Raw genomic sequence first — 144,179 nt, 5'->3', positions numbered from 1 at the left:
GGAGGCTGTTGTCCAAATCGGAGAGCAGTAGTTTAAGAGAGGTTGCACGATCGGGAGGAAGAAGTGACGAAGAGCAATGGGGTCAGAAATTTCTGTGAAGCGATAGAGAATGCCTAGTAATTTCATAGTCTTGGTTGTATATGTTTCGATGTGGGTCTTAAATTGTAATTTTGTATCGAATATTACACCCAGGTCACGCCGTTGCGTAACTACGGTGATGGGCTTGTCGAGTAGGTAATATGATGTCGGTAGAGGAGATTTACGTAGTGTTATGGTCATGTGGCTGCATTTTTGTGGATTGGGGATAAGTTTCCAAGTACGGCACCAGTTCGAGAGGGCATTAAGTGAGGACTGTAGCAGAGCTGCATCTGCTGGATTCCTGATCTCCCTAAATATCTTGCAGTCGTCAGCAAAGAGTAGGGTATTCGCTGTTTTGTTGAGTTCGGACGGTAGATCGTCCATAGACAAAGAAAACAGCAAGGGGCAAGAGTACTGCCTTGTAGGACACCGGAGGTGACTGGTAACCAAGAAGCGGGTGGTGACGTTACAATGGATGAATTCTAACAAGAAATGCAGCATTGCAGCGTACCATAACGCGCTTCTTATTAAATGCTCATAAAACCATGACTGTGTCAGGCATGTCAATGCGCGGCTCCTCCAAGAGAGGAAGATAATCATGTCGGTTTTCACTTTAATTGAACATCAACCACCACCACCATGTTTTATGCCATACGGAGTAGCCTGAGCAGTCGAAGATAGTTGGAATTATACTTTACACTCAGCCGTATTTCTTCATCCAACGGATACTTCCAAAATTTCAGACAAATGTGATATATCTTAAAGCCAAATTATCGTGGTCGTTTGGCGGTGGTGGTGATAATTATTGTTTAATAGGAGGTACAACTATACAATCTTCCTCTATTAATACTAATCAGAAGAAAAAAGGAAGAGAGTCGGCGGATGCCGAGTGGGTCTCAGTCCACAAGAGGCCACGGCAGGTCCGTCGTCCAACTGCTCTGCACTAGGACCGACCAAACGCCCAGAGGAGAGGTGGCCACGTATCTACCCTGCTTCTACGCCTCTACATTCGGGCGGCTGTCCTAAGAATGGTTTTCGGTATTCTCCTGCAGATAGGCGAATGCCGGGACAGTTCCTAATATAGGACACGGCCGCCAAGCCTCTCTCGTCCTTCCCCGATACAAATCTCATGGCCTGACAGTAGCGGCAATTGGGAATTAGAAGTGGCGGGGGTTCGGGGCAAAAATCTACAGACAACGAAATCTACCGGTTTGTAGAGAATATGGCGGGCGGCGAGGTGGGCGGTATATACATCAAAACCTTTAAAAAAAAGCTACAAAATGGTAAGTTTTGTAATGTTCTCTGAGTGAATTTCGATAGCGAGGTAAAGGTTGACAGTTTACCAACTTAAGTGCGGTAATAATAGTTTTCTGAGATTTTTATTGAATATTATACAACAAAACTTTCACCAAATGAACAATATTACACATGTATTAAATTAAATAGACATACGGCGTGATTACATTATAAAAATATTTTAGTATTTGACTACAAACAAACAGACACTAAAGAAACTGACAAACTGACGAATGCGGGTGAATCAAATCTGTGTCCATGAGGATGGCAAAAAAATATACTCCTGCTGCCCTTCCTCACAGATGCAAAGTATCCACTACTTGCTGTGGCGCTATACACATCGGTTAGCCTCAACTAACGATTTTTTTGCGTATTTCCATTAATAATTTTGTTAAAAATGAAAGAAAATAATTAGCCGATAAGATAACAGGAATTGTATAAATTGCTTGTTTTAATAATTCCTATAATTCCTAGTTACAGCCTGTAAAAGTGGGAGGAAATTGTCCCCCGTCGCCCCCGTAATCGTCGCTACTGTGGCCTGAGAGATGACGTCACCATCTAGGAGTCTCACCTCCCCCTTCAGGCGAGTAATGGAAACATTTAATAGTAGTAGAAGTAGTAAAAAGGAAGAGGTCCAACACTTTCAACAATGAAGGTATCGGCAAAAGAATGGGAAAGATACGAAGGGCGTGAAAATGAAAGACTCCCCAGGGCTCGTAAACCCAATACCGTCGGGTTCGGAAAGGAACAACGGTTGACCAAGGGAGGTGGGATTGAGCAGAGGAGAACGATAGAGTGGAAGCAATGCCAGACTCAGCTATAACCCAGTGGTCGCCAACCCATGCTCTCAAGTTGAGTGCTCCTGATAACCCCTTTAAATCTCCCTATACGACAGGTAGAGAATCCCGTGGATTTATTCTACAGCCCCCACCGATAGGAGGTGCAATCGCGGCCATATTTGAAGGTTGTAGACTGTGGATTGACGGTGAAAGATCACTTCCTTATGCTCCCAGAAACTCAAAAAAGACATGAACCGAGCATAAACAATTAACTAATTAACTAATCAATGAGTCAACACTAATCTGCATGTAGGGCAGTCGTCCAAGTGGCAGATTCCCTATCTGTTGCTTATCTAGTATTTTCTTCAATAATTGCAAAGAATTTGGAAATTTATCGTACATCTCCCCTGATAAATTTTACTGCACTTCCTAATAATAATGTTACTTGCTTAACGTCTTTAACTAGTATTACGGTTTACGGAGACGGCGAGGTGCCTGAATTTAGTGCCTAGGAGTTCTCTTACGTGTCAGTAAATCTACCGACACGTGGCTGACATATTTAAGCACCTACAAATGCCAGTGGACTGAGCCAGGATCGCAGCTATCAAGTTCGGCCAGAAGGGCAGCGCCTCAACCATCTGAGCACTCAATTAGGCTTGTCCTCTTCCTACAAACGCATATGTGTCCCTTGAATTCCAACTTGATCTTCCTATTATGATAGTTCCTACTTTTAAAAACACCACTCAAACGTATTCGTATACTAATGTCATTACAAGCCATTTCTCCGTTTACAGTTCGAAACGTATCACTTAGTCGAAAAGCTCGTTTCCTTTCACCCAAGTCTTCTCAGCACAAAGTTTGTAAAATTTTCTTAGCACTACTCTTTTGTCGGAAATCACCCAGAACAAATCGAGCTGCTTTTCTATGGATTTTTTTCAATCCTCGAGTCAAGTAATCCTGGTGAGAGTCCCATTCACTTGAGCCATAATCTAATCCGTACTACAACCCCTAAGTAAACCCCTAAGTACTCTCATGTCCATGTACAGATGTCTGAAACCTTTATTTACAATACCGTTTATTGTTTAAAACAATGAAGATCTTTCCTCTTATTAACAACTAGGTAGAGTGATTTCCATATGGAACTTTCACCCCATCAGCTCACTAATTTAAATTGAGAGGACTTTTCCTATTAGCGAAACTCACAACCTGACGTATATCCCCATTTATCATCTATTGTCGATGTCTTTTTGCAGTTGCTTTCAATCTTGTAATTTATGTATTACTCTATACAGCACATCATCTGCAAAAAGCCTTACCTCTGATTCCAGTTCTTTACTCATATCATTTATAGATTGCCTGGCAATATAAAGTTAAGCAACGACAAGGAGTGGTTGAAAGTGAATAAAAGTACATATGCTGAACGATTATTGAACTGATTACAATATGGGATGAAAGAGACAAGGTCGTTGGCATTTACAGGTAAAATGTTTGCGCCAGGTCAGTAGCGTGTCGCACCCCCCGCAACCCACCCCACCCCACCGGCCGCAATGCATGCCCTTGTGCGATTTGGAATGGTGTCAAACAGCCTTTGGGTCCTCTCCTGAAGTAAGTTCGTCCACATTTGTTGCAGCTCTCCTTAAGATCCCCTTGCAATGTCATCCCATATGCGCTCAATGATGGAGCGGTCCGGGAATCTTCCTGGCCACGGGAGAACCTCAACATGCTCTGGGCAGTCCATAGACACACGTGCTGTGTGTGGACGTGCATCACTGTCCCAGGGTCCTGTGCAATAAGGGATAGGATGTGCGGACGCAGAATGTCTGTGACGTATCGCTGTGCCATCAAAGTCTGCCGAAGTACTATTAGAGGTGACCTGAATGTATATCATATGGTCCCCCAGATCATGATGCTAGGGATTACGCCTGTATATTGGCAGGATCTGCCCTCTGCCCCACCAAACCCGCACATAATGATCATAGGAAGTTATGGAGAAGTGGGACTCATCAGCGAACATGATGCGACGCCAGTCGTCCTCTGTCCATGCCTCCCGAGCAAGGTAACACTCCAAACGCGGGTGTTGGTGTTCTGGTGTCAATTGCAACCGACGCATGGGAATGTGCGGGAATTCACAGGATGTTGTAGAGTCTCCAGTACATGTTCGTGGATTGCGGATGCCGTAGTTAAGGGATTCCGCAATGATCGGCGCACCATATGACGGTCCATCCTCGGGGTGGTGTTTCTTGGTCGACCCGAACCTGCACGACGTGATTGGTTGCCCTCATGTACCCACTAAGTTCAACATCGGGCGACTGTGACATCTGAATGGCCCACAAGCCTGGCAATTGCACGATACGACCAACCAGCCTTATATAGGCCCACAACGCGGCCTCTGTCAAATGCTGTCAGTTGATGGATAAGCTGCCTAATGCATCTGCGAGGCATCACAGGTGCTTCCTACTGCACGTAGTCCTCTCTGCACGTCTTGTCTAACTCACAGCAGTTGACTGCTAACAACTTATCAACAACAGGACGGTGCCATCACTTTCGTGGGCGTTCTACATATTACAGATCCTAGTAAATATAATCATTTACTCACACGTCAATGGTATGCATGTATACCGAAATGGGATAATACTGCACCACTCTTTCAGGGTGCTTAACTATTTTTGTCAGGCAATGTATGTATAAGCCGGCCCCGTGGTGTAGGGGTAGCGTGCCTGCCTCTTACCCGGAGGCACCGGGTTCGATTCCCGGCCAGGTCAGGGATTTTTACCTGGACCTGAGGGCTGGTTCGAGGTCCACTCAGCCTACGTGATTAGAATTGAGAAGCTATCTGACGGTGAGATGGCGGCCCCGGTCTAGAAAGCCAAGAATAACGGCCGAGAGGATTCGTCGTGCTGACTACATGACACCCCGTAATCTGCAGGCCTTCGGGCTGAGCAGCGGTCGCTTGGTAGGCCAAGGCCCTTCAAGGGCTGTATTGCGATGGGGTTTTAGTGTATGTATAAGAAAATATAAACGTCCAATAACACTGCCTTGAGAACCTCTTAATAATTGCAGGATCAGATAATACTTCACCTACCCTAATTCTCTGAGTTCTATTTTCTAGAAATATAGCCACCCATTCAGTCGCTCTTTTGTCTAGTCCAACTGCACTCACTTTTGCCAGCAGTCTACCGTGATCTACCCTACCAAATGTCTTAGATAAGTCAGTCGCGATACAATCCATTTATTTGTTTGTCCAACCCTTGTCTCGTTTCCCTACGGGGTCGCGTATGAGGTGAGATGAACTTTTCGTGGCGGAGTTATATGATCGGATGCCTTTCCTGACGTCAACCTCATCAGAGGAGTTAATGATCTGAAATGAATGACGTGATATAATATGATAGCAGGAAGGGAGAGAGTGAAATCTTGTGTCGGCACATAGCCTACTCCTGTCGAACAGCACTAAGGAGTTTCCTTAATTCTTAACGTCGCCATCCGACGGACGAATCGCCATCAACTGCGTCATATGCCCTCACTCTATATGAGCACTGCGGAGAGGTTTGAAATTTAATTCAGGCTTTTGGCACTCAGTCTAGTGATTAGAAATTGTATACCACCACTTCCCAATACTCTGTCAGCCAACATTCTGATGGTGAAACTTTTTTTCGACCAACGGGACTCGAACCGGCTAATCACGGTCAGACCATTATCGACTTCAACGCCTTAATGATCACGGCCGCCAGGCGGACGATGCAGTCCCTTACTGAATCTAAGAGTGGTGGTGATCATTTTTTCTTTTGCTTGTTGCTTTTACGTCGCACCGACACAGATAGGTCTTATAGCGACGATGGGACAGGGAAGGGCTAGGAGTGAGAAGGAAGCGGCCGTGGCCTTAATTAAGGTTCAGCCCCAGCATTCGCCTGGTGTGAAAATGGGAAACCACGAAAAAACATTTTCAGGGCTGCCGACAGTGGGGTTCGAACCTACTATCTCCCGAATACTGGATACTGGCCGCACTTAAGCGACTGCAGCTATCGAGCTCGGTGATCATTGTTTTAAGAGGAAGTACAACTAGGCAGCCATCCTCTATTAACTGTAATCAGAGAGAAAAGAAAAGGGATACGACACTTCGAAAAAATGAAGATATAGGCCAAAGAAAGACAAGGGCCACGAAGTGCATGAAAAAGAAAGACTCCCTAGCCCTCAATACCTAATAGCGGAAAAGAACAAGAGTTGACCAAAGGAGGTCAAACAGGTTAGATGAAAGTGAGGAGCCTGGCACAAGTAATTGGAAGCAATGTTAGGACTCAGCTAAGGGTCCCGTGGTCGCAGACCCACGCTCCAAAGTTCACAGCCCTTGGAGCCCCTTTTAGTCACCTCTTACGACAGGCAGGGGATATCGTGGATGTTATTTTACAGCCCCCACCCACCGGGTGAAAATCTAAGATATCTGGTACATCTTGCTGGAATCCTACACGTTGAGCTTCAGTGGAATAACCTTTCCTAAACCCGAACTGCCTTTTTTATCGAACCAATTATTAATTTCGCAAACATATAATCAGAAATAATGCTTTTCCAAAGCTTACATTACCTTCATTTCTGTTATTATACATAACATTTTGCTCGCCTTCCATACATCATTAAAAGCAACAGCAGAGGAATAAGTAATGAATGCAGAATATTTCACCGCAGGCAGATAATACGATTGCCTGCCTGCTTCTTCCGATTAATAGTTTAGTTTTTTGCTGCAGTTATAAAGAACGAGGAGAGAGATCCACCGCTCTTGTAATTACAAACGTGTTCTCTTCTCTTTCCTGGGCTCTGTGGATTAAAAAGGACTCCACAACAATTTACAATTCTCTGTCGCATCTATTGCTGGTTCACATTTTATGAGAGTTCACACACTTTTTATTTAAATGAATACTTTTTCAGCTTTATGTTACATTGCTCGGTAGCTTTCATCAACGATTCTGACCTCTAATCACAAGGCTGGTCTATCTAGCGAAGGCGGAAATTTCTGGACCACCCATTTTATCAAGAAGGACAGTGATTCGGCTGCGCGGTTAGAGGCACGTAGTTGTGACCTTGCATTGGAGAGATGAGGGTTCGAACCCCATCTTCAGAAGCTTTGAAGAGGGTTTTCAATAAAATAAGTCCACAGTTCTAGCCCTCCAGGCAAGCAACTCAATGTTGAAAACGTCCTAGGGATATGAGCTACGAATTTTAGGTAAATAAAATATAATAAAGTTTTTGTTTATTTCTTTCTTTCTTACCGAGCAATTTTTCAGTTCAGTTAAGGGTGCGCAGCTGCGAGCTTGCATCCGGGAGATAGTGCGTTTGAACCCCACTGTTGGCAGACCTGAAGATGGTTTGCCGTGGTTTCCCCATTTTCACACCAGGCAAATGCTGGGGCTGAACCTTAATTAAGGCCACGGCTACTTCCTTCCCACTCCTATCCCTTTCATATCCCATCGTCGCCATAAGACCTATCTGTGTCGGTGTGACGTAAAAACGAGTTTCAAAAAAAAATCTTCCTTCCTTAATCCGTTTACACTCCAGCGTTGGTTTTTCCCTCGGACTCGGTGATGGATCCCATCTCTACCCCTCAAGGGCAGTGTGCTGGACCGTGCGACTTTGGATCGGTGGATACAACTGGAGAGGAGGACCCTACCTCGCTCAGCTGCCTCAACTGCTGTGCTGAACAGGGGCCTTATGATGGGATGACAACATTGGGAATTTATAGACAAGGAAGAGGGAAGGAAAGGCCGTGGTCTTAAGTTAGGTACCATCTCGACATTCGCCTGGAGGAGAAGTGGGAAACCATTGAACTCTACATCGAGGATGGCTGAGGAGGGAATCGAACCCCCTCTACTCAGTTGACCTTCCGAGGCTCGGTGGACTCCATTACAGCCCTCGTAACACATTTAAAATTTCGTGTGCCGGGAATCGAACCCGGGCCACCGGGGGTGGCAGCTAATCACTCTAACCACTACACCACAAAGGTGGACATATATAAAAGTATGAGAATATATTATTTATTTATTCCTAAAAAATTACAATATTTTTCTTAATCATTGTTATCCGATGGATTAGATTAGCAGTTTGCCCTTTTCTACCACTTCTAGCGCTGAAGTGAGTCGATGCAATGTTTCACTACGAGTTATAATGTGAGGCAATACAGAGTTTCAGTAAGCCCTTATAACTACATTCGGTGTGGAACACATTACAGAAAGCATTATTGGCTAGGATTTGAATAAGGAAGAAAACGAGCGATTTTAGGCTGTTTATCCGGAACTGCACTTAGGTCGGAAATTATCTTCGAAATTTGCTTTTATATTTTGAGAGAGCTATCCAATTTGAAACTTTTCCCGGCCCTTTAGCCCTTCGGCACAATCGAGGAAATTGCTTAATTCTACGTTTTGTCTGCTAAGAATTGTTCATTCTCATATTATCTTCCATCACCTGAACTGCATTCCATTACATTTGTTTTGGATGTATTTATTTTCGTCTTTTACTCCCTTTCTTTCTTTCTTTCTTTCTTTCTTTCTTTCTTCATCTGTTTACCCTCTAGGGTTGGTTTTTTCCATGGACTCAGCCAAGGATCCCACCTCTACCGCCTAAAGGGTAGTGTTCTGGAGCGTGAGACTTTCAGTCAGGGGATACAACTGTGGAGGAGGACCATTACCTCACCCAGGTTGCCTCACCTGTTATGCTGAACAGGAGCATTGTTGGCGAGGGGAGGATTTGAATGGATAGACAGGGAAGCGGCCATGGACTTATGTTAGGTACCATCCAGGCATTTGCCTGGGAGAGAAGTGGGAAACCACGGTAAACCACTTCCAGGATGGGTGAGGTCTGAATCGAATCCTCGAACCCCTCTACTCAGTTGACGAGGCTGAGTGAACCCCGTTCCGGCCCTCGTACCACTTTTTCAAATTTCGTGGCGGAGCCTGGAATCGAACCCGGGCCTCTTGGGATAGCAGCTAATCACGCTAACCACTACACCACAGAGGTTTCGTCTTGTATTCCTTCTCCAAAACTGCGCCCATACCATTCAGTAACTTCTCCAGGTCTTCTGGAGTTTCAATTAAAGAACAGTATCATCAGTAATTCCCATTAATTTCAACGAGCAAATTGGCCGTGCGGTTAATGTCGCGCAGCTGTGAGCTTGCATTCGGGAGACAGTGGGTTCGAACCCCACAAGATGGTTTTCTGTGGTTTTCCATTTTCATACTAGGAACATGCTGGGCCTGTTCCTTAATTAACGCCACGGCCGCTTACTTCCCACTCCTAGCACTTTCCTATCCATCATCGCCATAAGACCTATCTGTGTCGGCTTGACGTCAAGCAAATTGTAAAAATAAATAAGTTCATATCTTTGGATTGTGATTCCTGTTCCGAAGTCTTCCTTGAATTATTTTTAACCACCTATTCTATATGAACTTAGAAAAGAAGAGTGGATTAACTGCTACACAGACCCAGCCCTTTTCAAACTGTACTCTTTTTCACAGCCCTCAATTCTTATCACAGCAGATAGGTTTTAACGTAGACTTTCGCTCCTCGATAACGGGTACGTGGAAATAAAAATTGTAAAACGCTTTTCGTGCTTGGGTAAAACGCGTATATCGGCGAGAGCATTTAACTTATGGTTATGATTAATGATTGACAGATAAAATAGTAGGCTAACTGTTGCAACAAAAAAATAGAAAGTCTGAAACGTATTTTTCATGAAACAGCGCTTCAGATTAAAGCAACATTTGTGCCAAATATCTGACGTCACACTGTGTTATAAGATGGCGCTGTGTTGACTCGCGCGCTCAGTCGGAGGTTAGCTGAAACAGCGAAAGCAAAGTCTACTACACCCTCAAAACGCTACGGCCGTTGCCTGCCACCATTTTTTGTTTAGTTTTAGTTTTTCGTGTTTTCGTTTTACAGTTTTTTGATAATACTTTGCTCGGCATTTGATGCCGATCACATTCAGAATTTCAAATAGCTTGGTCCAATCAATGTTATCGAAAGCCTCTTCTGGATTTACGGGTGCCTTGTACGTTGGGTTGTCCTCTTTAATTCGATCCTCGAAGATCAAATGTAAAGTCAAGATTCAATGAATATGTATCCTGGCCAGGGTGAAGGCGTAACCTTCAATGTGGCCCGCCCCTCCTCTTCAGGTGGGGATGAAAAGTTAGGGGGAAAATGGATATGTAATTTTGATGACCGCATTGTATTCTAAACACACTTTGAACGTATTAAGTCGTATTTACTACATATAGTACACATTGAGGAGGGGGTAAGTATAGAACAAAAATACCCAACTGGACACCAATGGGATCCGAACCCACAGCTTTGTCTTCTTTCGCTAGAAGTGGTTTACCACCTGAGCTCCAAATATGTATACGCCTAGTTTTCCTTGAAACACAGATTTCCGTTATTTTCATATATGCAGCATCTACCTTTCCTACAACCTTCAGCGTTGATTCTTGCACTTGTTTTTCAGCCATTATTTCCTTGTTGTCCTGTACTTTGTTAACTACTTCATTCTTTAGTCACTTGTATTCCTTTTGGTCCTCCTCATATTTTTTTGTTGATATTATTTTACTTCCGCGACGACTCCGCGACTCAGGCGGTAGCGCGCCGCTATTCACTGTTGGGTTATTTGGTTCAAATTTCGGTCACTCCATGTGAGATTTGTGCTGGACAAAGCGGAGGCGTGACATGTTTTCCTCCGAGTACTCCGGTTTTCCCTGTGATCTTTCATTAAAGCAACACTCTCCAATATCTTTTCATTTCATCGACTGATCCACTATCGAACCATGGCTTCGACAGTGGAGAATCAAAATCAACGTCAATAAGAGTTGTGCTACTCTCTTTTCAAAACGAACAAGAACTGACCCAGAACCACTGAATTTTTTCGGCGAAGTAATTCGGTGGTCCGATGTTACTAAGTACCTGGGTGTTTCCCTTGATAGAGCACTAACATTTAAACATCATGTTGCCAAAATTTCGGCCCAGGCACATCGCCGCCTCCATGAAATTGCTCCACTCATGAAAGCCGACAATGGGCTCAACTTGGAAAACAGACTCCTGTTATACAAATCCTCCATTCGGCCAATCCTCGAGTATGCCAGTCCCGTCTGGGGGATCGCAGCCAAAACGCACCTGCAACAAGTCCAGAGATTTCAAAATCGTGCCCTTCGCATGATTGCAGGTGCCCAATGGTTTGAACGGAATCGTGACATCCACACCGACCTCAATATTCAAGAAATTTATCCCAGGATCCAAAAATCCGCAAAGAAATTTTATTCTGGTCTCAGCTCAAACACTAACCCCCTTATCTCCACTCTTGGAAACTACGAAACCGAGGGTCTCCGTCATAAGAGACCCAAGGCCATCCTAATGTAAACCACCTTTCGGGGTGCAGGTCACATTCTGACCAGTCCGATTTCGTTCAAGGTACCACCACCATCCACATCAATGCAGTCTAGTTAATATCTGTCGAAAGCAGCACTCAAGACCGGAAGGTCGAAGGGCTAAAATGGCTCAAAGGATCCGGGCTCCAGCCCGCATATCCATTGAGACGCGTGGTCTGTCTGTCTTCATTCCACTGAGAGCTTCGCTGCTATTGAAGTCAGTCGGAACCCTTGACAATGCCGAACGCAGTCTTCGGTGAAACGTCGGGACATTCACTCGCTCCTGGACCACGGCCTACAAGCCCGGAAAACGCTGACATGAATTGTAACGCCGGCCGTGAAAGCCTCAATTGCTACATTTCATCTACCATTCATTAATCATTGCCCCTTGAGTGCGACAGGCTTCAGCAGCTGGAACAGTTCCCATCACTGCCGCTAGATGGGGTTTCACTCATTACATACCCGGTTGAAAATGCAAACAGGTTGTGGATTTTCGTTATTGTTGTTCCACCGTTCGTCAATCAGGACAAATATCCCCTTAGTTACCCATTGACTGTTTTGTTTCCCTTCTTCCTAAATTACCTTCATCAGACTTACTGATTTCATTCTTCAGAACGGTCCACTCTTCATCTCTTGTGTTTCCTCCAGTCTTCTTAATTGGGGAATATTCGTAAGTGGGTCATCCGTCTTGAAAAGTGATTCTTTCTACATATCTCATATGTAGGAAACTCGTCCAGTGAGATTGTGGGATAATGAAGGGTATGGGAACGGAGTTCCAGGAGAAATTAGGCAATCTCCGATATTACGTTGCAGAAGAGTGGGGGACTCCCCTAAGGTGTGGGATTTAGCTTCATCTAGCTGCAACCGTTGTCATTGGAGGAGCCAGTTTCTGGCGCGACGAAAACGACACGATTAATTCATTTCTAGAAAGCAAAACTCAAAGTAATAAAATAGGTGAAGCATTATCTGATCGTCAAGAGGAGGGTCCCACAAGGTAGAACTGTATTACCGGATCCTTGTTTTCCTATACATAAATTATATGGTAAAGAACCGGAACTACAGATAAGGCGTTTTGCAGATGATTTTAGACTCTGTAGATTACCTAATAAATATATTACAGTTTGTGACCGAATGCAAAAAGACTTCGACAAGGTTGCGAGATGGACAGCAGACAATGATATCATGATAAACGGGGTTAAAAGTCAGTTTGTAAAACTCCCTCTCTGTCATGGTACTGCGTTGATGGGGTGAAAGTTCTTTATGGGGATCACTTTAAGCACCTAGGTGTCAATATAAGGAATAACCTTCATTGGCTAAGGGTAATCATATTAATGATGTCGTAAATAAAGGTTTCAGATCTCTTTTTATAGTTATGAGGGTATTTGGGGGTTGTAGGAAGGACATGAAGGAGAGAGCGTATGAAACTCTGGTAAAAGGAACTATAAAAATGAATATACACTGACTGACACAGCAAATGCAACACCAAGAAGGAGTGGTCAGGACTTTATGCCAATTGCAGGGTAGACTGACGTCACTGAGGTATGCTCATGATGTGAAATGCGCCGCTGTGCTGCGCACGTAGCGAACGATAAATGGGACACTGCGTTGGCGAATGGCCCACTTCGTACCGTGATTTCTCAGCCGACAGTCATTGTAGAACGTGTTGTCGTGTGCCACAGGACACGTGTATAGCTAAGAATGCCAGGCCGCCGTCAACGGAGGCATTTCCAGCAGACAGACGACTTTACGTGGGGTATGGTGATCGGGCTGAGAAGGGCAGGTTGGTCGCTTCGTCAAATCGCAGCCGATACCCATAGGGATGTGTCCACGGTGCAGCGCCTGTGGCGAAGATGGTTGGCGCAGGGACATGTGGCACGTGCGAGGGGTCCAGGCGCAGCCCGAGTGACGTCAGCACGCGAGGATCGGCGCATCCGCCGCCAAGCGGTGGCAGCCCCGCACGCCACGTCAACCGCCATTCTTCAGCATGTGCAAGACACCCTGGCTGTTCCAATATCGACCAGAACAATTTCCCGTCGATTGGTTGAAGGAGGCCTGCACTCCCGGCGTCCGCTCAGAAGACTACCATTGACTCCACAGCATAGACGTGCACGCCTGGCATGGTGCCGGGCTAGAGCGACTTGGATGAGGGAATGGCGGAACGTCGTGTTCTCCGATGAGTCACGCTTCTGTTCTGTCAGTGATAGTCACCGCAGACGAGTGTGGCGTCGGCGTGGAGAAAGGTCAAATCCGGCAGTAATTGTGGAGCGCCCTACCGCTAGACAACGCGGCATCATGGTTTGGGGCGCTATTGCGTATGATTCCACGTCACCTCTAGTACGTATTCAAGGCGCGTTAAATGCCCACCGCTACGTGCAGCATGTGCTGCGGCCGGTGGCACTCCCGTACCTTCAGGGGCTGCCCAATGCTCTATTTCAGCAGGATAATGCCCGCCCACACACTGCTCGCATCTCCCAACAGGCTCTACGAGGTGTACAGATGCTTCCGTGGCCAGCGTACTCTCCGGATCTCTCACCAATCGAACACGTGTGGGATCTCATTGGACGCCGTTTGCAAACTCTGCCCCAGCCTCGTACGGACGACCAACTGTGGCAAATGGTTGACAGAGAATGGAGAACCATCCCTCAGGACACCATCCGCACTCTTATTGACTCTGTACCTCGACGTGTTTCTGCGTGCATCGCCGCTCGCGGTGGTCCTACATCCTACTGAGTCGATGCCGTGCGCATTGTGTAACCTGCATATCGGTTTGAAATAAACATCAATTATTCTTCCGTGCCGACTCTGTTCTTTCCCCAACTTTCATCCCTTTCGAACCACTCCTCCTTGGTGTTGCATTGTCACTGTCAGTCAGTGTATATAACATTTTTCGCACCACACTTTTCACAAATGTTCTGTATTTGATTCTTTAGCAGCACGTACTTGTTGAACTCACTGAGGCGAATAAAAAAACACATCTCGCCACCTGCTACCACTCCGGAGTACAGTGCTACACTGATAGTTAGCTGTGTAGCATGACGATTTTAGTACCTTAAGATGGCAGCACTTTTTCATCACATGTTGATGTCATATCAACGTCAGCCTCTTGTTCCTGGATACACTCTCGTCGCGCACATCTAGAAACTACTTAGATTTTTAAAACATTCATGTTTTGTTTTTATATACCGTATATATATTTGTATTTGGGCCGATGACCTAGCTCTTAGGTGTCTTGAAACAACAACAAACAACAACCTTGTTTCTGTGTCAAGTGAGGTTCTGAAACTGTACACGTATTCTACGTCAACAATTAATATTTAATGTGATTGTACTGATTATGGTTTTAAGAGGGACTACAACTGGGCGACCATCTTTATTAATTAAAGGGTAAGAAGGAAGAGATGGGCCCTTCGAAAAACGATGGTGTCGATAAAAGAACGGAAAGGACCGCAAGGGTTGTGAAAATGGAAGGCAAATGCAATTCTGAAACCGTGGGGGATAGAAAAGTTTAAGAGTTGTCCAAGGGGGTGGGGGGGCAGATACAAAAGAAGAAAGTGATGAGACTGGCACAAGTAAGTGGGAAGAAAATATTAGAATCAGCTAGGAGAACCGTGATTTCCAATTAATATTTGAGAGAAAAGTAGATTATTAAAAACAATCAAAGCCATTTATGTTGACAATTGGGCTGCAGTCAGAATAGATGGTAGAATGAGTTCTTAGTTCAAGGTACTGTGACGTGCCGGGTCACCTTAATTTTAATATAAATAAATACTCGCTCATTTCCCCCTCTCTAAACAGTATATTGTAACGAGTTGGCCGGGTAGTAGGATCAATTAACACTAGACTGGTAGCTTCAATACTAATATTTATTAGCTAGGCACTAAAACTACACAAGACTACACACAACTTTTGCTCATAACACACACGTACGCAGTTCGCGCGCTCTCTCTCCCTTCGTTTCTCACTTGTTCTCACACTACACAGTTTCACACTCACACACAAGGTCCCGCGTCGCTGATTTCACGTTCTCTCCTTCGCCGACAGTCCGCACTCTAGCACACTAGTCCGATAATCACGGCAGTTCACATATTTCACTACACTGGCAGTCGCTCACGACTGAACCACACCAACTTATAATTCAGTCTAACTCTCACTAATTCCAGGCAGGTCGTTCCTCTCTTATATACCTGCGCTGGCTCTTCTAGAATCGTCCGCATGCTAGATGGATTCAGGAACATCGCGAGATGGAACACTCCAGATTAATCGCGGAGTCATTTCCATACTCCTCTGCAACGGGACCGCGAGCGGAAGCGAGTGAGGCTGGCCTAGCACTAAAGCGCTGCTAGTGATTGGCGCAGTTGAAGCGTAAGGGGTGGGTCTATACTGTGCCGGGCCAGGCCCACTGCCAGTTGACATGGCGGACGCTATGACCATTACACTATCTTGGGCGCCAACCTTCAAACTTATGGCTTGAACACAATAGTTGATAGCTAATTGTAATAAGTAAAGAGACCCTAAATACTCCCAGAGGTGGGGTGACATAACACTAACCATTAAGTACACGCTAACTAGGAAACTAAGGATCATTAATAAGAATGTATGAAAGTACGAATTAAAATAACGATTTATTAGGATGATGAACGTGATGGAGTATTTACGAAAACTGAACTTAACGGAAACAAAAGAAAAATGGAATGAAATAGAATTTCATAAAATTAACTGTTACGTGGAAACTTGCAGTAATGTATGTCATTAGCTCACCATTCTGGTATTCTGGTATCTGGACACGTTCGATGTAGGAGCTGTTGATTGATGGTCCTCTCGTACTGCCATTGTCATCTCTCGTAGTAAGTACCACTCCTATTTCCGATTCGTGCATTGCCCACTAATTGGACAACGACTTTCCTGACCTTAACACTTCCTATAATACGCATTATATAATGTGGTAATGAGCCCTAATTTCAATATCAAAACCACCTTGGGTTACATTCATGGAGAAAATACATTTGTATTCTTCAGTATTACAGAAATGTAGCGTAACTAAAGATATAATAAAATTATCTCCTGTTCTAGAGGAGTTAAAACCGATCTCTCGTTAACTTTATCTCTCGTCTTTGAGATAGCCAGTTCTCAATGAGAGTAAAGTTGAGTAGTGCATTACTCAGATGTGAAGTGGACTTGTAAACTAAACGGACAACCTCCTCTTCTTATCTGCCCTGTCTTCTCTCATATAATAAGAACGATGGGAAAGACCCTCTTCCTCTATCATCATGACCATCAGACGCTAAGGCCCTCAGACACTAAGAAGACCTCAGACGATCCGATGTTAAGATTTTAACATGTTCTCATCTTAAGACTTTGAAAATTTCTGATATTAAGACCTCTACAAGCTCTTGTCGTTGAAGTATATCAGCTCAAAATCTCCCTCCATCTCCCGTATCACATGGTCCAGTCAGATCTGATGTTCTATCCCTTCTTCTTTCCATCGCTGTATATCCATCATCTTGTTTCGTAGCGTTCATTCACATAGGTTGAAATTTCTCGTGGTTTGTAAGCGTCAGGTAGCTAGCTTCAAAAAGTGTAATTGACAAATTCGAACTGTCTCTTCAGAATATGGAAGGGACTAAGTAATATATTCATGAGTTGTATTTTTGGGCTTATGCCGTGTAAATAATTATAAACACACTCAACGTTTCAAAAGGAACCTTGACTTTCTTCATCAGGAGACAAAAGAGCGAAAAATATCCTCCCCATAGAGGTTTCTAAAATTAGCATGGCGTGTCCGGTCGCCTGACCTCGGGCTACTGGAAATTTACTGTAAGCTATTAAGGGTGTTGTTGTAATACATTACTCAAGACCTAACTCGTTGAGATTTCGTTACTGCCATGCTATAAAAAGGTGAGTTGAGAATGTGAAATAGATGAATAAAACCCTATATATAAGCATAATAATTTAGAATGGCCTACAATAAATTAAATATATACATCTTTCCCATTCATCCCACAGTTTGATAATGTTATGTACATGCTGTGATGGTCAAAACATCACAGTACATACAGAGGTTAGATAAAGCTGTAGTCTTTCACCTTTGTTGTTCATAGTTTACATGGATTATCTAATGAAAGGTAAAAAAAGTTCCAGGGAGGGATTCAGTTAGGTGAAAATGAAGTAAGAAGTTTAGTCTATGCTGACGACTTGGCCTTAGTGGCAGATTGTGCTGAAAGACTGCAGTGTAATATCTTGGGATGTGAAAATAGTCACAATGAGTATGATTTGAAAAATTAGCCTTTCCAAGATTAAAGTGATATCCGTAGGTAAGAAATCCAAGGGAAATGAATGTCAGGTTGGCAATACAAAAGTAGAACAGATAGATCATTTCAAATATTTAGAGTTTGTATTCACAAAGGATGGTAATATAGTAAGCGAGACGGAATCAAAGCTAATGCAGTGAGCTCGCAGTTGCGATCAACAGTATCTTGTAAGAAAGAAGTCAGCTCCCGGAAGATACAACTGTATCTTTACACCGGTCCGTTTTCAGACCAACTTTGATTTACGGAAATGAAAGCTGGGTGGACTCAGGATAACTAATTCATAAATTTAAAAAATTAAAATTGCGTATGGATTTTAGTGCTGGGAGTGTCCGAAGACAAGTTCGGCTTACCAGCTGCAGGTATATTGAATTGACTCCCGTAGGCGACCTGCGTGTTGTAATGAGGATGAAGTGATGATTAAGACAACACACACACCCAGCCCCCTTGCCAGCGGAATTAACCAATTATGGTTAAAATTCTCGACCATGCCGGGAATTGAACCCGGTACCCCTGTAACCAAAGGCCAGCACACTAACCATTTAGTCATGGAACAGGACATTCATAAATTAGAAGCAACAGACATGAAAGTAGCGAGAATCTTCGCTGGTACAAACTGACGGGAATGTCCGAGGGCAAGTCTGGCTTGCAAGATGCAGGTCTTTTATTTGACTCACCTGAACGTCGTGATGAGGTTGAAATGTTGATGAAGACGACACATGCGCCCAGCCCCCATGTCAGCGGAATTAACTGACTGTGGTGAAAATTCCCGAACCACCTGGAATCGAACCCGTGACCAAAGACCATCACGCTAACCATTTAGCCATTGGACACGGGAACAATGGCAGGAGGGTACTCGCAATGAGGAGATAAAGGCTAAGGAAGGAAATTAACTTGATTGATGATGCTGAAAGCATTAATCGATTTTGGTGGTACGGTCGTGTGAGGTGAATGGAGGAGGGTAAGTTACCTAGGAGAATAACGGACTCATCCATGGAGGGTAAGAAAAGCAGAGAGAGACCAATACCACAATATTTAGACTCAGTTTCTAGTTATTTAATGTTAAGAGGTATAGAACCATACGATCACAGAGCTATTCACAAATAGAAGATTGGGACGCCATTTAGTAAATTCACAGAGGCTTGCAGACTGAACACTGACATACATAGCAATCAATAATAAAGTAAACTCGTCTCCTCATCCCGAGGTGTTGTAGCTCTTTTAAGGCACACTCCCAATGGAGGTGAGCTGCATGTACCATTTCAACCACATACCAGCCCTCCTGGCATTGTTAAATTTCTGGCTGTGCCGGGAGTCGAACCTGGGCCCCTTAGGACAGCTAATAACACTAGTCGTTACGCTACGGAGGCGGACGGAATCAATAATGAAGATATATGTAGCTTATGAATGTATGTAGTAATAAATTTTGCACTTAAGGGTTAAACATATTTCATCAGTCTTCGTATTCCTTTACAGTTACAGTAATCTTAGAAGGTCAGACTTTCGTAACTTTCCTTTTCGTCGTTGTATAAATTAGTGAATTTAACTAGTTACGGGGTCTCATTATTTCTAAAGAACGTACAAGAACTGTTTCGACATGGTCAGTGACCCAGCAAGTCAGTGATATTTGAGAACTGATGGCAGTCACCCAAGCAAACACAGAACGCACTAAGCCCTAATGTAAGCTGGCCTGTGCCATGCCATATTGTATTGCAGGGTAGTTCACATGGAAAGAGAGCAGTAGGAGATTCGCTGGCAGAAAACAAAGGTCCCTCTTCTCGTCAAGAGCACTACACGCCCTCGCAATTTGTTTCCGTCCGACAGAATCCTTGCGCCATCGCTGCAATTCAAATCACCGCCCACATATTTGCATAGCGAACGCAACCCAACCAAGTCCAAGTGAGTCTGGTCGGGCCTCTCCAACTTAACGAATAACAGTGCACAAAGGGTGCTCGTGTCCACCACAATAATTATACACAGCTCTCGACGAGTTAATCAAACGGCTTTGGATCATATCCAAGTTATACACGCGCGCCTTGACTACCAAAACGAAAACTTTCTCAAAATGAAAAAAAAAAATATTTCAATTAAAGCAACACCAAATATCCAGCTTTAAAACACTGAGATCTGATCATATCATCATAATGAAAAATAATATTATTTGCTTTACATCTCACTACTTTTGCTGTTTTTGCAGACGCCGAGGTGCCGGATTTTAGTCCCGCAGGAGTTCTCGTAGGTGCTGTATATCTACCGACACGAGACTGACGCATTGAGCACCTTCAAATACCACCGGACTGAGCCAGGATCGAACCAGAAATTTGGGGTCAGAAGGCCAGCGCCTCAACCGACTGAGCCACTCAGCCCGGTATCTCTATAATAAAACACATTGTTGGACAGATATAATGGAATATACATCGCTTAGGTAGGTTAAAGAGATTCAATTCTTTGAGAGAATTTATTGATCTGATCCACCCATTCAATACTTGTAATAATTATAAGTTCATGTTGCACTTCCAGGTCATGTTTCGGCTCTTATTTGAGCCATCTTCAGCTAAAAACAAAATGGACTGGTCACGTTAAAAGTGATACCTTATTTTTATTTACAAAAATAATGTTATGTATTTATTTAAACCGTTTGCCATCCAGGATTGGAATTTCCCCCGGAATTGGCGATGGATCTCACTTCTACCTCCTCAAGGGCAGTGTGCTGGGAGCGCGAGACATTTGCTCGGCGGGATACAACTGGGAAGGAAGACCAGTACATCGCTCAGGCGGCCTCACCTGCTATATTGAACAGGGGCTTTGTGCGGGACAGGAAGATTTGAAGGCATGAACAAGGAAGAAGGAAGGAAACGGCAGTAGCCTTAAGTTAGGCACCATCCCGGCATTTGCTTGGAGGAGAAGTGGGGAACCACGTAAAACCACTTTGAGGATGGCACAGGAAGGAATCGAACCTCCCTCTATTCAGTTGACCTCCAGAGGCTGAGTTGACCGCGTTTCAGCCTTCGTACTACTTTACAAAATTTCGCGGCAGCTAATCACATTAACCACTACACCACAGAGGCGGACATATACAAATATACACATTAAAACATGTACGTTAAAACACACGCAATAGCATATTAAAATAAAGGTCCTCTTTTAAGACGTTGCTTGATGGTTTACAGGTTTGAAAATATTCTGGACCGGACGAGTTGGGAGGCGCAGTTGTGAGCTTCCATACGGGAGATAGTGGATTCGAGCCCGACTGTCGGCAGTCCTGAAGATCGTTTTCCGTGGTTTCCCATTTTCACATCAGGCACATGTTGTGACTGTACCTTAGTTAAGGCCACGGCCGCTTTCCCATTCCTAGACCGTTCCTATCGTCGCCATCAGACATATTTGTGTCGGTGCGACGTAAAGCAAATCGTAAAAAAAGGAAGAAAATCTGATAGTCTTTGGTAAAATGCAAATGAAAGCGATATGAAGATGCCACTGTGTGCTGCCGACATGTATTGTGGTCAATACCGGTCTGAATTACTGGAATTATTACACATATTTAGATTGCTGACACATTTGTGTGGAATTGCGCATTGTTAATAATGTCAGTATGGTACCTAATTTCAATCTCCATCATATATTTCATCTTCATTAGCTTCTCAACTGAAGTTGGCGTCAGGAAGGGAACTCATGAAAATCTCCATTATTAAGTTGTCAAAATGTCCTGTCTTCCAGCCCCTGATGTTGCTGCTGTCAGGTGAGGTGGTTAGTTGTTAGTGTGAGGCTCTTCAATCGGGAGACGTGTGGGCTCAAACCCCACCGTCGGCTATCCTGAAAATGGTTTTCCGTTGTTTCCCATTTTCACTTTCAGACAAATACCGAGACAGTTCCTATTCGTAGGCCACTGCCGATTTCCTTCCACCTCCTTGCCCAATTTCTTTCCTTGTTTTTTTTTACAAGTGGCACGTATGCGTTTAGGTTATATGGCGACAATTGAGTAGGAAAGGGCTAAGAGTGGGAAATAAGCGGCCGTGACCTTAATTAAGGTACAGCGCAAGCATTTTCCTGGTGTGAAAATGGGAATCCAAGGTGTTGAGTTTGTAACATATTTGAAATTAAATTTAATATGATGGGGTTGGCAGTAGAGAGAGATGTCTGGGTGAGAAAGTGTGTGTGGGAGTTGAGAAAAAAATGCGAATGGCTGATATATAGAAGTGCTTGTTTTTTCTTCTGAATAAATAGGAAAAATATATGATTTCAGTGGGGTGTTTTCTGATTTTTAATTGGTGAACCTAACATTTACTGGCGACCGTTACAGGACATCATTAATAAAGGAAGACCCCCCGTGAAAATAAAAAAAGATGGAAAACCTCACGAAAGCAAGGACAGTAAAGCGGCGGTTATTTACACGAGTATACAACGAGGTTATGTCATCGTTACAAGACGGTGAACCAGACACAGAAGAAATTCAGGTACAACTAGAAATCCTTCAAGAAAGGTATGATACTATCGCTAATTTAGATGGATTGGTATTTCAACAGATGATAGATGATAATTGTGAGGTTGATCAAATAGCAGATGAGTAAGAATCAACTGATGAATACAGACGTAAATTCTCGAGCTGTAGGGCTAAAGCAACAAGATTTTTGAATACCACTGTGCCTGCTTCCTCTACCCAAAGTGTAGTAAACGAAAATATAGCTGAAAGAAAGAAATGCAGGCTTCCAAAAATAGAATTGAAGAAGTTTTCTGGGGAAATAATTGACTGGTTATATTTCTGGAGTCAGTTCAGTAAAATACACGAAGATGAGGACATGGGGGAGGAAGATAAATTCCAGTAACTCATTCAAGCTATGATAGAAGGTTCTACAGCGTACGAGTTAGTCACAAGTTTCCCCCCGACTGCCGACAATTATCATAAAGCGATAGACAGTCTTCAAGCTCGATTTGGTAGGGAGGACTTACAGGTAGAAGTTTACGTTCGAGAACTACTGAAGCTAGTTTTAACCAATGCAGTAAATTCTACAGAAAAACCAACACTTAGTAGCTTATATGATAAATTAGAATCACATCTCAGGTCTCTGGAGAGTTTAGGAGTTACTACAGAAAAGTGTACTGCAATGCTATACCCCTTAATTGAATCATCCTTTCCAGAAGACTTACTAAGGGCCTGGCAAAGGAATACTTCTTTCAGATGTGATTCTGTCTCCAAAGATCGTTTGAAACAGCTCATGACTTTTCTCCAAAGTGAAGTTGTTAGTGAGGAAAGAATTTCATTAGCAATTAAAGGGTTCAACATTAATACATCCGAAGGGCTCAAGATTAAGGGAGGCAAAAAACCAAGGGAAGCCGCTGAACCAAATGTTCCCACCGCTTCTGCCTTGTTATCTACTGATATTTCTAAAAAACAGGAGTGTATATTTTGTCTTAAACCTCATTCAAGTTCAGAATGCATTAAAGCTCAACAAATGACTGTGGAGAAAAGAAGGAAAATCTTGAGTAACAAGCACTGTTGTTTTAATTGTTTAAAGAGAGGTCATCAAAGTAAAGCTTGTAAATCCATTATTAGATGTATTGTTTGTGGTGGGAAGCATGTGGTACTAATGTGTTATAAACTTCGTAACAAAGACAAAGAAAGTGTTTCAAAAAATAATTTTATTATCTATTAGTGAGGATGCCACTCATGTAGGTAAGACTATGGCTAACGTATCTTGTTCTCCTGAGGTATATTTGCAAACTCTGGCAGTTGTTGTTATGGGTAAGGATAAACAAAAAACAGTGCGAGCCATCATTGATACCGGGTCTACTAAGTCTTACATTGTGCGTGGCCTAGCTGAACAAATGGGGTACCAGTCAGTCGGAAAGGAAACTCTAATACACTCTTTGTTTGGTGGAGTACGTTCCCAAGAGGTAAAGCATGATTGTTACAACATAAGTTTAAGAAGATTAGAGGGAAACTATTCCAAGGAACTGCAAGTTTTGAACCAAGAAATAATTTGTGAAGATGTCCCATATGTTAGGAATGGTGCTTGGAGTGATGAGATAAAGGATCTGAAGATTTGTTGAACAGACTTACAAGACCGAGGACCCATACAGATTCTACTGGGGGAAGATGTCGCAGGTGAATTGCTTACTGGGAGGACACATCAACTAAAGTGTGGTCTAGTTCTAGTTGAGACTGTTCTAGGGTGGACACTAATGGGAACAATTATAATAAACCTAGAAGGGATGCAGCGTCACTGTTGGTGACATCATTGTTTTCAAAACAAACAAAAATTTGTGATCTCTGGGACTTAGAAATTCTTGGAATTACTGATCCTGCAGAAAAGTAATCTACCATCGAGAAGAATGAACAAGTTAGGAAGAATTTCCTTGAGACTGTGAGGCTGAATGAAGACAACAGGTATGAAGTGTGTCTACCTTGGAGCGAGCAACATCCACCTCTTCCGGACAATAGCGAAATAGCTCAGCACAGATTGGAGACAGTCACAATGAAACTACAAGCTGAGCAACATTATGGAGGATACGATGGCGTCTTACGAGATTGGATGGGGCAAGGAATTATTGCAATGGTATCCGAAGAAGAGCTGGCGAATGGCGGACACTATTTACCACATCGATCTGTCTTGAAAGAGAACAGCACCACCAAGATAAGACCTGTATTTGACGCCTCTGCGAAACAGAGGAACGCCCCTTCTCTAAATGATTGTATTGAAAAAGGACCTAACCTTATAGAGTTGATTCCTAGTTCATTACTGAAATTCATAGAAAATGATGTTGGAGTCATCGCAGACATAGAAAAGGCATTTCTCCAAATTAAGCGTCCATCCTAGTGCACCCTACGCGTCAGGGTGACTACAGTATTTTTCCCAACTAGTCAGTTACATATCTCAGGGTATTCATGCCTCCAGAAAATGGTTAATTTTTCTATGTTTTCGTTTAACGTGTGTTCAAAGAGAAAATAATGATGCCATACGCGGTTCAGAATTACGTAATTCAACGCTCAGTAGTGGATTTCGCGTATGTATATATCAGTCAACCTTTCGAAAAACACATCCGCATAACGAGATCCTTACTCACTAAGTACAACTACAGACTACAATTACAAATGAAAACTCATTCGATTCTATAAAAATCAATCAAGAAACACATTCATTAAATTATCAAGACTTGCGAAAGAAATGGTTAATGTCAAATATTGCTCATGATCTTCCAATTGTCAACCAATAAATAAATATTTTAATTCCTAAATCAAGTGTTCTAAGTCAGCGCTGGCTTATTTCTAAACTAAGTTTTCATATCTTAACATACTGGGTCGCATATTCCTGAAATGAGTTCGTGCTTTGTTTCATCTTCCTGTTAAAATTTACATCTGGTCATTTAAGTTTACAATATGTCATAGTCTTAGGATCACGGTCAAAATTCGGTATATCAATAAATTATTCCATCACTCACGGTGTTAATTATACACCCTCATCAAAAATACAACCATTACATTGTTCAAGTTATTGTGGAAATGAACTGAATTTGAATAAAAGTGTCCTGAATACTAATATCAGTGACCTAAGTTATATTGAAAATTATCTGAGTTCGTTGGTGCAGACTACAGTGAAGAAAATATTGAATGACGCACTAAACTTCTCGGTCCTATTGCCACTTAAATACGGCTCCTAGCTAAATATTCACTCTAATAATATTTCAGATTAACAAAACATCGATGATGTCCTACGTAAATCTCAAATAATTTCCCTACTCTAGCTAGATAACTTCTTATGTAACGTATTCCAGTTCAATATGCACGCAGCCAATAAGCATTTTTCATATATGGATGTGCAAGTGTCCACATTATCATACTAGTTACATCCCAGTTTGATCTTCCACGCAATTAACATTCATTCAGAATACGACACAGTCATGCATTCATTTACCCATCACCGGTTGTTATTATAGTCAAACCACTTTCACACTTCATTAAAATATGCGTAATTTTATTATCCATACCTTGCTATAGTTCCTCCCTGGGGCATACTTATACTCCGTAGTCGCTTTATATGTGCTCCTACATCGCACATTATATATACCATATTCGTTTTACTTCCCGTTAATCTGCGCAATATTACATATAAAATACCATATATATTTCATTATTTCATTACTAACCTTCGTTTCAACCCATATTTAATTCATTTAACATCTATAATTATCGCGTTTAACCTCCAACATTAATTAAACACGACGATACGCAACACTCCAATAGCGCAGAATTCGTTCCTCAAAACGCATTTTTGTCATACATTTCAACATATAACCCCAAATTCAGTATCTATTCTTTCAATATATTCACACAGCAAAGAGTATGGTAATTTAACTTGAACAATTCAAACATGCGTCCCTCTGTGACGTAAACTGGGTTGGACTGGTATTACATCACTCATGGATCTTTCCAACTAACCGGGATTCTTTGAAGCATCTGTTACACTACGTCACACTTTTAAATCATATTCTTACTTCCTTGGATAAGATAATGTAGTAAACACGTTACCATTCTGTCGCGAGATATCGTCTTAAATATTTCACACTGCACTTTCTTATATTCACTGCACACTTAATTATCTCACGCTTAGGCTATTCAGATCTATTGCATATACTGGTAATACTCTACATAGGAAATTATACTACTTATTACTATTACTTAGCTCGCCATTCAATATCTCGGGCCTCAGTTGCACTTCATCAACTGCTCCTCGGTCTGGTCACAGGCCTTGGATCGTGAACTGGGCAGGTTCTCCATCACCGGTATCTCGGGTTGAGTGACCCCCTCCACACGGGTCGGGTAGTTTTAACTGCCAGGATGACATCCCCCTCCAGGTTGGTCTATGCCGATTTAGCAAGCCATCATCTGTTCAGGAACACAGTAGACAATATGCATCGATTCTGGAAAATGTGAATTCATCATGGTTCTGCGAAGTATATACACTGACTGACAGTGACAATGCAACATCAAGGAGGAGTGGTTCGAAAGGGATGAAAGTTGGGGAAAAAACAGAGTCGGCACGGAAGAATAATTGATGTTTATTTCAAACCGATATGCAGGTTATACAATGCGCACGGCATCGACTCAGTAGGATGTAGGACCACCGCGAGCGGCGATGCACGCAGAAACACGTCGAGGTACAGAGTCAATAAGAGTGCGGATGGTGTCCTGAGGGATGGTTCTCCATTCTCTGTCAACCATTTGCCACAGTTGGTCGTCCGTACGAGGCTGGGGCAGAGTTTGCAAACGGCGTCCAATGAGATCCCACACGTGTTCGATTGGTGAGAGATCCGGAGAGTACGCTGGCCACGGAAGGATCTGTACACCTCGTAGAGCCTGTTGGGATATGCGAGCAGTGTGTGGGCGGGCATTATCCTGCTGAAATAGAGCATTGGGCAGCCCCTGAAGGTACGGGAGTGCCACCGGCCGCAGCACATGCTACACGTAGCGGTGGGCATTTAACGTGCCTTGAATACGCACTAGAGGTGACGTGGAATCATACGCAATAGCGCCCCAAACCATGATGCCGCGTTGTCTAGTGGTAGGGCGCTCCACAGTTACTGCCGGATTTGACCTTTCTCCACGCCGACGCCACACTCGTCTGCGGTGACTATCACTGACAGAACAGAAGCGTGACTCATCGGAGAACACGACGTTCCGCCATTCCCTCATCCAAGTCGCTCTAGCCCGGCACCATGCCAGGCGTGCACGTCTATGCTGTGGAGTCAATGGTAGTCTTCTGAGCGGACGCCGGGAGTGCATGCCTCCTTCAACCAATCGACGGGAAATTGTTCTGGTCGATATTGGAACAGCCAGGGTGTCTTGCACATGCTGAAGAATGACGGTTGACGTGGCGTGCGGGGCTGCCACCGCTTGGTGGCGGATGCGCCGATCCTCGCGTGCTGACGTCACTCGGGCTGCGCCTGGACCCCTCGCACGTGCCACATGTCCCTGCGCCAACCATCTTCGCCACAGGCGCTGCACCGTGGACACATCCCTATGGGTATCGGCTGCGATTTGACGAAGCGACCAACCTGCCCTTCTCAGCCCGATCACCATACCCCTCGTAAAGTCGTCTGTCTGCTGGAAATGCCTCCGTTGACGGCGGCCTGGCATTCTTAGCTATACACGCGTCCTGTGGCACACGACAACACGTTCTACAATGACTGTCGGCTGAAAAATCACGGTACGAAGTGGGCAATTCGCCAACGCCGTGTCCCATTTATCGTTCGCTACGTGCGCAGCACAGCGGCGCATTTCACATCATGAGCATACCTCAGTGACATCAGTCTACCCTGCAATTGGGATAAAGTTCTGACCACTCCTTCTTGGTGTTGCATTTGCTCTGTCAGTCCGTGTATATATTTTTTACAATGATTGCTTTTTTATTTAGGCTATCGTTGCTATGATTTCCACTTAATATAGCTCAATTTCAAGCTCTCGCGTCTCAATCAACTTCTTGTTTCCGAACGATTTTGCGTCTAATTATTTGGACGACCTTTTCAAAATTTCTGGATTTTATTCGTTCTTTACTGTATTTCAACGTTTATCTCTTCGTTTTCTTTCAATATTTTCGTCCTATCATCTTAAAATTCACGTTAGCTTCTGCAAATCTTGCTTATTTTTGAGAGCGATGTTCAAGAAGTCTTGTCCTTACGAGGGTAATTTTTAAGTCATTTTTTATAATTATCTGTTTGACCCTTCTTATTTTTTTTAAACCATTCTATTGATTCTACAGCATTGTACACCGCCTTCATAGTGGTAGTTTTAAGTTAGTCATGCCCTTCTAGCATATATCAGTATCGATATCCTGTTACACATTTCTTTGCCTTGGCTGGCCTCTACCTTCCGTAGGCGCCATTTTGTAATACGTCCAGAAAATGCATCGGGTACATTTTATTCCCCCAGTACAGATTAAATATATTGCTTGCGATATATTTATTCTTTTGAACTACGATCGACAAATGTGACGATGCATTTCTGCTATTTCTCTATGGTTCTTTGATCGATTAATGGATTTTATTTCTCTATGGAATCGTATCGATTATTCTGTTATTATAACTGATGTTGTTTAGCTTCTCCAAACCTATCTCTTTGCATATCAGCTGATTCACCAATATATTTATTCTGAACTTGATTCGTACTTCCGTGGGACTTATATTATCGTTTCTCCAGCTTCGTTTTCTTGGAAATATAGCTTCATGTTACATGCATTGTGAACGTTTTTGTATTTTCCGTCCATGCTTACAACAAGATATGCGTTATTTCCATAAGCTTGCTCAATTCTGTACGGTCCTTCATATAAATGATTGAACTTAGCGCATATTTTGGCTGGTGCGTTCGTTACTGGTGCCTTTTTAATCAAAACGAGATCGTTTTTCTTAAATGGTGCGCGAAATCTTTTATTTCGTAACCTTCTTAGTCTCTTCACAGACTGTTGTTTTAGCCTTTCTTGGACCATTTTATTGACCTGCTGGATGTCTGGTTTCTCTTCAAGTGATATGTTTATTATATTGTCCCACGTTCTTCGTGATTCTCTATTGTTATGTACCAGGTTTGGGATCTGAGCAATTGATTCATTTACGGTGTTATTTAGGCATTCCTCTATTATCTCTATTACGTCGATCCATTTCCAGTGACAATGATTGCAGTATATCCTACAGAATTTTGCTATCTCCTTCATGTATCGCTTCACTGGATTTGCCGACGGATGCCGAACTGAACATAATGTGTGTTTTATGCCCATACTTTTCATCTTTTCTCGGAACAATATAGATGTGAATTGTGTTCCCCTGTCCGACAATATTCTTTCGGGCTTGCCCATTTTAGGAAATACCTTCTCCACTAGTCTGTGGAGAACTTGCTTTGTATTTGCCCGTTGTATTGGCTGTAGTGATATATACTTTGAAAAGATGTCAATTACTACCAATATGTATTTGTTTCCCTTTTTGGCTGTCGGTAACTTTCCAAAAATATCAATTGCATATATTTCTCTTACTTTAGATGGCAATATGGCGATAGGTTGGTTACTAGTGATAAAATTGTTATGTTTAACCCGCTGACAAATATCACAGGTTTTAATTGAGCTTCTGGCTGATTTCCTCAGCCCTGTCCATGTGAATTTTTCTGATAGCGTTCCAATGAATTTACCGATTCCTGCATGTCCTGTTACTTTATGTACGTGCCAAATTAATTCACACTGCAGTGCTCATGGTACTACTATTCTTTTTTACACGTGGTCTCATCCACGACCTTTGTTAATATTCCGCTCAACATCTCATATTTATTTTCTATCAATGGTTCCCTCTCATCAGCCATTAACTTGTCAATGATGATCTTTAAATTTTCATCCATTTTCTGATATTCAGCAAGGTCTTCCAGTTTTGTTAGTAATTCCTCGTCTTGACTATCTAACGTTAACTGTAAAATATTCTCTTCATGGTCTGCTGGATTTCTGCTTAATGCATCGGCTAATACATTTTCTTTCCCGCTGCAGTGTTCAATTCTGATGTTAAATTGCTGTGTGTGAAGCATCCACCTAACTACTCTTTCGCTGGTCATCATTGCTTTTAACCCAAAGGTTAGTGCCTTATGATCCGTTCTGATGATCACGGGGTATCCATAAATAATCCGTCTCCATTGCTGCAGTGCATGTATTATGGCAAGGAGTTTGAGCTCCGTCGTAGTATAATGTAGCTCGTGTTTTCGCAATTTTCTGCTCGTAAAGGCTAAGTACGTTCGTTTCTTATTCTCCTCTGCCTCTTGGTATAAACATGCTCCAACACCAATATCTGACGCGTCTGCCTGGGCAATAAAATATTTTTCGAAATCAGGGTACCCTAGTTTGATGCTTTGCCTAAGCAATTCTTTCATTCTTATGAATGCGTTTTCAGTTTCCTCGTTCCATTTCCAGCGGTTATTTGCCTTTAACAGTTCCTGGAGCGGTGCAGCTATCTTTGTAAAACCTCTACAGTGGTCTGAAAAGAATCCAGTCATACCTAGGAATTGTCTTGTGTGCTTCACTTTAGAAAGGACGTGGGAAATCACAAATTGCTTTGATCTTTACCGGGTTTGGCTTAACTCCTTTGCCGTCTATTATATGTCCAAGGAAAAGCACTTGATTTTGGCAGAATTTTGATTTCGCTAGGTTAATTTTAAATCCGGTTTTCTGCAGGTTACTCAACAATTTTTCTAATTTTTCACAGTGTTCTTCGAAAGTTATACTGCCAAATACTAAATCATCGACATAACAGTTGACAAATCCTTTTACTTCATCTGTTACGTTCTTATCTAAGGCCCTTATCAAAACACCAGAACTATTCTTCAAACCAAAGGGTAATCTGCAGTAGGCGTACGTTTGGTTATCAAACATAAACCCTGTTAGTATCGTTGACTTTTCTTCCAGTACGATATGATGGAAGGACGATGTACAATCTAAGCTTGAGAAGTAGTGCAGACTTCTAAACTTTTTATTATATCCTTAATCCTTGGGACCTTATTGTACTCTGGGATAAGTCTTTCATTGAGGACCCTGACGTCCACACACGGCCTGAGTTTTCCGTTGTTTTTCTTTACTATTACCAGCGGATTTAAGTAAGGTGTGGTTGTCTTTACTATTATTCCGTCAGCCATCATTTCCTGAATAATTTTTCTTACTTCTGCTAAATACATTTCTGGTATATCATATAACTTTCCCTTATATGGCGTCCAGTCGTTGACTAATATTTTGTACTTAAAGTTGGGTATTTGACCCGGTTTATTGTCGAAAACCTCGATATATCTTTTAAAAATTTCATAGATCTTCCGCTTTTCTGTGGACGATATTGTAGTTTCGGCCATAGTTTTCCAAATTTCAGTTTTCTCTTCCTCCTCCTCTTCGATAGCCATTATCTCTTCGAGTCTTTCAATCAGTTCTAAATCTATCTCTTGTTGATATACGTCTTTATTTTGACCTTGGCCTTCCATGATTTCAGGATCAATTTTCTCCACCATAATCTTCAAGTGTTCCCTTTCGTCCGTAATGTTATTAAGTTGTATGGTTTCTATAGATTGCGTTCCACCACTTTCTGTTACTGGGAACCTGACTTCTCGTCTTTCCATATCAATGGTCATTCGAGTCGTTAACATGAAATCTATACCAAAGATGATATTATATTTTATCCTCTTCATAATCATGAATGGATGTTCAAATCTGTGGCTTCCTATCATGACTGTAACATATGCTTGCAGCTTGCAGTCAACAGATTAATCTGGGATTATTCCTCTTATTTTAATTCCTGATACAGGGATTGTCGGTATGTAGATTCTTTTAGTAAGCTCTTGGAAAAACGTTGATGCCTGTTCCGTCCTCTTAGAAAATTTATACAGAGCGCGCTCTTGTCCGCGTCTCTATTGAGTGTCCAGAATGCATCTGGTTTCCGGCAAGAAAAAGAGACAGGCTCGAACTAGACAACATGTCGGCGAGACATGCATTCACGGCCACATGGCCTCCAACTTAATCAATAGCCATCCAGGCATTTCAGTTTATTGTTTAACGTGTAAATAGTTTCTATGTATTTTGTTAATCATGTACAATTGTAATAAAAGTTTCATTACGTGTAATATTGGTGAATGACTTGGCCCTATGGTCTTATCACGTGCTTAACCAAACTACAGTCCACTACCAGAATAATCATCGCTGTTTAGTAATACAACATGTGTGCTACAGCATTCAATTCGTCACCAAACATTTTGGTCCATTTCCGGGCCCGATATTACACGGCAAAAGTGAAACGCGTGTGAAATATCCGCAGGATTGGAAACATACAATGCAACGTGGGACTCTTCAGTTTACAAGGTCAGATTCCCTTTAATTACCTTTTCCTTGCATTATTTACATTTGTGTGAGCCAGTGCTTTACGATGGACGAGAACGAAATCGCAAAGCTGATCAAGCAACGGGGTTATCTGAAAGGTAGAATCACAAAAATCAAAACTTTCGTCGAAAAGTACGACACTACTCAAAACCTAGCAGACATTAGGGTTAGATATGATGCACTTATTGATTTAGAAAGCAAATACGATTTAGTTCAATCGCAGCTTGAGGTGGAGGATAGTAAACGAGATCATGGGGTAGATAGAGATGAAGTAGATGACATTGTGTACAGTTTGAAGGCAAAAATGCAGGTATTATTGTCGCCAGACCAACACGAAAATGCCGGTAGTATCAGAAGTAACACTTCCAATTCGTCGCATGAAAATATCAACATCAAATTACCCGCGATTAAACTACCCATGTTTAGTGGTAACTATGAAGATTGGATGTCGTTTGAAGATAATTTCAAACTATTGGTGCATGAAAATTCCAGTCTAGCAACCATTCAGAAATTTCACTATTTACTAGGAGCAGTTCAAGGTTCAGCTAAAGCATTAATTCAGAACCTTCCAACTACTGAAACAAACTATACGGTAGCTTGGAACCTATTATGTGATCGGTTTCAAAACAAGAGACTGATAGCAGCAAAGCATGTTAGAGAAATCTTAAACATTGCAACAGTGGAGAATGAAACCGCTGAAGACCTCAGGCAGTTCATCGGCACATTCTCAAGCAACTTACAAGCACTTAAAGCATTGAAATTAGATACTCCTCTCGAAGAAGTAATATTATCACAACATATTGTTGATCATCTTGATTATGAAACCAGGAGGGGCTGGGAACTAGAAGCAAACGCCAACAAACATTCCTCCCTCAAACAATTAACATCTTACATTGAACATCGCTGCCAAGTCCTTGAAAGCATGCAAACATCTGTCAGTCAAGTCAAGGTGCGCGGTAGTAAAGAAAGCTCACACAAGAAAAAACCGTCGTCCTATACACATGTTGCATGCATTAACAATCAGTGCTTTTATTGTAAACAAGGTCATACACCAGGACTTTTTGCATGTGAAGCATTTCTCAAGTTAACAGTGTCAAATCGCATTCAATATGCTCGTGACAACAAACTCTGTTTAAATTGTCTTAGAGCATCACATAAAACGTCAGAGTGTACATCCAGTCACTGTCGCAAATGCAACAAGGCCCACAACACATTACTCCATCTTGAAAATCCCAAGTCTAGTACAACTAACGAAACTACTTCGAACAACAAGGTGGTATTTGCCAGCGTTCACACAACCACCAAGAATGAACATCCATGTACTCGAAACAAACCATATGTGTTGTTATCCACAGTTATTGTCAAAATCAAGGATCACAGTGGTAAATTTCGCAAGGTTCGAGGACTCTTGGACAGCGGCAGTCAGACTCATCTCATTACTACAGACACTGTCAGCAGACTAAATTTAAAATGTAAAGAAGACACCACTTCTATTGTAGGCATTAACAATTCTTCATCAACTCTGAAACACAGTGTGGACATTCACCTCCAGTCCACAACATCAGATTTTAACACTAACATAAATTGTTTAGTGGTTCCTGCCATCACAGGAGAAATGCCTTCCATGGAGTTAGACTACAAATCGTGGAACCTACCTAATGACATCACACTAGCAGATCCTAAATTCTACAGTCCAGGCAAGGTAGATTTAATCATTGGTGCAGAGATGTTCTTTAACATTTTAAAGACAGATGGGAAAAAACGTGCAGGTGATTACCCGGTATTGCAGGACACTCATCTGGGTTGGATAATTTCTGGTAAATGCCCTCAGTCAAACAGCCATCCTGCATGCAACACAGTCACTTCTCTCTTTGTCAAAAAGGAAGATCAACTCGACACGCAACTTCGTAAATTTTGGGAAATAGAAGAATTGCACACTAAACCCAAAACTCAGGATGAACAACAGTGTTTACAGCACTTCAAGGAAAACACCACACGCACTCCTGAAGGAAGATTCGTTGTCAGGTTACCTCGTAAGGAAACTCGATCACCCTTGGGCAATTCTCGTGATATGGCAACAGAGCGATTTCAACAACTGGAAGCAAAATTCAAGAAAAATCCAGTATTACATGAACAGTATGCAAACTTCATGTCCGAGTATGAACAGTTATCTCACATGAGGGAGGTAGGCCTACATGCAACAAATGATTCTGAACATTATTACTTGCCACACCACGCAGTATTTAAACAAAGCACAACTACATCAGTCAGAGTAGTTTTTGACGCATCAGCCAAAACTACTACTGGAGTGTCGCTTAATGATACATTGTTAGTAGGGCCTACTATACAACAAGACCTTTATTCCATTGTGTTGAGATTCAGGACACACAACATTGCATTTACGGGAGACATCACGAAAATGTACAGACAAGTTCGGGTTCATGAAAATGACACGCAGTTGCAAAGAATTATTTGGAGGGAATCGCCACAAACAGCTATCAAGACTTACGAACTATTGACTGTCACGTATGGTACAGCTTCAGCTCCATATTTGGCAACACAGTGCCTCAAACAATTGGCAGAAGATGAAGCAACTTCATTTCCACTGGCATCAACGGTTTTACAAAGGGATTTTTATGTTGACGATGCCCTGTGTGGTGCGTCCAACATCGCTGAAGCATTAAAATTGCAAAGTGAACTCATAGCCTTACTCAATAAAGGTGGTTTTCCCATCAGGAAATGGTGCTCAAATCATCAAGCTATACTTGCCGCTGTTCCACCTGAAGACAGAGAAATTAATTTACCTTTCCAGTTTGATAATGATGACACCATACAAGCTTTAGGATTATCATGGCATCCTACGTCAGACAAATTCTTAGTGGCAAACAGAATCAAACACATTCCAGGGAACAGTAACATTACTAAACGCACCACTACGTCAGTTGTAGCATCTATATTTGACCCATTAGGATTGATCAGTCCATTAGTGATACTATACAAGATATTTTTGCAGGACTTATGGTTACATCAACTTCACTGGGACGACCCACTGCCAGATCCATTAGCATCAGACTGGGCAAAATTACAAATGCAGCTAGCACACATTGACAATATACAAGTAGAACGCCACGTATTAATTGAGGGTGACTTGGCAAATATTCAAGTTCATGGATTTTCAGACGCTTCCGAGCGAGCTTATGGCGCATGCATCTATCTTCGGTCAGTGAATCAGGAGGGTGAAGTATCAGTCAAACTGCTATGCTCTAAATCGTGCGTAGCTCCGGTTAAACGAGTCACTCTTCCTCGTCTAGAACTTCTCGGTGCAGCATTATTAGCTCAGTTGGTACACAAAACCATGCCAGTCTTAAACTTGGCCATTAATGAAACACATTTATGGACAGACTCCACTATCGTACTGTCATGGTTAGCATCACCAGCATCACGTTGGAAGACCTTTGTAGCAAATAGAGTAGCTCACATTCAACAGTCAACGAACACTAGTGACTGGCATCATGTACCATCACAAGATAATCCAGCGGACTTGATTTCTCGAGGCGTCAGACCAGCAGATCTGCAAAACTCAACCATTTGGTGGTCAGGACCCGCCTGGTTGTCCACTTCTGAGTTAAATTGGCCGCAGAACAACAATGTTGAGGATTCGCTCGCCATAGCAGAGCAGCGACAATCATCCACACTATTAGTAGTGACACAAGCTGAAACTATTATTGAGAAATTCTCATCATTAATAAGACTGCAACGAGTAATAGCTTATTGTTACAGATTTTTGCATAACACTAAGCATGCCAGGGACAAGAAAATTGGGCCTTTAAATGTTGAAGAATTGGAACATTCATTAGAAGTCGGCATTCGTATTGCACAAAATGCAGCCTTCTCAGAAGAGATTGGAGACCTGAAAAACGGAGGCGTAGTCTCTAAGAAGAGCCAGATAAGGAACCTATGTCCCTTCTTACACAACAATATTCTAAGGGTCGGAGGCAGGTTGAAGAATGCATCGATTCCATTTTCATCCAAACATCCAATACTGTTACCATCAAAACATCACCTGACGACTCTAATTGTCAAACATGAACACTTACAACAAGCTCATGCAGGACCAGAATTGTTGTTAGCAACCCTTCGTCAACGTTATTGGATTCTGAATGGCAGAAATGTAGCCAGACAGCAAGTGCACAAATGCGTAACATGTTACAAATTGAAAGGCGTAACTAGTCATCAACTCATGGCTGACTATCCTGAGCATAGAGTTCAACCAGCACGTCCATTCAGTGTTTGTGGCATTGATTATGGAGGTCCTATTCTACTTCGCCCAATTAACAAGAGGAGCAATGTCCGTATCAAGGCATACATCGCACTATTTGTTTGCTTCACGACAAAGGCTGTACATTTGGAAGTAGTCAGCAGTCTTACTACAGATGCCTTCTTAGCCGCACTTCGCCGTTTCATAGCCAGAAGAGGAAAGCCCGCAGATATCTACAGTGACAAGGCTACTACGTTTATTGGAGCCGATAGAGAATTAAAAGATCTTCACCAATTCATAGCATCACCGCAGCATCAAGAGGAAGTTGTAAGCAATCTGGCAAACAAGGGTATCAACTGGCATTACATTCCACCTCGTTCACCCCATTTTGGAGGATTATGGGAAGCTGGCATCAAGTCAGTTAAATATCATTTGCATCGAGTTGTTGGAAACTCATCATTAACATTTGAAGAGCTTAGTACTGTGCTCACACAAATTGAAGCCTGTTTAAATTCACGTCCACTTACAGTCCTATCCTCAGATCCGACTGACCCTCAACCCTTGACTCCAGGTCATTTTCTTACTGGAAGCAGTTTGAATTCCATTCCTGAATCCAATCTGACACTTGTACCCAGCAATAAACTTTCAGCATGGAAACGGTTGCAGCAAATGGTGCAACACTTTTGGACCAGATGGCATAAGGAATACTTAACCCAACTACAAAACAGGCCAAAGTGGGCCTCCCAGCAACCTTGTATACAACTTGGAGCAGTGGTGGTTATCAAGGAGGACAATTTACCCCCGCTTCAGTGGAGACTAGGTGTGGTTGAGGAACTTCACCCAGGTCTCGATGGACTTGTGCGAGCAGTCACCATAAAAACTGCTCATGGAATTTTCAAGAGACCAATAGTGAAGTTGTGTCCCCTTCCCATCGAGTAGTGTTTTCTTTTAAATGACAATATGATTCCTTACAGTGTCAGTTAGTTGATTGGTGTATAAAGTTGTATTTGTAGTTATATTGTACAGTCATTTAACAAAATGAACAATTCAAAAACTCTCATTGTGCAGCTGTGAACAAAACAAACAATGCATCAGCCTGCACACCAGTGTACAGTTCTGTTTCATTTTATCTATGTTAATTAGTGATTGACGTTCATTTAAGTGCAACATTTATTATTATGTATTTGTATTCTGATGACATTTTGTTTTATGTTAGTGTTATTTTTGCATTGAAACTGTATTTTGTCTTGATTGAATGCAATCAACAGAGGGGAGAATGTTCCGTCCTCTTAGAAAATTTATACAGAGCGCGCTCTTGTCCGCGTCTCTATTGAGTGTCCAGAATGCATCTGGTTTCCGGCAAGAAAAAGAGACAGGCTCGAACTAGACAACATGTCGGCGAGACATGCATTCACGGCCACATGGCCTCCAACTTAATCAATAGCCATCCAGGCATTTCAGTTTATTGTTTAACGTGTAAATAGTTTCTATGTATTTTGTTAATCATGTACAATTGTAATAAAAGTTTCATTACGTGTAATATTGGTGAATGACTTGGCCCTATGGTCTTATCACGTGCTTAACCAAACTACAGTCCACTACCAGAATAATCATCGCTGTTTAGTAATACAACATGTGTGCTACAGCATTCAATTCGTCACCAAACAATGCCATTACACTAATACTTGCTCCAGAGTCCACCAAACAATGCAACTTTATGTCGGCCACTGTTACTACAATTACGGGTAAACTAAATTTTGTTCTTTCTTTGCCACGATCATTTTCGTCAAGCAGGTCATCAGGTCGAATATCCCAGTGGTCTACTTGCGCAATTATCCAACTACGGATTTTGTCGAATTTACCATTTGTTTCGCTACTTGATATCTCCTCACTTCTCAGTTGGAAATCGGCGTTCCTACAAATTTAGGAGTATTTGGATTAAGTCTCCCCTCTTCTGCTTTCCTTCGTTTATATGACTGCAATTCGAGGCTCTCCGCTCCCTCGATATCTCCATTTATATCGTTATCTTTTATTGCTTCTTCCCATCTGTTCTTATTTTGTCTTTCCTCTCGTAGTTGTTGTATATACCTTCGGTTTTCTTCGTTCCTACGATAATTATTTTATCCTTTTCGATTATTAAACCATGTTCTGTTTCTAAAATGCTGTTGGTTCCTACTGCCTCGAAATCTTGGATTATTCGTATAATGTGGATTATGTCTACTATTATTCTGTCCATATTCCGCATTAGAATTTCCACTGCATTGGCAACAAAATCTCTTTCTGCCCTTCTGTCTTTGTTCGTCATGGTCCTCTGGCCTATTCTTTGACTTGTGATTTTCCCTATGGTTTGTTTCCTCGGGACTAATGATATGTATTGCTTCTTCTTGGGCCGTATTCCGTATATTTCTATTCAATGGATATGAGGATGTCATATCGATCTGCCTTAGCTTCCTCTCCATATCGACTGCGGTTTCAATATCTGAGGCTGCTAATAACCTCTGCACCTCCGGTGGGAATTGTCTTTGAATAGTTTTTATGGCCTCTAGCTCGCTTGGAGCTGAGTCTAAGTCCTGAAACCTATGAAACTGGAAAGAAAATTAGTCGCTGTATCGGGTTTGACCCGTTGACGAAAACTTTCTTGCGTAAAGTTCGATTCTTAGTTGTTGTTGAATTTCTGGACTCCAAAACTTTCTTAGGAACGCTGCCTTAAATTCCTCATAGCTGTGGAAAGTATATTTAAAAGCTTGGAACCAGATGTTCGGGTTTCCGTATAGATGTTTTTCTATCACGCGCAGCTTCTTATCCTCTTGAATTCTACCTTCACGAAAATGTTCCTCAATATCTCTGAGAAATTGCTTAGGTGATATTTTTGACGTGTTGTCAAAATGCTTTGGGCGATCGTCGTAAGTTTTTATGACGTTTATTATGGTTGGACTTTCATTCTGACTGCTTCCATTTACTAAGTCTATGCTCTGCCTACTTGGATCCAGTGTCCTTGACGGTGTGGTCTCCCTCTCATTAATCTGAATCTCTATCGCTTTTTGCCATTCACTATAGTTTGAAATGACGGATTTCGTTGTCTGGTTTTCTATCTTAATTTCTTGCATCTCCTTCCTAATCTGCCTTAATTCCTCTTCCGTCTTCTCCATTTTCTGGTCCGCCTCATTCTTATCGCTCTCGATCTTCTCTTTTAATTCATTAATTTTACCGGCCACCGTGCCAGCAGCCTGATCGAATTTCTCCTCCAATTCTTGATGTCTGACCTTCAATCCTTCCATGCCGCTTGTTATTTCACTCAATTCGTCCCATTTTTTCTCATTACTGATTTTTAATTCTTGGAGATTGTTGGTCAGTTTATTAATCTCCTCATCCTTCAACTTGATGATTTCCTGGCTTTCTGTAACCTGTCCTTTAATTTTATCCATTTCTTCGTGTATCTGCTTGTTTCTATTCTCCATACTCTGAGTCATTTCAGTTAACCTATTCTGTATTTCTAACCGAGTTCTTGTGTTGTCTTCCTTTATCTCCTCCTATTTCCTTCTAAGTTCTTCTGTCAACTCTTTCAGTTTATCCTCTTGCTTTCTATTCAGCTCTTGCAATAATTCTTGCTGTTCCTCTCTTCTTTCTTCACGCTGTTTTTGTTGCCACTCCTCCAGTTTCTCTTCTTGTTCTCTACGGAACTCCTTTAAGAATTCTTGTTGTTCTTTTTTTTCTCTGCCCGTCTCCTATCCTTCTCTTCTTCCTGTTTCTTTTCTTTCTCTTCGCGTTCTTTCTTCTCCTTCTGTCTCTCTTCTTCCTGTCTCTTCATATACTCTTGGAACCATATCGGTATTCCTTAATGCCTTTCCTGTGCTCTTTTCATTTCTTCTTCTTGTTCCCTTCTGGTTTGCACTCTTCCCTGAGTTGCCATTATCTCGTCAATTTCAGTAATATTTCGAATAATTCTCTAATTTCCTAACCAACTCTAATTTTTTCCAAGTTCTCTAATATCACACAGTATCAATCAATATGTGAAATATTTTTCAATTTCTTAATCTAAAATACTCTTAAAGCTAGCAATCAAGTCTTATATACTAAATATTCTCTTAGGTTCTCAAATTATTTTAAATATAGACCTTCCTGAAGATCGATATCATCCTATCAGTTAAAGTATGAGCAACTCCCCAACGAAATAAGATCACTTTCCTTTGAATTCATTTCAGAATAGTTTCCCAAAAAGAAAAATAATTATCCACCATGTGGTATTCATCATTTACTTACATACTAACTATTAATCCGAATATCAAGAATAAATACAATCATATTTTAAAATAAAGAATGAAATGCGAAGACCTACAATTATTTCAATAAAAAGGATAAAATATCCTCCTATCACTCCATCTAACAATCTACTTCTGGAAAATATTCATACTTAAACATCATTTTTCTCAATTTAATTATCAGCTTCTCATCCGAGCCTATTTTCTTGACAAATCTCCAAGTATCTTCTTCACCAACCGCATGTTGGGCTCTTATGCTCCCCTCAACGTTCCGCAATATCATTCTCTTTTGACCTCAGCTCAGAGTGTCAAAAATAACTGGCTTTTTTTGGACGTCCATTACATTGCAGTCTTTGGTGCCTTTCTCCATCTATCTCTTTATCAACTATTACCGTTCTCTTCAGACCCCATGTTGGTTCAGCAGTAAGTTATAGGGCTATTTTCTCGGGTCTAACTCTCAATTAAATAATCGTTCCCGCGGTGTCTTTCTCTTCTTGTGCCAGGTTGAGTGACAATTAAATAACTGGCTTATTTTTGGTGACTCATACGTTTCTTTCTCCGGTATCTTTCTCTATAATCGTCCCACGTTGGAGCGGCAATTAAATACTTTTGGCGGTCCATTATTTGATGTTCCCGCGGTGTCTTTCTCTTCAATTGCCCCACTGTTGGGCGACAAATTAAATACTGCACCCTACGGGTCAGGGTGACTACAGTATTTTTCCCAACTAGTCAGTTACATATCTCAGGGTATTCATGCCTCCAGAAAAATGGTTAATTTTTCTATGTTTTCGTTTAACGTGTGTTCAAAGAGAAAATAATTATGCCATACGCGGTTCAGAATTACGTAATTCAACGCTCAGTAGTGGATTTCGCGTATGTATATATCAGTCAACCTTTCGAAAAACACATCCGCATAACGAGATCCTTACTCACTAAGTACAACTACAGACTACAATTACAAATGAAAACTCATTCGATTCTATAAAAATCAATCAAGAAACACATTCATTAAATTATCAAGACTTGCGAAAGAAATGGTTAATGTCAAATATTGCTCATGATCTTCCAATTGTCAACCAATAAATAAATATTTTAATTCCTAAATCAAATGTTCTAAGTCAGCGCTGGCTTATTCCTAAACTAAGTTTTCATATCTTAACATACTGGGTCGCATATTCCTGAAATGAATTCGTGCTTTGTTTCATCTTCCTATTAAAATTTACATCTGGTCATTTAAGTTTACAATATGTCATAGTCTTCGGATCACGGTCAAAATTCGGTATATCAATAAATTATTCCATCACTCACGGTGTTAATTATACACCCTCATCAAAAATACAACCATTACATTGTTCAAGTTATTGTGGAAATGAACTGAATTTGAATAAAAGTGTCCTGAATACTAATATCAGTGACCTAAGTTATATTGAAAATTATCTGAGTTCGTTGGTGCAGACTACAGTGAAGAAAATGAAATATTGAATGACGCACTAAACTTCTCGGTCCTATTGCCACTTAAATACGGCTCCTAGCTAAATATTCACTCTAATAATATTTCAGATTAACAAAACATCGATGATGTCCTACGTAAATCTCAAATAATTTCCCTACTCTAGCTAGATAACTTCTTATGTAACGTATTCCAGTTCAATATGCACGTAGCCAATAAGCATTTTTCATATATGGATGTGCAAGTGTCCACATTAAGATATTTCAACACTACATTATCATACTAGTTACATCCTAGTTTGATCTTCCACGCAATTAACATTCATTCAGAATACGACACAGTCATGCATTCATTTACCCATCACCGGTTGTTATTATAGTCAAACCACTTTCACACTTCATTAAAATATGCGTAATTTTATTATCCATACCTTGCTATAGTTCCTCCCTGGGGCATACTTATACTCCGTAGTCGCTTTATATGTGCTCCTACATCGCACATTATATATACCATATACGTTTTACTTCCTGTTAATCTGCGCAATATTACATTTAAAATACCATATATACTTCATTATTTCATTACTAACCTTCGTTTCAACCCATATTTAATTCATTTAACATCTATAATTATCGCGTTTAACCTCCAACATTAATTAAACACGACGATACGCAACACTCCAATAGCGCAGAATTCGTTCCTCAAAACGCATTTTTGTCATACAATTCAACATATAACCCCAAATTCAGTATCTATTCTTTCAATATATTCACACAGCAAAGAGTATGGTAATTTAACTTGAACAATTCAAACATGCGTCCCTCTGTGACGTAAACTGGGTTTGACTGGTATTACATCACTCATGGATCTTTCCAACTAACCGGGATTCTTTGAAGCATCTGTTACACTACGTCACACTTTTAAATCATATTCTTACTTCCTTGGATAAGATAATGTAGTAAACACGTTACCATTCTGTCGCGAGATATCGTCTTAAATATTTCACACTGCACTTTCTTATATTCACTGCACACTTAATTATCTCACGCTTTTGCTATTCAGATCTATTGCATATACTGGTAATACTCTACATAGGAAATTATACTACTTATTACTATTACTTAGCTCGCCATTCAATATCTCGGGCCTCAGTTGCTCTTCTTCAACTGCTCCTCGGTCTGGTCACAGGCCTGATGATCGTGAACTGGGCAGGTTCTCCATCACCGGTATCTCGGGTTGAGTGACACCCCTCCACACGGGTCGGGTGGTTTTAACTGCCAGGATGACATCTCCCTCCAGGTTGGTCTATGCCGATTTAGCAAGCCATCATCTGTTCAGGAACACAGTAGACAATATGCTTCGATTCTGGAAAATGTGAATTCATCATGGTTCTGCGAAGTATATATATATATATATTACAATGATTGTTTCTTTATTTAGGCTATCGTTGCTATTATTTCCACTTAATATAGCTCAATTTCAAGCTCTCGCATCTCAATCAACTTCTTGTTTCCGAACGATTTTGCGTCTAAGTATTTGGACGACCTTTTCAAAATTTCTGGATTTTATTCGTTCTTTACTGTATTTCAACGTTTATCTCTTCGTTTTCTTTCAATATTTCCGTCCTCTCAGCTTAAAATTCACGTTAGCTTCTGCAAATCTTGCTTATTTTTGAGAGCGATTTTCAAGTAGTCTTGTCCTTATGAGGGCAATTTTAAGTCAGTTTTTATAATAATCTGTTTGACCCTTCTTATTTTTTTAAAACAATTCTATCGATTCTACACCATTGTACACCGCCTTCATAGTGGTAGGTTTAAGTTAGTCATGGTCTTCTAGCATACATCAGTATCGATATCCTGTTACACATTTATTTTCCTTGGCTGGCCTCTACCTTCCGTAGGCGCCATTTTGTAATACGTCCAGTAAATGCATAGGGTACATTAGAGACCGTGACTTTCTAAGATGTTTTTGGTGGGATAAGGAAAGTACAGAAAAGATAAAAGTGTTTCGTCATAATAGAGTTGTTTTCGGTCTTGCATGTTCTCCTTTCTTGCGGTCAGCATCAATAGAATTCCATTTCAACGAGATGAAGAGAGAAGCAGTTGATAACAATCCCTACTTGGTTCCGACAATAGAAAGGCTGAGAGAATGTTTCTATGTAGATAATTGTACTAGAAGTGTTAACAATGAAACTGAGCTCAATTCATTCATGAAAGAGGCAAAAATAATTATGGAGAAGGCATCTTTCAACCTGCGAGGGTGGGAGTATTCTCACGACAAAGCAACTGAAAACCTGTCACAAGTGTTAGGACTCGTTTGGAATAAAGAAAACGATACTATTGAGTTGAATCTGGCACATGTCATTGATATCATACCTGATGTAGTAACAAAGAGGACAATACTAACAGCTGCTCATAGAGTATTTGATCCTATTGGTTTTTCATGTCCTGTATCTCTCTGCCCTAAATTAATTCTGCAGGAACTTTGGGCTTCTGAGCTGGACTGGGACACTGAGGTAAATGAATCGACAAAGAAAAGGTTTCTGAAATGGATGGCAGAACTACCTCTCCTGGCTGAGATTAAGATTCACAGATGTCTGATTGGAAGGCTGCAATCGGTTGAAGATATCTCTATACATATATTCTGCTATGCTAGTCAAACCGCATATGCAGCAGTTATATTCTTGCGAGTACAGAGGATTGATAACGTGTATCTACGGCTTGTACAAGCAAAGGCACGAGTGGCACCCAAGAAGAAGGTCACCATACCACGTCTGGAATTATTAGCAGCTACTATAGGTGTTGGACTTGCCACATCAGTGTTACCATCATTAAGGTCAAAAGCAATTATTGTTCATTATTGGAGTGAATCATCGACGGTGTTATCCTGGATAAAATTAGACGAACCTTGGGGAACTTTCGTATGGAATAGAGTTCAAGAAATCCGAAGATTATCCAGAATTGAACAGTGGCGACATGTTCCAGGAACCATGAATCCAGCTGACCTGGCATCAAGAGGATCTGATCCAAAGCATTTACTGGAACAGAGATGGTGGGACGGTCCGAAATGGCTGAAACAATCTCCTACTCAATGGCCCTGCTCCGAAGTTACAAGAAACGATGAAGAAATGTTCGAAGAAGAAAATTCAACACTATGACCGTAATAGAAAATAAGTCAAATACGCAAGAGTGGCACCTCGACTAGTTCTCGAGTTTTCGTAAAAAAGTTCGCATGATGGGGTGGATCTTGAGATTTCTGCACAATTGTCGACAGCAAAAATTAAATAGGATATACGCAGACCTATCAGTTGAGGAGACGACCAGAGCGGAGAAAATTGTGATGTTCATACATAAAGAGTGTTTTGTAGATGTAAAGGACGAGAGATTTAGCACACTCTGTGTTTTTACTGATGACGAGGGAGTGATGAGACTGAAAACAAAGATAATAGCACGTCGGGATGATTACGCTTTCCGCTGTCCTATTATCCTTCCTGCATAACATGCTTTAGTTCGTGCTCTCATTAGGGAAAAACACAAAGAGTTATGTCATGCTGGTACACAGATTCTACTCAGCGGGCTCCGACAGAAATACTGGATCCTCGGTGGAAGAAGAACTGTGAAGAGTGCAATCGCATCATGTGTTGTCTGCCGAAGATACCATGGAAAACATCTTGAAGCGGAACAGGCTCATCTACCCGTTGACAGAGTGAGAGAGGCTTCGGTTTTTGAGACATCAGGGGTAGACTTTGCAGGACCTTTGATTTTGAGAGGAGGAAGAAAGCCTGGGTCTGTTTGTTCACGTGTGCTGTTTTTCGTGCGGTCCATCTGGAGCTTGTGACATCTTTGGCTACCTCAACATTCCTAGAAGCTTTCTGACGCTTTGTATCCAAAGGTGGAAGGCCAGCGATAGTCTACAGTGATAATGGGACGAATTTTCATGGCGTCTGTAATGCCTTGGAGACTATTCAGTGGGATAAAATTGTTGAATATAGTTCTGCAAATGAAACTGAACGGAAATTTAATCCTCCCGCTGCACCATGGTGGGGAGGTTGGTGGGAGAGGTTGATTGGTGTTCTCAAACAAATGCTCAGGAATGTTCTGGGAAATTCGTGCTTGTCGTACCAAGAAATGATGACAGTCTTGTGTGACATCGAAGCTGTGATGAATTCTCGGCCGTTTACCTACCTGTCCAATGATGGGAGTGACCTGATGGCAATAACCCCTGCAATGTTTCTGCAAGAGGTCAAGGAGGTTGGAATGCCCGATATCGACATGATAGAAAATGTAAGGTTCGACAAAAGATACAGATAGAGACAGAAAATAAAAGAAACTTTAAGGTTGAGGTTTAGGAATGAGTATCTTGGAGAACTAATTCAGAAGAACCACCCTACAAAAAGTCAGTACAAACCCTTCGTGGATGAAGTAGTACTAGTAGACAATGACAACCCCAAGAGACTGAATTGGCCGTTGGCAAGAGTGATGGAAGTTATCCCTGGCAAAGGTGGTGTTGTGAGACTTGTTCGTCTGAAGACTGAAAGAGGGGTGCTCGTGAGACCGGTGCAGAAGGTATACCCACTCGAAGTGACATCTGCTAGTAGTGGGAGACTGGTGATTAAACCCAAAAGATTTGAGGATTGAGTGATATTTTTTCACAAGTGTTCATTTATTCTATGTGATATTTATCTCAAGTGTTTTTTATTTATTTTGAGTTCCAAAAGAGACAGGAAAGGGGAGAGGTGATCTTGCTGTTTTGTATTGTGTATAGTAAATTCAGTTTTGTATTGCCATGTGGATAAATGATGTGTTGAGTTGTTCCCACAACTCAAGGTGAGAGGATGTTGAGTTTGTAACATATTTGAAATTTAATTTAATATGATGGGGTTGGCAGTAGAGAGAGATGTCTGGGTGAGAGAGTGTGTGTGGGTGTTGAGAAAAAATGTGAATGGCTGATATATAGAAGCGCTTGTTTTTTCTTCTGAATAAATAGTAAAAATATATGATTTCAGTGGGGTGTTTTCTGATTTTTAATTGGTGAACCTAACACACGGAAAACCATCTTCAGGGCTGCCGACAGTAGAGTTTGAACCCACTATCTCTCGAATGCAAGCGCACAGTTGCGTGCTCCTAACAGCATGGCCAAATCGCTCGGGTTACCTAATTTCAATCTCCATCATATATTTCATCTTCATTAGCTTCTCAACTGAAGTTGTCGTCAGGAAGGGCATCCGGCCGTAAAAATAAGCCATACACCAAATTCTTCTCATCTCATCTCCGACCCCGTATCAAGAAACGGGACGAAAGAGTAGGCCTATTTCCTTCCTGTTTCTTCTTCTACCGATGGTGGGTTTGAACTCAACTGTCGGCAACCCTGAAGATGGTTTTCCGCGGTTCCCCACTTTCCACACCAGGTAAAGGCTGGGGTACTTTAATTAGGGTCACAGCCACTTCCTTCCCGCTCATAGCCCTTTCCTGTCCCATCGTCGCCATAAGACCTCTCTGCGTCCGTGCGACGCGACATAAAGCAACATGCAAAAAAAAATCTCTCTTCTCATTCTCATTCTTTTTCCTGGCATATTTCTCAATTATCCGAGTTAGGCACTAATGTGCAATAAGTCCAGTTTTACGATTGGATGACCTTCCCGGTACCAACCATTATGGAGGAATGTAGGATATTCATTGTTGCGTAATTCTGTAATAATAATAATGGTATAATAATGTGTTACATATGAATGAATATGTATGATGGTTGACAAATACCCAGCCCCCGAGCTAGAGGAATTATACAAAGATCAAGAAAGTTCGCGGTCCTGAAACAAATCGAACCCCGGACTCTGTAAACAGAAGATCACGACGCTTGCTGCATTTGGCAGTTTGCTTCGCTTCTTTAATTGCCTCATTCTCTGTGAGTGGGCCAGCTTGGGTTCCTCTGACCAGGTGACACCTTTTCTTCTTTTCGGTTGCTTGTTTCGGTTTAGCCCGTTCGTCAGAATCTTTCTGCAGAAGAGATTTATATTGAAGGCGTCTTCGGGTTTTATATGCAGCATTTGGAGGTCTTCTTTGGTGTTCATAAACCAGGGAATTGTGGTTTTGGGTTTGGAGTCAAAAAAGTGAAAGATCTGTTTAGTCAGCCTGTTTCCGTACATTCGTTTGAGAAGACCGTAATACCTTACCCGTCTTACTAATAAACGGTGTATAACTTTTATACAAAGTTTATACACCGTTTATGTGAAATTCGTTACTAATAAACCGCGTATAAGCCTCCTGTGTATACATGTGTTATAGTTATTCATTGAATTGCTTATACAGACCAGGACCCTTGTATAAGCGCTGTATAGCAGCGAGTAGCGGAAAAAAGAAACGAGTTAGCAGTTTATTTTCGTGGTATTTATTGTGTACAGTAATATCATCGTGGTGAAATATTCGACTTGTCCATTTAACATAGAACACACATTGAAAGAAAGGACGATAACGTGGATGATCTTCACGGTATTTTAAACATAGAAGACATACACCATTCAGAGGTTATGGAGGTTAGACATCTTCGTAAAGTAAAACACTTTATAGAGACGGAATGACAATAAATTACTATAAAAGAAATTATGGTTGGGCGTATTTTTGTGTAATAATGTGTTACCGGTACTGCTTAATCAACTTTTGAAATTGCGAGTTTATTATACATTATCTGCCTCTACAAAGATCTTCATCAAATTTCAGTACCCTAAAAAGGGACATGTTCCTCGACATGAAAAATGGTATAACTTGAAAACCGTACGTAATATGATTTCCATACTTTTTAGTTGAATACGCAGAAATATGATGTATAAATGACTAATAGAAACTGTTTTGATCAAACCTTTCTTTTAGCTACAAAACAGTTTTTCCTTTCTTCTGGAAAGTAAGGATTTTGGAATGTGTACCCTTTTCAACTCGCAGATTCATTTACAACTGCTTACGTTTTCCGTACTATCACAGATAGGAGCCTTTGATCTTTTCTTAAGTTTTTCCATCTCTGTTTTGGCATTCATTACACAAGCAAGCTGAAGGAATGTTGATACTAATATAAGCAGTGGTTTAGTTGGACCGGAACGGGCCGGAACGCCGTTCCGGAAAACATTTTCCCGCTTTAGAATGAAGTAACATTTTTACATTCAGTAAGACAATCTTATAATTTATTCATAGCGGTGAAACGTCATGGGTGTACTCTAGCGGACTAATATTGAACCTTACCTTTTTATTTTCATAAGATACGGTCGCTTTTACTCTCCTGGGCGGTTTTCTGGTTCTCTAAGGTTGGCTACACTGCTATTGGATTCGGAGAGCGGGAAGTGAGCACAACAACTTTCTTCCATTCGTTATGTTTGTGTGAATCCGAGTTTTATTTTATGTTTTGCTCAATCTATTGCTGTGAAGCAGATATTATGGAATCTCTCTCCAGTTAATGAACATCAGTAGCCCTGTAGTACCTTCCAAGTTTTCCAGTGGTTGTAAAAGTGAGTTATGAGTGTGACCATGAGTTTAATGAAGTGCCTAGGTTCAAAAAAATGTGCTGGGGATGAAGATGAAGAATCAAAGAATACTACAAAGGTGTGTGATGGCTCGAGTAAAAGCGAAACTGAATGGAGTTCCGAGAACATTAGTTTAATTAAAGACGTGAGTATAAAGACAGAGCCTGGTTTAAATGTTGCTGAGACGTGTGATGCAGATTCAAGGGAGAATCTAGGTTATGGTTCTACACCTTCTACCATCGACTGTAAAATTCAAGGACCCAGCTACCGAAAACAAGATTTTCCAGACTGTTGGAACGAGTCTCAGTACCGTTATCTTTTGTCAGAGGACAAGTTGTTATTTGCTGAAAATAACAATTTAGGCTGCAATATATGTAAAAAGGAAAGTAAATTACGATTAGGAGTTTCTAAAGGGGCAGTACTTACTTAAGCTAATGAAAGTATGGGTAGAATGCAAGGTTCATCCCAACGGAAATAATATTAATCAACCTCAAACAAGCCTTCTAAAAAAATATTTGAGCACAAAAAATTCAGAATCTCACAAAAAAGTTATGTTACACAAATCAGAATATAATTTTTTAAAAAGATATTTGAAAGTAGCTTTGACTCTATGAATGTCAAACACCTAGAAACCACCGTTCGAGTATTTCGAACAGCATACTCAATTGCGAAAAGAAATAAACCCTTCGTAGACCTACAGGCTTATGTTGAACTTCAACAATTAAATGGTTTAGATATGGGACGAGTTCTTCACACAAAGTTTAGTTGTGCTAATATTATTGAACACATTTCACCGGAAACGAGAAATAAAATAGCAAAATCTGTAACAGAAAATCAGAGGAGAATCAGTATTATGATTGACGAAACAACAATAGTTGGTGTAAAATCTGTTTTAGTATTATGTTTGAGATGTGCTCTTTCAGATATTTATGAAGTTGTTTCCTTTTTCTGAGACTTGATAGAACTTGAATCAACTACAGCAGATGTTATTACTCGAGAGATATTGAAGAATCTTTCTTCATATGGGATGAATGAAAACTTTCTGGCAGAACATTTAGTTGGTCCAGCATGCGATGGGGCCTCTGTAATGTTACGTAGAAAAAATGGAGTTGGAACATACCGTAGTTTTTAAAGTTATTTCCAGATACAGTAATCTGGCACTGTTTAAACCATCGTTTGGAATTGGCCGTTTCCGATACAAGAAATGAAGTTACAGGTGTTAACCATTTCCATTCGTTCTTTGACAAATTGTATTCTTTATACTGCCTGTCTCCCAAAAATCAAAGGGAGCAACATTTGTGCCGCTTCACTGGAACAAAGAGTTAAGAAGATTGGGAAAATATTTACAAGAAGATGGGTAGCATCAAGCCAGAGAACTGTAAAAGCTGTCTGGGAAAACTATAGTGCACTAGTAAAACATTTTAGTGAGGCCAAATATGACCACCAGAGCGACTCAAAAGAAAGGGCAAAAATTCCAACGTCTAGAAAATATGTTAACATGTGTAGAATTTCTAGAAAATATTGCAATTATGTATGATGCTCTTGTTCAGTTAGCTGATTTGTCATTAGAGTTGCAGAAAAGAGAGACAAGTCTGACAGAGGCTCAAAATGCAATCAAGTGCACTATAAAAGTGTTTGAATCTATGAACTTAGCTTCTGGAGAATACTACAGAACAGTTCTTAAATCAGCAGAAAACAAAAAGTTGATTCTAAAAAAGTTGTAAGAATTGACAGAAAGCAGTTTTTCAGAAGTCTTGTGCACAATTTAAATAACAGGCTTATGGAAAATGTGTCCACATCATCTAATCTTGGTTCCAGCTCCAGCCAGCAGAGACATGAGAGAATGACAAAAGTTATCAGTGATTCAAAGGTACTAAACGAAAATAATTGGCCCTCCACTTCTACTTTGGATATCTGCTATGGTGATGAGAGTGTTGGCAACCTTTGTGACTTTGTGATTTAAATGAGACTGTGGAGTGGGTATGTGGGAAACTGGGAGTGAAATTTCTAGATCCTAATGGGTGGGTAGGAGATAGGGATCTGCGCTCGGATGGCCTTCATTTAAACCGCAGTGGTGCGTATAAGTTAGGAAATTTGTTTGGAAGGGTAATAGGGAGGTACATTCAGGGAAACGGGATGGCCTAGGGAGCGGTGATAAGGGAACAGGGAACTGGAAATCAAGCAAGGATGACATAAAATTGTTAGTGTTGAACTGTAGAAGTATTGTAAAGAAAGGAATAGAATTAAGTAATTTAATAGATATATATTCACCAGATATTGTAATAGGAGTTGAATCATGGCTGAGAAATTATATAATGGATGCAGAAATTTTCTCAAGGCACTGGAGTGTGTATCGTAGAGATAGGAATGGTGGGAGGGGGAGTATTCATTCTGGTGAAAGAAGAATTTGTAAGCTACGAAAAAGTTAAAGATGAGACACATGAAATTCAAGGTGTAAGGCTCATTTCTAAAGATAATAGGCAACTTGATATATTTGGAGTGTACAGATCAGGAAAGGGTAGCACTGACGCGGATTCGGAATTATTAGATAGGATAGTCAGCTATGTGGGAAACGACATCGAAAGAAATGTGATTGTAGCGGGAGATCTGAATATGCCAGATGTCAATGGGGAAGGAAATGCGAAGGACAGGAAGCATGACCAACAAATGGCAAATAAGTTAATATGGGAAGGACAGCTGATTCAGAAAGTGATGGAACCAACCAGAGGGAAAAATATCCTGGATGTCGTGCTGATAAAACCAGATGAGCTATATAGGGAAACTGAAGTAATAGATGGTATTAGTGATCATAAAGCTGTTTTGTCGTAGTTCAAAATAAATGTGATAGAAAGGAAAGTCTTAAAAGTAGGAATGTTAGGCAGTACTGTATGGCTGATAAAGCAGGCATGAGGCAGTTTCTAAAAAGTAACTATGATCGGTGGAAAACGGTAAATAAAAATGTAAACAGACTATGGGATGGGTTTAAAGAAATTGTTGAGGAATGCGAAAACAGGTTTGTACCTTTAAGGGTGGTAAGGAATGGTAAAGACCCACCTTATTATAATAGAGAAATAAAGAGACTAAGACGGAGGTGCAGACTGGAAAGAAATAGAGTTAGAAATGGCTGTGGAAGTAAGGAGAAATTGAAGGAACTTATTAGAAAATTGAATCTAGCAAAGAAGGCAGCTAAGTATAACATAATGGCAAGCATAATTGGCAGTCATACAAATTTTAGTGAAAAATGGAAGGGTATGTATAGGTATTTTAAGGCAGAAACAGGTTCCAAGAAGGATATTCCAGGAATAATGAATGAACAAGGGAGGATCTTCAAAAGGCAAAAGTATTCAGTCAGCAGTATGTAAAGATTGTTGGTTACAAGGATGATGTCGAGATAGAGGAGGAGACTAAGGCCAAAGAAGTAATAAAATTTACATATTATAACAATGACATTTACAATAAGATACAAAAGTTGAAAACTAGAAAAGCGGCTGGAATTGATCAGATTTCTGGGTGTATACTGAAGACAATGGGTTGGGATATAGTACCATATCTGAAGTACTTATTTGATTATTGTTTGGTCGGAGGAGCTATACTAGATGAATGGAGAGTTGGTATAGTAGCCCCTGTGTATAAAGGAAAGGGTGATAGACATAAAGCTGAAAATTACAGGCCAGTAAGTTTGACATGCATTGTATGTAAGCTTTGGGAAGGCATTCTTTCTGATTATATTACACAGGTTTGTGAAATTAATAACAGGTTCGATAGAAGGCAATTAGGTTTTAGGAAAGGTTATTCCACTGAAGCTCAACTTGTAGGATTCCAGCAAGATATAGCAGATATCTTGGATTCTGGAGGTCAAATGGACTGTATAGCGATTGACCTGTCTAAGGCATTTGATAGGGTGGATCATGGGAGACTACTGGCAAAAATGAGTGCAATTGGACTAGACAAAAGAGTGACTGAATGGGTTGCTATATTTCTAGAACATAGATCTCAGAGAACTAGAGTAGGTGAAGCTTTATCTGAATTCCTCAAGGCAGTATTATCGGACCTTTATGTTTTCTTATATATATAAATGATATGAATAAAGGAGTGGAATCGGAGGTAAGGCTTTTTGCGGATGATGTTATTCTCTATAGAGTGATAAATAAGTTACAAGATTGTGAGCAACTGCAACGTGACCTCGAAAATGTTGTGAGATGGACAGCAGGCAATGGTATGTTGATAAACGGGGTTAAAAGTCAGGTTGTGAGTTTCACAAATAGGAAAAGTCCTTTGAGTTTTAATTACTGATGGGGTGAAAGTTCCTTTTGGGGATCATTGTAAGTATCTAGGTGTTAATATAAGGAAAGATCTTCATTGGGGTAATCACATACATGGGATTGTAAATAAAGGGTACAGATCTCTGCACATGGTTATGAGGGTGTTCAGGGGTTGTAGTAAGGATGTAAAGGAGAGTGCATATAAGTCTCTGGTAAGACCCCAACTAGAGTATGGTTCCAGTGTATGGGACCATCACCAGGATTACCTGATTCAAGAACTGGAAAAAAATCCAAAGAAAAGCAGCTCGATTTGTTCTGGGTGATTTCCGACAAAAGAGTAGCGTTACAAAAATGTTGCAATGTTTGGGCTGGTAAGAATTGAGAGAAAGAAGAAGAGCTGCTCGACTAAGTGGTATGTTCCGAGCTGTCAGCGGAGAGATGGCGTGGAATGACATTAGTAGACGAATAAGTTTGAATGGCGTTTATAAAAGCAGGAAAGATCACAATATGAAGATAAAGTTGGAATTCAAGAGGACAAACTGGGGCAAATATTCATTTATAGGAAGGGGAGTTAGGGATTGGTATAACTTACCAAGGGAGATGTTCAATAAATTTCCAATCTCTTTGAAATCATTTAGGAAAAGGCTAGGAAAGCAGCAGATAGGGAATCTGCCACCTGGGCGACTGCCCTAAATGCAGATCAGTATTGATTGATTGATTGATTGATTGATTGATTGATTGATTGATTGATTGATTGATTGATTGATTGATTGATTGATTGATTGATTGATTGATTGATTGATTGATTGATTGATTGATTGATTGATTGATTGATTGATTGATTGATTGATTGATTGATTGATTTTTCCACATGTCAGACAGAAGGAGGTACATTAATGCTTTTAGAAAGGATGTCGAGACCAAGTAAATTCCAGTGGAGATGATGCCTTTAACCAAGACTGTACAGACCATTTCCATCTCTTCACCAGAAGCTGAAAGAGCTTTCAGTGCCATGAATGAGATCCACAAATAGGCTGCTGGTTGCAGGATCAAGCGGACTTTTTTCATAAGCAGCGTTAGACCTCCTGTGCATATATTTAACCCACAACCACATGTCAATTCATGGCTACGAAAGGGGAGACCTTCAGCTGATGAAACAACGTGTCGTAAACATGAGACCGATGATTTTGACACCCAATACGAGTCTATTTGGAGATTTCTGAATTAATAAGGTGAGTTCCTATAAATATTTTGTTCCAACTAAATCACTGAATATAAGCCCATTTCCAGCTGTCTCACGGAATGACAATGAATAACGATAAAAGATTATGGTTGGGCGTATTTTTGTGTAATAATGGGTTACTGCTTAATAGACTTTTGAAATTGCGAGTTTACTGTATTATACATTATCTACCTCTACAAAGATCTTTCTCAAATTTGAGTACCTATAAAAAGGGACATATTCCTCAACATAAAAAATGTTATAACTTGAAAACCATATGTAATATGATTTCCATACTTTGTACTTGAATACAAAGAAATATGTATAAATGCCTAATAGAAACTTTTTTGATCAAACCTTTCTTTTAGCTACATAACAGGTTTTCCTTTCTCCTGAAAAGTAAGGATTTTGGAATGTGTACCCTTTACAACTCGCCGATTCAATTACAATTGTTTGTGTTTTCCGTACTATCCCAGTTAGGAGCTATTGACCTTGTCTTAAGCTTTTTCATTTATTTTTTGGCGTTCATTACACAAGCAAGCTGAAGAAATGTTGATATCAGTATAAGCCAATTTCCAGCTATCTCACTTTGTGTTACCACTGCCTTTTCGATATGCCGTGCTACTACGCGACTTTCCGGAAAGTTTTGCTCGCAGATAACCAGCAGAAGCGATCTTAAAGGCGATGAAGTGCGAAAAACGCCAGTGAACTGCAGGAAGAGATTCCTACGCCTTGGAACGAGTGTATACGTGCTGTATAGTAATACAATGCGTATACCACGTTTATTAGTAAGAAAAATATAAAACGCTTATACGGGGGTTATTCCGACTCGTTGGCTGAATGGTCAGCGTACTGGCCTTGGGTTCAGAGGGTCCCGGGTTCGATTCCCGGCCGGGTCGGGGATTTTAACCTTAATTGGTTAATTCCAATGGCCCGGGGGCTGGGTGTTTGTGCTGTCCCCAACATCCCTGCAACTCACATACCACACATAACACTATCCTCAACCACAATAACACGCAGTTACCTACAAATGGCAGATGCCGCGCACCCTCATCGGAGGGTCTGCCTTACAAGGGCTGCACTCGGCTAGAAATAGCCACACGAAATTAAAATTTTACGGGGGTTATTTACTGTATAACTATACAAGTGTTAAACAACTGTATAAGGACTTTTTATTAGTAAGATGGTACCTGTCACTTACGGATTGTGTCTGTAATGTTCTCTATTTTACTGTACACTTATTTGTTGGATTTTTACAATAGGTGCAATTTTTGTAATTGGATCCCATAATACGTATGATGATGATGTTTTTTATTATTTATTTATTTATTTATTTATTTATTTATTTATTTATTTATTTATTTATTTATTTATTTATTTATTTATTTATGTATTTATTTATTTATTTAATTTATTTGGTTGGTTATTTATTATTAGCATTACTAGCAAATGTACCCCTGCTTCGCTACGGTATTCTACGATGTATACGGATATCGAAGTAAATTGCTGTACATGAAGGGAATAATATTTTTTAATTGCATGTCTCTTGGCGTTATCCGAGAAAAAGCATAGGGAGGTCCGCACACGTTGTTTCCAATGTAAAGTGCGAGTTGCAGAGTTGTGATGATAACGACAAGTCCACTTGTCTGGCGCAATTCACTATGCGTAACGCCAGTCACATTTTGATGGGTAAAATTGTTTATAATCGGGGACACCTATACCTAATGTTAAAGAGAATCAGGTAAAAGAGGTTTTTATAAATTGCACGCTCCCTTGCTTTCTGCTAGTCAAATCAAGAAGGGAATTATATATTACAATGGTACACAGGCGCTGGAGGAGGACCCCATTCCTACTGCTAGTTAGTCGATGTAGGGAGTACTGATTACAACAGCAAACGCCCTCCTGCTGACAGTTACTATTGATTTGTAAAGTATTAATTACAATGTAAGACACATTCCCTTCTAGATCACTACAAATCGACTTAAATTAATAAATGTAGATCGACATACGGAAGTATACGCATGTTCACCTTCATTTACAGAATAACTGCTACTAAACGGTGCTTTCATATTGAAAAACGGATTGTATGAAAAGACGCCACTGGCCTCATTTAGCGATCTAAATGGCTGGCCCCATGATATTTCCTCGTATCTCATCTATTTAAAGGCAATATTATTTTAGAAACGTTGAATAGGGTGAAAATTGTGTAAGGTTTTCACACAGTGAATTACTTTTCAGATACTTATGCGACAGCTTCAAACATAGAATTTGGCTGGGTGGGCCAATATTCGTGTAGAATTTGATGATCTCATCTTTCCTATAAATGAATCAAACCATCAATTATACGTGTACAAAGTGCAAAATTTAGGTAAATCCATAAATAGAGCCAAATTTAACATAAGGGATAGAGATACGACACAATGTCTTAGGAACAAAATTGTAGATCACTCCAAATTGAACAGAGATTGTGCCATCGGTTTTGTGATACGATTTACCGTTTAGCAACCAAATACCTCGAAAGGGTCCGGCTCCATGGCTACATGGTTAGCATGCTGGCCTTTGGTCACAGGGGTCCCGGGTTCGATTCCCGGCAGGGTCGGGAATTTTAACCTTAATTGGTTAATTTCGCTGGCACGGGGGCTGGGTGTATGTGTCGTCTTCATCATCATTTCATTCTCATCACGACGCGCAGGTCACCTGCGGGTGTCAAATCAAAAGACCTGCATCTGGCGAGCCGAACATGTCCTCGGACACTCCCGGCACTAAAAGCCATACGCCATTTCATTTACCTCGAAAGGAAGGTCTGCACCGTCATTAAAATTGCCACCATGTTTCGATATTTTCCGGGAGTAAAAAATAAAATGTTTAAACATCTCATAAAATTTCCATTGGTTACATGTAAAAAGCTATAATTTTGCCAAATTTATATTCTCTAACTCGTCTGGGAGATTGTGCTGCCATCTTGATATGGGGGAGGGGGTTAAAAATTAGGACTTTCAGGGAACTTCTAAGCCCATGAAACCTATAGGTTATCGTTCAGGATAAATATCACCTACTGTGTTCTTATGCAGATTTGAAACTCCCAACGTGTCCCTCTCAGAGAATTTTGAGAATTTTAGATTTTTCTAGGGATCTTGAAGTCATCAGATTGTCTGGTACCAAGTTTTAAGTTTCTAGGATGCCTAGAATGGTCTCATTAATTCACGTCTGTTTTCATTTTTATGCCTTAATTTATATATGTATAGTACAGTATATATAGATCGCGCCAAACTGACTTCTATTTATTAATATGGATTATATATTTCACCCGCTTCCGAAGTGGTTCTAGGGGCGTCTTACTCCCACAGTATGTTTTCCAGGTAGTAAGTCATACTGGAACATACACACGACTATTACCTTGGGCATTCTTGACCATTTATTTTTTCACCCTTTCTCACCCTCTATGCCAAAGGGGGCATATTTGAAGCTGCCCTTTAAAAATCCGGAATGTTACTATTCATCTCAGCGACCCGGAAAACTATGGATTAGGCAGTATATTCTATTATTATTATTATATCTCACTCCCCCTCCCCCTAAAGGGGGTTAAACATTGAGTTTTAAAAAATCGGGAGTGTTACTATTCATCTCAGCGACCCCGAAAACTATGGCTTCGACACTGTTTTCGCTTATTTTTAAATCTGAATCCCTCTCACCCCCACCAGAAAGGGGGATGAACTTGGACTTGTAAAATATCCTGGCTCTCACCATTCATCTCAGTGACCCCGACAACTATGGATTCAACATTATTTTCGTTTATTTTTATATATCACTCTCCAATTGCCACTCATCACGAAGGGGGCTGAACTTTAAAAAATTCCGCAGTGCCATTATTCATCTCAGCGACCCCGAAAAGTTTGGATTCGACACTACTTTCGATGATTTTTATTTCACAGCCCCTTCGCCCCCCCCCCCAGCTCTAAGGGTTCCTGGGGTGTCCTCCCCCCACGTGGTTTGTCTCCTGATACCAAAATTTCGAAGTGTACAATACACATCGGCGAAATCGAAAACTATGTATTCGACACTATTTTCGATTAATTTTATATATCACTCCCTTCTCGCCTCCGATCCCAAAGGGGGATGAACTACGGCTTATAAAATAACCGGAGTCTCACTATTCATCTCAGCGACCCCAACAACTATGGATTCGACACTATTTTGGATTATTTTTATATATCATTCTCCCATCTCCCCCACGACGATGGGGGCAGAAAATGGACTTTAAAAAAATCCGGAGTGTCACAATTCACCTCAGCGACCCCAAAAAGTATGGATTCGACAATACATTCGATGATTTGTGTATCTCAGCACCTCGCCCCCCGCCCCTAATGTTTCATGAGGTTTATTACCCCCACGTGGTTTGTCTCTTGGTATTAAAATTCCGAAGTGTCACTATTCATCTCAGCGACCCCGAAGACTATGTATTCGACAGTATTTTCTATTATTTCTATATATCACTCCCCTATCACCCCCAACGAAGAGGGCTGAACTTGGACATTAAAAAATTCCGGAGTGTTGCTATTCATTTCAGCGAGCCCGAAAAGTATTGATTCGACACTACTTTCGATGATATATATGTCTCACCCCATCGCCCCCCCCCACGCCCCTAAGCGTTCCTGGGGTGTCCTACCCCCACGTGGTTTGTCTCCTGATACTAAAAATCCGAAGCGTACAATTCACCTCGGCGACCCCGAAAACTATTATTCGACATTATTTTCGATTAATTTTATATATCACTCCCCCCTCGCCCCACCACCCCAAAGGCGAATGAACTTATAAAATATCCGGAGTCTCACTATTCATCTCAGCGACCCCCGACAACTATGGATTCGACACTCTTTTCGATTATTCTCATATATCACTCTCCCATCGCCCCCTAATACGAAGGGGTCTGAACTTGGACTTAAAAAAATTCCGGAGTGTGACTATTCATCTCAGCGACCACGAAAAGTATGGATTCAACACTACTTTTGATGATTTTTGTATCTGAGCCCCTTGCCCCCCTACCCTAAAGTTTCTTGGGGTGTATTACCCCGCGTGGTTTGTCTCCTGATACTAAAATCCGGAGTGTCACTATTCATCCCAGCGACCCCGAAAAGTATGGATTCGACACAATTTTCGTTAATTTGTATATCTGACCCCCTTGCCCACCCGCCTCTAAGGTTTCCTGGGCTGTCTTATCCCCACGTGGGTTGTCTCCTGATACTAAAAATCCGGAGTGTACAATTCACCTCGACGACCCCGAAAACTATGTATTCGACACTATTTTCCTTTAATTTTATATATCAGTACGCCCTCGCCCCCCCCCCCACCCAAATGGGAGCAGAAATTAAACTTTTTAAAAATCGGGAGTGTCACAATTCACCTCAGTGACCCCAAAAACTATGGATTCGACACTATTTTCGACTATTTTTACCTGACCTTCCTAACCCCCACCCCTTAGGGGGCTAGAGGTGGCTTACCCCCACAGTGCTAGTCTCCAGATAGCAAAGAATAAGTTTCAATATTTGATTGAAATTGCTCCAGTGGTTTTAGAAGGAGGTGTGTCATTTACACACATACATCCATCATTAATCCACCCCTCGTCCCCCGCCCAAAAGGGAGCAGAAATTTGACTTTAAAAAAATCGGGAGTGCCACTATTCACCTCAGCGACCCCAAAAACTATGGATTCGACACTATTTTCGATTATGTTTTTACCAGAACCCCCTAACCCCCACCCCTAAGGGGCTAGTGGTGGCTTACCCCCAACAGTGCTGGTCTTCAGATAACAAATTATATGTGTTCAAAATTTGATTGAAATTACTCCAGTGGTTTAGGAGGAGATGTGTCATTTACACACGTACATACATCCATTTTCGTTTATTTTTATATATCACTCCCCCCTCACCACCCCCCAAAAGGAGCTGAACTTGGACTTTAAAAAATCCGGAGTGTCACTATTCATCTCAGCGACCCCGAAAAGTATGGATTCGACACTATTTTCGTTAATTTGTATACCTGACCCCCTTGCCCCCCCCCGCCCCTAAGGTTTCCTGGGCTGTCTTACCCCCACGTGGTTTGTCTCCTGATACTAAAAATCCGGAGTGTACAATTAGCCTCGACGACCCCGAAATCTATGTATTCGGCACTATTTTCCTTTAATTGTATATATCAATCCCCCCTCGCCCCCCACCCAAATGGGAGCAGAAATTTGACTCTTAAAAAATCGGGAGTGTCACCATTCACCTCAGCGACCCCAAAAACTATGGATTCGTCTCTATTTTCGATTCTTTTTTACCTGACCCCCTAACCCCCACCCCTAAGGGGGCTAGAGGTGGCTTACCCCCACAGTGCTCGTCTCCAGATAGCAAAGAATAAGTTTCAAAATTTGATTGAAAATGCTCCAGTGGTTTAGGAGGAGGTGTGTCATTTACACACATACATCCATCATCAGTCCCCCCTCGCCCCCCACCCAAATGGGAGCAGAAATTTAACTTTTAAAATATCGGGAGTGTCACTATTCACCTCAGCGACCCCAGAAACTACGGATTCGACACTATTTTCGATTATTTTTAACTGACCCCCTTACCCCCCACTCCTAAGGGGGCTAGAGGTGGCTTACCCCCACAGTGCTCCTCTCCGGATACCAAATAATAAGTGTTCAAAATTTGATTGAAATTACTCCAGTGGTTTAGGAGGAGATGTGTCATTTACACACATACATCCATTTTTATATATAGTAAGATAAGATTTAGCGCATGATGCTATAGTTGACAATCCACTCTGTGTACAAGTTCTTGACAAAAGATGTACAATTGACTCTATATACTGCGACTACTCCACTCACATATATAAAATATGAAATTGAATAAAATGAAACAAATATTAAAACATTCATGAAATAAAATACTCAATCGTCGGACTATGTACTCACACTTAGTTTTTACCTGATTACTTACACATACAATATTTGATGGGCGCCAGCTACAACCCAATGCAGCAATAATAGAATATCTCTGGGGTGTGGGGTAATAAGCTTACTTAGACAGCATAACACATAGATTCTAGGAAAAGGAGATATTCGCTTTGTTTTTCCAGTAAATTTGAGGTTATCTAATTTTACCATTGAAATAAAACGATAAATTAATTAGATATTGAACAAAATATATTCTTTAAATTATGTCAAAAAGTAGTAAGACTTGCTGCGATAATTTACATTCTAATATAAAACTATGACATTACAATTGAAAAAACTAGGCAAATTAGGCATTAAATTTGAATTCCTCTAGACCGGACATTTAAAAGTTGTACAATAAATGTATCCCTCACTGGTTCAATTTACAGTACGTCGAATACTTTGAGTGTTATTACGACGTGTTTCTTTGAATTGGTATCCTGTAGGTATCTCAAGCCTAATTCAGTGATGTATCCTTTTGTTTCATTGACGAGATATAGCATGATTTGAAATTATATTTACACTTCCCAATCAACTTTACAAGTAATTCACTGATAACCGTTAGTTTCATTACGACGATTCAATATTTGGCTATCATAGCACTGACACAAAAACTCGACCTAACAAATACGCGAAAAACACTCCGAACATTTATTCTATATGGTGACTGACGACCAAGTATCCATATGACTGTTGCTTCTCCATCTCACAGACTGACTACTACCGTCTCAGTAGAACTCCGTATGGCAAGGCTCTGTATCAAACTGACTTCATGGCAAGGCTCTCCGTTCAACTCCTTCATCCAACTGTTTCCAGCTAACTGACCGACTGAGGCCTCTCCATCCATATGATTGACGCTATAATATACAGTCAGCTTATATAAGCATTAGCTGATACCCACACGTAATCTCCAAAAATAACTATGATGTTACTCCCACCCGGTTCCAAATGTTACATACTATGTTGAAATTGCCTGGGGCACACTAGGAACTTCCCTAAAAATGAGCTCATCGCTAAATGCACACATTGACAGAGCGATGACTCGACAGTTACGCTAGCAGTTACACAATGTTGCAATGTCAAAAGTTATTTCACACAATATACCTATATCTGACATTATGCAGCAACTCTTACTTTACATGCATTAATGCTAATCTACACACAGATATATATACATAACAAATTAACTGCAATCAAGCAAGCGATAATCAATTACTGCATAACGAAATCAGATTACAGAATTGAATTTAATAATAATAATAATAATAATAATAATAATAATAATAATAATAATAATAATAATAATTGTTACGGCGTTACCCGTGGATCGCAGAGGTGAAAGAAGATGTCGGGGTGAATGGGTCTAACTACAATGTCAAAATTAATTAAAACTTAAACTGAAGGTTATATTTTCAAAATTCAAAACTTCACAACTTACAGGTACAAGTATCCAACATTAAACAAATCTCTGAACGACAAAATTGGTGGTGGGTTTCAAGCCCTCACTTTACTATTCCTGAGCTCCTAGCTCAAATTTACAAAGGAGCACAATTTTACTAGGGCAGAAATCCCCTAATACATGGAGCACTTGTTCCGTAATTTACAATACCGTATCAAGCCTCCCAGAGGCACTTTTACAACACTTGAAAAAGAGCTAATGTGCTCTCAGTTTCCCAAGCATACTCAAGGCAACATAGCATGAAAATCGAATAATCACTGACCCTAAAAGGCACTATTTACAAATAGAAATCTAATTACACAGAGGTATCTAGTACCCACCTTATAGGGCCTTAGTGAAAAAGAACAGGTTAAATAAACGGCCCGAGTACAACTTGAATGGAGTCAAAGACTGAGCTCCACAAATTTGAAAATCTATAAGGCGCTTGGCCGACGAAACAGGGGCTATTCCCAAACTACTGAGGTTGCTCGCATTGAAATAACTTTAATACATTGCAGAAACAAAAGCGTTGCACCTCAAACCAAGACGAAGGGGAGCTCGAGGGGGTATATCATTCTCTATCCCCGATTTACAGTTGAAGATTTAATGAAGTTATTACATTAGACGGCAGAAAGTTACATTTTTAGAAAAGAAGGTTACATAATGGATGATTCGGACCTTTCCCTCGGGTTAAACTGCGGAGCTAGCAAGAAAGAAAGATGTTATATGGCCATTACCTTGTAGAAGTTCTAGCAGCAGACGAAGAGGCCTCCCGCCTCCTGCTTGACACAGACACTCAAAGAGATGACGATCAATTGGCCAAGAGACGTGAAAATCCGCAGTATATAAACCCTCGGGGAAAGTTCGAGACCATTCAAGATTAAACTAGCCACAACCTCTCATGTTTATTGGGTACTTTGAAAGTTACACTCAAAATCGAAGAGGAAGAAGAAGACTGTAATTTGTAGAAAATTAATTACAGAAATTAGGGATTGGCTGGATTCAAAACTGGCGGAAGGAAAAGATAAATATTGCCAACCCAAAAATAAATGAACATCAATTAGAAAAAACTTATGAATACCAAACTTCTTTAAATCAAAAGTTCTTTCACTTCGCACCAGGGTGCATGAGCATAGTTTTTAGTAGTGACATCTATGGAAGAATGTCCAAACTTCTTGATGAATGGCAAACAAAACAAGTAGAAATACAGTCAGTTCAGGAAACTTCACAATAACAAAATTACATCATATTTTAGTGGTGAAATCTTCTGAGTAAATTTATAAGTTAGCCTAGTTTAAATTTCACTGTTTCACCAGTAGAGAAGTTCTTTTAGGCGCTAAATTTAAATGCGCGGATTTGGGGTGTACCTCCCGATACAACAACAACAACAACAACAATAATAATAATAATAATAATAATAATAATAATAATAATAATAATAATAATAATAATAATAATAATAATAATAATGCAGATTTAATCATGTTACGGGATTCGAACCGTTACAATACACCTTAAAAATATGTATTGATACCGTACAAAGTCCACATTAAAAAGGTTAATGTGGAGGGATTTCAGTCTCTTATAGATGAATGTCCAGCTCTTTCAATTAAGAGAGTGCTTCAGGGTTCATACGATGTATGCCCTCGATGGAACCAGAAAATGCTCGCAGAGGGCAGTACTTCAGAATATGCACGATGGTTTGCGTACCATAGTAACAATCTGGAGAGTCTTTCCAGCCCCACTGATGCAGAGCAGAAGCACTTCCTCCAAATCCGCAGCGTATCCTGTTTAGTGTGGTCCAGGTGGAGCGACGAAGGTTGAACCCAGGCAACTTCGTAGTTGGATCCCTGATGTTGACAATGCCGTGAGGGTGCGATTGAGACAATTCATATTTCCATATTTCATCAGGTTTAAAATGTGAATTAATTAATTTCTTTGCTGTCTTCCAGGCAGGTTTCCCTGATTTCAGTCTCGTTACGGCATTTTAATCTGTATCCTGATGTACTGGGAGGTAACTGTTCTTCAGTATTACACCCGTCCATTGCCCGGGGATATAGAAGGTTCGTAGGTTCTTGTGATATGCCTCAGCTAAAGTCAGTCGTGACGCATAATTCCCCACCCAGGGCATGGACATCCAAGTACTGTTTCTGCAGTTGGACTAGCATTTGACGCAAGACGTTCATGATTATGGTAATAATAGTATCCACTAAACTTCGCAAGGCTAAATATATCTCATTTAAATAAGGAAACGAATATTAGTTTCTTGGAAGGACCCTTTTCCAATTTAATGAAATCAAAACTTAACTCAGTACAATAATAATACATTGTATGATGATTGGATAATAGCTAGATAGACGAACGAAAATCTCTGTTGGCTAAATACTTAAAAACATCATTATTTAAACCTTGATTGAAAATACTAACTTGATGGAAACGAATATGGAACTTGCTGAAGGCAAATCATCATTATTTATCATTAATTGTCCGCCCGCAATGAATAATAGGATCGAATAAAATTTTATTCAAATTTTTTTTTTATAAACTACACTTGCTTTTATCTTCACTTATCCAAGATTTCATTTTAAAGTACCCTACATTTTATCCATTATCTCAGAAATTACCTAATTGCTAACCAACTTGAGTTCTCTAATGGTGACCAGTTTCAATATCAACATCCATAAAGTGCACACAGTGTAGGAAAACCCACATAATAATTGGATCTCATATCGATATAACTCAACAACAGCATGTCCCAGGAATCCGTATCAGCCACCTAAATAGAACACAATATCTAGCCGCTACAAATCATAAATAATCCAAAAGAATGATTAACAGTAACTGCTTCCACCGGCACTGCCCTCCTGAAAGAAAATCTTGAAGGCACACTATCTACGGGAAACAGACTATAAGCAACTACGCAAGACTACAATCTACTACCAGGTGACAACAATTCGATAAATACGACCTTCTACTTCACACATATGCTTATTAAATGTTGAAAACGTCTAATTAGTGACCATTTCCTCAAATTAACTGGTATCTGCATCGTATCCCGTCGCGAAACAGTGTTTCGATGATCATATAACAATCCCTACGCTCGACCTTCGGACATCTTACATCACCAAATAACAACGACACAAATGCTTGCCTATTCTGGGTTCTTAATTGGATGACGAGCGCTTAAATCCATCTCTAACTCTCAAACAATTATTTATCACACTCCCATTATCTATTTTCCAACGAGACACTTCCCATAACAATATTAATTCATCATAAAACACTTTATGGACGACCCTGTCCTTATTATTCACCATGTTCAAGCACATCATACATATTCACACATTACTTACCCAAGAGAATTCACAAGCATTCCCGAAGAATCTCTTTTATCATTACCAAATCGCAATCAACGCAACACTAATTTCACGAAACGTTCGCCACTACGCAATAAACACGTATTGTATTATCATGCAGAAGACCTTCTACAAATAAATATTAAAATAAAGTCACCTCACGAAGTATTCGTGCAACACAAGTATGGTTCACTAATGAAGACACCGCATTCCTCCATTCACCGTAAACGTGAAGAAGATTCCGAGTAACTCGCGGTAAGGCACGTATTTACAAGCTAAATCTTGCGTGTAATAGATGATCTTAATATTACCACCTCGGACATAACCGTAATCACAAGTAACCGGGCACTAAATGATAGTCGCATTAGGTCACTCAAGTTGTTTAAATTTACGTCACTTCATTATGAAAGGAAAAATACATTCTACTCTACAGCTATGCAACTACAAGAAAATAGGGTAAAGAAAACGAAATCTTGGTACTTATCAGTGAAGATTAGGTGATACCGCTCTCAGTCCTTTGCTCCATTGGTCATAGTTTTGGCCCTCACTTCGGCATTATCTCCCGGGCCTGTCAGGATATCGGAATGTTTAAGCCCTCATAATCATTTCCATCATTACATCATTGGGAAAATCTTCATACATTTTTGAGTCCATGGACCTGAAACTTAGGAAAACAAAATTAACACAGTGACACAGGCGTTTTACACTATCTCACAGTTATTTCCGAAACTTCCCTTGTTCAGTATTAAAACTTCAGATCGCTATTCGACACAGTAATATTATTTTATATATCACGTTCTCTAATATTTCTTTTAGGTTCTGCGAACGTAGACGTTCCCTTTAAAGACGTGCTAATTACTGTCAGTTCAACCTTCAATCTCCGTTTTTATCTGCCATACATTACTCATAAAACAAAAGTTCATTACCATTGTTATACTAATAATATCGGTCTGCATTCCATACGTTAGGCTCAACTCACTGACTTGTAACCTCTCTTCCATCTGTTTATGACAGTTCGAATGCGAATTCCAAGATAACGTGATCCCATCTGACTGGAAAGATGTACAAAGGAACACTTCACCATTGTCTTTATGACGTATGTAATCGACCTAACCTCTTCAGCGCCGCCTTGATCCTGTTACATATGGCATCAATTCATGGCCTCCTTCATGACACCGCTGGACCTGAATATCATATAGTCGACTTACTTCTTAATACTGTTGAGAATGTGAAATTATTTTGCTACTCTCTGCTCACCTATAAGATAATATTTCGTGACTGTAAGCGTGCGGTGACCACGGGGTTTTGAGCTTAGGAATTTCATTCCTCATCTTATATCCATCCCATTTCTTGTCTGAATGGGCGAGTTATTCTAGATATTTGACCCAGCTGGATGTATTTCCGAGTAATTCCTGTTAACCATTCCTTTAGCATGACCTTCAATGGCTCAACAGCTGACTCACTTGCCATTGGACGGTCATAGTATCCTGGTCCTCAGTCTAATAAGGGCTCTTTGCCCTCTGATGTGAGGAAGCTGAATGTTGCTCAGTAATGGTAACGATTGAGTAGTAGGAGTGGAGAGCTCATTGCGTAATGCAGCTGGACATCGACCGGACTAGTGTGAGAGCTATTGAGCAATATTCAGCTGGTGAATATACTATTGCTAGAGAAGTTGTTAATGTACACGCATCTGCGCCCCGTGAAGTACCGTACCAGCTAGTCTACCCGGCAAGTTGGTACGGCTTTTAAGCTTAGCAGCCAGTTTCTTAAGATGGCGACGATCGGTTAAGGACCTATCCACAGTTACACCCAGATATTTTGGGTTGATATTACACTGTAGTGTGTTTCTTCCGAACCTGATCGTAGGTTGATAGTTTGCCATCCTGTTATGCAGGTGGAACGTAACTACGTCTTTAGTGGACTAGGTTTCAGGCGCCATTTTTTTAAATAATCGTCCAACTTGTCAAGGTATTGGGATAGAATGTCTTCCACCTCACTGAAGTCTGTTCTTTGTACGGTGACGTTGATATCGTCCGTATAGATCAAACTTGCGAGATACGGTTTCTGGGAGATCATGGTTGTATAAGTTGAAGAGAATGGGATACAAGGCTGACCCCTGTGGCAAGGCATTGTTAAGTTTATGGAATCTGCTACGGGAATGTTGTGTACGAATTAGTAAAAATCTGTTACTGAGCACATTTTTTTATCAGGCTGAAAATTTTGAGACATGGTTTAGAATCCAAACGGTATCATAAGCAAATGTGTGATCAAGAAACACAGATAGATTTTTCATTTTCCTCTCGAATCCTTTTTAAAAGAAGGAAGTCAAAGGGAGAACCTGGTAACCGCAGTATCGACCATACCGGAGACCAGCTTGCTCAAGTGGAATAAGGTGTCTAATTGCAGGAACTATTCTATTGTTGATCAGTCTTAGTAGAAACTTACATGTAACACTTAGAAGAGCTATACAGATTTCACCCAGAGAACCAGTCGTGATGTAAACATAAGCACGTACTTGGGTTAACGTTTATTGGTTAGTGCTGCCGCGTGACACCTACGCGGAGACATGAAACTAGTTCGTTAGCCACATCATGGCTAATGCGATCCTAGATGTAAAATGTCCGAAATATAATTCCTCAAATAATTTAAGTCAGAGAAATGTACAAAAAACTATTTGTATTCAATGTTATTTAATATAAAGAAGCATTTCAAATTGAAGAGCACCAGGGATGCATGCCCTCATGCTTGACCCGCCATTTTGTTAAGCTGTGAGCTTGGGAAGCAAGCAGATACAGTGCGTGAGTGAATGAGTGAGTGAGCGAGTCAGTGAGTGAGTAAGTGAGTGAGTGAGTAAAACATTACTTGTTCTTGTACAATGTGGATCACCGAGTTGAGTTCGTTAAGTATCACTAAGAGAAACCTTTGAGAAGTGGCATTGGATTGAATGTGTTTCATAAATTTTGTAAGAAATACCAGACTTTAGCTTTAAAGGATTTGCGAAGCTGACATCCGAGTTCACTTGTGTTTCGGAGTGGAGCATTATAACCACGCGCAGCGAACGACTGCACCAAGGATTGGTAAGAACACCTGGGAAATAGAAGAAGCGTCGATTTGGAAGGCGTTCGTCCTTTATCATATTCTGATTAGGTAAAGTAATGTACATTTTATTGTTTTAATATTGCCTTTTCTCTGCTATAAGATCCTCGCTAGAATTTGATTTGATTAGAATATTAAATTTGTGAAGTTTTACTCATATGTGCTGTTATGTTTGATTTATTACGTATTTACGTTTCGGCCATAAATTCAAATCTACCTTTCTTTTCTGATATGTATGCCATGTATCATTCATTGTTTATTTCTCGCGGACAGTGAGTATAATTTGTCCCGTAATCCGCATCACAATTGCGTGTCAACTACATGTTGAAGTCAGTGGTATCCGGCAACAGTCAATGTAGAGCTAATCCTGATGCAATCGCCGCAATCAAGCGAAGTAACGACAGTTTCAAGACTGCCCACGTGGTTTCTGCCATGTGTCCGAGAGTAGCCCAGTGATTCTCCAATCAACGTTTAAACCGCGGATGGATACATACGGATACACATTTATTTTTCTTTGTTTACATCGGGTTCGGTTCTCTCGGTGACGGGAAAATATGGATCTCTAGCTTTGAGGTAATTTGGGATCCTTGCCTGGTTTCAAGATAGCAATAATTTTAGCTGTCTTGAATAGAGAAGGCAGGTGGCCCGATTGCAGAACATCACTGAAGAAAGAAGCAAGCCAACGTTTGGTTGCTGGACCACACTTCTTTATAAGTTATAGGTATATGCCATCATGTCCTGCAGCTTTACCATTTCTGAGTGTATCCAAACATTTTTGTACCTCCTCTGAAGAAATGGACTTGTATACTGGCCATTTCGCTGGGTGTCTTATTTTCTCTGTCTTAGTTCCGATTTAACCTGCTTAGTGAATTTCTTATCCCCTGAAACCCGCGATGTTGAGACGAGGTGATTAGCTATAGTTACCACATTAAATGAGGAGTCACTTCTTAATGGTTTGGAAGCTGGATCGAACTTGCTTTTCTGCTGGAGTGTGTGAAGTTAAGGTCCCTTACAGTTGTTACCCACTTCTCTCTTCTAGAATTATCTAGGGCTTTCAGAAGTTCGATTGCTTTCTCTAGACCACATTCTTCCTCAAATTCAGCGGACAAGCGACTGGTTTCCTTATTTCAACCTATAGCCTCGAGATACGTTCTTTAATTTTCATTTTTGAAGCAGTCCTTTCTGTCTTCAGACCTACTTATTCCGGTCTTCTTCTTTGGTCTTTCCTCTTGCTCAACTTGTCATTTGTCAATTTATTCCAACAGTGGCATCGGGAGGACTTGGAACATCCTTCGTACTCACCAAACATGAGTCCTTGTGAGCTGTGACCTGTTTCCGAGGTTGAAGTACCCCCCCCCCCCGAGGCCGCAGATTTCTTGACACTGCGGAAGGAGGCACAGTAGTTATTTGAATCAATAAAACATATCAACACCTCACGAATTTTGGATTAACGTCCCTTTCGAATAAGACCTCATAAACACGAACTACTGCCAAAGTAAAATCTGATCGTAAAAACAAGACTAGTTCGATGAAAAAACCCAGTTTAGCATTTTACCGTTCACAACTAATAAATTACAGTAGCAAGCCTCAAAATTAACCAGAAGCAGAATTCCAACGTATCCAAGATTTTAATCTTCAGACACCAATAAGTTTTAACAAAAATTACGATCCAAATTTAACACAAGAAGTCAATTAACAATTATTTTTAATAAAATGGAACTTGAGAAACAAAATAGCCAAATTTTCATCATTATGAAAACATTACTGTATTTTGGATGTCAATGTCTTTAGAATAACGAATATTCCCATTTTAGTATTCTCATTAATATTGTTAAACTGTTACTGTGTTCACAAATTCCTATGTTTATGTATTTTACTACTTAATTTTCGAATTATAATTAAGCACAAATTTGTCAAAGCAAATTAACAACGACAGGTCTTAACCTTGAGATGATTACAAAGGCTGAGGATGCATGAAACCAAGCGAAACATGTCCCTATAAAAGAGTGTTGTAGCAATATGAATTTCTAACAACATAAAATCAATTGTTTTGAAAAGGTGGATTAGAAAAATAAAAAATACAAAATTGTAAGCATATTATAGCAAATTTCAATACGGATCTAAACATGAGATTAGTTTCATGTAAACTAATAGTATCCCTAATATTTCATCCTTTTCTTTGGTAAACCATTCATGTGAGCAATACGTTTCCTTCACCAGCATAAACACACCCCACCACCCATTTCATCTCCTTGGTCTCTGCTATAGACTGTATAGCCTCCTAGAAATACTTCTCTATTACCTACCCCTTCTCTAAACCATGATTCCACTCCTATCCCGGTATCAATATCATAAGATTCCATCAATGTACTGAATTTTAATTGCTTATTTTCTACACTTTGACAATTTAACAGGAGAAATCTCAAACCCCGTTCGTCTGTTTCAAATAATTTACCATGGTCAAGACCCTGTTGCCCCTCTGCCATACTAGAATTTTCTATATTATCCAAATGATCATCAAGAGAATTTAAACTATGTTCCTTTACTTTTCCTCTACTTATAGGCTGGGACTCTATGATGCATTTCCTTGAGTTGCTAATTGATAAATATTTTCCAACATCCTTGTATATTTTTACCTCTTTCCTAAAAAACAATGTTACCTGTGGGGTAACCTTTAAATTATCTTTAAATCGATCTAGCAACTTTGGTTTTCCAACTTTCTGGTTATTATTCTCTCTAACAGTAACTGCACGCACGTGAACAAGACATCTACTGAATAAGTATGGCAACTCCGCATCTGTGACAACATTGCCGTAACTCGTGCTGACAGGAGGCATGAAACGCTCGCCCCCTTGCCCACTCCTACCACGTGACAACACCGTCTCATCCACGTTTTCCCCTGGCCTGTATCCTCTCTTCCGCTTTAGTGTGTTCAAAAGGCGGCAAGGAGAATGGGCTTGCGTTGCAATGTGAGTCCAAGTCCCTTGTACTCATACCACATGACTACTTAAAGCACTTTCCGTAAGTGACTGATCCCATATCAGCTACCAATGCCGAGAAATCAGCAGAAAACATAAGCACGCCGTAAGTTTTAGGCGGTGTCACCGTTACGTACTTGCTATGGCGCGATCCTGTCATCTCGGAGGTCCATGATCAAATCCCTCTCCTAAAGAAGTTCTTTTCTTCGATTGATGCTCTCAAGGCGGCTTTAAAGCAACTGCAGATTTAGCAAACCCTATTTGCATTCGCCCGCGAAGCGATCTGATTGGTTAACTTTAGCAGCTGATAAAATGACAACCGCGTGAGATATCGAACTTCTTTTCTTTCATGTTATTTTTCAGTATGACCAACCCAATAACGCTCATATAACCGGTTCAGTTGTTTCCGACCATTCTGTATATAAACATGATTTGATAGAATCTGACGATTTTCTTTTAGAACGAAACATGTCATTTTTCGTTAATTAGTGTGTGTGTGTGTGTGTGTGTGTGTGTGTGTGTGTGTGTGTGTGTGTGTGTGTGAGCGTGCGTGCGTGCGTTTACAGGTAGCCTATGTTATAGGACCTAGTTTATATGCGTTTTAACTCACCGGAAGTGTTTTTCACAGACCGGAACGCTTTAAAGTTACATTTACTTAGTCAACAGTGATGAGTATGGCTTTCTTCTTAACACATTATAAATTTATTTCACATGATAAATTCCTTTAATTGGCTAAGAGTTTGTTTCTTCTCCGACTTGGTAGACACATTCGCCTCTAATTTCGTCAGCTCCCGCTGAACATTTTTAGACAACGCCTTAACCCTAAATGGTTGTTGGCAAATCCATTGCACCGGCACTCCATTGCCGAGTACATTGAAGAGGACTTGAGAGGTCTACACTAACTTCGAGTGTTAATTCCTATGATTCTATACCTTCAGAAAGAGTAATGTCTTTTACCGTATATGATTATATATAAAACATATCGGTATCTAGTTATTGAAATGCGCAACCCATGTATAACTAGATTCATCAACGATATCTTTAACATTTTTTGTTCAGTTTTCATGTTAATGGCAACTGAGCATTGCACTGGATGCGGCTCCTCTGTCAGATGTGACAGATGGTCTGACTGAGCACGTGGATGGACAACAGCATGACTGCACCGCCCATGGACTTTTTTCATACAATATTATAATTAATGTGTTATTAGTCGCATATTTGTCATTTTTCTTTAGTATAATTGTGTTGATTTTGAATATGAAAACCTACCACCTGTTTTCATGTCATTGACCGGGTCAGAGGTGGAATGAATGAAGCCCCAACCTTGGTGCGAGTATAGGAATTTGTGCCGGCTGCCGAGGCCTGACGCATTCCTCTGGGCAATGGTTAATGATTAATGATTGGCACATGAAATTATAATGGAGAGTGTTGCTGGAATAAAAGATGACAGGGAAAACCGGAGTACCCGGAGAAAAATCTGTCCCGCCTCCGTTTTGTCCAACACAAATCTCAATGGAGTGACCGGAATTTGAACCACGGAAGAGAGGCCGATGCGCTGCCGCCTGAGCCATAGAAGGCTTCAATTGTGTTGTTTTTACAGAGCATAAATGTATATTGATACATAGGCTAAGTGCATCCATTAGCATGTAAGATATATTGAGTTGTAGGTATATAGTTCTGTTATAGAAGTAATCCGTTTCTGAACTTCTGAACTTATCATGACGAAGGCTGTTGTACTTGTTTAATGCTAAATGAATGATTCAATTACTTCCACCAGTAAAAGTAAATAGTGATTGTCTGACTTCTCGATTATTTCCCACAAACTGTCGAATAAGATGTTATAGTCCATCTGCTTGTCTTCGACGACAACAGCAGCAACTAAGAAAGGCTAGGAAATTCTTACTACGATATAACCATGCTATTCTCTGCAGTTTGGATTTCACCCATTAGTACCTTGTTAACCACGCGAGGTCGCAGCAGTCGCGGGTTGTGTAATTTTCTAGTGGCTGATGCAAGCATGCCATATCTTAATTCAGTATTCCTTGACCTCGTGTTGGCTTACCGGCTGTTTTGGCCGTGTGTCATTTGTGGTATTTAACCAAAACGTTGATTTTGAAGTGGGTATTATTAGTGTGTAGTAAGTAATACATATTTTGACATCATGGTGGTGAGACAATATAACGAAGAGTTGAAATATTTAGAGAGAATTAACCCGCACTGCTGGAGGATAAAAAAAGGATTCCAACCGAATATGAATGTAAGTTTTTTTTCACGTTACATTTGCAATTTAGATAATATTGCGTAAATTTGCTGAATGTTACAATGAGTATTACTTGCAGTGTGTTTCTTTCTCTGCTTATACTCCTTTTTTAAACACATGCTGAATAATATTGTTGGCTTTGATGGTTGTAAATGAATTGAGGCTACATGTAAGAATATTGTCTCGCTTTTATATGTTGATATTACGTAGAAGCTGATGAAAATGATGGTATTTTTGTGTGTCAGGGTTGATAATGGAATACAACTATCATCATTGACGGGAATGAGATCACATGCCACTTTATGTTGCAAAGCCGTGTGAGTTCATTAACTATTATAGCCTTTATCAGCTTTTGCATTGCTTATGCAATGTATTTTCAGAACTAATTGCTTGGGATTGCACTTCATAGCAACTGGGTAGACCTGAACGTCATGTTCTTAATTTAAGTAGACTACTGAATCATATTTCACGGTGTTTTGCAGAAGCTAATAATGTTAGGAAAATCTCTTCTCGAAGTGTCAGTTTTTACCTTTTTACCGTTTAGGCCGATGTAATCATATAATGTGTATCCTGTGGTACACTTAGCAGGCACTCTCTTTTCTACTGTAACGTCTCCTTTTTGTTTACCCTACCCTTTTTTATTTCTTACTACACTTCACTGACACTACTCACTTTGGCAACATGAATCGCCATATGTTGCTTTAATCGTGTCTTCCTACCTCTGAGGAATACTCCTGATAAATATTGCAATTCTGTGGTGCATCTGCTCTCTTTCTACTTGAGGAGCCTGCTTTTGGGGAAATTTACCAATATTTATTTAGAATTTCATATCCTTCTGATTCTTTCAAGTCTGTGTAGGGAATCTGTTTTCTCAATATTACGTCCAGGAAAATGGAGTACCACAGGGATCTGTACTGAGTGTCCCACTGTTCACAGAATTTATGATTTTGACCATTTTTGGTCGATTGGTTCGTATTGACTATTGCAATATTATGTATTATAGGTCTAATGGTCTCCCGTATCATTCTCACATGTGTAACTTTTCCAAACCCGAAACATGTACCTGAAATAAACATGTGAATAATAGTTACATTTGTGAGTATCGATAAGGTGGACCATTATAATATATACACACTGTTCGCAATCGCCACCAATGACATAGGCCTAGTTGGTGCTACTGAGCCTACAGTCATTCCATCGTTATATGTAGGCCTAGATGATTCTGATCATCATCGAACACTTCCCGCAATTGTTGCTTAGAGCTATGCACCGTATGGGCTGGCACACCCTCCTGCTGGAAATAGCCATGTCTGTTTTCTTCTTCAGTCATTTCTGCAAAAAATTGTTTGAAAAGGCTGTGAATGTAAGGGTCGGAAGTAATCGTTTCTTGAAAAAATATCTGACAGATAATTCGTCACCTTCAGATCATGGAGGGGTCTTGGCTCTAAAATATGCAGGTTCTCTGTATCCCATATCCTATTGTTCTCTGAATTGACATATCCACTCAAATGAAACCATGCTTTGTCACTCATAAAAAGAAAGTTTGGATTCATGATACCATGATATAGATGTTGATTCCCATAGGGAATCTGAAATATTTCTCCTGAATGAGTAAATTTATAATACCAATATAAATGGTCCGTTATTGGACATTATAAATTTTCCAGCTAACTCATTCTTGGTTGCCAGCGTTTCGCCCTCGTGTGCTAGGGTGGGCTCATCAGTTGGTACCTAGCACACCTACCAATACGCTGGCTAGTGCATACCGTGGAGGCCACTGCGTAGGCTAACTGGAGCCACCGGCAGTGCCAATGCACTAAGAGACTTTGTCTCATTATCAAAAATTGATGCCTGCTTGGCCATCAGATGATATAGATGTTGATTCCCATAGGGAATCTGAAATATTTCTCCTGAATGAGTAAATTTATAATACCAATATAAATGGTCCGTTATTGGACATTATAAATTTTCCAGCTAACTCATTCTTGGTTGCCAGCGTTTCGCCCTCGTGTGCTAGGGTGGGCTCATCAGTTGGTACAACATCTATATCATCTGATGGCCAAGCAGGCATCAATTTTTGATAATGAGACAAAGTCTCTTAGTGCATTGGCACTGCCGGTGGCTCCAGTTAGCCTACGCAGTGGCCTCCACGGTATGCACTAGCCAGCGTATTGGTAGGTGTGCTAGGTACCAACTGATGAGCCCACCCTAGCACACGAGGGCGAAACGCTGGCAACCAAGAATGAGTTAGCTGGAAAATTTATAATGTCCAATAACGGACCATTTATATTGGTATTATAAATTTACTCATTCAGGAGAAATATTTCAGATTCCCTATGGGAATCAACATCTATATCATCTGATGGCCAAGCAGGCATCAATTTTTGATAATGAGACAAAGTCTCTTAGTGCATTGGCACTGCCGGTGGCTCCAGTTAGCCTACGCAGTGGCCTCCACGGTATGCACTAGCCAGCGTATTGGTAGGTGTGCTAGGTACCAACTGATGAGCCCACCCTAGCACACGAGGGCGAAACGCTGGCAACCAAGAATGAGTTAGCTGGAAAATTTATAATGTCCAATAACGGACCATTTATATTGGTATTATAAATTTACTCATTCAGGAGAAATATTTCAGATTCCCTATGGGAATCAACATCTATATCATCTGATGGCCAAGCAGGCATCAATTTTTGATAATGAGACAAAGTCTCTTAGTGCATTGGCACTGCCGGTGGCTCCAGTTAGCCTACGCAGTGGCCTCCACGGTATGCACTAGCCAGCGTATTGGTAGGTGTGCTAGGTACCAACTGATGAGCCCACCCTAGCACACGAGGGCGAAACGCTGGCAACCAAGAATGAGTTAGCTGGAAAATTTATAATGTCCAATAACGGACCATTTATATTGGTATTATAAATTTACTCATTCAGGAGAAATATTTCAGATTCCCTATGGGAATCAACATCTATATCATCTGATGGCCAAGCAGGCATCAATTTTTGATAATGAGACAAAGTCTCTTAGTGCATTGGCACTGCCGGTGGCTCCAGTTAGCCTACGCAGTGGCCTCCACGGTATGCACTAGCCAGCGTATTGGTAGGTGTGCTAGGTACCAACTGATGAGCCCACCCTAGCACACGAGGGCGAAACGCTGGCAACCAAGAATGAGTTAGCTGGAAAATTTATAATGTCCAATAACGGACCATTTATATTGGTATTATAAATTTACTCATTCAGGAGAAATATTTCAGATTCCCTATGGGAATCAACATCTATATCATCTGATGGCCAAGCAGGCATCAATTTTTGATAATGAGACAAAGTCTCTTAGTGCATTGGCACTGCCGGTGGCTCCAGTTAGCCTACGCAGTGGCCTCCACGGTATGCACTAGCCAGCGTATTGGTAGGTGTGCTAGGTACCAACTGATGAGCCCACCCTAGCACACGAGGGCGAAACGCTGGCAACCAAGAATGAGTTAGCTGGAAAATTTATAATGTCCAATAACGGACCATTTATATTGGTATTTCATGATACCATTGTAGACGCAATTCATTAAACGAAAAACCCTATGGCACTACAGTTCTGATGGGCGTTAGCCTACCAAGGGACCGCTGCTCAGCCTGAAGGCCTGCAGATTACGAGGTTACGCATGGTCAGTGCGACGACCTCACATAGGCAACGCAAACCGATGGCGTTCCTCACTTAGGTGTACTAATCACGGGCGAGGGTAATCCCGTGGTGTTCCTCACATAGTGGGTACTAATCGCAAGCAACGCAGACCCACGGCGCCGCTCATATAGTGGTACTAATCACATGCAACGCCCAGACCTGTGGTGTTGCTCACGTGGGTATGACTCACAGGTACTGGAAACCTACAGTGAACCACTCTCTGCTGCTACTAATCACAAACCTATTTTGTACCTAATATAGTGGTACTACTCGGAAGTACAGGCAACCCATGGTGTTCCCCGCGTGATGGTAGAATCAAAAGTAGTTTCATGGTTCTAATTCAATCATCCCTTGGTCGCCCCATTTAGTCACCTCTTACAACAGGCAGGGGATACCGTGGGTGTATTTTTCGTCTGTGTCCCCCACCCACAGGGGGTAGAGAGAGAGAAATAAAAAGGAGAAGAAAGAAGGGATCCGTCACTTCGAAAAATGAAGTAACGGACGATGAAAAGCAAGGGCCACGATGGGCGTGAAAATGAAACTCCCTAGGCCTCGAATGCTCTAATACTGTCAGAAAAGAACAAGAGTTGACCAAGGGAGGTCGGATCGGATAGACGAAAGTGAGGAGCCTGGCACAAGTAAGTGAAAGCAGTGCCAAGACTCAGCTAAGGGCCCCGTGGTCGCCAATCCACACTCCCAAGTTAAGAGCCCTTGGGCCCCTCTTAGTCGCCTCTTACGATAGGCAGGGGATACCGCGGGTGTATTCTACATGTGCGTCCCCGACCCGCAGGGGGTGGTGTTTTTGGTCCGCGAGAGGTATTTTATTTCCCTCAAGTCCGCCGGCAAGCCGGTTAGGACCCCCCTATCCGCCACCTGGGATGCCCCACGTGGATGTATCACCTCTCCCCCTGCTATGCCAGCGTAGTAGGTTCGTGGCGTAAAGCAAATAATGTTATCATTGAAGTAAGACACAAATCAGAGTGACATTCTTGACATAAATTAGAATAATATTGGTGGTGGTTATGTCGCCACTGTGCATGTTCCCTAACATTTCCGACAAAAGAGTAGCGTTACAAAAATGTTGCAATGTTTGGGTTGGGAAGAATTGAGAGAAAGAAGAAGAGCTTCTAGACTAAGTGGTATGTTCCGAGCTGTCAGCGGAGAGATGGCGTGGAATGACATTAGTAGACGAATAAGTTTGAATGGCGTTTATAAAAGTAGGAAAGATCACAATATGAAGATAAAGTTGGAATTCAAGAGGACAAACTGGGGCAAATATTCATTTATAGGAAGGGGAGTTAGGGATTGGAATAACTTACCAAGGGAGATGTTCAATAAATTTCCAATTTCTTTGAAATCATTTCGGAAAAGGCTAGGAAAGCAACAGATAGGGAATCTGCCACCTGGGCGGCTGCCCTAAATGCAGATCAGTATTGATTGATTGATTGATTGATTGATTGAACATACTGAAAAAGTAAGAGTTTAATGCAGTGCAAAAAAACGTTAGTGGGCATCAGCTGCGGGTCATCATTGTAAATAAAGTGAAGATGATTTCAGAGCTTGTTAACTTATCACTGAAGTTACAAAGATGTACAAAAGTATGTGTAAGCCTTTAGGACAATATTCTTTCCCAGTATATCCTGAAGGTCTTGTTTCTTCTTAGGAGCTACGCTTAGTTTGGGAAGAAATGCTGGTTTTAGGGGGAGGTCTTCAACTATCTTTGTATTCTTAATTACAGTTCCTTCTGGAAAATCCTCACTATAGGACTTCTTAAAATATAGAATATGAAGAATCACTCTTAACCTTCATAACTTTCACATATCTCAGTTTCATTGCTGTCAGATTAAGAGGACAGATCACAGAAGCACTGTGTTTCGCATTTTAGAAAATCCTAATTCGTGCACACAAAACGATTCACACTCTTTCTTTGCAGCTCGAGTAGCTCCACGTTTCACCTGTTTCTCAATCAATGAGCCGAGTCTCCTTCATTTTGAGTGTGGCCTTTGAGCAGATATTTGTGAGTAATGGATTTCTTTTCCAAGAGAACAAACAGCATAAGAATACAGGCCCGAAAAATATATTTATTGTTGGCCAGCACAGTCATCAGAGTAGATGATGACCTCACTATTGGTTGTGTTAGCTTCCTGCTTTAAATATCGATACATTAACATGCACGAACCTAATTCATTCACTTGGCAGGTTCGAACCTAGCTCGGTCCGGTGGTATTTGAAGGTGCCCAAATATGTCAGCCTCATGTCGGTAGATTTATTGACACGTAAAAGAACTCCCACGGGACTAAAATTTGGCTTATTCCACTACATACCAGGGCAGCGGTTGCAAAGGAGGTCCGGGGTCCAACAGCTCTGCACTCCACCCAACCAATGGAGCAGAGGAACGGTGGCCACGGCTGTACCGTGGATCTACGCTTACTGTGAGGAGCTGGTTCCCACCGTCAGCTGTCCTGAGAATGGTTTTCTGTGGTTTCCCATTCTCCTGCACTAAGGCAAATGCCGGGACAGTGCCTAGTATAGGGCATCGCAGCCAACATTCTCACCTTCACCACAAATCTCCTACCGAGCTCGATAGCTGCAGTTGCTTAAGTGCGGCCAGTATCCAGTATTCGGGAGATAGTAGGTTCGAACCCCACTGTCGGCAGCCCTGAAAATGGTTTTCCGTGGTTTCCCATTTTCACACCAGGCAAATGCTGGGGCTGTACCTTAATTAAGGCCACAGTCGCTTCCTTCCCACTCCTAACCCTTCCCTGTCCCATCGTCGCCATAAGCCCTATCTGTGTCGGTGCGACGTAAAGCAACTAGCAAAAAAAAAAAAAAATAATAATAATAATTTCCTGGCCTGAAAGACAGCATCACCATCTAAGGGACCCACGTCGCGCTTCAGAGGAGGAACGAAAACAATGAGGAGTAGCAGCAGCACCCATACCAATCGTATGAAACTGTCTTGAGGTCACAAATAGTAATGATAATTTTAATTTATAATACAGTGAGTATAGTTTGTTTAAAGGGGCCTAGCATCTAAGGTCATCGGCGAGGAGTGTAGTTTAAGACTTCATACTTCTGGTAACAGGCCGCAGGAATCCCAAAGCCTGCGCCATATGGCTTGTCAAGCTTGGCGTGTTAAGTGCTGACAGCTTATGCAGCAAACACTTAGCTCTCTCGCTCAGTTCACTAATAACTATTGGACTTAAAAGTGTGTTATCACGATGGTTAAGTACTATACAGCACAGAAAATATTTTTGGCCAAATGTTGTTTGCACAAGAAGAAGAAACCAGTTAATAGGTGTCTTTGAAAATTCCATAGACGGTATCCCGGTTCAACAGTAATATCAAAAAGTTATGTGCAACAACTCCTTTACAAGTGGTGTAATGCTAGTTCCGTAGCATACGAGAACACAGTGAAGGAGAACAACTCTCACAAAGGAGAGACTACTAGATAAACAGGCAAGACTAAGTCAATCCACATAAGATGCTTCAGCAAGTAGATCAGAAAACTGGTATTGTACATTCGTCAGCACGTAATGCAAAAAATTTTTACGTTCACGATTTTACCGGACTCACTAAGTCTATAACATGCAGCGTACAGATTTCATTGCAAGAGTAAGAGTTTGCAATTGGCTAATGAATAGTGTCCAGCCCCATGGTCTAGATGCCTGCTTCTCATCCGGAGGCCATGGTTCGATTCCTGGCCAGGTCAGGGATTCTTGCCTGGTCCTGAGGGTTGGTTCGAGGTGATTACTACTGAGGAGGTATCTGATGGTGAGATGGCAACCCCGGTCTGACCATGACTGAGCTAGGTTCGAACCTGCCAGGTTGGGGTCAGAAGGCCAGCGCCTCAACTGTTTGAGCCACTCAGCCCGGCGTGTCGAACTTCAAGAGTAATGTTTATAGCAGTAGTGATATAACTGTGCATGGGGGCTACATTGAGGCTCATAATGTAGTAGTAGTAGTAGTAGTAGTAGTAACAGCTAAAATGAATTTGATACACTCATAATTACTGCAATGGCTTATTTTGTGAAATATTAAAACATGGTGTTCGTAAATATTTTTGTCTTGAAATTAACAATGTATAATTTACAAAAGCGTAATGTTTGTAGCAATAGTGATATAACTGTGCATCGGGGGCTACATTGATGCTCATAATGTAGTAGTAGTAGTAGTAGTAGTAGTAATAGTAGTAGTAACAGCTAAAATGAATTTGATACACTCATAATTACTGCAATGGCTTATTTTGTGAAATATTCAAACACGGTATTCGTAAATATTTTTGTCTTGAAATTAACAATATATAATTTACAAGACGTGCTTGGGCCCAATAGGTCATCTTCAGCTGAAAATTAAAATCTATGAATCTAAAATGTTAAAAACTCTCTAAATTCAAAGTACAGCGACAATTGTGAATTGAAGTCTTTAAATTATTTATTAACAGTTGATATTTTTGTGAAGACGACACACACTTCTTGCTGAAGGATGTTAAGTTGAAGGTCCAATTGGTGCTAGTTAAAATTAATTTTGTAAATGTTCGTTGCTTGTTGTACATACTGGTTTTGGAAGTTATTAGAGAACTTCTGAAGTCTATAATCCAGACGTATTAATAACAGTCCACAAGAAGAATATGACCTATAATGAAAAAGAGTTGAACAGAATATGATATGGATATGTGTGTTGATGAATAGTACAGGTGAGGAAATTCCTGTCTTCCAGCCACACTCACTGTGATCAAGTGTAACGTTTGTCTGAATACATATGGACTGAAGGTTCCCCATTCTGTTGGTAATGAGGGGATGTGGCGTAAGTAGGGAAATAGTGTTATCTGGGGAGTGATTAGTAACTTGTTTTAAGCGTGTTGCAGGAGAGTTGAATTTCTGTAAATGTTTTATGATACTTGTTAATTCATTATATAGGGTTTGCTTTTTTCAGTAATTTTGCTAAGATTGCGTAATGGACTATTTTTGGTCTGTTGTTGTGTGCGCCATCAACGGAAGGGATAATAGCAGGCTCCAGGCTGCTGAAATGAAATTCTTGGGGTCATTGCTTCAGAAAACAAGATAAGGTAATGTCAGAAATGAAATGATCCAAAAAGACGTCCAAATAGAACCATTTAATGCAACTCGAGCAATATCAAGGTTGGAATGGTTTAGTCACATAAAGGGAATGGATCCAAAGAGAGTAAGTAACAAGGAAATGATTTGAAAAGGACCTGTAGGGCAAGTGACCTAGAGGCAGGCCATGTATGAGATATCCCAAATAAAAGATCTGCAAGGAAGAGGTGTAGCATGGTGTAAATCTGAAAGAATGTACCTGTGCAGATGGAAATGGAGAGGGCTCTTACACCACACCCAGCAAACTGGAGATGGATAATTGATGATGATGATGGGTGGAAGTTTTCCGTGATGATGAGATAAGATCCTGTATTGGCTGTGTGAAGTATTGTCATATCGTGGTTGATGTTAAGAATGTATGGTTGTTGTTGATCATGCGTTGATTCATAATGGAAAATCTTCTGTGTTTACTAGTGTTGATATGTTCTTCATAATGTGTTGAAAAATTTCTGCCCCAGTTTGTTGTATGTAAGAAGTTTAAATAGAGAGATGGATGATCTGCCTAGTCAATAATATGTTTAAAAAATGTATTTACATATCTAGTACATGTTTTGAGAATATGTTCATTCTCTTCAGCTAATTAAGTTAAAATTCATGTATTACAGTAAGATGTTAGGTTAAAATTCATTAAAATTAGCTGAAGAGGAGAATGAACACATTCTAGAAACATGAACTAGACAGAATGTAAATGTGAAATGTAAATAAATTTTTTAACACACAGTGTTGACTAGGCGGATCATCCATCTCTCTATTTACCGTGATTACTGGTAAGTCAATACGGACCCAATACTGGCCATTATGGTTAAGATTATTAATAGTGTAGGAAGCTTTTCCTGATTTCGCTGATTTGTCTCTTCTATTCATAAAAATAATGTACCGAATTGATAGATTATTTACTTCAAGGATTCCTATTTAAAAGATTTCTCTACGGTATATCGAAATTTTCTTCTAAAACATTGCCAATTCTCTAAGAAAATGGCAGTCAAAATTATATAGATTTCTGCAATGCCAGTAAAAAACATGATCATCTCAACATGCACTTGTATAATTTAACAAGCATGTACGCTAATATCCCAGCATCTGATACCTTAAAAATTGTCAAAAAAAAATTAGACAACACTTTTTCACTTTCACCAAAAAAATCTATCATTGAAGTAATTTACCCATGGGTTCTCCCACCTGTAATATATTAGTCAACATTTCTATCAATGTTGTTGTTGTTGTTTGAGTCATCGGTCCATAGATTGGTTTGATGCAGCACTCCGTAACACCACATCCTGTGCTACCTTTTCATTTCTACATAACTACTACATCCTACATCTGCTCTACTGTCATATTTGTACCTGGGTTTACCCCTACCATTCTTAATACCTACACCTGCCTCAAAAACCAGCTGTACAAGTCCTGGGTGACTTATGACGTTCCTATCATTCTATCTCTTCTTCTGGTCGAATTTAGCCAAATCGATCTCCTCTCACCAATTTGATTCATTATCTCTTCATTCATAATTCTATCTCACCTTTGGCATTCTTCAGTAACACCACATTTCATCATTTTATCAGTAATCTTGAAAATACACAAAAGCTCAACAAAATCAGTGGCATTTTCTATTGAACCAGATATTTGGATGACATCTTCACTGGCTTCGATCAGAAGAGTTACCAATAACAAAATATTATTAAGTCAACTTAATTCCACAATTTGTCCTATCAATTTGACGCATGAACCTGAAATTGACAGATCAGTTAACTTTTTGGACTTACGAATCACAAGAAATAACAACCACCTCAGCCTAGTTGATGACAGTTGATGGCCGAGCTGTTGAGGATTCAACCAGCCTTCTGGCTGAGGACTAAACATACACAGTATAACACATACAGAAAACCCACACAAATGGTAAATATCATACAAAAAGATTCAGTGCATCTAGGAACTCACAAAGGTAGCTTTATACAGGGTGAAGCGTAATTTGCGCACTCGGGCGTCGCAGCGCGACTCCTCACATGCCAGCAATAAAAAAAAATGTCTCTTACAAAATTTCGTCTTACAAGTTGTCCATTTCATGACCGTATTGATGTTTAATCAAGAAGTATAAATAACCACCTAATCGATACTTTATTAATGCCTCAGGCAAAATTGAATAAAATTAAAACTTACAGGACATGTTTCGACCACTTAGTGGTCCTCTTCAGCTGTATAAATAAAGAACTGAAAAGAAAAACATTATGACAATAAGCACAAATAAAACTCTACTTCCCTTCTCTCCAGAGCTTTCCTTGAACTGTCAAACTGTATCACATCGTTACTTCACCAGGTCGCGCTCAAAGACAGACCCTCTTGACAGCGCAGAATAAACATCTTTTCCAAACAAGAACGAGAGGCAAGATAACCTATTCTGATGACCTCCATTTTTATCAAAGGAGTCTCCAAAGAACTTTTATTTGTGCTTATTGTCATAATGTTTTTCTTTTCAGGTCTTTATTTATACAGCTGAAGAGGACCACTAAGTGGTCGAAACATGTCCTGTAAGTTTTAATTTTATTTAATTATGCCTGAGGCATTAATAAAGTATCGATTAGGTGGTTATTTATACTTACTTCTTTCTTAAAATTTCGTCTTGCGAGTATATCCGGCAGAAAAACGACGAAGAGTAGCAATCTGGCAACACTGTAACCACATGTAGGGTAACTACCTCTGTCAGCAGTAGTTAGTTGTGCTGTACAGTTGGTGCAGTGGATAGATTTTTGGGTTAGCATGCAGGAGGTCAAGTGGTCGATCCTGGGTTGAGGCGTATGTTTTTGATTTCGTAAATGTAGTCCAGGTGGTATGGTATCTGGCATCTTAATTGTCAACAGCGATTGCAGTGGGTCCTCTAGAAACCATTTGCACTTACTACGATCCTAGAAATGGACGAACAATAGTTTTCATTGGTCAGCTTTGAAAGGCGCCCTTTCCACGTCGTGGGCGGGAATTTATTCGCACCACTTCATCTACTAGATGTGAAACCTGTTTGTTTCAGCTGTCTATTTCTTATTAGTCTAACCAGATATTTGTTGTTTCAGCATTACAAAATGTTGTAAATGTAGGATACATGTGACCTGAGAAACGGTGTCTTGCTGTGTTATAGTAGGTAAGATGAAAATTAGCAAATAAAAAATGCGCCTCGACCCAGGATCGAACCATCGACCTCCTGCATGCAAACCAAAAACTCTACCCACTGCACCAACTGTGCAGCACGACGAGAACATGCTGACAGCGGTAGTTACCCTACATATGGTTACAGTGTTGCCAGATTGTTACTCTTCAACGTCCGTTTTCTACTGGATATACTCGCAAGACGAAATTTTGTAAGAGATATTTTTTTATTGCTGGCATGTGAGGAGTCGCGCTGCGATGCCCGAGTGCGCGAATTACGCTTCCCCCTGTATAGCATGATCAACAGAGCAATTAACACACCACTTATGAAAAGGAACTATGAGAGCGAATTGGCTATGCGGTCAGCATTGCGCAGCTTTGAGCTTGCATTCAGGCAATAGTGGGTTCGTATCCCTCTGTCGGCAGCCCTGAAGATGGTATTCTGTAGTTTCCCATTTTCACATCGGGCAAATGCTGGGGCTGTACCTTAAGGCCACAGTTGCTTCCCTCCCAGTCCTAGTCCTTTTGTCCCATCATTCCTATAAGACCTATCTATATTGGTCTTGTAAAAAAAGCAAAACTCTAAGAAAGAATTATCTTGGAACTTGTAAATAGGTGCAACGAGTATGAGCATTTCCAAGACTGCTGTGATGTCAGCACAGTCTGTCATTAAGACTATGTCATCAGCATGGTTCAAACTGCATACTACATTTTCACCTAACTGAATCTCTCCCTGTCACGTTATTACACCCTTGTCTAACCCCTGTAAGTTCGTTGAAGCAATAACTCATTCTGTCAATTCTCACTGCAGCCCAATTGGTAGCATAAATGTCTTTCGAGTGCAGATAATAATCTACCTTTAATCGAGAAATCCCTTGGTATGGTTAACTTCATTTTCAGCACTCTGTCGTATGCCTTCTCTAAATCTATAGAATATAAACATAATTGTCATAGAATATTTCGGTTACCTGCCATGTAATGAAAATTGGTCCCGATAGCCCCTCTGTGGTCTGAAACAACACTGGTTTTCATTCAAATTACTCTCAAACATTGATCCCATCCTTTAAAGTTTTTTGAAACTAATTTAAAATAGTATTTTGTTTACTAATCAGTCTCCCGGGTATTGTTGATAGCCTCTTCCACTCATCTATTCATAAATGTCCTGTTCTTCATGACATCACCCATTGTCATTTGTTCAGCTGCATTTTTCTGTTACCTCCTGAGTGATCAGTCAAATCAGTCATGAATGATTTGCATTTAGGGCTGTCGCCCAGGTGGCAGTTGTTTACCTAGCTTTTTCTTAAACATTTTCAGAGAGCATGGAAATTTATCAAACATTTCCCTTGATCATTTATTCCAGTCTCTTACATACTCCTTGTCATATCAATGAATATTTGCCCTAATTTGTCCTCTTGAATTCCAACATCATCTTCATATTATGATCTTTCCTACTTTTAAAAGCTCCACTCAAGCTTATTCATCTACTTATATCATTCCACACCAACTCTCAACTGACAGCTTCTCAATATACTACATAGCTGAGCATCTCTTCTCCTTACTCCCAAGTCTTCGTAGACCAAAGGTTGCAACATTCTCTCAACACTTCTCCTTTGTCGAAAATCACCTACAACAAACCATGCTGCTTTCTTTTTAATTTTTTTCCAGTTCTCATATGAAGTAGTCCTGGTGAGAGTTCCATACACTGGAACCATACTCTAACTGCAGTCTTACCAAAGACTTGCACGCAGTCTCCTTTACATCCTTCCTAAAACCCCTAAATCCGCTCATAACCATGTGAAGAGATCTGAAACCTTTCTTAACAACCTCGTTTATATGATTTCCCCAATGAAGATCATTCCTTATATTAACACCTACTGTCGGCGCAGAAAGTATGTGCGGTCAAGTTTAAATGCTAATAAAATTTAAACCAGTCCACCAATCTAAAATATAATCACACCACCGTAAAGATTGTTTTATTCAGCGTCCTTTGGTGGTATTTGCATATTTTTATTATGTTTCTTGTTAAAGTTATATTACATTAAGAAATATATTGAATAGGTGGAACACTTACCCATATTTCTTAATGTAAATTGTGATTCAATATGGACCAAAAATGAAATTTTTGACATTAAAGTTATATTAGGCAGAATGCAAAAAGTACCTATTTCCTTGCCCTTTCTTTTTAAACAACTACTTTGTAGTATCATTACATGAAAACGCACTGTCCGATTGTCATGAAATTTGGGTGGATTATAGAATGCACTATTATAAATATATTTATGAAGTTTAATTACTTTACACTCTTTGGAAAACAAGTTGTTATTGTTTATGTAAAAGGTTGTCCTTTTGATACTGGGTTTTCTTCCAAAATCGAGATTGAGTTCATCAGAAAGGTCTGAGGTTTTTTGTTTTAAATTGTTATATACCGAAAACATACAATGATTTCTGTATTTTATACAGATTTTTATTTGAAAGCGAGCGATAGGCGCTCCAGCATTAAATCAGCTTGCTTTTGCCAGAGGTAGTACAACTAACAGATAATGCCAGTTAGCGCAAGCCTGAACGTGTTACCGAGCTCGATAGCTGCAGTTGCTTAAGTGCGGCCGGTATCCAGTATTCGGGAGGTAGGTTCGAACCCCACTGTCGGCAGCCCTGAAAATGGTTTTCCGTGGTTTCCCCATTTTCACACCAGGCAAATGCTGGGGCTGTACCTTAATTAAGGCCACGGCCGCTTCCTTCCCACTCCTAGCCCTTCCCTATCCCAGCGTCGCCATAAGACCTATCTGTGTCGGTGCGGCGTAAAGCAACTAGCAAAAAAAAACCTGAACGTGTTCACTTACATTCTGGCGCTCACGTGTTACATTAGCGAAAGTTTCTAATTAACATGTCGCATATTTACAATTTTTACATTTCCCATCAGCTTTTCACACGGAGTTTTTGGACCTCCAGCGGCAGCTTGGAATTTTTTTCTTTGTATTTTGTAGATTTAGAATATTATGTACAATATATATACAGTACTGTATGATGTTTACTATTTACAATATAACCATCTGTTTGCATCATTTATTCATCTACATCTGCAAGGTAGGCCTATATTTAAACATGTGATTTTGACCGCACCAAGTTTCATCTGTGTAATACACTTTATACCCACTATCTCTGAGTGTCGTATTTTTCTTAAATGCATGCTGTGAAGCAGCAACAGATACTGATTCCATAAGGACAGGCTTTTAGTTTAATTTTTTTTAAACCTAAAACCCATGCCTTTAATCAGTTGATGAAGCTTTGTACATGACATAATTGAGAAGTCCGGCATTTTTTTTTTTTTTTCAAGTTTATCCTTCGATTTTTTAATAGTTGGAAACAGTTTCACCAGAAAGAACTCTTAAATATACCTGTGAATTACTCCAATAGTGAATTTTTCTACTTGAATACTCGGCCGTCCTCTTAGAGGGGGTGGATAAATCAACACGCAAAATTTTCACATTTTCCGCTTTAACTTTCTGCACCGATTGGAGTGAAATGTCAAGACAATGTGCCATTCGTTGGAACACAGGATATTGGTTTTTCATTTAACCTTTCTCCCTCTAGCATGAGAAAGCAAATTACACTTACAATCGTACTTATTTCACCTTCCGTAAAACGGGACCCTCACCAGGATTACCTGATTCAAGAACTGGAAAAAATCCAAAGAAAAGCAGCTCGATTTGTTCTGGGTGATTTCCGACAAAAGAGTAGCGTTACAAAAATGTTGCAATGTTTGGGTTGGGAAAAATTGAGAGAAAGAAGAAGAGCTGCTCGACTAAGTGGTATGTAAACTGTATATAGCATAATATCTTTTGTTTATTTCCACCTATTCAATACATTACAAGAAGTTGGCATTTACTTTAAAACATTATTCAGATGAGACATGTTTCGCCTCTCACTGTGAGGCATCTTCAGTCATTATCAAAAACCTTATTATTTTACCAGGCATCTGGTTAAAGATATTCAAAAATGTGTTTGATGATTATAAGAGAGGTAAGATTTACGTTAGTTATAAACATGTTCATGAAGTAACTAAAAATCTAATATATTGATAAAAACATATGTAGTTCTTTGTTGAATAGGACTTGTTTGATTGTACTATAGTAAAAGAAGGTGGCTTGAAGCCGTAGTCATTAATAGATGTCTAATACATAGTGGAAGGCATAAAATATCAGTTCTATGAGAATATACATTACATTCAAATGATACTAAAAACTAGTGGATTCAAAGGTAGTACATATAAAATGTTCAATGAAATAACTATAGATCTAATAAAATGATAAACACATATGTAGTTCTTTGTTAATTAGGACGTTGTAAGATTGTACGGCTTAAGGCCGTAGTCATTAACAGATGTCTAATACATAGTGGAAGGCATATGAAATCAGTTCAATGAGAATATATAATACAAACAATTGATACATAAAAACTGGTGGATTCGTAAGAGGTACATTTAAAAATGAAGGCGTCATGCGACTATAAAAGACAGTTGATGGCTTAAAGCCGTTGTCAAAGTTTGAAATGTAGGTCAAATAACTGCTAAATATATGGTAAAAAGATATAAGTCAAAATATACAGCTTAGTATAAAAAATATGAAGGAAAAACATTCCAATTGCTTGACAAAAGTTATTTGACGTTGGCATGCGTATGTCCGTGATATTTATTGGTCAACATTTCGTAGGTTATTTTAGATTTATTCGGCAAGATTGCGTTGACAAGAAGTTCACCAGATGTTTATAGTTGGCCTAAATTGTAAAAAGAAAGTTGCAGAGATGATGATGGGTGGAAATTCTCAATGTTGGTATGGTTTTCTGACGTGAAGGTTGGAGAGCTGTTGTGTTCTTCTTCGATGACAAACTTCCATAATACTCTTCAATAGTATAAATTATTTACAATCAACGTTTTATAAAATATATTGTCATCGAATAAGAACACAACAGCTCTCCAACCTTCACGTCAGAAAACCATACCAACGTTGAGAATTTCCACCCATCATCATCTCTGCAACTTTCTTTTTACAATTTAGGCCAACTATAAACATCTGGTGAACTTCTTGTCAACGCAATCTTGCCGAATAAATCTAAAATAACCTACGAAATGTTGACCAATAAATATCACGGACATACGCATGCCAACGTCAAGTAACTTTTGTCAAGCAATTGGAATGTTTTTCCTTCATATTTTTTATACTAAGCTGTATATTTTGACTTATATCTTTTTACCATATATTTAGCAGTTATTTGACCTACATTTCAAACTTTGACTACGGCTTTAAGCCATCAACTGTCTTTTATAGTCACATGACGCCTTCATTTTTAAATGTACCTCTTACGAATCCACCAGTTTTTATGTATCAATTGTTTGTATTATATATTCTCATTGAACTGATTTCATATGCCTTCCACTATGTATTAGACATCTGTTAATGACTACGGCCTTAAGCCGTACAATCTTACGACGTCCTAATTAACAAAGAACTACATATGTGTTTATCATTTTATTAGATCTATAGTTATTTCATTGAACATTTTATATGTACTACCTTTGAATCCACTAGTTTTTAGTATCATTTGAATGTAATGTATATTCTCATAGAACTGATATTTTATGCCTTCCACTATGTATTAGACATCTATTAATGACTACGGCTTCAAGCCACCTTCTTTTACTATAGTACAATCAAACAAGTCCTATTCAACAAAGAACTACATATGTTTTTATCAATATATTAGATTTTTAGTTACTTCATGAACATGTTTATAACTAACGTAAATCTTACCTCTCTTATAATCATCAAACACATTTTTGAATATCTTTAACCAGATGCCTGGTAAAATAATAAGGTTTTTGATAATGACTGAAGATGCCTCACAGTGAGAGGCGAAACATGTCTCATCTGAATAATGTTTTAAAGTAAATGCCAACTTCTTGTAATGTATTGAATAGGTGGAAATAAACAAAAGATATTATCCTATATACAGTTTATGAAACTTTCAATACGGACAAAAAATGATTTTCATCACTTGTAATAAGTGGTATGTTCCGAGCTGTCAGCGGAGAGATGGCGTGGAATGACATTAGTAGACGAATAAGTTTGAATGGCGTCTATAAAAGTAGGAAAGATCACAATATGAAGATAAAGTTGGAATTCAAGAGGACAAACTGGGGCAAATATTCATTTATAGGAAGGGGAGTTAGGGATTGGAATAACTTACCAAGGGAGATGTTCAATAAATTTCCAATTTCTTTGAAATCATTTCGGAAAAGGCTAGGAAAGCAACAGATAGGGAATCTGCCACCTGGGCGACTGCCCTAAATGCAGATCAGTATTGAATGAAAAAAAAAAAAAAATGAATGAATGACCTCGGAAACATTTTTAACAGACAGTGATACTGGAAGCCCAGATGAATGCAAATAAGTACACCACAAGTAAGTCTGGGAATACCACGATTCACCTGCTTGTCATGTTATCGTGAAAGGGAACTCTTGCAACAGGGTTTGGCCGCCTACTGGACAACCATTTGCTCAAGCTGCCTGAGTGCATATCTCTTGCTTGCTTTCAAATAAAAATCTGTATAAAGTACAAAAATCATTATACATTTTTGGTATACAACAATTCAAAACAAAAAAACCTCAGACCTTACTGTTTGAACTCAATCTCGATTTCAGAAGACCACCACCCCCTGCGGGTGGGGGACGCACATGTAGAATACACCCGCGGTATCCCCTGCCTGTTGTAAGAGGCGACTACAACGGGCGACGAAGAGATGATTGAATTAGAATCATGAAACTACTCTTGATTCGTACCATCATGCGGGAAACACCATGGGTTGCATGTACTTGCGAGTAGTATCACTAAATTGGTACGAAATAGGTTTGTGATTTGTTGCAGTAAAAAGCCTGGCCTGGTGGTTTCCAGTACCCGTGCGTCGTATCCATGTGAGCAACACCACGGGTCTGGGCGTAGCCTGTGATTGGTACCCACTATGTGAGGAACACCACGGGAATACCAACGCCCGTGACTAGTACACCTAGGTGAGGAGCCTTACCGGTTTGCGTTGGCTATGGGTGGCGCCATTGTGTGAGAAACACCATAGGTCTGCGTTCCCTGTACGAAGTGCAATATTTGTGAGTAGTACCATCTTGTGTGGAACACCGTGAGCCTTCACTACTTTTGATCAGTACCCCAAAATGACAAATACCATGGTTCTACTTTACTGGTGACATGTACCATTCTGTGGGGCCTTAGACGTGAATTTAGCACCCCTTCAGACATCAAGCATCATTTTGCTTTGTAAATGGTCCCTTGGTCAGTAATACTCTAACTACCTTCTTTTTGAGTCTGATCCACTGGTTTTTTTGTTTGTTTTTTTTGTTTTTGTTGGGTTCATGTCCATCCATTCATTCTTCATGACATTTTTTATTTTATTTTGGTCAGTGGATGAATTTGAACTTTTTGTTATTTCATTTCGTACCATTCGGGGCCGATGACCTCGATGTTAGGCATAATCATCAGAAGACCACTCAGTATCAAAGGGATAGTCTTTTACAAAAACAATAACTCTTCCCAAAGTGTGTGAAGTTAGTAAACTTCAGAAATATATTTATAATACTGCATTCCATAATCCATCTAATTTTCATGAAAATCGGATGGAGTGTTTTCATGTAATGGTACTACAAAGTTATTATTTAAAAAAAAGGGCAAGAAAATAGGTAGGCCTACTTTATGCATTCCGCTTTACATAACTTTCACAAGAAACATAATAAAAATATGCAAATACCACCAAAGAATGCAGAATAAAACAAGCTTTACGATGGTGTAATTATATTTTAGATTGGTGGGCTGGTTTAAATTTTATTGGCGTTTAAACTCTGCTGCACATACTTTCTGCGCTGACAGTAGGTACTTACATTCTTCCCCATGAGGTACTATCACCTCGTCAACGCAATAATTAAAACTGAGGACTTTTCCTCTTGGTGAAACTTACAACTTGACTTTTTGTCCCATTTACATTCATACCATTGTCTGCTGTCCATCTTACACCATTTTTGTGCTCGGGCTGTTCTTGTAGGATTCGTCCTCATCACGTGTCTGAACCATTGTATTGTGGATGTACCGACTGTCTAGTAGAGATGTGTTAATCCATGCTTCCTGCCTCACTTCCTCATTTCTTAACTTGTCCATCTTGGTCTTCAGGAACTTCATCTGTATTGCTTGTAATCTTGACAAGCTCTTTGTGAGGGTTCATATATTGATACCATAGGTATTGAGAAATAAGCAGTAACAGGACTAACAGAGGGATAAATGGAATGTAGATTGATAAAGGAACAACATGAAGCTCTTAATCATCTGTAATTGCAGCTGGCACATTTAACAAGAATGAAATGCAAATCTTTACACCAAACATACAATTAACTGCTGAATAACATGACAGCAAAATGAGTACAATGCCAACTTGTAACTTACGTACAAACATACGAGTTCAGCTTGGAGCTAAAATAGTAACACATAAGAGGCATTCTTCAGATAATAATAATAATGTTCTACTGTACATGGCAGCAAGAAGGCATACATCGTTACGAGCTAAAAACAAGTAGCCTAATGCCACGCAAAGCAGATCGACACTTACCACATCTAAACAGCCTTTCATCGTCACAAGCACCAAGCTTTCATACAACATGTACTCATGCTTGCAGCCCAGCAGTGATGGGTTTGGAGGAAACCCTAAACAAACAGGTTGGCTCATTGAATAATAATGAGAATAGTCGACTGGATGCAGCCAGTCTTGTAACCTACAATTTGGAAGAGAAGGGGAAGGAAAAGGAGGTGGGGAAACCAATACAAAGAACCATACTACCAGTAACAGTCTAATCTTGACTCATGCACATGCAGATTTCTTCTGAAGATTGATTTAACATAGAACATCATGGAGTGGAACATTCCTCTGTGACTGAGCAAGTGGCCGTGCGGTTTGGGTCACGTAGCTGTCAGCTTGCATTCAGGTGATGGTGGGTTCGAACGCCATTGTCAGCAGTCCTGCAGATGATTTTCCGTGGTTTCCCATTTTCACACCAGGTAAATGCTAGCACTACAAGGTCACTTCCTTCCCACTCGTAACCCTTTCCAATCCCATCATTGCCATAAGATCTGTCTGTGTCGTTGTGACATAAAGCTAATTGTAAAAAAAAAAGAGATTGAGTCGGATGAATCAACCAATCCCTCCAACTACAGTAGCGCTGTGTGATTGGTTCCACTGAAATGCACACGGTTGCCTAGTCGTCCAGTATCCTGGTATCCAGCTTACTGCAGTTTCTTTTGAGTAGCTCCATGTGAAGAGGGTCAAGTGTGGTCATGTGCGAGAGACAGATGCTGGTCTTCCAAGGGCAAATCAATAATTTTTATCATTTGCCTTTGTCTTCTGTATCACATTGCATTGTGGACTAGGGTAAAAGAAGCATGGTCAACAGCTGCATGTGACAGAGATGCGTATGTTATGGAAACCGCTAGCACTGGATTGATGTATCGGCTCCTAAGTGAACATCTTTGAGGAGTGTATAAGTTCACCCTTGTCAACGAGAAACTTCGAGATTCAGTTTCACTGGTTTGATCATACTGTAATGCGATGAGTTTAACCCCATGACGTACATCGTTTCTTGGACGTTGAGGAACTAAGCCGAGGAAGAGGCTGAAGGTGACTTGGGGAAGATCTATTGAATCTGCCCAATCAAGCTCTGTCCAAGGCAGTGGCATATACTGATGGCTACCAAGGCTATCAGTGAAGCCCAAACCTCAATTGAGAATGATGGAGGTTTAAAGCACACACTAATGTAAGCATCTGACACATTGTTCCATTTACAAAACTTGAAAACAGTGAGAAAAAACGTTGCACGTATATCCGAGAGCAAGGCATCGGAGACTGATATTGCAGCCCAGACTCTAGCCCGTCTCCCATCGACTCTCCCAGCACAGCTTGCTGTTGTATATCATATAGAAGCGGGAACCGGGAGAGATAGCTGTGCTAGGCCTCGGTCTGTCGGATCGCCACTGCTATCAACCATGCGTTACTCATCGTATATACTGTAACGTTCCAGACGTTACAGGGTAATTATGTTAATTTTATTATGTGTAATTAATTCAGGAATTTAACGTCATGATATTTATTTTGGTATATAATTGTATTATAATTCATGTTTAATCATTTGCTCACTATCATTTCATTACTTTGTAACTACGACTTGTAAACGAGGGCTGAATATCCTAATATTCACTTAGATTCTTGCGACATTCGTTTAAAATTAACTTGCAGTAGATTTCCTCTATCTTGCCACATCACCGAGGAAGAAGGAAGGACAAATTTAGACACCAAGTTCTGGGAAAAGCGAGCACGTGTTCACGCGTCCTAACGTAAGCTACCGTATTTCGACCAGAATTATTCAAACTGATCACCGCCTATATTTTCAAAGGAGCGTCATGTTGCCATGGATACTGAGTGAAAGGACTTATAGAAGAACAGTTGATATCATGGTTAAGACCCGTCAACTCTAATATCTAGAGTGGGGAGAGACGTGTCATCTGATTGGACCACGTGTAGCGACCTGTAATTAGCGCGAGAGAAGGTTATAAAAGGGCGTGTTGGAGCTCTTGGCTTCATCTTCTACGGATCTTCTACGAGTTTTCTACGTGATTCTGATCGATATTCTTCTACGAGTCTTCTACGTGAATCTTCTACTTGATTCTCTACTTGATTCTTCGTCTCGATACTTAGAAATTCTGAATGAGGGGTGTATAGCCACTCTCATCAGGAAGTACGTACAGCTCGGCTACAAGACCGGTATGAACCAGTCTAAGTCAATAGGTAGTATTAATCTAGATAGAAATGAAACTTCAGAGAACATTTTCAGTAAAGTTGGAAGGATTCTTAATTGAGTATCCTCTCCATATAACCCAAGGTGGTTCTTCTAACTATGACTTAGGGCTTATCTCCAATATATGGGATAAAGCATAATAGGGAGTGTTAGTTTTGAAGTCATCTTCCAATTAGTGGTGGGTGCAATTTGCAAGGCAGGAATGGTACTTAGCTGCAGATGAAGAGATCTCAAAGACGACCGGTGATGTTCCAGCTACAAGGATGGAAGCTTTCCAAGGACCAGCAGAACAAGACTACATGGTGAGCAAGCGAGATAAAGATATTGCAAGTTTTCGCGAAGTAGAGTCATTCAATTTTTTTGTTAAATTCATTTTCTATTTTAAATTCAGTTCTCGTTAAACCGTCGTCATTTATATTCAATATAATAAATAGTATTTTTCTAGTTCACTTTAATCAGTCTGCCTTAATTAGCCTTTTGATTTCTAATTCTCCTGCTTAATGATTAGTGTACTATCACCCCACCCCTTTGATAAGAGTCCGTCCAAGCTTGATTATAAATTTTTATCTTTAAGTCCTCAACTTAAAGATTGGCGCCCTTAGCTTGAATGGTTGCATTTCTCGTTCGATGATTGTTCTCCGAGAGGGGAAGTCACAATACTTCCTCACCTCGTACTTCTGACTTAATCTATATATATATAAAATAAGAGTTTTGTCTGTACATTGCTCAGAATTTGAAAATAATGGTATTTCTGTATCGGTCATGTCCATAGTAACAAGAAAATGCACTTTTTGCATTTCCGTAATTTCTGTCTGTCTGTCTGTCTGTCTGTATGTATGTATGTACACGCATCACGAGAAAACGGCTGGAGAGAATTTAATGAAAATCGGTATGTGAAGTCGGAGGATAAGCCTCTACAATCTAGGCTATAAATCATTTTACTCACGCTGAGTGAAATGGTAGTTTAGGGGAAGGACTAAAATTGAATTCTCAACTATTTATGTTATTAGTGGTCTAATGAAAATCGGTATGTGAAGTCGGGGGATGAGCCTCTACAATCTAGGCTATAAATCATTTTACTCACGCTGAGTGAAATGGTAGTTTAGGGGAAGGCCTAAAATTGAATTCTCAACTATTTATGTTATTAGTGGTCGTATTTTGAAGAAAATGCGTATGCAAAGTTGGGGAATAAGTTGCTACAATCCAGGCTATCAATAATTATATTCACGCTGAGAGAAATGGTAGTTTAGGGGAAGGCTTAAAATGTAATTCTCAAATATTTCTTATTAGAGGTGTAATCGATGAATGCTACATAACTAAGGTTATATAGAATTAAATTTCCTATTATTCATGTATTATACATTATTACCGTACTGGCTATGATCACACAGATATTCATGAATTTGGATTTTTGTTACTAAGTTCATATCAGCGCCGAGTAACGAGAAAATGGGTAAACAGTATTTAATGAAAATCGGTATGTAAAGTCGGAGAATAAGAAACTACAGTTTACGGTATAAAATATTTAACAAATCACAGAGTCGAAAGAAAACTAAATGTGAAGGCCTACAATATAGGAAGCTCATAACATTGATCAACAATAACATTACATTGACCATTGTTTGTCGTCATGTGCTTTGTGTCTTCTGTTGCCCCTCATCTCCGGTAGATAGGATTACTGCTGCGTACAGAGTATTTTTATTTGATTTACGTCGCATCGACATAGATAGGTTTTATGGCGACGATGTGATAGGAAAGGGCTAGGAGTGCCTTAGCCCTTAATTAAGGTACAGGCCCAGCATTTGACTGGTGTGAAAGTGGGAAACCACAGAATACCATCTTCAGCACTGCCGACAATGGGGTTCGAATCCACTATCTCTCGGATGCAAGCTCACAGCTGCGCACCGCTAACCACACGGTCAACTCGCCTGGTCGTACAGAGTGTAACAACCTGCCTAAATATTGATGGGAAGTAGCTGGGGAGTTAGATAACTTTCTTCTTTAGCATGCCATTCCCCTGGTTTATAAATTTTCTGATACTACTGGTACGTAACACACTGGATCATCATAGCATTCGGGCTATTCAATCCCTACTCTGAGGCACTGATTGGAATGAACAGTGTGCATATTTAGCAGAATAATGGCAGATGACTGTTCATGGCAATCTGCAGCCTGGTCATCCCAGCTCTGGAACTTTGGACTATTAGATTGGCACCGCAATCTAACCGCAGTACTGTTCGTTAAAAGTGATAAAACGTGCGGCTTTCCATTTGATCGAGTATTTTATATGATAGCATTGCTTTTAATCGCTACATTCATACTTACGTTTTTGTAATGACCTATGTTGATTTCAGTTAGGAAAACCACAAAGTCAGTCTTTCTGAGAATCCCGTAGCGATGCACGGGTACATCAGCTAGTTATATAGATAACAAAGTGCTGGTATTTCACTCGCGTTTACTTCTACATCCTTGTAGGAAGACACTGCAGGGCTGCTAATATAGGAGCAATATAGTTTTCTTTTTATCGGTAGATCTGCGAAGACGTCGTAAATACCCAGTCCCCAAGCCATGGGAATTAATAATATGAGGGGGTTGATTCTGAAAATTGAACCGCGGCCATCGGACCAAAGGCAAGCATTCTATCCATTCAGCCACAAAGCTGGACTTAAATTTGCTAAACCTTAGGCTACCATCTCCACTGATTAGGGGTTGAGCAGTGTCAGTAGCAGAGGCCAGGCCAGCCGCGACAACACAGCAGGCTTCTTCGTTGGTTATTGGCTGCAGCTCAAAACGCTGAAGGCTTCACATTCACTAAACCAACCATCAAAAAGAGATAACCTAAGTCTAGTGATAGTCCACGTCTTGATTCCAGCATACGCCACTGGTCCAGGGTGACTCCTAGATACGGTATTTCTGTGGAAACCGTTGTTAAAATGAATGTCTCTTCAGTGTTCAATAGCCTAAGGGGTGGCAGGTAAAAAGGATCGAGGAAGAGGCTCATTACTGTTACTTTCTAAACAACACTTAACTGAAGTATGTGAAAACTTAGACCTCACTTCACATTTCCATCCATCAAATCAATATTGATCTGTATTTAGGATTGTCACCCAGGTGGCAGATTCGTTAGCAGTTGTTTACCTATTATTTTCTTAAATGATTTCAAGGAACCCAGAAATTTGTAGAACATATCTCGATAAATGAATCCATTCACTAATTCTTCTTCCTATAAATGAATATTTGCCCCAATTTGTTCTCTTGAATTCCTACCTTTAAAAGCTCCACTCAAGCTTATTCATCTACTAATGTCCTTCCATGTCATCTTTCCATGGACAGCTTGGAACATGCTGCTAATTGAGCAGCTCATCTCCTTACTCCCATGTCCTCCCTCCCAGTTTACAACATTTTCATTACACTACTCCTTTATCGGAAATTGACCAGAAAAAAGTAATGCAGATTTCCGTTAGATCTTTCCAAGCTGTCATATCAAGTAATCCCGGTATGGGTCCTATACACTGGAACGATACTCAGAGGTCACCATAGACTTAAATGCCCTTTCTATTACTGTACATTGTTACTACAACCCCTAAATACTCTCGTAACCATATGAAGATATCTGCAGCCTTGTTTACAGTCCCATTTGTTATTACCGTACAGTACTGAAGATCTTCCTTATATTAACAGCTACAGTAGGTACTTACAGTGATCCCCGTGAGTTACTGTTGCCCTATCAGCACAGTAATTAATACTGAGAGGCCCTTTCGTCTTCGTGAAAATTACGAACTGACTTTTCACCCTTTTTACCATCATACCATTCTGTGCTGTCCATGTCACAACTTTGTCAAGGTCTTTTTACAGTTGCTCACAATCCTGTAACTTATTTATTACTTCATACTGTATAACATCATCCTTATCTGTGGTTTCAGTTCTTTACTAAATCATTTAGGCATTATATTTATAAGAAAGCTAAGGTCCAATAAAAGTAATGATTGCCACTTCAACTGCAGAAGAGCTCCCACGACACAGACAGACACGTGTCGATCACCTTTTGCAGGTTGGGCTTTGTCTTAACGTTATGAAAAACAGAGTATTTGGAAACAGATCCAGCTGAGATCCTGGTAATGCTCTTTGAGCACATTTGGGGTGCTTGCTGCCTCAGAAGAGAAGGCAAGGCTGGAGCTGTCTGGGGAAGAAGACACCTCTGCGGATGGATGTCAGCAGCTGAGCGGTTACCACCTGGATATAATGAAAGCTAGCTGGTGTGGAAGTCCCTGAACAGGCTACTATCAGGAGTGGGGAGATCCAAGGGTAACTTGAAGAAATGCGGGTTCAGTAAAGGTGATCCAAGGTGTGAATGTTAACAAGAACAAACCACAAGCCACATGCTTCATTGCCCTCTGTGCCCAATATTGTGCACAGTGGAGGATCTCCTACAACCCACTCCAGGTGCATTGGACATACAAAATACTGGGCATGTGTAATATGAGAAGATAATCTCACATGTTATGTTTTGCTCACTTTAAGCTGATATGTATATTAACTGTAAATGTGTGTGTTTTCGACTCAAGAGTAATAATAAGTGGTAGAATGATACGAAAGGTGTACTCCCTGTGTGTGAGGAGTGCAGACGAAGAATACACCCGCGGTATCCCCTGGCTGTCGTAAAAGGCGATTAAAAGGAGCGACCAAGGGATAATGGAATTGTAATCGTGAGATTACTTGTGATTAGTTTATGTGAGGAACACCATGGGTCAACTTTATTTGCAATTAGTACCACTATGTAAGGAACACCATAGGTCTGCGTTACCTGTGGCAGCATGGTTTTATGGTTTTAGGGAAGGCTTCTCGTGTGAATTTCAGCTCTGTTCTGTATGCCAAGATATATCGGATTAGCTCGACAGTTGGTCAAGGATTGATGCAATAGTACTTGATTTTGCTAAGGCATTCGGTCTTGTGCCACATGACATCCTTCTTAACAAGTTAGCACGTACGGTCATTGACATCAGAGTTGTGAAATGGATACGAGAACTCCTCAATTGAAGAACTCGGGGGGGTGCGCGTGGGAGAAACTATCTTCTCCAATAAGTGTTACGTCTGGTGTGGCTCAGGGTAGTGTTATTAGGCCAATCCTTTTCATACTTTTCATGAATGATATGCCTGATTTGGTAAACTCGGAAGTGCAGCTCTTTGCGGATGATTGCGCCATATATCGGGAGATAAAGACAGAGGAGGATGAACTATTGCTTCAGCAGGATTTAGATACGATTGAAAAATGGGCGCGTGAAAATCGAATGAAAATCCACAGCAGAAAAAGCAAGAAATTGTGTTTTAGTAAAAAGAAAATTACAGGAAAGAGAGATTACAAAATTGGAGGAGAAAGTGTTGTTAAAGTTGATAGTTGTAAGTACTTAGGTGTTACTGTTAGAAAAGACTTAAACTGGTCAGAGCAAGTGGAAAATGTAGTTAAGAAATCCTGGAGATTGTTACATTTTATTGTGCGGAATCTCAAGAAAGCTAATTCTGATGCCAAAAGTAAAGCTTATAAATGTTTGGTAAGACCAATTCTTGAATATGGATCTGCTTGCTGGGATCCGTACAGGGTGGGTTTAATAAATTCCCTAGAAAAAGTTCAAAGAAGAGTGATGCTTTTCATAACCGGGAATAGGAGGAATACCATTAATTGGAAAAGTCTTGAATCTAGAAGAACTAGAGCTCGCCTGTGCGATCTTTATAAGAGCTATATGGGGAGGGCTGCCTGGATTACTATTAGGAATAAGTTGGAACCTCCCTCATACTCATCGAGAAATGATCATAAGCATAAAATTAGGGCCAGAAACCAGCATACCGACATAGGCAAGTTTTCCTTCGTTAACAGGACCATAAGGAATTGGAAACCTGCAGCAGTCTTTGATAGATTCCCTTCTGGTATCAAGTCATTTAAGACCATTAGTGCTAGTGTAAAGCAATAAGTAAAAGTTGTAAATTACAGACACTGAATTTGTGATTTTCTGCTTGGTTTGGATTGTGAATCTAGGACTTTTTTCTTATGGTATTCTCTTTCCAGGGAATTGCTTGTTGTTGTAGTAGTTGTTGGGTAATTATCAATGTTTTTAACTTTGGTTTATTATCACTTGTAATGTTAAGCTAGTAGTAAGCTCAACCTGTAGTAGTGTAAGCCATAGTGTTAAGCGCTGGAAATACTTAAGTTGTGTGTGTGAATTTGTATATGATGCTGGATTTAGAATGTTAAACTAGTAGTAATTATTGTATTATTTTCTTTCCATATATTTGCTTGTTGTACTCTTGTTGTTTGTTTTTGTTGTTGGGTAATTATGTTTACTTTATTATTACATTACTGTAAGTGACTATTGCCACTGGAATATTTCCCATTTGCAATGTATTTCTTAATAACATATATAATAAGTATAATAATTAGTACCATTATGTGAGAAACACCATGGGTCTAGCCGTGGCCTGTGATTGGTACCACTATATGAGAGACATCCTAGGTTTGCGTTGCCTATGATTAGTACCTGTATGTGAGGAACACCATGGTTCTGGTCTGCATTACCTATGAATGGTGTCCTTAAGTGTGGAACACATTCGAGGCATATATTTCAGGTTCCCTATGGGATTCAACATCTACATCATACCATGGGTCTACATTACGTGTGGTTAGTACCTCTATCCGAGGAACGCAGTGAGTCTACGTTGCCTGTGATTAGTATCACTATAGGAGGAACACCATGGTTCTACTTTTCCAGCGATTCGTACTATTATGATGGGCCGGTGACCTGGATTTTGGACGCATTTGGACAGCAAGCATCTTCATCCCGTGGCATTGTGAATTGGATCCACTGATAGTTTTGGATTCATGATAATTTTTTCATAATTTATTTTAGATTCTACTCAGTGGATAAATTTTGAAGTTTTAATTATAGTTTTGTTGCACCTCATACCATTAGGGGCCAATGACCTGGCTGTTAGGCAACTTTTAAACAACAAACATCACCACGAAAAGTGTATGGCCTACTTACTAACCAACAACAACTACTACAAGATCAGATAGTTCATTAATTAATGAGAATTCATATTTGTTTTAAATTGTGACAATGTGACACTGTTCATCGCAATCCCCAGTTCTTTATAACTTGTTGGCGCATACAGATAGTTGGGTGTGGATCTATTTGCTGTACCAGCATGTTGCAGAACAATTCTTACCCACTTTATTAAATGTACACTGCCATACAGTAGTATGCTTAGCCTTTTTCCGGGATATGGTTCCTATTGAATTACTTTTCGAGCCATTCATGCTCGGTGAGACAACTTAAAGAAGAGGCAAACATAATTTTTAAAAAAATTGTGGTAATATTTCAAGATTCCACGCTCTCTACAAATCCATATAAATGGAAGGTTGAGACTAGTTGAATGTCTATGAACCCATACCTTGTGGAAAGTGCCTCAGTGTCAAATCAGTTTTAATGTTCAGACAACAGTATAATCACTTTAGTGTGGGATAAATCGTAAGTTTTTTTCTTTTCTTACTATACTTACAATGAATTGCCTTCATCATCATCATCATCATCACAGTCATCATCATCTGGAGCAGTTTCCAACCACAGGCTGGGTCTACTTGGAGCATAAGCCTCTCCATCATTTTCTATCCATCCGCCACTTCTCTTCTTTTATTGTCGTCCAGTTCTTTCCTCGTGCCTCGATGTTCTTCTTAACACCCTTCAGCTCCATTTCTAACCTCTTCCTTGGTATCCTCTCTTCTCCCGTTTTCTTGACATGCCCATACCACTGCAGTCTTGATTTTCCTATCTTTTCATGTAGGGGTACTTGTTCCATTTCCTGGACTCTGTTATTTCTTACTCTGTCCAGTCTTGTTAAACCTACTTGACACCTCTGAAACTTCATTTCCACTGCGTGTATTCTACTGTTATCTCTCTCCATGTCAAAATTGGCACAAAATAAGTCTTATAGATATAATTCCTTTACACCTCTGTGGTACATCCTTGTTCCATATCAATCCTCCCACACTCTTCAAGAATCCATTTTCACACATTCCTCTTTCATTGATTTAAGTATTTAAACTTCCTGATGTTATCAGGCTGGGTAGCTCAGATGGTTGGCAGGTTCGATCCTGACTCAGTCTGGTGGTATTTGAAGGTGCTCAAATATGTCAGCCTAGTGTTGGTAGGTTTACAGGCAAAAGTAGTTAGTGGGACGTAAAAACAATAACACTATTTCCTGATGTCAGGTTTCTTCGTAAGATAACATGATTTGTTTCTTTTCCTTTTTCAGGTTGAAGGGGTATTTTATGTTAACAGTCATCTAGAGAAACTCATGTTCGATGAGTTAAGGAACTCTTGTCGGCCTGGAATGGTTGGTGGATTCCTTCCAGGAATGAAACAAATAGCTAACGTTGCTGCACTCCCAGGTATAGTGGGCAGGTCTGTTGGTCTGCCAGATGTCCACTCTGGATACGGCTTTGCTATCGGTAAGTTTATGTTCTTTTTTTTTTTTTCCCTAATTAAATTTGTTGCTTAAGTGTTTCATTCACATTTCACTTTACAATGGAAAATTCACATTTGGTGCATTTTAAGAAACGAATTAAACATATTGCTTATGTGATGTAACCTTTTAAAAGTGTTTACCCCCCCCCCCCCCCCTTTTTTTTGTTTCTCCACCTCTGTAACATGTGTAGCAGTTTGAAATATTAGCTGAGTTACAAGTCTCAACTCTCATAATGGTTCTGTATTGAAAATGACGTTAGGCAAAAAATATCTCCAGGATAATTTAATAAAACTACCTATTCAATACATACCCCGTTTAATGTGGTTTAAATCTACATAGACTTTTCAGGTACATGTTTCACCCTTTTTTGGGCATCTTCAGCCTGTAGATAAGCCTTAAGATCAAGGCAATAACAGCAATAACCTCTTAAAATTAACCTACCACAACAATATTTTAGAAAGTGTTAACAATACATAAATGTGAATGAATAAATTAATGGTATTTTAACACAATTAAAATGTATCAGTCCTATTCTGATTTTTTTTTAAATGTCCAAAACTAAAATGGATCTTCATCTAACATGAGGACCATTTGGATAAAAATAAAGAGTATATTCATCCGGGGGCACAAATTGACCCACATATATCATTTGCTTGACGAAACCAATGTTGAATGTGTTGTCAATCACAAATGGGGACTTAAAACAGTTTGTTTAATGTAGACTGAATAAGATTGTTTTAAAAATACATTAAATTTTGTTATGAATGAAAATTAAGCATCTTGGTTTCCTGTCATTTGTGTTGACAATGAATTGTGGAGTATACAGTCTTATGCTGCTTCTTTGTTTTGCGGCTGCTGTTTAATTGTGAATGAACGTCCTAGACTGTTAAAAACAGTCTTGTAAGAATAAAGTAACATTAACGTTCATATTTCGTACTGTATATGTTTAAATAACCTTAAGATATTTTTTGCCTAATATTAGCTGAGCCCGATTGTTACAGCTGGGTTTGTGGTTTGGTAGGTCGCTGATTTTGGCCTTAAAAGAATTTGTTTCTGTTTCTGAAGCAGCAATCATCAGTGTCTTCCTGCTTTAGTGAAATAATTACATTGATATGTGATTTATATAAAGTTGACGAAGGAATTACAAAAAACTGTTGAGCGGAGTCAATGCCCGCAGCGTTCTTCAGGTCCCACTCCCCTCTCGAAGGAACAGAGTTGTTGCCTGCAAGCTTATCCCCCACCCCTGCACTCTTAGCTGCCAGGACCAGAACGGTGAAAATGGCTTCAGTCTACACGCGTTTGCTTAGGGGGATGGTCAAGTAGTGGCTTAGATAAGTGAAAAATTTTCTAAAAGTTACTAGAGTGACAGTGGAGGACTACTACAGTCATTATTTGCTCATGTTTAGAACATCACAGGTTTACACAATGTAAATGATGTTGTACATACATGCACATGATTTAAGGTAATTTGATAGAAGAATCTGAGGATGTTCTTATAGAATGAAACATTTTTTACAGGTGTGTTATGTGTGTTATATAATTAGTGTTTTCGACTGACCGAAAAGCTTTCAAATGACATTAACTAAGTCGACACTGAAAAATATGGCTTACTTTTTAACAAACTGTAATTATATTCTCTTGCTCTATGTCTTCTGGTATAGGCTAGAGCAATTTTGTTACTTTCATTGATCTGTCTCTGTCTTATACTTGGCTTTGACAATATGAAAGTGACCGAGGTATGAGCGATGCTAGTAATGCCATTCCTTATGCAGCCATTCCCTGCTATGAATGGTGTGAAACTATTGCTCATAGGGTCAGTTGGTGCATGCATTTCAGTGGGCTTGGCAGACTGATATGTAATAGCAACGTCTGGCTCAGTGAGGAAAGCAATGGGAAACTATCTCACTCCTCATTTCCCTAGTACGCCTATTCAGTGATGCCTAGGCCATCTATGACCGCTGATGGTGGAGCTGTTGAGGATCCAACCAGCCTTCGGGCTGATGACTAAACGTACATACATCTATATATATAAAAGCCAAATACCACTCACTGAGATCACGAAATCTCCAGATCGAAAAGACCTAGAATGCTGAAATTAGGAACATAAGTTCATCGTTTGCCCTAAAGGTGCACTGAGAAATAATTTTTCAAAATTAAGCTTCTGCCCTTGATTTAGGCCCTTCACCACAACAGTATAAGCTAATATTAGCAAAATTGAATTTATAATACCAATATAATGGTCCTTTATTGGACATTATAAATTTTCCAGCTAACTCATTCTTGGTTGCCTGCGTTTTGCCCTCGTGTGCTAAGTTGGGCTCATCAGTTGGTACTTAGCACACCTACCAAGACGCAAGGCTAGTGCATACCGTGGAGGCCACTGCATAGGCTACTATTCCCTATGGGAATCAACATCTATATCAAAATTGAATTTGTTATAAAGAGACGAGACAGAGCTCATTTTAAGTCTGAAGACGTGAAGAGTAAGCATTTGTATGTCCCATCGGGACACTGGAAATGTTTTAAGGCCCTAAAACCAGCCATTTTGGAGATATTGACATTACAACTTCTGCTAGGGCAGATTGCATAAGACATGCAGAAAGATTGTGGGAAGAGGAAATTATTCCGTGAGAGAATTTTACAGTGCTCAGTGTCAGTTGTCTCGTTTACAGCAAAATTCATCAGGCGTGCTTTGGTGTGCTGCTGTCTCATTTACTGCTATACAATCAGGCGTGCTTCTGCATTCTATAATACAGCTTTATACTGTTTATTGAACTAACTTTTATTCAGGAGAGTAAGTATGAGGTTATCTACCTTTCAGTACACTATATTTTTAGATCATTTCACTATTTAAGGGACTGGTATCAACTCAACCAGGGGTCATCCTCATCCTTATACTGTAATTCTAAACATTGGCAAGTTATGCCATGTAGGCCTATGTACAATCATTAAAATACCGTAGCGTATACATTATCACAAGACATTAAATTTTGGTAAATTGTCCACATGTGAACAAATTCTGTTGGACTGGAAGTCTGAAGTGTGTCACTCAGTTACCATTGATTCCTTGTGTGTGTCTCGTTTGTTGATAGTGCCAGTTTCCACTAAGTTAAAACTTTATCATCTTATATCTCTATATATATATATGTCATTGTATGTATGTGGGTGGCTGGGTGGGTGGGTTTGTACCACATCTCCTCCTAAACCATTGGAGTGATTTGAGCCAAATTTGATACACTTATGACTTGGTATCAGGAGACAAACCACGTGGGGTAAGACATCCCAAACACCCCTGGGGGTGAGGGGGGATCATATATAAAAATAAATGAAAATAGTGTCGAATCCATACTTTTCGGGGTCGCTGAGATGAATAGTGACACTCCAATGTTTTTTAAAGTCCAAGTTCAGCCCCCTTTGGGGTGGGGGCGAGGGGGGCTGATTTATACAAATAATCGAAAAGTGTCGAATACATAGTTTTCGGGGTCACCAAAGTGAATAGGGACACTCCGGATTTTTAGTTTCAGGAGACAAACCACGTGGGGGTAAGACACCCCAGGAACCCTTAGAGGGGTCATATATAAACATTACGAAAATAATGTCGAATCCATACTTTTCGGGGTCGCTGAGATGAATAGTGACACTCCGAATTCTTTTTAAGTCCAAGTTCAGCCCCCTTTGGTGTGGGGGGCCAAGGGGGAGTGATATATACACATCATCGAAAATGGTGTCGAATCCATACTTTTCGTGGTCGCTTAGATGAATAGTGACATCCCGGGAATTTTTGAATTCCAAGTTCAGCCCCCTTTAGGGTGGGGGGCAAGGGGGCGAGTGATATATAAAAATAATCGAAAAGAGTGTTGAGTACTCTTCGGGGTCGCTGAGATGAATAGTGACACTCCGGATTTTTACTATCAGGAAACAAACCACGTGGGGGTAGGGCACCCCATGAACCCTTAAGGGCGAAGGGGTAAGATATAAAAATCATTGAAAGTAGTGTCGAATGCATACTTTTCGGGTTGCTTAGATGAATAATGACATCCCGGGATTTTTTTAAGTCCAAGTTCATCCCTCTTTGGGGTGGGGAGCAAGGGGGGTGAGATATAAAAATAATTGTATTTAGTGTCGAATATATAGTTTTCGGGGTTGCCAAGATGAATAGTAACACTCCGGAATTTTAGTATCGGGAGACAAATCACGTGGGAATAGGACACCCCAGGAACCCTTATGGGCGGTGGGCGAGGGGGGTCGTATATAAAAATAAACGAAAATAGTGTCAAATCCATACTTTTCGGGGTCGCTGAGATGAATAGTGACACTCCGATTTTTTTAAAAGTGCAAGTTCAGACCATTTGGGGTGGGGGCGAGGGGGGTGAAAGATACAAATAATCGAAAATAGTGTCGAATACAGGGGTCGCCAAAGTGAATAGCGACACTCCGGATTTTTAGTATCAGACAAACCACGTGAGGGTAAGACACCCCAGGTGCCCTTAGGGGTGGGTGGGCGAGGGGTCTGATATATATAAATCATCGAAAGTATTGTCCAATCCATACTTTTCGGGGTCACTGAGATGAACAGTGACACACCAGAATCTTTTAAACTAAGTTCAACCCCCTTCGGGAAGGGAGGGAGATATATAAAATTATCGAAAATAGTGTCGAATCCCTAGTTTTCGGGGTCGCTGAGATGAATAATGACACTTCTAATCTTTTTAAAGTCCACGTTCAGTCCCCTTTGGGGTGGGGGTCGAGGGGTGAGTATATATATAATCGGAAATAGTATCGAATCCACAGTTTTCTGTGTCGTTGAGATGAATAGTGTCACTCTGGACTTTTAAAGTCCAAATTCAGGCCCCTTTGTGGTGGGGAGTTAGGGGGAGTTAGATATAAAATAATCGAAAATAATGTCACATCCATGGTTTTAGGGGTCTCTGAAATGAGGAGTGACACTCCGGTTGTCGTTTAAATCCAAGTTGATCCCCAATTGCCAGGCGGGTGAGAAGGAGTCAAGAACAGAAAATATCCAAATGACCGAGATTAAGGATGTTTTTTTGTACTTTCCAGTATAACTGTCAACAGAACTTAATACAAATATTACCTACTACCTGAAGAAAATACTGAGGGGGAAAGACACCCCTAGAAGCCTTAGATCAGGGGACGAAATGTAATTAAGACTGAAAATGACAGATATTAGTGTTGAATCCATACGTTTCGGGACTACGGGCGCAATTTCAAACAAACTTGGTCACTATGACATTATCAGGAAACAAACTGTGTGGAGGTATGACAACCCTAGCACACCTACGACGGGGTGAGATGTAGAAATAATCGAAAATAGTGTCGAATCCATTCTTTTCGGGGTCGCTGAGATGAATAGTAACGCTCCAATTTTTTTAGTAGTCCAATTTCTGCCTCCTTTCGCATAGCGGTGAGAAAAAGTGAAAAACAAATTTCGAAAATGACCGAGAGAATGGACGCATGTGTGTATACTGGACCTACTGTCTGGAAAAATATACCTTAGGGGTAAGAGACTCCTAGCCTCCAAAGTAGGGGCGAAATGTAAAAATTAACCGAAAACGACCGAAATTTGTGTCTAATCCATAGTTTTCGGGGTCGCTGAAATAAACTGTGACACTCTGGGTGCTGTTTAAGATAAAGCTCAGTACTACTCGGCAGGCGGATGTAAACTGGCAAAAAATTGAAAACGTCCAACGAGACAGAGTTTAAGTATGTATGTGTGTATGTTCTAGCATATATCTCAATCAAACTTGGTATACACATGACTTACTATATAGAAAATATTACTGTGGAGGTCAGATACACCTAGCCCCCGCTGGTGTTGGGGAATGAGAGGGGATGACTTGCAAAAATAAGTAAAATAACCAATATTAATGTCAAAATCCAATGTTTATGTGTCGCTGATACAAACTGTGACGCTGTGGATACCGTTAAAGTCCACGTTCAGCCTCCATTGAGGCCGGAGCTGAGAAGGGCTTAAAAGTAAATAGTATAAAATGACCGAGATTAGTGTTTACTCGATAATTAAATAATCTAAAACTTGAAATCAGATACATCTAAATAACTCTAAAACTACATAATAAGTCGTAAAATCAACATCTCAAAAGGAATTCTATAAGCATTCACTTCATACTTAACTAACTGGTAATACAAATATTAAAGGTAAACATTCAAAAACTATCCGTTCAACGCCAGGTACTACAGCTAGTAATGTTTAAAAATGTTAGCCAAAGTTTTGTTGTTAATTAGAAGTCGTCAGCAGTTATAAAAGAAGACCAAATAATATATATATGGACAGAGGTCGAAAAATACCGGTCGCCCAGTCGTCATGGCACCTGAAAATTTTGCCTGGCGCCAGAATTTTCAAATTCGATTTTGAAAATTTATTTTTTGAAATCCAGAGTTCCCTTACATGCACGTTCCCACCATTTTATAAAGTGACAAGTCATGGTGTTCTGCATGTTTTCTATAGCTCAAATTCTAATATGAGCAATAAGCATTTTCACTGCTTTTGACAAAGTCTTGAATTCTGTAATTGGCTCCTTGTACCTTGGAACTTGACATTTCAGTTCTGCGCGAGAGCTGCCTAGCGGTCATGAGAGACATCGTTGTAACCCGTCAAACAAGTAGCCTTTCACGTGAGCATATCATAAAAAATAGAGTTCCATTATAGATGATCAGTTATCGGTAACGTGAGTACAAGGATCACACCAGAGTTGTGGAGAAATGAAGAGAACTACTGTGTTGCATAATTCCACAAACACTAGTCCTTCCCATGACTAGCCGTTCCTAAACTATTGCCACCAAAGCAGTACTGATAAATTCCCATGGAATTCATTCTTGGCATTTAAAACATATGGAATGATGAGTTTATCAATTCTTGTATTTTCACTGAACACTATTTATACTTTTAATTTCATTACAGCATCTTGGTATTAAATGGCTTGCACTTTAGCAATAAGGTTGTTTTTATTCCTGTGCAGATATGAAAAATTGGCAACGTTGCATCGGACATCGAAGCCCGCGAAATCGGAAGCCATTTAACTCTGGTGATTTATTGTAGTGTATTACGTGTTTTACCTTTCTGTATTATACATGCGAAAATTGGCAAAATGAAACTAACAATGCTGCACGAATTGACTGATGCAAGTAAAAAACAGTGTACTCTTTCAGATTTCTTCGTAAGAAGGCCCGGAAATGTAACACAAAGTGATACAGAAGCGAGTGAATGTGAGAAAACACTTGATGGAAGTGCTGATTGTAGTGTTCAGGACGATAATGGCGAGCGTAAAATTGATGGTATTCAAAATAATAAGTCAAAAATTAAAAATACGTCGAAAATTCAATTGTCAGGCAAACAAAATTTCACCAATCATGGCTTGAATTAGTCGTGGGTGCGCTATGAAGAAGGAATCGTGAAGTGTATATTGTGCAGTAACTTTCTTAGTATTAAAAAACTAACCCCATGGCACTACAGCCCTGAAGGGCCTTGGCCTACTAAGCGACCATTGCTCAGCCTGAAGGTCTGCAGATTACGAGATGTTGTGTGGTCAGCACGGCGAATCCTCTCGGAACTTTCCTAGTATTGCCGACCAAAATTCTAAAGTTTTATCCGGATTTTCAGGACCATTTAAACTGGAAACTTTTAAAACATGAAAAATCCTATCCTCACTCAGTTTCAGGAGGATGAAAGTATCAAGAAAAATCCTGAATGTGTACCTTTAGCTAAGTGCGTAAAGAAAATATCTTCGTGAAGATTTGATATGTGAAATTAATTAATTCATATGTCAGCATCTTATTTGATGGATCAACAGATAAATCTGTTGATGACGAGCTGATACTTAACATTTGCTTTTTAAAAGAAAATAAGGTGAATGAGACATTTCTTTGTTGTTTCACTGGATCATGCAACAAGTGATGGCTATATGGAAGCTCTAGAAACAGAATTGCTTCAGTTAGGTACAAAACTAAAAGGTATAGCGACTGATGGAGCACCATATATGATTGGTGTCCATAATGGTTTGGTAACAAAAAAAGTTTCGAAAAATTGAGAACTTGGTAAACGTTCATACTGTTGCACATCAACTCCAACTCATCGTTCTTCACTCAATGAAAAATGTGATACTTAAAATCATTGATGACATTGATTCTACACTCACTAAACTCTACAAGCTTTATTGGCATTTGCCAAAACGACTTCACCAACTGAAGAAAATTTCGGAGTTGCAGGAATGTGAAATATGTAAATTGCAGTACCTACATGAAGTTAGATGGGTCGCAAGCAAATTAAATGCTTTGCATGCAGTTGTCAAAGACTGGGAATGCCTATTGGTGCAGTTAGAGTATATTTCTGAAAGGAAAGGTGAAGAAGGAATCATGGCTAAAGGTCTTCTAAAGAATTTGTCAAATTTGTCATTACAGTTCTCTTTTTTTATGACTATCTGAGTAGGCCTATATTCAAAAGACGTCCACTTATATTTCAGAGCATGATCTGATTTTTAGTCAGGTAATTGTACATGTAAATAATGCAATTACCGGTAATTCATTGCAGCAACTTCAGAACACCAAGGGCCCATTGGAACAAAAATTTGTTTCTGCTACAACACTTTCTGGACTTTTCAGTGGAATACAGTTATCAGGTGTGTCGGATAAGAATTTCATGAGTGACAAGGAAAATATTTTCGCAAGTGGAATTAACTTTCTGGAAGATATTGTAACCGTACAACAGGGTTACAGATTCCATTCAGTATTTATTATTATTATTATTATTATTATTATTATTATTATTATTATTATTATTTTTATTAACCCGATTCATTAGATTTTATATATTCTGTTTCTCATCATTTAGACTGTAATAATTAGGTATCGCGTATATTATTGTATTTAATCATAGGTTAAGTGAAATTTATTTGTAATTATTCTGTATTGTAGTAAGTGAGATTTGTTGGTTTCATATAGTCAGGCTGTGGCTTGTAAACTCTGGCTAGATGAGCTGGCATAGTATTTTGCAATCAAGGCTATGTTTAACTGAGAATGTTATGTGCAAGTAGATTTCCCGGTGACGCATTCAGCATAGTCATCCTCAATCCGCTTGGGCATGCTTAGACAACACTTGACTGATGACATCAGTGCGTGGGCACGTGATTGCGACCAAGTGTCAGTATTCGCCAGCTACTGTATGTTGAAGTGGAAGGGATGGACAGTGAGTAGGGAGATGAGTCGTCATCGCGAGGTTATATAAGTCGAGGCGACGGTGGTGAGAGGTATTCAGTTCATATTATTCGAATCATATCTATCAGGTAATATGTAACAGTCAGATGTATCAAATGGAAGAAGTGGTCTTCGAGTGATGGTCAGAGCTAAGAGTTGTGTTTGAAGAAGTAATAATCGAGGAAGTCTACAAGTGGTGGTTGTATCCGAGCAGAGACAGGTACTATACAGATAAAGAAACATCATCTTCTTGTGAGGATGGACTTCACAAGATGTTTCAATAATATTTTCCAATTTCTTATAATATATTGAGTGGACGTAATTACATTGGAGCTCCCTACATGCGTACATGGTATGTAGGCCAACTCCTTGTTATATAAGAAGATAACAGCAGACGGCTCCCGACTTCAGCTCAGAGGTTTTCCCAAGAATTTCAAGTTCAACAGCGGTGTATGCCGACATCAGGTAATTAAAGCATCAGACATGTTATGCATTCATAACATGAAGAAGAATGTAATCAGCGGCGATATCACATCTCACTTCAAGTTCATGCCAATAGCTTTTTTTGTTTAGATTAAATTTTCCTTTTATTAGTACCGCAAATCTCACGATATATTTCTTTTGTTAAATTAAAAGATGTCAATGATTGTTCATTGTGACGTAAATTATAGTCATAAACTCAGTTTTATTTTAATTATAATAAGTGATTCCAGTTCCATGTACAATCCTCAATTGTGGAAATGCAACAGTAATTTAATATTTTCCTGATCCATATCCCTGTATATTGCCAGATATGTGAGTTTATCACCTCACGCCTTGAGATAGTTGATATAAGAGGTATGCTGTACCCAATTTTGTTGTTTTTCTTAAAAAAGCAACTGGCGCTCAAACAAATGTTATTTATATTGTGTGGAAGATATGAAGGTATAAGAGTAGTGGTTGGAGTAGCCACAACATATTTCTTCAAATTGAGGATATTCAAAGTGCCACTGGTGTTTTTAACACATATTCCTGGCCATCAGAAAAACAATTTGAATATTATGGCAACAGTGAAATACAACTTCTTGCCACTCATTTTTCAAAACACCTTCAAATTCAGGAGAACAACGTAGAAGACATACCGAACGAGTGTTACTACTTCCAAGTACTCGGGAAAGGTCTTCCATTGAGTGATCTACCTGAAAAATCGTGGACTGTGAAAGTACAATTTCTGATTTTAGGAAAGCTCCTCAGTCTAGTGCCAACAATTTCTGTATCGACCTCATCATGTGAGCGAGGGTTCAGCATAATGAATATTATTGAACACAAACTGTGAACCATGATGATATCTTTAAATGGACAATCTATAAAGGACTTTGATACAACAAAATGTATTGATCGTTGCTATATTGGTGGGAAATCAAAAAGGCACGTGTAATGTAATTTCAAAAGACGCCGACCACGAAGGTGACTGGGTGCCTATTTGGGATGTTATATCTTTAAATATAAATGGTTTCTATTCCATTCTTATATGAATTGGTAGACTAGACTACTAAGGACTACTTAAGTCTAACCTGGGGTTTTCATAATCTTTGTTTGCAAAAAATTTGCTGGCTCCTTATAAAAAGAGGCTGGCTGCTGATTTATTTCTATTTTTTTTTATCCCTGTATACGGGTATTATTATTATCCTATGACCAAGCTTCTTCCATCCACAAGGTCCCAGAAACAACCACCGGATGATGGGTTTATAACCTCACACCCGTGAGAGAGGGACCCCCAGGTGAGAAGGTTAGTAGCATGTCCGCCCCTAAAGAGGAGAAAAGCGAACACCATAGAGCGGGCAGAAAAAACAAGCAAAACAACGCACAAGAATAAACCAAACAATAGGAAAAAGCACACTTACCTTGGAAATGAGAGGGAAGCAGATAAAGGCCGCGTTCAGAAATTAAATAAGAAACAGTGACAGTGCTTCATTGATTTAGTGAAATGAAAATCCACTATTAATAAGAAAATAAATGACTTTAATTCGCCTTATTCCAAGAAAAAAAATATATGTTGCAAAATTAAAGGAGAAAATGGAATTCAGCTTGAAGTTACAGGTCTTGAAATGTTATTTAAACTCTCTGGGTAACTCTAATAAACAATAAAAATGTCTTCCAGTTGTGGAATGCTCAAAACCAACAAATGAAAACCAATTAACTTAATTAAATAAAATTAATAGTTATTTGAAATGACGTTCATTTAAAAGGACAACAAAACATAAATTCAATGAATAAGTTTTTAAAATAAAATAAAATGCTGACCTCAATAAGAAAACTAATGAAACACAATAATTAAAGCTTACCTACTTGACAGGTCGCCTACTCTAAAATTGTTAATCTTAAAATCCAGAAAAGTTAGGCCTAGGTTGCAGTAAAATTCACCACAAGAAAACAACCAATACACATGAAACCACATTTCAAAATTTACCAAACCGGGGGAAAAAATGGCGAAATAATATAAGATAACTTTACACTAGAACACACGTAAATCAATCACATCCACATTAAAGAATGTACCACTAGGGCACCACACCCCGATTAAAATCCAAGTTAGCCTAACAATTCAATCAACAACCCGTTGCTAAGGCAACAACAACAAAGCGTGTCCGCAAGGACAAAAACAGGCACAGAAAAACCCCAAAGGAAAAAAATAAATAAGAACCAGAAAAGTCAGAACAGGAAACAATAATTAACCCAAAAACAAAACCCCAAAAAGGAAAAAAATTTTAGGAAGGTTAACCAAATTTCAAACGGAACTTGCGGTGGCTCTCCATTTACATAAATTTCTAGAAAAAATTTTCAGTTAAAATCATAGTTAAACTTAAAATAAATTTTGATCTTAGTCCGCACCGTACTTTTCTTCTAAAGCACTAAGATGAAGCTTCTTAGTGAACACATGGTAACGTAATGAACATGCAGTCATTACACCGATCGGAGATTATTATTATTATTATCCCGGGTAGAGATCACTTTTGTCACTTCTGACCAAGATTTTCCTTGAAATTTTTCAGTTTCTTAGATTAAAAAAAAAAAAAAAGGTAACTTACAGTTTTCAATCCATGAACAGGGAAGAGACGCCGAGAGCTACATTCTGTTACCTTACCCAACCAGGCTCGTAGTAGAACTATAATGCAGTTTAACTGCTCGTGTACCAATCTGAGACTAATCGAGGGCAGCTACCAGGTTTATAGTTCACAAAATGCCCACAGGGGCCTGGTTTTATCCATTATTGAAGCTACTGCCCCGAACCATACCGCCGGTCCAACACACACAACTTCTTACCATGGTGATTCAACTCCAACTGCTAGCGTTCCATGCTAAGGAGCGTGACTTGCCTTGTTGCCACACGCACAAGCGCAGAACCTTTCAGGCAGGCTCGAAAGTTTAAAGCCTAGTCGCCAGAGTGTAGCACTTCACAGCGTGACAAGATATGGTAATCGAAATCAAACAAGAACAGCGAGAAATTTCACATTAAATGTGAAACGATAATGTTCTTTCACAAGGTTCATTGACACAAGTTTCTAGGGGTGCAGAACCCAGTCCAAAAGGTTTATTTGAGAGGTTATGTACCCAAAATACCGTCACAGTGGGCCAATCGGTGGATTAGGCTCTGGGTATCCTCCTGACCATGCCAATGTAGGAAAATGTTCAAATGGCTGCAAAGGAAGAGAGAAAGGAAAGGAATGTTAAAAATGATTAAAATGTGTTAGAAAATAAACCATAGCAAAATTGTATTGAGACATGGAGTTCCTCTGTATTCCCCACATATCGATGTGTTAGCAAACTGAGCGACACTGTTCTCAAGTTAGCGCCGAACTGCTGGTTGAGCTTCTACTGGAGGGGAGACAAGTAAATGGTCGTAGGTGGGGGAAGTAGGGGGAGCGCTCTACTGTTGCGTGTGGGGGGAGTCTCTTATTTATGCTTAACCCCTTAACATACCAATTATTTACAAAATTGTGATTTTTTACCTAATTTTTTATTGTTAAAATGGGCTATTTATTGAAAACTAATGACAGTGGTAACAATAAAAATACATTTTTCGAACTTAACAATGAAATATAAGCCACCGAAAAGTTCCTGCTTTAAAATCTCGAGTATACTCATGATATATTTTTTTTACGGGTTCTAAAATAAATAACACAGCACTAAACAGATGGCAAGTAATACAACATGACACTCAATACTGTTCAAATGTTTGTGGCTGTGTGAAGTGCCCTAAAACAAGGATCAACACATGATGCTACATCGCTGGAAAGCCGCGAAAACGAACTGCTCGAGTCACCGACATCCACTACGGTTGTGTCAGAGACATCTGTTGGCAAAAATAGGACTCTAAAATAATAATAATAATAATAATAATAATTACCGGGTGAGTTGGCCGTGCGCGTAGAGGCGTGCGGCTGTGAGCTTGCATCCGGGAGATAGTAGGTTCGAATCCCACTATCGGCAGTCCTGAAAATGGTTTTCCGTGGTTTCCCATTTTCACACCAGGCAAATGCTGGGGCTGTACCTTAATTAAGGCCACGGCCGCTTCCTTCCAACTCCTAGGCCTTTCCTATCCCATCGTCGCCATAAGACCTATCTGTGTCGGTGCGACGTAAAGCCCCTAGCAAAAAAAAATAATAATTTCATAAACATCTGGTGGAAATATTGATAAACAACAAGAAACGAGTATATTCGGGCTTTTAAATTAGGTACCGACCAATGAGCGACATTCCCGAGTATTTGATCAAAAATTAGATGGATGGCTTTTCCGGCGTTTGCTCTATCAACCAGCGTTTCGTCTTAGGTCTGACACTAGACTCTTCAGAGTGGGATGTGTCAGACCCTACCCACTGACGCTGGGGTGTATGCAGGTGAACTTATCAGAAGCTTATTTATGAAGCACAGTCTGATAACTGCATACGGGAGATAAAACTCCACAATGGAATTAATGCCTGCCTAGCAATTCCAAATGGAAATTCTAAGTTCCCATGGAGGGAATTAGATTCTTTTCCACCAATAGAGCATATCAAAAATTTGATCAAAAATTAGATGGATGGCTTTTCCGGCGTTTGCTCTATCAACCAGCGTTTTGTCTTAGGTCTGACACTAGACTCTTCAGAGTGGGATGTGTCAGACCCTACCCAGTGACGCTGGGGTGTATGCAGGTGAACTTATCAGAAGCTTATTTATGAAGCACAGTCTGATAACTGCATACGGGAGATAAAACTCCACAATGGAATTAATGCCCGCCTAGCAATTCCAAATGGAAATTCTAAGTTCCCATGGAGGGAATTAGATTCTTTTCCACCAATAGAGCATATCAAAAATTTGATCAAAAATTAGATGGATGGCTTTTCCGGCGTTTGCTCTATCAACCAGCGTTTCGTCTTAGGTCTGACACTAGACTCTTCAGAGTGGGATGTGTCAGACCCTACCCACTGACGCTGGGGTGTATGCAGGTGAACTTATCAGAAGCTTATTTATGAAGCACAGTCTGATAACTGCATATGGGAGATAAAACTCCACAATGGAATTAATGCCCGCCTAGCAATTCCAAATGGAAATTCAAAGTTCCCATGGAGGGAATTAGATTCCCGTATGCAGTTATCAGACTGTGCTTCATAAATAAGCTTCTGATAAGTTCACCTGCATACACCCCAGCGTCAGTGGGTAGGGTCTGACACATCCCACTCTGAAGAGTCTAGTGTCAGACCTAAGACGAAACGCTGGTTGATAGAGCAAACGCCGGAAAAGCCATCCATCTAATTTTTGATCAAATTTTTGATATGCTCTATTGGTGGAAAAGAATCTAATTCCCTCCATGGGAACTTAGAATTTCCATTTGGAATTGCTAGGCGGGCATTAATTCCATTGTGGAGTTTTATCTCCCGTATGCAGTTATCAGACTGTGCTTCATAAATAAGCTTCTGATAAGTTCACCTGCATACACCCCAGCGTCAGTGGGTAGGGTCTGACACATCCCACTCTGAAGAGTCGAGTGTCAGACCTAAGACGAAACGCTGGTTGATAGAGCAAACGCCGGAAAAGCCATCCATCAAATTTTTGATATGCTCTATTGGTGGAAAAGAATCTAATTCCCTCCATGGGAACTTAGAATTTCCATTCCCGAGTATACTCGGGATTTTATTTTATATAAATATATAAAACCCCGAGTATACTCGGGCTTTCATGTTAAGAGGCTAATAAATGTTCTGGATATACAGGAATGATGACGTCAAACACACAGTTTAGTTTCTCCGATCCTTTGTTTACATTGTAGTTCGGGTTAGAGAATTGTTCTAAATGCAGTATATAAAATAGTTCTCCAAGATGTTCAACAAGGGGTCTTTGGTGGCCTGCTTAATGATCATGTCTTGTTCTATGGTTGAAAAGCTATGATTGGCATCTGACATACGTAATGCCATCGCTGAAAATTGATTATGCTTGATAGCATTAACGTGTTCTGCGTACCTTATTGAAAAGCTCCTCCCAGTTTGCTCAGTGTTAGGTAGTTTGACATGTAGTGAACTTTAACCTGAAAACAACAGATTTGGAATATTTATTCTGTCTATTAAGAGTGTGAATGAAAGAATAAATCAGTATTATTATTGGTGGTTTTATATATATATATTTGTTTCTTGAAATGTTAGTTTCTTGGACATTTTAATTGTTAAAAGTGAACGCTGAGAATTTCTTTTTGGTCTCTTTTTGTCAAGAGCGGGTTGTTGGCAGACAAAATTTTACCTCATTAATAATACAGTTCTATTAATGAAATGGTTGTTGTAACCATTAAATTCAGCTATTTCCCGAATGGTCTTTAGTTCTTTGTTGAGGCTAGATTTAGATAATGGAACATTGAAAGCCCGATGTACCATATTGTAATAGGCAGCTTTCTTCTGTGAACTCGGATGTAGAGATTCCTTATGAATAAGTCGTCATAATTTGTGTTGGCTTACGGTATATAATGTAGGACACATACTCAGGATGTCTGATAATGGACAGATCCAGGAAATTAAAGAGTAGAATCTTCTTCGGATTCAGTAGTAAATTTGATATGCGGGTCAGTATCATTTAGTTTATTAAGTGTTGAAATTGGGGTTGCTGCACTGTGGTCTAGAATGACTAGAATATCATTCGTGTACCTATTCCAAAAGACATTTTTTTTAAAGGATTGACTTTTCAAGATTTTATTCTGCTCTAAATTATCTAAAGAAATCTCAGCTAAGATGCTGGACACTCTCTCTTCTGAGATTCACACTACTGATGACCACTTTTGAAGTTTGGAATCACTATAAGAATATGCCTTTTGTTAAAAATTTCAGATCTCTGCATGCCTAGATTTGGTTGAGCATCGCACATCTACACACAGACAAACGTTTCGGGATATCATGGACTAAATATTACTCCCCTTGTTGGGGACCAAAAATGGCCCCTTGACTTGTATTACGTATCTTACGTACGTTGCCTAGCGATATCGAATCAATACATTTAATCCAGGTGACAACACGTTGGGTTGTCATGTCCCAACCTATTTTCCATAGTTTTTTTTTTTTTTTTCACAACTCCCTAAGAAACGTGAAAATGAAAAATATGGCTTTGAGGTGCACTTAGACCAGAGCCTTCCCCCACACACACACACTTCCTTTTACTTCCTTTTTTTATTATAGATGCTACTTTTCTCTTGAAATTTCCTTATTCATATTCCTCTTATTCAAATAGCATAATTTTGTCATTTATTTGTAGGAAATATGGCAGCATTTGACATGAGTAATCCCAAGTCAGTAGTGTCCCCTGGAGGGGTGGGGTTCGACATAAACTGTGGTGTAAGGTTACTGCGGACAAATTTACATGAGAAGGATGTGTTGCCTGTTAAGGTAAGACATTTCATGAAGTAGATTCTTAAGATCTGTGTACATTCTTATGTGAATTAATCTGAACAAGGTTTCTGTTTTGTATTGTTCCCTAAGGTTAACTTCAGTGTGCTATTTGTTGCTTATTGCTTAATTTGCATGTGTTGTACTTTTGAGGAATTTTGAGATAATAGCTTGTAACCTCAGCTATTGCTTTCAAGTCATTTTATATGGATGCCTCTTAGACTGCCTGTGCATCAGTTTCAATGTTCTATTGTACTCCGTCAGATGGCATAGTAAAGCGGATTTTGTTGGCGAAGTATTAATTCATATTTTTGGTAAACATCAAATATGTCTCCAGAGAGCTTTTACATGCTGGCATCATACAACATTGTCTTCAATGGCATTTTTCCTTCCACCAAAACTCTTACATCCTCTGCCAACACTCCACCACTGATCCACACGAGGAACTAATTTTGAAGTTACCTTATGAGTTTCGTTTATTTAGTATATGGCTCTTAGTCCCAGGAGTCTCCGAGGTCATGTTTGGATCACCTGGTGCAGGTCTTTCTATTTGATGCCCATGTGTGACCTACTTGTCAGGATCTGAGATGATGATAATGAGAGAGAGTGTTGGCACATACCCAACTCCTGTCGAATTTCACCAAGGGGTCTGTTCCCCGCTTACTTCCAACTCTGAAAGATGAATTACCGTTACCATCAACAGTGTCGTATACCCTTACTCGTATCCAGGCTTTTGGCACACAATCTAGTGATTAGAAATTATAGGCCACCACCTCTCCTACACTGCGGGCCACCATTCTGATGGTGAATTTCTTTTCCTCCAGTGGGACTCGAACCGCCTAACCACAGCGTCAGACCCTATCGATTTGATGCCTTAATGATCATGGCCACCAGACAGGCTGTGAGATTTATAATATCTATGTCTTCAGCCAAAATGACTCCATCCAGCTCCATGGCTGAACGGTCAGCATAGTAGCCTTTGGTTGACAGGGGGGTCCTGTATTTGATTCCTGGACGGGCCAGGCTTTTAACTGTATCCTGTTAATTTGTATAGCTCGGGGACTGTGTGTTTGTGTTACACTGCAAATCATCCTAGAAACACGTAGTAGTGAATACATCCCTCCACCGTAGGGTTGGTGTCTGGAAAGGCATCCGGCTGTAAAACCAGGCTTATTTCACATATAGTGGTAATTGCAAGTAGTGAGGAAAAGGCTAGAAATAGGGAAGAATGATCAAAATCACTCCCAAGAAGCTTAGTACAATTGTAGCATTTTTACAGAATACTTTTTTGATACAAAGAGAGAGCTATTAAATTTTGTGGCTGTGTAGGCACTGCAAATCTAATTATTCAGCAGCACATACAGACTGACTTGGTTTTTCTCAAAAAAGGGAAAGTGTGGCAGGATAAAGAAGACTACGCCAAGTTACGGCCCCTTTCTACCAGAAGCAAATAAAACCCTAGACTCACCGCCACACTTCAGAGAAAGTGAAGGAATTCTTCAGTTGTCATTGAATTCTCCTGAGAATAACCCAACTGGAAATGTGTGCTGTTTGCAAAAGGAGACTTGCAAAATGTAACTGAAATACTGATGATAGTCTCTGATCATAACTTAAAATAATGCTCAAAGCTTCTGAAACTGAAGGCAAGTCATGTCATGCTACTTATGAAACAACATAGACATATCAGATATTAACAAAGATAAAACGTGCATGTTACTGTGTTTTCTGATTACTTTGCATGGTTTGTATGTCATGGATTCGATAAGACAGGAACAGATAATGATGAGAAAAGGATAAAATACATCATCCTTTGAATGCTGTAACAAGAATGTTATCAGATAACATTAGCGCTCGTTAAAAAAATTGAATGTAGATGTCTGACTCTCATAAGTAATGTTAGTTTTAAGTCAGCCTATGAATTGAAAGTCCCTTGAGGGTAAAGAATATCAGAGGATTAATTGTTAAAGCAAGAAAAGGATGGATTTTAGAAAGAAATTGGATTTATTTTAGGTTTGCACTGACAGAAGTTACTTGTGTTTTAAGTAACATTTGCTTAGAAAAAGGCTAGGTCTGGAGAGGTAGCAGCCATGGTCTTAACCCGATGAGTGCTACGCCCGCCTATAGACGGGCTGACGCGGCCAGTCCACCAGTGCTACACCCGTCTAGACGGTGCACGAGAGTTTTAATTTTTTTTAGTTTCCCAGTACACTTTCAAGAGTGCGAATTTGATCTCTGACATGTTTTGCCATCTGTTGGGCATTATGTAGAACTAACTGATCAGAGATTATAGCTTCAGGAAGTAACTTGCAGAGCTTTTTTTAGACATCTGTGGAGTTCATCTGTGATGTAAACAAACATGGCGGAACAACAATTTATTTGCTCTTGCAGCGATGTTATTTCAGATCACAGAATCTTTCACTTATTAACCACAGCAGAAAGTGATGAGGGAGATAATCATTTTAAGGAATTGTTAAACGATTTTGAAAGTGAGAGTGATAGAGTGCCGAAAATATTGTACGTGAGGGAGAAACAGAGCCTCCTCCTAAACTAAAGAAGAAGAACACGGTGAGTACAAAAGCTATTTTATCGCTAATTTCGTGGCGGATGGATTACTTTTCTTCACCAGAGTTTCAGGTAACTGTGACAGGCTCTGAGGGCCAAGTAGTGTTATGAAAACCCAAAAATCATTGATTTTTCGGAAACTTTTGTGCCAGTGGAGTTGGTCCAGATAGTTGAACAAATCGGCATCACAAACAACCAGTAGAAAATATTTAACTATCGCCACATCCCAGGTTTGAAAAATATTTTAAAATATCAACTTATATACTTCTAAGAAGTTGCATGTATTAGTTGCCTACAGATTTTAGGAAATATTATTTTGGGCTCTTTACTTTGTATAAAGATAATGCATGCATGGGCAGATAAGTGTAATTTTGTTTTCTCTCAAAATAATATTGAACATAAGTGTAGGATTTTCCATTTGTATTTAGATTTATAAACAACCAACAATTATAAACATTTTAAGCTAATCACCCCACTGATAAGTTAAAAACTAAGGCTTCTACAATTTTTTTTACATATGAATGAAAAAACTGAGCAGTGAGGTACCAAACAGTCAACTTCTTCCTACAGCCTGTTAAAAATCTGAAGTGGGTTCGAGCTTTGCTTTGTTTGAAGAGGGAGACCATTCCAGATACAATTAGAACCCTAGTAACCCCCAGAGTAGTATACAATTAACCATATGGAGGAAGGAACTAGGATTACGCCTTAGTACAAAAGGAGAATGAAAGTCAATGGAAAGGAGATAGGTGGATATTATCTTTGAAGATAACAAAGGTCTATTTCTTTCATAACTGCCAGCATTTGTGGGAGGAAAGTGGTGATAACTGGAAGGGGAACTTCTTTTAGTAATCAATCGATTGATTCTGAATTTACCGGGCTGAGTGGCTCAGACAGTTAAGGTGCTGCCCTTCTGACCCCAACTTGGCAGGTTTGATCCTGGCTCAGTCCGGTGGTATTTGAAGGTTCTCAAATATGGTGTCAGCCTGGTGTCTGTAGATTTACTGGCACATAGAAGAACTCCTGTGGGACTAAATCCCGGCACTTTGGCATCTCCAAAAATTGTAAAAGTAGTTTGTGGGACGTAAAAACAAGCAACATTATTATTGATTCTGAATTCTTTCCAGTTTATTTTATGACTTCAGCAGATTTTGAGTGTCAGGCTGGTAGGTCTTATAAAATTGAGTTATACCACTCTTAAAGCATACAGGTTTATTTATACAAAACCATGAGTTGTGCTGGTCTTACTTCTAACATCGTTTGTCTGTTGCTACATTTGAGGTCTGATGGGTCACTTTTAATTTTGGATAAAGTCAACTGATTGCAAGAGACTGTTGTTAAACTTTTACTGTAATTAGTATTTTACATTTTTAACAGCATCTTTTTTTCAACCTTTAGGAGCAATTGGCTCAGAGTATGTTTGATCACATACCTGTGGGAGTTGGCTCCAAAGGAATCATTCCAATGAACGCCAGAGATATGGAAGAAGCCCTGGAAATGGGGATGGACTGGTCTCTCCGTGAAGGTGGGTGTGTGTTTGTCTGTCTGTTACTTGGAAATGTGGGTTTATTGGACGATCACTCTCATTGTCACTCTCTTTGAGCAGGCTATGTGTGGGCAGAAGATAAAGAGCATTGCGAGGAGTATGGCCGAATGCTAAATGCTGATCCTTCCAAGGTGAGCATGCGAGCCAAGAAGAGAGGTCTTCCACAGCTGGGTACGCTGGGAGCAGGCAATCATTATGCTGAAATACAGGTTGTTGATGAGATCTTCGACAAGTGGGCAGCCGTAAAGATGGGTATCGAGATGAAGGGACAGATATGTGTGATGATCCACTCTGGCAGCCGTGGATTTGGACATCAAGTTGCTACAGGTGAGAGAACATTCGTATCCTTTGCTGTGTTGCAGTATTGCATTATTACTGGGCAAGTTAACTGTGCAGTTTGGGTTAGATAACTGGGAGCTTGCATTCAGGAGATGGTGGGTTTGATCCCCACTGCCTGCAACCTTGAGGATGGTTTTCTGCAGTTTCCTAGCCATTTACCATTCTTGCATAGTAAAAATCCTTCCTTGTGTTATTGTGATGTTAAAAAATAGGGTGGGGGGAGGAGAATACTAGAAGGGCCACTAGTTATTTTATGGAAGTCTCCAAGTTATATGTATGTTGTTTTGAGTCAGTTTAACCAAATGACTCTGCTGATCACTTGGAGGTCTCAAAGCTGCTTCTGAGAGGTACTGTGTAATGAGTTTTGATTTGTGTAGTAAAGTTTTAACTAAACAATATTTACTTCAGGTTTGATCCTGGCTCAGTCCGGTGGTAGTTAAAGGTGTTCAAATACGTCAGCCTCGTGTCTGTAGATTTATTGGCACGTACAAGAACTCCTGCGGAACTAAATTCCGGCGCCTCATTGTCTCCGAAAACCATAAAAGTTCATGGTATATAAAGCCAGTAACATTAGTGATATCATTGTTTAAAATAAGGTAATTGAAAACTCTCATAGTAATTTGTTTCACACAAATAAAGTTAATCATAACCTTTAATATAAAAGTTGGATATTGTAGTACATTGTTGATATGGTCATCTTAAGAATTTTACCTTGGAAGAAAATAGAAAAAACATTCGTATTGTTAGTGGTTGAAAATTCACGGAGTACAGTCCAAAGGTTGAGCTTGAAGTCTAAAATACAGTATATCTAGAGGCTTTTCTTTCTTTTTGAGAAGATTTCTGGCCTGTTCTTCTGAAAATTCTTCTTGAGGATGACTGAAGGCTCTATTCTGCAATTGGTTCTTGAATTAACATGCAGTGAATCTAGTTGTGTAACCAGTAAACTGATTCCTGCCCCACTCTGCATTTCAGTCGACTTTAATTATTTGAAAGAAAACCTTACTTAACATAGAATAACATGATTCTCAAATTAGGTAAAGATTTTCAGGTTTCTCGAGTCACGTCAAATGAAGTCTGACAGAGTTGAAAAGGAAAACTTGATAGGATGAACTCAATTATCGGTCAGTGAGGAAAGTGAGAGGTATAGAACCTACTTGGTGTGTTCTCATATAAACATTCATGAGACATTTTACAAAGAGCTATTTTCAGTTTTAACTGTTTGGTTGGTAAGAAATCAATCTGTTCTGCAGTTGGCTTTTTAACAGTGTAAATGTGGAAACATGAGCACAACTTATTTGTAATATAACCTGAAACACACACACTGTTTGACATAAAATAACATGCATTTTCAAATTAAGTAAACATTTTCAGATTTCTCCAGTCACATCAAATAAAGTCTGACATAGAGATGAAAAGGAAAACATAATAAGATGAACTCTATTATAGGTCAGTGGGGAAAGTGAGAGGTATAAAAATATGAGACTAGGACAAACATGAAAATGATAGACAATCTCTACATGTTCACATAGATAGGCTCTCCTCATTAATCCCAGTTCTCCTTCATCCATCTCCTCTCGGCCCCTGACAAGGTATCATCAGGGCAGGCATCCACACTCCCTGATGGGCTATCTTGACAGATCATCATTCTTGATGCAGGAAGTGTGGGATAAGAAAGGGCCATATGAATGTATGAAAAGGGATGAAGACAAATATGGTGGTAAAAGGGTGGGAGCACAGGGCAAACATGAAAAGAGAAAAGGATCCTTGAAATCCAGGCTACTGTATTATCAGTATGGTTTAGCTGTGGTATGATCTTAATGCATGGTTTTATTCTTGTATGCACTGTTGACAGCCCTGAAAATGGTTTTCCATGGTTTCCCATTTTCACACCAGGCAAATGCTGGGGCTGAACCTTAATTAAGGCCACGGCCGCTTCCTTCCCGCTCCTAGCCTTTTCCTGTCCCATCGTCGCCGTACTATCTGTGTCGGTGCGACGTAAAACAACTACCAAAAAAAGATATTCTTGTATGTTGTAAGTTTAGTGGTGTACAAATAAGTGTTCTTCTTCGTAGATGCCTTGGTGCAAATGGAGAAGGCAATGAAGCGAGATAACATAGAAACAAATGATCGTCAGCTGGCTTGTGCTCACATCAACTCAGTAGAAGGGCAAGACTATCTTAAGTCCATGGCAGCTGCTGCTAACTTTGCTTGGGTGAATCGAAGTTCTATGACCTTCCTCAGTAGACAGGTAAGCTTTCTGTGATAGTATAAATCGTTATGAATTTTCATCTGGGCAAGAATAAGTTGATTGCATCCTTGGATTCATACTTTGTGACTAATTCTTATTTTTATGTTCACTTGATCAGAGTTGAATGACATTCTTTCACATGTGTATCATAGTTATTTCTTCCTTTGTTTTGTTTGTTCCTTCCTTCCTTCCTTCCTTCCTTCCTTCCTTCCTTCACTTATTAGCATGTTAGGATATAGCCAGTATCCCTTGTAACCTACTGTAGATATAATCATACTCTAATTGTAATACTGTATTAGCTTTTGATAATCTGTCCATGGAGATAGGATCTATTCATCCTTTTTTGCAGCCAACATTGCAGTCTTATTTTTTTTAAATCTCTATATACAGTACAGGCAAAAAATCTCTGCAGAGACCATGTTCTCCCATTTGATTTAATGAGCATTTTTGGCATCTCTTCCTGGAATTTGACATGGACAGCAGCTTTTTAAAGCATTGTTGGAAACAGATTGACACTGTCACACTCTTTTCATTGAAGAGATGGCGATTCGTCCATCAGAAGGGGACGTTAAGCATTTGGCAGACCCCTTGGTGCCATTCAACAGGAGTAGTTATGTGTCAGCACCAGGTTTTGCCCTCTCCCTTCCTACTATCATATATCATGTCATTTATTTCATCTTGTTAACTCCTCTGATGACGACCTCACAAAGGGCATCCCTTCAGAAAAACTCTCTACAAAGATGCATCGCACTTCATACCTGACCCTGTAGAGAAATGGGACGCATTTTGGACGTACATACATGCAGTATACAGAAACACATATATTTTATACATTTAAGATGTTTCTGGTACAAATATTCATTATTCTGTATAGAAGATATTTACATCAAATAGTGCTTATCGTCTAGTAATATTAGATGACATATTTTTACAATCAAATCCACTAGTGTGTGGAGATAGAGGTACATTTCACAAATGTTATTTGCGTTTAGTATCTCAAGTGAGCTTCCAGATTACAACACACACTTTTCCCTTTCTACTGATCTGTCTTGATAGTTTCTTTCTATCTGAATGGACAGTAGTGATGACTGATACTGGCCTTTCTTTTGTAGATTAACTTTGCCATGCACCTTACTGTTGTAAGTTTGATGGCATTTGAAGGAGTAAATGTTATCCGTAATGAATGACAGCATATATGTCTGATGTTAGTTTTACATGTGATCCATCCTGAGACATTGTCTACTTGCATTGCTTTTCTACGGCTTAAAAATGTGTAAAGAGCTATTTTGTTCCATTTTCCATCTGCTTAAAACTCTGTGTACACACTCACCTATGCCATGTTAACATTTGGGTTATTTATTGTACTTTCATTGTTTGTCATCTTCTGTGGAAACAAAGTCATTGTCATTATTAGAATTCACGCCAGCAAAACTGTTATCAGAAGATGCGTAGCATTTTGTTGGGAATAGGTTCCTGTACACACCATTACACATGTTTACTGTCACAAAATTTTACCTCAAAGGACTAAGAGTAGCCTTGATATTCAAGGCCATTATAACTATCTATTGTGGCAATTTCCAATTACTTCAACTCGCCAGCATAAACTTGATAGATAGTAGACTCATCTGGTGAGCATAACTCAAAATTCGTGAAAAGGATGCTTACCCTTACCATCTTTTACTCCTGAAATCTTCAAATATGTATTCATATATATTACATAATAAGAAATGTATTTTCCAGATGTACTGGGACTTTACCAACACACTTAATTTCTTGTTGAAAATCTATTATGCCCTTAAATGGCTATTCAGAACTTTGGAATGTATCCTTTATTCCAGGCCTTTGCAAAGCAGTTCCGGCTGACACCAGATGATCTGGATATGCATGTGATTTATGATGTCTCCCACAATATTGCCAAAATAGAGGAACACATGGTAGATGGACAGCAGAAAACTCTGCTTGTACATAGGAAGGTGAGTTAATGGCACCTTGTAGCCATGGGCAGTAATAGTCTTACAGGGCAGCATGTGGAGTATAGTCACCCTCTTAGTTCAAGAAAAAGTGAAATTATCTGTAGTATAGAACCTGTTTATACTTTATTTATTTGCCTTATGACGTGACGCCTGTTTAAAAAATAACCAAACACTGAAAATACTGCATAAAGACAAAGGCATAACGGTTTTGGTAAGTAAGTGGTGGTGTGTAGTAGTATCCGTCCCAGGTAACTAGCCATTTGCTGCACATTTCTGAAATGGTTATCAGCAGCTGTTTGTCTGTGAATGTGTTATAATTGTTGAGATCTCAGATTTTTTGGAACAGCTTATCAACTTTCACTTTGAAACATTTTATGAGAGAAAAATTAGGGTGGAAGAAATTTGCTAAGCCTGAAGAAAGCCCAACATTTAGATCAAGTGTGAAGTGTTGTTCGTTCAGTGGTTGTACACTTAGTGGTCAAACAGTAAACTGCTTCAGTCTTGAGAAGTTTACAAGTATACGTGAGAAAAAAAGGACCAGACTTGCGGAGGAACAATTCCCATAGTCTCCTCCATGGCAACACGCCAGCTAGTGCATCACAGCTGATTCTTGAAATTTTGGCAAATTCAAAGATAGCTGTTCTTTAACCATCCACCCGATGCAAGTGACTTTTCTCCAGCAGGCCTTTTTCTATTGTATGTATTGAAATTCACTCTGAATGGTCAACAATTTTAGTCAGTTGAAGAGTTCAGACTGAAATTGCAAGTGGAACTGCATGTGGTCCCCCAAATTGCCATCATTCCTCAAGTGGAAACTGTTTTCAGAACAGGGCAAGGTGCTTCGAAGGAGGTAAGCCAAGTACATTGCAGGTCAGCCACCAAGTTTGTTTATTTTTCAAACGGGCTTCATATGTAGGATACTGTGTAATGAGAGTAAATCTTCCTTACATTGTGGATTTGCATGTCATGTCATGATGGTTGCTTTTATAGTATTGAAGTATTGCTGAACAGTGGTAAGAAGAGCATTGTTGTTTGTTATAATTGATCTGTAAATTTTTGTTCAGGGATCAACACGAGCATTTCCCCCTCATCATCCATTGATTCCTGTAGATTACCAGCTGACTGGCCAGCCTGTTCTTATCGGAGGCACTATGGGTACTTGTAGTTATGTATTGACTGGTACTGAAAAAGGAATGCATGAAACCTTCGGTTCAACTTGTCATGGTGCGGTAAGTAGACCAACATCTGATACATACATCCTTCTCATTGTTGAATTCATGGTGATATTATTTGGGGTGTGTCCATGTGCAACATTCGCAATACTTTTGTATGTATTGGGAGTCTGGAAAGATGCATAAGAACATACACAAAACAAAAAGCAGAGGACATTTTAGTATGATTGGGGGGAGGGGGGCTAGAGAAAGAGAGAAAGGGAAATAAGTGTGTGTGTATCTTTCTTCAGGAGTTCCTGTATGTTCCATGTTCATACCTGTTTTTCACCTGTTACATGTTTTTACCAATGCTACTGGGAGTTCATAGTTAATACTACCAGACTGAGAGAAAACTTTCTGCAGCTAACTACTTTCTGTTTCTAACAACAGTAATTACAAAAGCAGTGTGGTTTCAGTATTCAGTGCGTGACTGCCTGATAAATGTGTTTTTACTCATTCAGTTTCTATCATATTATTCATAATCCACTTGCTACTGCCAGCCACATCTTGATATGTCTCATGTTTCTCTATGAAATATCAAGACATGTTTGTGTTGCTATAATAATTTCCTAAAATAATGTTTCTGCTACAGAAATGCAGGCCTAATTACATTAAATGTTCATATACTTAACATTTGGCAGGTCTGGTAATTTTGTAATTTTAAAACTGCACTTTGCTCTAAGGTGTAACTTTGATTAGTACACAGAATTTGTAGTGATTTGTATTACTGACCTTTCATCGTTGACTAGTCCAGCTCCATGGCTGACGGATCAGCACGCAGGGCTTTGGTCCAAGGGTCCTGGGTTTGATTCCTGACTGGGTTGGGAATTTTAACCTTCATTATTTAATACCGTATTTACGCGAATAATACCCACACATTTTTTTTTTAATTTGGGGCACAAAAATGGGGTGCGGGTTTCATTTGCGTCAAAGTTGGCATTTTTTTTTCAAAATCAGCCTTCCTCAATTTAGGGTGCGGGATTATTTGGTAGCGGGTATTATTTGCGTAAATACGGTATTCTTGTGGTTCGGCAGCTGGGTACGTCTGCCGTCTTCAACATTAGATGTGCTCCCCTGTGACCATGATCGTTACAGTTTCAAGTCTTCATGGAATGACGCCATGGTTAGCCAATTCAAGTCCTGCTAGTAGAAGAAATTCTCACCACCAGAATGTTGGCTGGCAGGGTAAGATAGGGGGTGGTATATAATTTCTAATCACTAGATTGCATGCCAGATGCTTGGATTTAATTCCAAACCTCTCTGAAGTGTTCATATATGGAGTGAGGATATATGACGTTATTGATGGTGACTTGTCTCTTGTTTCTGAAAACATTTAAAATTTGAGTGTGTTTAGGCAGGGTATAAACTGTGCAAAGCTCATATCCATCTCTAACATCTCTACTGTGTGTTTGATGTCTTCCACTACTGCCATGCCAAATGTTTCCTTCACTTAAATCCAGTAACATGCACTGAACTCCATCTTCCCCAGTGCTGCTGGGGCAAAGAATTTTGTATTTACGTTTTCTTATTCCTTAAGAGTGTTCTTTATCAAGTTTAAAAACTGCAAACAGCTATCAAGTAAGTCAAGCCAAGTACAGCTGTCTCAACAATCCACTCACTCTGCCGCAGTCCAGGTACTCCACCGAGAGAGGCCTGCCTTTTCCTCCCTCCTACAGGTTTTTTAACGTCTTCAAAAAAACATAGTCGGAAATCTTAAAGAAAGTGTAATTTTGAGGATGTTTATTAGGAATAAGTCTTCTAGTATTCTCTCCCAGGGTAGTTAAATAATGGTTATGCCTTCTGATACAGATGATGATGCTTCTTATTATTATTTTAAATCCATAATCAATCGTCATTTACCTGAGGTGAGAATTGGTGTTTCCTTTTGTGTTCTCAAATTTTGTCCTCTTTCTGTTGCTACTTCTTCCTTCTCTGAACTTCCAATTTTTCCATCCCATTACATGTTCTTGTCACACATTTCTATGTTTGTACTTATGAGTTAATGCAAAACTCTTTTTTGTATAGGGTCGAGCACTATCAAGAGCTAAGTCTCGGCGGAACTTGGACTACCAGGATGTGTTGAATAAACTGGAGGAAATGGGAATTTCTATCAGAGTAGCATCTCCTAAGCTAGTCATGGAGGAGGCTCCAGAATCTTACAAGAATGTTACAGATGTTGTGGACACCTGCCATGCTGCAGGAATCAGCAAGAAGGCCATCAAGTTACGGCCTATTGCGGTTATCAAAGGTTGAACACAGTCCAAAAATTGTGTGTTGCTTTCCTTTACCTTCATTCGACGATTCCATGCATATTATTTGGATCTCTTATTGGTCCCTGAGAATATGATGCAGGCATCTCCTGTGATAAGATGGTGATGAAGACCACATCAAATAATGTCAAGTCTTTTTGGCATAGCAAAAGAGTCTATGTTGGCCATTATTGATGATCGAAATAAGTAATGGTCTACATTAAGTTGTATGTGATTTATTTTCATATTAATAAATTTTGTGAACATTATTAATGTGAGGTAGAGAAAAGGAAAATAGAAAGTAACTCCGTACTTCAGGAACATTGCTAAGCGAGTGCAGTGCAGCTCATCTTATTTCCTCCTGTTTTCCTCCTCTGTACCTTAACTTTTTCTACTTAATTTGTAATGTTAAAAGCTACAGAGCATATTAATTTTCAGCCTTCTTAAGTAATGTTACCTTACAAGAGAACACCATTCAAAACTTTGTAACCCTGTCCTGCTATTTACAAAGTAAAATTCAGAAAACCGTGTAAATAGGTTGTTCTCTTGCTTACAATCTAAGAAAATGTATTCTTTTCTTGTTTTGTAAATTGTCATTTGAAGTTGTCCATTTATTAAAATTGAATTTTGTGACTTCCACTTCTGTCAGTATTTAATGTTCCTTTCCTTTTCCATTGTGAATATAGAACTATTTTGTTATATCTTGTGAAAGCTTCAGATATATAAGTTTAAAAAATTAGGAAACTAAAATATACACCTCAAAAAATTTTGTTACATTGCGGGATTAGGCATGTTATGTGATACAGTGTGTGTAGTCCTGTTATAAGTGGTAGAGAGCGCTGTATACATGCAAGTAATTCAGTTGTTTACATTACAGCACGTCTGTGTCGAGCCTGAGGTGAACTATGTCATTTCACGTGAAAACTGGTAGTTGTGTATACAGTGGAGTATGAGCTTCAGCTAGTGTTTTCTCTTGCTGTGCAATGCATGTCTCCCAGTTTGACAGAGCTAGAATTGTGGCATTGATTCTTAGTGGACATACTCAAGCATCAGCATCATGCATCATAGGAGTAGCCCATGGTGTAGTGTCAAAAACATGGAAAAGGTACCATGAGACCAATGATCTGATTGACAGACCGAGGGTGAAAGCGCCACAGCAAAAGTTATTGCAAACATTTCCTTTCTTGCAGATACCAGCCCGGTTGGAAAATGTAACATACACAGATGAAAGGACAAGGTGGAAACTACATTTGTGGACTTCGAAGAACACGCAAACATTGTGCCTCGCGTATTTATTGTGGTAGTGTACAAGACAATACTGGTTTCATGGTGCAAAATAATTACAGCCAAGTACACCTACATTTCAGCACAACACGTACAGTTGACATGACAATGCTGGGTCTAAAGGCCCTCAAAGTAGTCCCCCTGTAACGTTTACCACACGTTGCCAACAATATGAGTGGCACTGAATACCATCTGCATCACCATTTGTCGCACAATGTGTGAATCAGGTCATCTGTTGTCGCACAGCATCGGCAATGTCCTCTTGTGTCTCAAACCGCCTTGCGCATAGTGTTTCTTTTACCTTTTATATGAGATGAAAGGTCAGGAGAATACGGCATGTGCTCCATTGCTTCCCATCACCAGCGTTACAGTTGCCGCCGTACCCACTGTGCTCTATGTGATTTTGTGTTGTCAGTATGATTGCACTTTCCATAATATCCAGATGGTCCTTCCAAATGCCATGTTGTACCTGTCGCACCAGGAAGTCCCTGTAGTACTATGCGCTCACTGTTTTGCCATATGGAATGAAGTGGCACTTGACGCTTCTGAAAGAACTTTTGCCGCCTTGGTGACCCGACATGTTGCCACTGTGCAGAATGACATTTGAGTTCCGGTTCATATGCCTTGGTCCAAAATTCATCGATGGTGATTATTCATGACGGGAAGTAGTGGCTGTCCTGTTGCCAGTGTGCTAAGTGGTCGAAACATGTTTCATATCGCCTCCACTGTTGAACTTCCATCAGTGCATGCTGTAAACACCATCATGCGATTTTACGCAGTTGCGGCTCTGTCCGCAATATCCTATAGATGGTTCATTTCTCGATGCAACTTACCCTCTCAAACTCCAGTAACATCCATCGTCTGTCTTCCTGGAGCTGCTCGAAGATGGCATGTGCCACGTTCCTCCATAGACTGACAGATCCAAGCTTTGCTGATTATCAGTTGCCACACGTCCTTGCTGCCAACTATTATTCCCAAGAGCTTCCCCCAATTCTATTGCATTTCACCCCCATGCGCTGCTCAGTATGGGTTACTTTCATCTTGCACAACGCTCGCCACAACTGATTTTACAGGGCTCTCTGTGCTACTACCAGCAATCCCAGAGCCATCTGTTACGAATACACACTATGCCTACATAGCTTCCATGTGACAAGTAACAGTTTGTGATCTGCTCACATATGTGCAAGAAAAAAAGTATTTGCAGTGACTTTTGACCCAATCCTTGTATCTTGCGTAACAGCGCAGAGGAGACCAACATCAACTCCTCAACTACTGCGGGATGACTTCTTGAGCGTAACCAGGGTTTACGTTTTGCACAAACTGTGTGGATTCAGCTGCATTGTGCCCAATTAAGGTAATTTTGACTGATTTTACGTATTCCACTAGCGATTGGTCATAGTATTGAGAGGAGAAAATGAATCATCCAACACTGTAATTGGGGTGTATAGAAAAGTGAAGATTAAATAATAGACAGGAATTGTGACAGTACTCCTGTAGATCAGAAGCAATGTATTGGTTTTAACATAACATTGAAATAATTTGCCTCATTTAATGAATTTGTGCACCGAGCTCGATAGCTGCAGTCGCTTAATTGCGGCCAGTATCCAGTATTCGGGAGATATGGGTCGAGCCCCACTGTCGGCAGCCCTGAATATGGTTTCCCATTTTCACACCAGACAAATGCTGGGGCTGTACCTTAATCAAAACCCACGGCTGCTTCCTTCCCACTGTCCCATCGTCGCCATAAGACCTATCTGTGTCGAAGCGACATAAAGCAAATAGCAAAAAAAATATATATATATATATAAATAAATGAATTTGTTACTTGTATATCCATGTCTGGGCAAACTGGCATTAGCCAGTTGTGAGGTGCTATTTGAAAATCTTCTTTTACTTGAAATTGAAATGTCCATAATTTGGGTGATACAGTTCACAAAAATGGATCCCTCATATTTAAATAGAGCCTGTCAGATTTCTCTCTCAGGGAGTGTACATGAGGCTTTGTCCTGGTCCATCCTTACAGGCCTTACTACCTCTCTGAAGGTGATTAAATGGGTGAGAATTGGACATAAGTTCTGCAACAATTTCTCCACACTACTTTAAAATAAACTCTCCATATTCTGACATTAACATAATCTGTGCAGAAGCTCTTTGACATGCATATAAATGTAGAACATTGAAAACATTGTCAAAAGGCTGGAAGATTCTTCCCACGTAACAAAGAAACAAAAACACCTGAATCTGTAATGAGAGTACTTGAGAAATACAACAAAAATTGAGCTCCCATTTGTAACAAGAATGACAACAAACCAATGTTCACTTATTTAAGTTTAAAAAAAGCACAACGAATTACATGGCCAACGTACAAGAAAAAAATCTCTTTCAATAAATGCTGAACTTCAACATTACTGTTCCGTCATTAAACCTGAAGCGACTTATGCTTGTGAAACACTGTTTAAATTGAACACCAAAGCAACAACTGATAAACTGCAAAAGGTTGACAGAAGGATACTCAGAACAATCATTAATAAAAAACCTCAGGTGGATGGACAATGGAGATTATTGCCTAATGCAGTGGTTTATAGGGAAAGTGAATCTATAATAGATAGGATGAGAAAAAGAATTGCCTTTTTCTGTCATCTTTCTAGATTAAATGATAATAAGATAATAAAACAACTATTTAATTACTTCAGGAAAAGTAAAACAAAAAATAATTTGTTTAAAGAAGTTCAGAATGATTTAGAAGAGCGGAATATTACAATGAAGCAAATTGAAAATAGAGAAGAAAAAGTGATTCTTATGAACAAACAAGATCATTAAAAACTGTACAACTCAAACAATGTGTCATATCTGAGGAAGAAAGGTCAGCCAGAATGAAGAGGTTTTGGGAAAGGAAGATGATGATGCAAGATAAATCTTCAGTTAATTCTTTAACATAAATGTATTTGGGTTTGATTTAAGTGCTCCAATGTGGGCGTAAACTATGTAAATAAATAAAAAACACAAGTTGCAGAATTCAACTGTTGAGGCACGGTGTGCTGATTTGAATAACAATTGAATACTTATATGTATAGTTCTTGCCGATTTTATCACTTGGTTTAAATAGACTCACTGAAGCAAACATGCTACTAATATATACCTTGCAAAGAGGCCATAGATTTCTAGGTGCACACATCCTTGAATGAGTAGAACGTCATGTTCATAGGTAACATACTATCTACCGAAGTGGGCACTCTGCTCTGTAGAATGTTCTGCATGAACTGGATTTTCTCAAAAAGCATATTATACTTTAAAAAAAAAAAAAAAAAAGCCCAAAGAGCACAGGGCTACCAGATGCAAATACCAACAGTGATACACACTGACTACCAATCCCAGAGAGGTTGATACGTAGGTATACCAGATAGTTTGCAATAGACACTTGATACTTGACGATGGATACTGGACATCAAACACTCCCTTGCATAAACATCCACCTTCCCACTTCAACATGTTAAGATTTACACAGTATGGGTATGGGCTGTCCAATCTGGAGAGTGAGTTTTCCTGTGCTTACAGATGGCAAAATCATCCTGCAAACCCACAGCTTGAAATTGAACACTGGGATCCTTAGGTTAGAACTGATGCAATCATCCTTGCTGAGTCTTTGCAGAAGTGATTCATCCCAATAATCCATATTATTAGTCTTCAGTTCATCGCTCTGATTTCCCAAGTACTGAACACATTATTAACTAACGGCATCCACTACAGAAAACCTTCTAACATTTAACATACGGAATAATATATTTAATAAATAAAATTAATCTGTATATATAAAATAACATGTCATGACTGACTGACTGATTCATCATCGCTGAGCAAAAACTACTGGACATAAAGGAATGAAATTTTGGAGATACATTTATCAAATGTACGTGTTCACTAAGAGGGGACTTTCGGATATTCCGTCTCTAAGGGGGTGAATTATTTAAATCAGCATCTCTATATCTCAAAAACGTAATAGTATACAGATGTAAAAAGTGGTATTTCGAATCTCCTTTAAAAATAAAGGAGCACTTTTGTTTTCTTTTTGGAAAATCCCCTTGGTCGGGGGTGAAAAGGGGAGTTGAATACCTTTCATGAGGATACTTTTATCTCTAAAACTGAAGATGTTAGACATAAAAGTTGGTATTTGGAATCTCATTTAAAAATAAAGACATGTTTCTTTTTGTTTTTGGGAAATCCAATTATGGGGAGGGGGTTGAAGAGTGACAAATGGGGTGAATTTAAAACAAGAATATATCTACAGTATATTTCAGAAATGTAAATTGTTGCAGACATGAATATCGGTATTTTGAATCTCCTGAAAATATAAAGAAACATAGGTAACTTATTTTTGAAAAAATCCACTTTATGGGAACTGAAAAAAGGGTGAATTTTTAAAATGAAAAAATCTACAGAACATCTCACATGTTACAGACTTAAAAAATTGGTACGGTATTTATAATCTTAAAAATAAAGAAACGTGTATTAATGTTTTTGGAAAATACACTTAAAGGGGTTAAAAAGGACTGAAAGGGGGGTTGAATTCTTTTTATCAGAATACTGATATCTCAAAAACTTAAGATATTACAGAGGTGAAAGTTGGTATTTTGAGACTCCTTTAAAAATGAAGAAATACATATAACTTTGTTTTCAGAAAATCCATTTAAGAGTGGTAAAAGAATTGTAAATTATTTGAATTAATCCTTTGAAGACACTTATATCTAAAAAAACTAAAGATGTTACAGGTGTGAAAATTTATATTTGAAATCTACTTTAAACATACAGAAACATGCATTTTTGGAGGAAAATCAACTTGGAGGGGGCGGGTTGGAAGAGGGGTTGATTTTTTTCGTAATGAGGATACATATATATATATATATCTCAAACTGAAGATGTTAGTTATAATTGGTATTTGGAAGCTGTTTTATAAATAAACATGTATTTTTTTGTTTTGGGGAAATTGACTTAAAGGGGGGAGAGTGAAACAAAGTTATATAATTGAATTAATTTTATGGGGATAAAAACTGAAGGGTACAGACATGAAAATTGGTATTTGGAATCTGCTTTAAAAATAAATGACACACACTTTTTGGGTGGGAGGTGGGGGGGGCAGGTAAATCGACCTGAATGCTAAGTTTAGCCGTCAAAATGAGCTTCATTGAGACCCATAAAACCATGGTCTGCTAACACTTGTTACGGGGATACCCGTGGACGCAGAGGTGAAAGAAGGTGCCGGGGTGAACGGGTCTAACTACAAAGTCAAGAATGGAATTTAAAACTTTAACCAAGGTTATATTTTCTTTTCTTTTTTAGAATTTCAAACTTAACAATCTTTCACTAAGTGAACACAATAATATATCAGGTAAAATGACAAACTAGAAACAAGGCAAGAAAGATCCCAATTTAGTGATTTTTACACTCTTGGGCTACAAGCCCCTAGTTTTACAATTTTGAGCTCCTAGCTTAATTTTACCAAAGCACAAATTTTAATGCAAGGACAGAAAATCCCCAATACATGGAGCACTAGCTCCAACAATGACAATTTTCAGGCCTCCCAGACACACTATTACAACACTTGAAAAAGAGCTAACGTGTTCTCCGTTCACAAGCCTACTCAAGGCAACTCCAACAGTATCTTATACCTTTTGGCCTTCTATGGCCAAACTTACAATTGAAACAGGGGTATCTCGTACCCAACCTACTGGGCCTTCATGGAACACGAATAATGGTTAAGTAAATAGCCCGAAACACCAAATAAAATGGAGGCGTGTATTTGCACTCCTAAACATGCATTCTTAAAACCTAAAAGGCACTAGGCCGATGAAACGGGCTATTCCCAAACTATGGAGGTGACCTGTATAAGAAAGAAATTTAAAACTTTAAGGAAGAGAAGAAAATTAGTTACCAAACCCACCTCAAACCAAAATGAAGGGGAACACGAGAGGGTGCATCAGTGTCTATCCCCGAATTACGGTTACAGATTTTATGAAGTTTTTATATAAGCTGGCAGAAAATTACATTTTTAGACAAGTATGTTACATGGTAAATGTTTCGGACCTTTCCTGCGGGTTAAACTGCTGAACTAGCAAGAAATAAAGATGTTAAACGGCCATTACCTTGCTGAAAACCTGCTGCTTGATGAAGGAGACACCTCCCGCCTCCTGCTTCACATACACACACTTCGTTAGATGTTGATCAAGTGGTCAAGAGCCGTGAAAATCCGCAGTTTATAAACACTCGGGGAAAGTTCGAGACCTTTCATGAATAATCAAGACACACCCACAGAATTTTATTGGAGGATACAAAGTTTACACTCAAAATCGAAGAAGAAATACGTGATTGGTTGGAAATTAATTACAGGAATTCTTAATTGGTTAAATTCAAAACAGGCGGAAAGAAAGGATAAGTATTGCCAACCCAAAAATGAATGAACGAAATTTAGTAAAGGAAAAACTTATGAATACATTTTTTTTTTAAAAAACGTTCCTTCACTTCGCACTTGGGTGCATGATCATAGTTTTTGTAGTGACCTCT

The 144,179-nt window shown here is 39.7% G+C and overlaps 1 protein-coding gene across 1 annotated transcript; it reads left to right on the top strand.

The window, feature by feature from the left end:
• Positions 1-75,549: 75,549 nt before the first annotated feature.
• RtcB (RtcB RNA ligase) lies at positions 75,550-136,979 on the top strand. Its single transcript, XM_067146652.2, has 9 exons — positions 75,550-75,772; positions 106,895-107,090; positions 124,085-124,215; positions 128,173-128,299; positions 128,381-128,647; positions 130,732-130,907; positions 132,746-132,880; positions 133,945-134,109; positions 136,117-136,979. Exons 1-9 carry the CDS (start codon positions 75,677-75,679, stop codon positions 136,342-136,344), a joined length of 1,521 nt encoding a protein of 506 aa, XP_067002753.1. The 5' UTR covers positions 75,550-75,676; the 3' UTR covers positions 136,345-136,979.
• The last annotated feature ends 7,200 nt before the right edge of the window (positions 136,980-144,179 follow it).

This window comes from Anabrus simplex, chromosome 4 (genome assembly GCF_040414725.1).
Source record: "Anabrus simplex isolate iqAnaSimp1 chromosome 4, ASM4041472v1, whole genome shotgun sequence".
In the NCBI taxonomy this organism is placed as follows: Eukaryota; Metazoa; Arthropoda; class Insecta; order Orthoptera; family Tettigoniidae; genus Anabrus; species Anabrus simplex.
Note: the sequence above shows the minus strand (reverse complement) of the source record. Positions and strands in the feature narration are given on the sequence as shown.

Coding starts and splice junctions, on each gene's coding strand:
- RtcB (XM_067146652.2), top strand. CDS start 75,677: ATGGTGGTGAGACAATATAACGAAGAGTTGAAATATTTAGAGAGAATT. Junction 107,091..124,084: donor TGGATACGGCTTTGCTATCG/GTAAGTTTATGT, acceptor ATTTATTTGTAG/GAAATATGGCAGCATTTGAC. Junction 124,216..128,172: donor AGGATGTGTTGCCTGTTAAG/GTAAGACATTTC, acceptor TTCAACCTTTAG/GAGCAATTGGCTCAGAGTAT.